Source organism: Stegodyphus dumicola, chromosome 6 (assembly GCF_044657685.1).
Source record: "Stegodyphus dumicola isolate Sdum_Otavi_A_Nest chromosome 6, ASM4465768v1".
NCBI lineage: Eukaryota > Metazoa > Arthropoda > Arachnida > Araneae > Eresidae > Stegodyphus > Stegodyphus dumicola.
Window position 1 is genome coordinate 158,086,851 of NC_140773.1, and position 136,197 is coordinate 158,223,047.

Here is a 136,197-nt window from a genome sequence, read left to right on the forward strand (position 1 = left end):
ATTCTCTTTAATTCTATAAACAGACATAATTTCTTGTTCAGTTACAAAGTTCCGCTGTTCAAGTCCTATAATTGCTGTGTCGAGAATACCGACTAATTTGTCAATCGAAATTTTTTCGTTTTCAATAACCTCTGCATGCCATCTTACCAGATTTAAACCGATTTTACCGATTTTCTTCACTATCACTATTTTACCGTCACTTTCTTCACTATCGGAAACGAATTATAATGACGAGGAACTTGATTTAAATCATATCAAAGACGGAGTACATCGAGATGAAATACAACATTTAGTAAGGAATTATGAGCCAAATAAAATAAAAACATCTGCCCTGGATAGTGCTGACAGATCAACTTACAATTCATTGCGCGCCGCGGCGTTTCCACAACCCTTCGCCGCAGAACAGCGTGAAATTGATAAACAGATTTCGGAATGGTTAAGAAACAAAGGATATGCCTTTATCCTTTTTTTGCAACAATTCCACTTTTTGTTTAATGGACATCGAAACATACTTTTGCTTTGTAGATCCTTTAGATATTAGTAAATACATATCGGAAATTCTATTTGAGATAATCGAAAGTTCAAGCTTACTTTTATAAAATTGCTCTAACAGTCTGCAAAAAATAATAAACCAGATCCAATTCGGAGATTAAGGAACAACGCAATCTGCAACATTAACTGAATTAGATAATCTTAGCTTAGCTTATACCGTCCGTTATACATTAAACGCGCTTGCGTAAACGTATTATGCGCATGCGCACACGCATATTCGCAGCCGTAAAGGTCTTATGCGCACGCGTAAACGCGACGCATGCGCAGAAAGTTTGTAGCTTTAAGGTCCGGATTATGGGTGTCCGAATTAACGACTTTTGACTGTATATTAGAAATTGATATATTACATTGCTAAAACCGCCCTGTTTTGTATATTACACCTTCTGTTAACTCTATTTTGGAAGATTTTTTCTTTAAAGAAGCTCTTAATTTTTTCCTTGTGATTTTTGTGGAATGTAAAGAATGCCGTTCTGAATTGACAATCCGAGTTTTATCAATACAGTTATATCTCTTGACAGTATATTGTCCTTGTTTCATATTAAGTTTTGCCAATATTTTTAACATACCCAAAAATCCATTATTAAACTGTATTACTCCTATATAGGAATCAAGACACAATGTTGTCAACTCAAGAAACACTTGTTTTGGTATGATACGTTATTAAAACTCTCATTGTTTTGAGTTTCGAAACACACTAGACAGAATAATGCAGAAAATGCAGATTTTAGAATTTCAACATCGAATATTCTATTACCAGCTTCATTACCAGCAGCATTATTAGCTTCATTATAATTTTCAGAAAATATTTTATTGTTTCCTATTTTTAATTCACTGGCAGAATCTTTCACATTATATCTGTTTCCAGCAAACACTGTCGTTTTTTAGAACGAAAAGTTCCACGCCGACCCATTTCGACGTTTACAATAATAAAGGGAAAATATTTTTATCACAATGTTAAAATAACAAAGCAGAATGAGATAAAAAAATAATACTGAATAACAGCAAGAACGCGAAATCAGAGTGTAATGAAATCAGAATGTAAAGACAAACGGAAATTTTGCTAAATATGATAACTGAAATTTCGAAAGTAATCTTGCTTCCAAGTATATAATAATAATACATATATTTCAAAATCATCTTTTGAATATCGCCAACAGTATTCAAATAAAATATTCTTGTTCAGAGCAGTCTGTGTCCCTTAAATATCAACTTCCGGCCATTTAAAACAGCAACTTCCGGCCTTTTAAGCAGCAACTTCCGGTTCATGGTGTAGAACAAAAAAAGCAATAACTCTACTTCTAATCACCGAAGAGACAAAACAAAAGTAGTTTTTAGAAGCTAAAATTATAAGCTTTAATTTAAAGTAATAAAATTTTTTGAAAAATTTCTTCAAAATTGACGATCAGAACGTAGTCGGATACCTTTTACTACAAATATCTTTTACTCACTTGCATAATGAAACGACACTGATTATTACGTGACTGCAAGGTACATTCTTGTTTCATTGCGTGGCCATATTGGTTCACTCACATTTCAGCAGGGAAAGATCTTACCTGAGTGCCATTGGTATAATGCTGACATGGTCACCTCGGGCATACGAGTATTTTAGCTTCCTTGGATTTTAACAGGAACTGTACTGTACTGTTTTTAGACTTTTTAGATATTTTTGGATTTATTTAGATTGTCTAGCTTTACTGAACAATCTGGGGTTAGTAACAACAATAACATTCTTGTTTAATGTTTTGTTTTTATTATTATTATTATCGTAAAAGAAACGTAGTAATACAGACAACCGTTAAAACTCTGTTTAAAAGCAAATAAATTTGCATTTATTCTTCCAACACTATGTAGATATGGACATAGTTACAAAAATAGGTTTAAACTTTCTTGAATTTAGAACACGAATAATTAATTCGAAGTGTTATTCATTTATTTTGTGTCAATTATATACGGAATTACGAACTTTACTTGAACAATTTTAAGTATATTTCGAACATAACAGAAACGAAACGAAAGCTATAGTTAAAATAAAAAAAAAAGCATTAAACGCATGTATGAAAAGTATACAGTTAGTTACAATTTTATTAAAATTCGTTTGTTTAAATAATATGGAATATTTCTTTTAGTTAGAGTAAATTTTGAAATTCAAAGAAATACGAAGAAAGCTGCAGACATAAGGAATATCTGACTTCCCACGGGCATTTTATTTTGCCAGCAGTGGCTTACAAAGTGAAGGGATCTCTAAAAGAATTTTACATTCTCTGTGTTCTAAATCATTAACGGTAATCTACTAAGTGAATAAGTCGTAGTGAAATTGCTCACCAGGGGCCGAGATGTAAAATCGCTGAACAGAGTTCTGACATGGGTTCGAATCTAGGCGAACGGGCTGGCTGTACGGACGATTTCATCGTTTTCCCCATGTGTAACGTGTATACGAGCTAGCTTCCCTTAGAAATGACAATAAATGACAGAGGACAATATTTGATGACAGAGGAGCCATAGACAAAGCATCAGCAATAGCTGTTTTCCAGAAATACGCGTTAACTTAGAAAATCATTCCCCTTAGGCAGATAGCCCTAGTGTACTTTGCCATACTAAACTAAACCTAAGCCAACCATAATGAAATTTTAATATCTCTAATTTTATAAAAAAAAGTTGTGAGAATTTTATTTAATTAATTTAAATACATCGAATATTTTATTAATATGATATTTTAGTCAACGAAGTAAATTTTACTCTTTACAGGATCTTCTCAGTCACGGTGCTGTGCACCAGTCATCGAGTGGTTAAGACCGCTGAATACATGTAGTTCAACCTGGCTTGGGTTCAGTTCCAAGCGAACGGGCTGGAATTTGGGTTTTGTGGTTTTTCTCGATGTGTAACGTGAATACGAGCCAATTTCCCTTAAAGTCCTCCACGAAGGCAACCCTCTTCTTAATCAAATAACCCACGTGGCTTTGCCATACTAAAAAAACAATTTCTGTGCAGAAACTGTTTCTACAAAATTTTCTATAAAGTAAAATAATATTTTCCTATTTCCATATCTTGTGTGAAACTCGAAAATTGATATTGTCTGCTTTCAAAATCTGGTTTACTAGAGATAAATACTTAAAAACCTTTTCTAAAAGAAAAGTGACTTTACATGCAAAACACATACATCGATGTATTCAAGTCTCTTTGTCCCAGGGTTTCGAATATAGGATGCAATTAACATTTTTAGGTGTTTTCCTTTCTTAGCCTTCAACTTCTGTCGAACTTGCTGGCTACTTGGCAGTTTTCCGCATGTCTAAACAGCTAATTTTCCGTAAGAAAGTTCCTTAAAGCAGACAGCCATCGCGTACTTTACCTAACCCAAATGATCCAGCCCAGTCTAACCTTAGATCAGTTGCTAGCAACAGTGGTCTGTAAATTCGATGAATTAAATAAGAGATGCAAAAAAGAGTTCAATTTTAATCTGTTATACATTTTTTTTTTCACTTAAGCTTGTTCCTGCTGTGCACTGATGTTCAGATGGCTGAGAAAATGAAGAATGTTTGGAGAATTAATAAATAAGTTTACAGAAAAGAAAAACAGGATGCAAATTTTAACAAGTGCTCGCCTTATTTATTAACAGTTACAACAAGACTGCATTTAAAAAAGTATGAGATATTGTAACTGTTAATACGAAGAGGCATGCAGTATGTTAAAAGAGCTTTACGTAGATGATTTAATTTCTGGGACAGTTAATGTAGCAAAGGTCTTACATTTAAGCAAGCACATGATTTTCAATCTTAGCAAAGCCAGTATGAATTTACGTAGATGGGTTTCAAACTCACCTGAGCTGAATAAACTATGGAAACTTAATGGAATTGACTGTCGTGAAGATACCGTTGAAAGTTTTAGGTCTTATCTGGTACAATGTCTAGAAGTATCTCAGTTTGAGAAGTTACAAAATCTTAAAGTAACTAAACGCATCATTTTAGCAGCATGTGGTATGCTGTTTGATCTCTTATGAATTATGAATCCATTTACTGTTCGAATTAAACTCTTAATGCAAACTATGTGGGAAAAGGGTATTCAATGGGACGAGAATGTTCCCCTTGATACAGAATTAATATTTCAGGAATGGTTAAAAGAAGTTGAAAACATAAAGCTTTTGGAAATTGCTAGACAGTACTTTAGTGATATGTGTTGAAACTTTATAGAAGTTCACATATCTCTGATGTCAGTCCCAAGTGTTATGGTGCTGTAGCATATTTTAGATTTGGGAAGAAAAATAAATGTAAAACAAGTTTCATAATGTTGAAATCCCGTTTGGCTCCATTAAAAAAGGTAACACTCCCTAGGCTTGAACTTTTGGGAACATTAATTTCTGCAAGATTAGGTTCGTATTTGCAATCGATATTTCCGCAGTTGGGTAAGGGAAATATATTTTACTGGACTGATTCCCAAACTTGCATTCACTGGATCAAGGGATCTACCAACGAGTGGAAACAATTTGTTAGAAATCGTGTGGTAGAAATCAAGGAGAAAACAAATTTAAACAACTGTTACTTTTGCAGTGGGAAGACCAACCCTGATGATAAACTTACGAGGGGGATGAATACTGAAGCTCTAATTAATGATAGTGATTGGTTTTCTGGGCCACCCTGGCTTTCAGAAGTAGATATTCGACGTCACATAAACGAAATGAATACCGAAGCTGACTTGCAAAACGTTAGTGAAGAACTAAAATGTGTTATTTTGAAAACACTTGTGGAATCTACAGAACCGTTACTAAATCTTGAACTGTACGGAAATTTAAACAAAGTCCTGGGAATAATGGCTTATGTTCTGCGCTTCGTGAACAACTGTAATTCCGCTCGTGAAAAGCAATCTGGTGTGCTTACCGCCTATGAGTTACGAAAGGCCTTCAGAATTTATTATAAGGAATGTCCAACTTAATGAATTTTTAGAAGAAATAAAGGCTTTAAAGACAGAACAACCGATTAAAACTAAAAGCAAAATCATTTCACTTAATCCATGTCTAGAGGAAAACGAAATTTTAAAAGTAGGAGGTAGATTAAGAAATGGAGAAATTACCAGAGAAAGTAAACATCCCATTACATTGCCAAATAATAATCACTTCAGAAAATTAATAATACAGCATTATCACGAAAACCATTTGCACGGAGGGTTATATTTAGTGTTACTCGCAATATAACAGAAATACTGGATAATAAGTGCAAAGAATGAAATTAAAAAATTCATTTGGAAATGCATAAAATGTTGCAGAGTACGAGCAGTAACATCTACTCAATTAATGGGAGAACTACCTGCAAGTAGAGTGATTCCAAGTAGAACCTTTTCAAAGGTTGACGTTGATTATGCCGACCCATTTTCTGTGAAAATGAAAAGGGGAAGAGGTATGAGACCAATTAAGTTTTATGTCTGTATTTTCGTTTGTTTAGCTACAAAGGCTATCCATTTAGAGATTGATAACGACTTCTCAAGTGAAGCATTCCTAGCTGCTCTAAAACGATTTGCTTCGAGGAGAGGGCAACCTCAAGAAATAAGAGGTGATTGTGGAACTAATTTTATAGGTACAAATAAAATCCTCAAGGAAGCAGTTTCATCTATCCAGTCAACCTCAGAATTTCAAAGGAGGTTAGCAAATGAAAAAATAAGGTGGATATTCAACCCGCCAGCTGCTCCACATCATGGTGGTATATGGGAGACAGCTGTTAGATCTATGAAGCTGCATCTAAAGAAATGTGTTGGAAGTCAAATTTTGACTTATGAAGAGTTTCTAACTCACAAATTGAACTCACTAATTGCACAAATTGAAGCATGCTTAAATTCGAGGCCATTAACACCGGTCTCCAGTGATCCCAATGATTTGACAGCTTTGACTCCTGGACACTTTATTATAGGGACTCCTTCAACAGCTGTTCCGGAACAAGTGTCTCCATTGCAGAGATGGCAACTAACACAGCAGATGTTCCAAGGGTTTTGGAAGCGGTAGTCTAAAGAGTACCTGTGCCAACTACAGCAGCGCAGCAGCAAATGGAGACAGCCTAGCAGAAATATTCATCTAAATGATTTGGTTCTCATTAAAGAAGATAATATGCCTTCATTACGTTGGAAACTCGGGCGAGTAATAGAAGTGTTTCCTGGAAGAGACAATAATGTCCGAGTGGTAAGACTAAAAACCGTGCACGGGGGTATTAAACGTAATATTACAAACTGTGTCTTTTACCAGTTGAAGAACATTAACATTTAAGTGTTTGGTTTATATTGAATGTGTTTTATTATTATTTTTTTATTTCTTATTGTACTGATAATTTTATTTCCTTGTTTTAGTTTAACCTTTCAATATAATAAGCTAGAAGATTGGTAAGTGTAACATGTAATTTTATACTTTTTGAAGATTTTTGTATGTTTTCAGTTTCTATATTTTGATTTACTTGTTTGCATATCTTATGATTGTATTAAGATGAATGTAATTCATCGGGGGGGGGAGGTCGTTTTGGCCTCCTCGGTGATTGCGGTCATTTGTACCCAGAAGGCGCACCGCACAAACAGCTAGTTGCGTTGAGTCGGGCCAAATATCGACCAAAATGTCGGGCGTATTACAGCTAATTGAGATAATTGCATCGTATCTGTCAGGAAGAAAACTAGTATGATGTATCAATTTACATGCCAGGTGACAGAATATGTGCATCATGTACATGCAAGGAGGCATACAACTTGTAAATAAATGTTCAGTAAAATATCTTGGTGCAATAGATCAAGGAACACGCATCAACAACCTTCTAATCATATGGATACGTACAAATACAGTACTAGCGAAATGGCCAATAACCATTTTCCATTGTAAAAATTTTATTCAATTTGAGCAATACATGTTGAAAAATACATTAATATCTCAATTAACACAAAATTTTTTTAATGCATGTTTTGATGATGCAAAATTTATGCATGAGTTGAACTAGTGTGAAAAATCGGAAATGAAGAGCACATAAAAAATAAATAAAATAAAAAAAAAATAAGAAACTGTTTTATCGTATCTTGATCTCCGCTGAGACAGACAATGAGCTGATTCCTCTCTTTATTTAATTTTAGCTTTATTTAACTTTTAATTAATTAAAAGGTTGGTTTAAGCGCATTTAACCGCTTAATTTTTTTAATTGGATTTAGCAGCTTTAAGCGCATATTTAATAGTTTTGCTTTAGTTTTCTCAAATAAATTAATTAATTTTATTGATATACATATGCGTGTATATATGTATGTATGTATGTTATTTCTGTTCAGGAACGGGCTTTGGCCTGATGTACTATTCATCAATAGTTTGCGTTCTCTCCTATTTCGAAAAGAAACGTGCATTTGCAATTGGCATTGCAGGCTGCGGAACTGGTTTCGGCACTTTCCTGCTCCGTCCTCTGACGGAATGCATGGTAAATTTCTTTGGATGGCAAGGAGCAATGCTTCTCATGGCAGGATATGTACTTCATGAGTGCGTCTTTGGAGCCCTTCTCAGACCTTTAGGAAATAAAACCAACGGCCCAGAGAAAAAAATCCCATGCTCAAATTCCTCGACTTTATCCTGCACAGAAATTATAAGAGAGCAATCCTAGTTCATAAGTAAGAAAAGCACACACATTTTTGCTCTTTTATTACTTAGGGTTCTTTGATTTAAAAGTCACTATGAAGATCTGCAAATTCTAATTTTAGTTTTTCACTATATTTTAATGCATAAGTTAATATGATTATGAATGGATCATCTAAGGCTATCGCATTAACCGACAATTTTGAATTGTCAAGTATCATAAAAATATATCAATTTTCTAGGTTAAAATCTATACTAGACGACGACATCACACGTTAAAGGGCAAAGAGACCACCAGACATGTCTCATGTCCTATAACTTTGCGTTTCGTTGTTCTGTATGACTGTGCGAAAAACTGTTTAAGAGTGTGAAAATTATGAACAAGAAAAAAATGTGAAAGATGTAGTACTTGCAACATGCCGAGAATGGTTGAATACATTCAGACAAATCTTTTCAGCATTATTTAGCTCCATAAAATACGAAATGGAGCTGCACTTGGAGAAAATACTAAGGGTAAATATTAATGTTAGTAGTCAAGGAATTTAGACTTTGAATACATCCTCGATGAGCGGCAGTGGTTCTTAACTTAACTGAAATTTATATGAATTAACAATGAGGAAGAAAATAAGGTTTATCGTTAAGAAATACTGTTATAAGGAAAGACGCAGTAAGAATATTACTTCTTATCAATACTGATTGTTACATATCAGCGGAGTTGAATATTGATGTAATATATTGTCCAAAGGTTGCAGCCCTTCGACAGCATATCACATTCAAGATCAGCTGATTCAAAATGTATTCAGTAAGTATACAAGTTTTCTTTGAGAGATAGCATGACTAAGTACGCACGTCTAAGAGTTGGCAGCAAATCCCGGTTTCATTTTAAGAAATTAGTTAAATGAGATCTGGAGAGAGACATTTAAATTTTTGTTACGTAACACTGTAGTAAAAATAGGCCAAACTTAAAAATTTTATATCAATATTGTAGGAAATAAAACATTAATGAGAAAAATGTCCTTCTTTGCTAAATTTCATCCTCAGCTAACATTAAAATTATGTGAGACACATGGAAAAATATTTAGATCTTCATTTGAAAGGTCCATGGAAACATTACTTCAGCAAATGAAATCTTTTCTAATTGTTATGGAAAATCTTTTGCGCCAAATAACTAACCAGTCTTTAGAACTAGAAAGGTAATTAGAAATGGAGTAAAAGTCCTGTTATTAGCCTTTTAGCTCTGAAGTCTAGAATTCGAAGTGAAAAGTTGAATAATTGGTGCCTAGTGTGTAGTACTATTCAACCTAAAGTTCACTTTGAAAATATCCGAAGATTCTTAATATTTCAAAATTTGCACGACTTCATGATCCAAAATTGAATGAAATACAAAAACAAAAGCTAATTTTATAAATGATTATGGTTATTACATGAAAAATCTACTGAAAAAAATTAGCTTGTTCATAATCTTAGACAGACAGTAACTTCCATAAACAACCAGCACCATTAATATTTGGTGGGTCAAATGAAATGTAAAATATAACTCTGCAATACACGAACATGTAACTACACTTTTTCAGCAGAGATGACATTGCATGCCATGGTCTCATTCAGTAAAGTAATCATCTTTTTAGCTTTAAATAAAATAAAATAAAATAAAATAAAAACATTACATGTAATCTGTCTGTCTTCAAACTTCAATAAAATATTTCGATCTATAGACAGATTCTAATTACCAGCGCCGGATCTTTTATTTTTCTGATGTGGGGCAAAAGCTAAAACTGCTGCCCTCACCCATCATCCTTTAAATTTCTCTAACATATTTTAATGGTTTTAATAAATACAGAAATAGATAGGGTTTGAGGTAAAAACCTAAGCTCCATTTTATACTAAATTCTTTACGTGCCTTTTTTTTTTTTTTTTTTTTTTTTCTTTTGGTTATAAAGGAAAAATACGTACCAAAGTTACATAATTAGAAAATCGTCCCCTCCTAGGAGAATCGTCTTTCTGTTGAGTTTACTTTCGGATTTAATCCTAATCCTAACTCTAATCCTGAGTGCTTCTAACCCTCCAGTCCTCGCCACCATTCGTTCCTCCGCTCTAGAGGAAACGGCCATATCCTAAGTTTCTCACTATTCCGTATTATTGCATACTGGTTAAATTAGGTTAGGTTAGATTATATGAATGTGGCAAAGACAGGAGGGCTATCTACTAAGAGGACAGGTGCTTTTGTGGAGAAACGTTTTAAAGGATACTGGCTCGTATTCACATTACACATGAGGAAATCCACGAAAACAAACCATGCAGCCAGCCCGTTCTCCTGGGTTTAGGTCGAACTAACCGTATTCATCGGTCTTAAGCACTCGGCCACTGCTGAGGACATTTTTTTGATTATTTACTATGTGTTTCGCCATTAGGCATTGCATGGAAAGGGAGGAATGCCCCGTGGAAACAATGTTTAAGGGAAACTGGTTCGTATCTGCTAGAGGAAGGCGCTTTCGTGGAGGAACGTTTTAAAAGAAACTGCCTCATATTCATGTTACACATGAGTAAATCCACGAAAAGGAACCATGCAGCCAGCCTGTTCGCCTGGGTTTGAACCCATGCAAGGTCGAACTACCAGTATTCATTGGTCTTAATCACTCGGCCACTGCTGAGGACATTTGTCTGATTATTTACTATGTATTTCGCCATTAGGCACTGCATGGGAAAAGAGGAATGCCCAATGGAAAAAATTTGAAAGGGAAACTGGCTCGTATCTATGTTACACACAGGGAAAATCACGGAAATGCTCATACAGCCAGCACATTCACATATACTTGACTCTCGGACCGAACTACTAGTGCTCAGAAACTTTTATTGCTCAGCCAGGGAAATATTCTGAAAGGATTATACAGAATATGGTTTATTACTGAGAGTATTCGTGCTTCCTATCTTGCTTTTCATACTTCCTGTTTCATAAGTAATTTAAGTTCTTACCTGCCTTAAGTCTATTAAAATATCACGGAATTACTAGTAACGAAAATTAAAATTTTACTCAGAAAGCCTTTTGTTCTGTAAATAAATGCATGGAATCGTCATAATTTGATCTGCGGTTTGATTTTCGGTTGTCAGAATCAAAAGACTTGATAAACGCTCTTGGCTCACCGATGATCGTAGATATTTTTTAATATGTTTTAACTTGCTGAAACTTCGATCTGAACAGGTTGAAGTTTTCGTGATTCGCCCTCAAACAGTTCATCAGATTGCTTTTGTGCTTTGGAAGTTTTTCTTTGTCAAAACAGACTCAAATGCAATTTTTTCGGCTACTGTTAACTCTTGTATCCAAAATCTTATACGATTTTTCTCTCATTTTTTATAAATCCACAGTTTTGGTCAGTTCTTTCGTTAACTACACAGAGTGCGAAAGACGAATTCTTTTTTAACATCTATATTTACTGGATTGAATCTGGAAAAACATTAATTCAAATTTTCAGGTTGATAGTAAATTCAAAATTTTTCACAGCATGTATGAGATGTCCTACATTTGCACAGCCATATTTTGCAGACCATCTCGTCTGGCTGCTTCCTTTTAAGTTATATTTTTACATTGTTTCATAATATACAATCAAGTAGTGTATCCGACAAAAAAGGGAAGTATTTTCTGAGTAATTCCAAGCAGATTAACTGATTCCGTGCACGAAGAAGCAGAATGCACACCGGCAAGATACGAGGAGCGAGCCAAACATGGCACAAATTCCTCCCGCTTCCTAATAAGTACAAGCTAGGAATTTTTTTTTTTTTTTTTTGGGGGGGGGGGGTTAAAGGAAAAATACGTACCAAAGTTACATAATAAGAAAATCGTCTCCTCCTAGGAGAATACAGAAATACATTCTCCTATCTTTCCACCAACGTCTATGAAATCAATTAAATTTTCCTTTATCTCAAACACATCACTATGCGTTTTTACGTATTGAATCACCTGGTTCCTTTTTTCTCCATATGTGTCTGTATGAGACACATATGCTCAATTGCACTCCATATGTGTCTGTATGAGACATATATGGAGTGCAATTGAGCATTATGTGTAGTATTTGGCTTCTTTAATATCGTTTAAAATACTACTTCAGACTTTTTTGCCTTTAAGTTAATAACTTATTTGAATTATCTTTGATAAATATGATTCCTTTCCCTTTGTTAGATGCTTTTACTGGTACCTAAGAGTTGAATTATGTTTGGCAAGCGGAGAGATTAAATTCAGAAAATTTCCTTGGCTAGGTCGAGGACACTTTGTGAACAGGCTACTTGGGATTTCATCAGACCCAAGAAAAGAACGACATTTTGTTGAAAGATACAGTCCCGCATCCATGACTATATAGAATTTCTCTCCAGTTTTCTTTCTCTGTATAAATGAGTCGCTCAGTGTCGTGATCGATACCTTGGCACGATTTCATTTGTTGTACTCGAATTTTCCACTTAATCATGCACCTCTGTGGTTTCAGACGGTTTATGCTCAGTTAATCTTGCTAAAACTTTTTTCCAATTAATGAATCCTGTAGTATGGTGTAGCGGCAGCATCATGTTTCTGATAAATCTTGCAGGGTGTACAAAAAATTGCATACTTGTCTTTAGAATATGTAAACCAAGTTCTTCTAAGCTTTTCATTATTTACTAAAGTTCTGTATCACATGTCAAATGTCTGCCATCACGTTCAGTGGAACTGAGGTTTACGTTTACTGGATGTTTACTAGCTAATAATACTGACTGTCTGCTTAAGAAAAATTGTTAGTGATCGTTCATTTTTTTTCTATGACCAGCCAACTGAATGGGTCCAACAAATAAAAAAATTTTATTTTTTTGCCTTCCTGCTGCCCGCCCCCATTTAAATGAAGAGATCTTTATATCATGGTTTCATGTCCTCTAGCTATTCGTTTGATGACGATGAAGAAGGCTGTCCTTTCAAATGCTGACTTGTAGATTGTTTGGGGATGATATATAGAGTCATGTTTGATCGTGCAAATTGCAAGAAATATTAATACCCTCTGGAATCGAATTGCCTTTATAAGATATAACTAAGAATTGATGTAATTACATTGAACAGTCCTAAATAAATGGTCGCGTCTCGCTAAATATAGTGCGGCCTATTAAAAGAAAGCATATCTAAAAAAAAGACCAAAAGAAAGAGTACAAAAGAGACCTGAAAACTTAAAAAAAAAAAAAAAAAAAAAAAAAAAAAAAAAAAAAAAAAAAAACCTTAAAAATAATAAATCTAGCTTTAAAATCCAAAATGCGCTCCACTGTTTCGAGTCAAAACAAAGGTGAGCCTAAGTTGCCGACTGGCTGCAAAAAAAAAGTGCCTTGCTTTCATCTTGAAGACATAACGACGGTGTCTTGTATATACTCGACGAATATTAATTTGAATTATTTCATTTGTCCAGGATGGCCCAAGGTTAATTTTTTGGTGTTAGCTCTTAGAAAATAGTTACAATGCTTCTCCATTTCCCAGCAGACAGGGGCGTAGCTAGAGGGGGGCAAGGGGGCATCTGTCCCCGGGCGCAAAATCCAAGGGGCGCCAAACCAACACCACCTAGAACTAACTCAAGGCCACGGCGCGCAGTTCGTGACGTCACTGCAGTAGGGATACTTTCGTCCTCGCCAACTTTAAGGGTGCCTTCTTAAATATCCATTTGACAGGCTTATATAAAAACTGAAATTTTTATATTTAATTCTTATCGTTTATAAATATGGAAAATACCTTGCTTTCATTAGAATGTGAAGAACCGAGATTTTTATTTTTAGAATGTTTTCGATACGAATAACTAGAATTTTTAATTCCATTAAAAGTTATTACTGATGTTACTAAATTTAATCGCTGAGAAACTCTTGTTAACGAAAGAAACTTCACACTTAATGAATCGGAATTTTATTTGTACACAATAATTAAACAGAAAGACAATTTAAGACATGAAGGCAGGATATAGATCCTAAAAAATTGAGATAAATTCTAACTGATTTAAAATATGAAGCTAATTTACCTGGAATCATGTAGCAACATAAAATCGTTAGTTGAAAACAAATATAATTAATCAGAGATGTTTATTGGTCAAGGGTCGTATTAATTATACTTACAACAATTTATGCCTTGACTAATAAACATCTTTGATAAGTATAAGTAATATATCTTATTTTTGACATATGTTACCGAATAATAATAAATACTCATGTTTGAAACAAATAACGCTAAGCTTGCAACGATTTAAATAAGTTTTTATAATTATTTGAGACATTAGGTGCACAGAGAGAATTGCATATTATTTTGCATTTTAAATGGCAAATATCAAATCTCTGATAGAGGTCTGATATAGATCTAAATAGCTAACCTCTGATCTTTACAGGGAAATTTTATAACATGGTTTAGCAGTATTGTGTGGAAGGCAAATGTAACAAATCCTAAACTGGGATATTGAACACAACAAATGAAAAACACAACTATCATTGCATTATTACTGCCGAATAAAATTACTAACATATAAATGCCCTTAGGATGCACTAAATTATACATTACAATTCGAAACAATTTATACAGAAATACTTTAGATAATATGTATATGCTTATTTTCAATCAGTCAACTAAAAAGAGGAAGGATTGTTTTCAATCAGTCAACTAAAAAGAGGAAGGATAGAGGAAAAGAAGAAAACCATCGAAATTGTCTTTGCAGTCAATTCAGAATTATTCAAAACTGTCTGTAAACGGGGAACGATAAATATTGCTTTTTTTTTTTATCACAGACTGCATTTCATCAAATAAAAATGTATGGCATAATATTTCATAAAGACTACATTTCTATCTTTAGAAAGAATTTAAATTGTAGTCTTTATGAAATATCATGTCATACATTTTTATTTCCATACGTATGTATATGCATGCGTATATATGTATGACAATATATTCGATTTCTTTGGAAAAAAAAAATTGCTTCGACATACTGATATACAAAATATACAATTAGCTACCAAAGATGATCATAACCTTTGAATTGTCCGAGGGTGAGGAGCCAAAATACACCCAGAACTCCTTAAAAATTTATAAGCATGGGGTGAAATTGTACATAAAATACTGAATAGTATCATACTCTCTGGAGAATACCGTAAGTTTTCTTTGGATGTATTAATTAATGTTAATTGCTCCCTAATGAATTGTATGGCTTTCTGCTTATTTTCATCGTATTGTTCTTCAATATTTTCTAAAGTTTCACAAACAGAATTTATTCTTAAATTCTGCACATCACTTTTAAATTCATACGACAACAAAGCGTTTAAAATAGAAATTACCTCATCTACATTGCCAACAGATGCTGGCAAAGTTAAATTATTAAATTTTTTAAGTTCAGTTTACCCAATGTAAACTGAAAGTTCAAGTTTTTCGTTTATTAATGCTGAAATATTTATTTCAGGGCACGGTGTTAGCTCAATAATTAAAAAGATAGCTTCCCGTGCTCTTTTAATACAGTTCCACAAGCCAGGTAGCTTTCCTTTTCCCATCTTATCTAAAAATTCAGAAAAAGAAGAAAAGGATTTTTCTTTTTCATTCGTCTGAAACTGGGATATACTTTCAGTTACAGCCCACTGAAGATTTTTATTTTCTAGCCTTTTACGACGTTCATCTGGGCTTTCTCTCACGATAAATTCCCTTGAAATATATTTTGGGCAGTTTGGGAAAATACTAGGAATCGCAAAACGTTTTAATTTGTACCTCGATAAGGGAGCAGTCACCTTCCTTCCAGTCCTTTCATCAACGAATTCTGTACATTTTGAAATGTCCTCAGGGTGAAAATGAAGGGCACAAACCTATCAGCAAGAATTTGTATACATTAAGTTTTTCGGCTTTAAACTGAGCATACATTATTAAATTTCATTAAATTTGTAGCATAAAATAATACAGGTTAAGTTATTTTAATTATGGCAAAGCCTCGAGGGCTGTCTGCCTAAGGGGAGGGATGCCTTCATGGAGGACTTTCTAAGGGAAACTGGCTCGTATATACGTTACACATGGGGAAAACCCCGAAAACACCCATGCAGTCAGCCCGTTGGCGGGATTCGAACCTCGGACCGAACTACCAGTGTTCAGCGACTTAACCGCTCGGCAGCTGGTCGGCCACTAAAATAATATAAGTTAATGTTTATTCACGACTAATAGAAAGAAAATCATACTTATCTATTAATTGTATAAAGTGAAACAGGTACTAGTTTTGAAGAATAATGTCTAATTAGATAGAAAAATCTTTTGTCAAATAAAGTGTTGCATAAATTTAATTATTTACTTACAAAAAATACGAAACACTTGCATGCAAAGATTGTTATAATCGGATTTAATTATCTAAACTAGAATTAAATACAAGATTTTGTAAAACTTCATATTTAATGATTTATGTTATATTAAGTGAATTTTGAGAATATCAGGCATGAACTCACAAAAATTTAAATAGCGTATTTTTTCGCATTAACATCAGAAACAAAATTGGTATTAGTTACAGAGATATTATCAAGATTTTTCAAGGTCTTCGGATTTTAATAAATACGCTGTTCCTGTGACAAATGTATCGAGATATTTAAATGCAAGCATTTTGCAACATACAAAATGTATTTACAATTTTGAATTTTTATTAATCCTACATTTAATCTAATCCTACTTTTAAGTCACACATTTGTTTAATTTACTTAACTTGGTAAATGATGCTATTTACTACAAATTGACTAGCATGACGATAAAGAATGCCATCTGCTATGGATTGAACGATTAGCATGATGATAAACAGTACTATCTGCTATAAATTAAATTAATAGTATGATTAAATCATCATACTTATATAATCACTATTAGACTTACAATAAGATTAAATATGTTTACTTTCTATAAATGTATGTACTCGCTTTAGTTTATGATAATTATAACATACTTAACACAGAAGCACTTTTTAAAGCACAGATAAGTATAAACTTATTCATTAAAAAAAAAAAAAGAAAAAAAAAAACGCAACTTACCTTCGAAAATTTTGTTGGCTTGAAATTGCTTCTATGAATCGCCTTTATCCATTTATTTAAGAATTCTTTCTCTTTCGGAAAAGAGAAAACCTGTACTTTTGGACCATTTGGATAGTTCCCTTTACAGTTAGGTACACAGCATGTGTAAACCATATCAAAAATTTGAAAAACAAATAATAAAGTGGAATACTTATAATATAGAAATATCTGAAAAAAGAAAGAAAATGTCGACTGTTCTTATGGACGATTTCTGACCCAAGTGACCGTCAAAACTCCGGAAATCCACCCACCACAGTCCTGGGTGGGGAGAGTTAAATGAAATACAATCCCTACTGACACTGACGTCACACCTCCTCCTGGGAAACGCGCCGTGGCCTTCAGTTAGTTCTAGGAGGTGTTGGCCAAACTGATGTTACGACATTTTAGAATTAAATGTTTTCCATCCTTGGCAAGCAGTAGGGGGCGCGAAATTTTCAGTTGTCCCTGGGCGCTGACAGGGGCGTAGCTAGAGGGGGGCAAGGGGGGCATCTGTCCCCGGGCGCAGAATCCAAGGGGCGCCAAACTGATGTTACGACATTTTAGAATTAAATGTTTTCCATCCTTGGCAAGCAGTAGGGGGCGCGAAATTTTCAGTTGTCCCTAGGCGCTGAAAACCCTAGCTACGACTCTGCCAGCAGACGTTGCTATGGAAACCAGGCGACTTCTTCAAAAAGCTATCGTTCTGTTTCTCATTTGAATACACCCCGCCCGGGCAGGAAACGATAGAGGGACTCCAGACGTTACTGATAGGGTCAGTCTGATTCTATCATGACGCCTGGAGTCCCTCTATTGGCCTCTTTCTGATCCTATATTTATAGTTGTTTTCGGCTGTACTTAACTTTATTTTAACTCATGTTTCTTTAAAAGGGTTCCTAGTATTTAATTATAAATCTTCTTAAAAGAGGTTTTTAAACTTGGCCTTAAAACTATTAACATTGTACTAAAATTAGAGAGCTGTTTTAGCGAACAACATACCAAATACGATCCAGCGTTATATTTGAATTTGCCGCCCGGGGCAGGAACCCCGGCTTGCCCCTCGCTAGATCCGGGACTGCTAATTACATAGACAGATTCTAATTACATATACATTTCGAACTCAAAGCAACTCGTATGTCTTGTCTAAATTTCCTTTTGCCTTTTTGCTTTAAATGAGAGGTAGTAGTTATGCTTAAAAATGAAATAAGTATTATATTTAAATAAATATCTGCATTAATAAATAATAATTATTTATTATTTTCCAGATACTTGTACGATTACAGAAGAAAATTCGCGAAGACATACTATACCCAAAATGTGTGCCAAAAATGTCATTCAGTATACATTTTCTAAAAGTCATATCAGAACTTTGAACGCCATTGTACTCAATCACAGGATAAAGTTTTCTCGAAGATCTTCGATACCTATGCAAAATGAATTATTGTTATACAAAGATACAATTTGCAACAACAATATTCGCAAATTTCTGTCTTATTATACTTTTAAAGAGAATGTGAAGGAAACACATATTCCAGAAGCTGTTCATCCAAAGCCGGTCTTCAGTTGCTCATCTGTTGAAGTAATGCAGAATGCTGTCAAAGAAATTATGAACTTTCGACTTATGAGAAATGTCGTAATTCTTATATATGGTTTTTCGAACTTCTTCATGAACATTGGATATGACATCGCTTTTATTTACACAAAACACAGAATAATTCAGAAGAATATATCTGAAGCCAAAGCCAATTACTTGATATCTTTAATAGGTATAATGAATATTTTCGGCCATGTTATTTTGGGATATCTATCAGATCGCAGTTATATTAACAAATTATGGCTATATAATATTTGTCTGACAGCATTCGGTTTTGCTACAGCTCTCAGTGGATTCTGTAAGGATTATTACCTTCTAACATTGTATGCAGCTATTTATGGAGCAACTGCAGGTCAGTAATTACATCATAAATTTTTGCTTTTAGCATAGAAATGAAATGTTATTAATATATTTTTTTCCTTTACAGGTGATTACATAAGCTTAACTTCAGTCATTTTGATAGATTTGTTAGGAAAAGACCAGTTGAACAATGTGTTTGGACTTCTGTTGCTTTTCCAAGGAGCTGGGTGTATTATCGGTCCTCCTATTGTTGGTAAATATGCTATTAGAATTAGTTATTTGATTCACTTGTAGGGCTTTATTTTATTTTTCTAATAGTTATTTTTATTTTGGAACAAGCTTTTCCTATATCTTCTAATTTTCTACTCGCATTTCCCTGCCAGAATGAGTTTTCAGTATTTCGATTTATGCAAATAAGGTAGAAATCAGTATTTAAGTTGAAGTCTGAATGACTTCAGTATGAGAGCGTGTTCCGCCTTTCGGCGATGTTATTGCTGTTAGTTAAAGCTTGCTATTCTACGGCCATACTTAATACGTGCCTGCTAGTATGCGCCTGTAGTTCTTAATTAATGGCCAACTCCGTGAGTTTTATTCTGTGAAGCTTCGGGTTATTAAATTTATTTACCATTAGTTTAGTTTATATTTTGTATTTTGAGTTAAAGCCAAAGTAGAGGTTTCTTGTACGCCCAGGAAGGGCCATTTTTAAATATATTTTGAGTTGGAATAAAAGGGTAATTTAACCCTTCTCCTGAATTGTTACTTATGCTCAAGAGCTCAGCGAATAATAGCTATACATTTCTTCAGTATTGAGCATTCACACAACTCTGTTTCAGCTAGGATATTTCACACTAATATCAGAGTCGTAACAATTCTAGGTTACTTTATTTTTTACTGTGCTCAGTATAAGATAATGTACACGTATCAATTGATATTCGTATCTAATTGGGGATTATTTAATATTTTTTTATTATTTACAAAAAAGAGAATTTGGACACATAAATTTATATTATATTCATATCTGCATGCCTGAGGATATTCCGTAGCCATTGGATAGTAAATTCCTAAAATGCGTTGTCTCCTAAAGCAAAAGGCAGATCAAAACCGAAATAACTTCTATTCCAAATCGTAATTTTCTTATTTAAAATTTTACATGTAATAAATGTTTTTACATCATAGCTGAATTCAAAACTTGATTAAGATAAAATATTTATTTCTACATTATACACAAGTTAATAATCAAATGCATCTACGTATATGATATCTATAAATCAAAGGATATGGCCTAGTACGCCATTCCCCTTTTAGTGTCTAAAATCTGTCTCATCTTTTTTTCGGGTGAGGCCCTACGATCGATACATGACATCAAATTTCTTTACATTAAATCTTTTAAAAAAAAAAAAAAAAAAAAAGTTTTCAGATTTTTATATTATGCCCAAAGAGGCGTTTTTTTAACGTTTCGTGTGTTACCTTTATTTATTAAATATCATGTTCATTTAAACCAAATAAAATTCAGTTCAACAGCAATATCACAGAATATTAAAAAACACCATATCTTTAGAATTTATTATAGATAATCTCGCACGCTGGAGATAAAAAAAATTTTTTTTTTGGTACAGTGTTGCCATTGCCTACTTTGAAATTGTTGAGTTGTTAATAAAAAATTCTTTAATTTTTTACAAAATATGAAATAAATAATAAGACAAATTCAAAATTCGGGCGCCCATGTTCGGGTGGAGGATTACGTTATTCAAAATTTCATGGCTCTAGGTACTGTCTTTTTTTTTTTTTTTTTTGTTTTGTTTTACAATGCGAGAAACATACATACATTCATGCACAATTCTTCATTATTTAATTTCCTTAAACATAATACAGAGTGGTAATATTTGGCGGCAATAATTTAAAAAGTGATTCGCCGTTTATAGCAAAACGCCACAAAATGCCTAATTTTGAGACTAATAGCCTTTCTTGGCTACTCCTCTTTGGGATAATAAATGGAAATACGCACAATTATTTCCTGTTACAAATTTTTTTTAAAAAATTCTTCTCACATGTCTGCTAAAATACAAAATCAAGACAAATTAATCAGTTAAACTAAGTAATTACTAAACAATCAATAAGTTCAAAAATTTCTGATTAAATGCTGGAACAAAATTTAAAGTTCTAAAGTTCGGTTCCAACTTCTAATGGATGTCAGAGCCGTACGAGTCTCTTTAACTGTGGTTTAGACATTTTAATTAAACACGAACGAAGATTTGATTTCGTCCTCTATATACTCTACTATCACACGAAGCTCACACATGAATTTGGATTTCGTAGACCACTCTAAGAGAACTATATTTCCAGTTTTGAATTCTTTTCTAGAGATGGGAGTGTTTGAATGGTGGATACAAATGGATTACTTTTCGTAAATCAAGCAGATTGTGTTTCTTCCAGCTTTTCTAGAGATGTCTCAGAAGTTTGATTTGGTACACTTGTCTTTTCATCAAATTACTTCCACTCAAATTCCTGCCAATCAGCTCAATAAAATGAAGTGGATAATTATGATTTTTTAGTCCAAAGTTAAGAAAAATGTGCTGGCGTGAGAGGCTCTCTTCCTTTAAGTCTTTGTAAGTATAAGTTAAAGATCTTTGATTTATTGCGTATTCAATCTCTGTCAAAATAATAGGGGACTCTTCAAAATTTAGTAGGTTTTTTCCAAGTATTTTTCTTCAAAAATCTTTCACAGACTTTATACTAAACTTCGTTAAACCTTGCCTACCATGCCGAACGCTCTGCAACGGATGTCTAGCTTATCTTTTTGTATGCAATGAAATCTTAAAACTAAGAATCCTTCAATATTTTCGAAAAATATTCAGATTGTCTGTTTATCTTTTGAAGAAAGCTTCTGCATTGTCTGAATAGATAATGCGACAAATGCCCTCGTCTTGACACGAATCGTCTAAAAGCCATCAAAAACTTTTCTGTTTTTCTGTTCTTCTTTTCTGTATTGGTGACCACTCTAAATGAAGGGCTATGGTCAGTGGCGTAGCTAGGGTGGGGCAAGGGGGGACACCTGTCCCCGGGCGCAGCATCCAGGCGGCGCCAAATTGATGATACGAAATTTTTTAATGAAATGTTTTCCGTTTATGGCACACAGAAAAGGGGCGCAAATTCTTCAGTTGCCCCCGAGCGCTGGAATCCTGGCTACGCCACTGGCTATGGTAACGACACAGGTGAAATCTACATGCGATTTGTCAGTTCCGGTTGCCGATCTAACGCGGAAAAAAAACGCTTGTCATATGCTCGCACTAGATGGCGCTTCATATCGGAAACTTGGGGAAAAGCGTGAAATTTTTGTATGATATTTTGACTTTTTACAATTACATTTTTTAATTGAAATGGTTTTAATTTCTGCTCGATTAAAACTTATTTTACTTCTTGCTTTGTGTAAAAGAAGTAGAATGCAGTAGTTTATATTAATATGTGAGCAAGGAGATGCAAATAATTTAATTGAAGAAATACGCTTGAACGAAAGGAAATTTCTTTTAATTACTTTCGCATGACACCTCATCGATTCGATGAATTTCTAGCGCTCATAGAACTATTTATTCAAAAGCAGAACACTAATTTTTGTCAGAATATCGCAGAAAAGAATTGTTTGTACGATAGGAAAAGGATATCCCAGAAAAGGATCATTATATATATATATCAAACGCTGTATATATCTAATTTAATTTATTTATGAATTTTGTTAAATGATAATTAAAAAATCCTAATTGCATGATTCTATTTTGGAGAGTAAATTTTTCATGAGGTAGAATACGATAAATGTTTTTGCATGATGTATGAACTTCCTTTAAATGCTTCCTTAAATAAACTTCCCTTAATTGGTTTTAATAATGCAATAAAAAGTTTAATTTGTTTAAATATATGTAGGATTTACAGCATTACTAAATTAAATATCGCACTTAAAAAAAGCAGTTATTTTTAAGTTAATAAACAACAGCAATTTTTTAAAAAAAATATTTTAGTTTCTACCTTATGTACATATTTTTTACCTTAAATGTAACAGTAATTACTTCAATTAGTCATTCATATATTAATGAACAGCCACTATCAAAAGGTTTATGTTATAAGGTCACTTTTATCTAAAGCTCATTGAAATAACTGCATTTTATATAATACTTCTTTTTCTGAATTAAAAATTGAATTCCACAATTAGCAAATTTGCTAATGCTCATGCAAAAGTTCTTTAAATAAATGAAAAATTATCGGAACTACTCTTATATGCGCCCTCAGGTCGCCAAATTTCTCGCCAAACATTTTTGGCGAGAAACTCCACGGTGCCATATTACTATCTAAATTTTTATCTACATTTCGAACTTTAAGCCTAATATGTCTCCAAAAACGCGGTTTTCGCACATGCAAAAACCACGTTTTGAACACACAATTTAAGCTAAAAATCCGAAACAAAAACAAAAAAATTTAGATAGCAAAAACGTAAAGTTTCTAACCAAAAATATTTGACAAGAATCCATGTATACAGCGATATGTTCTAACTTAAAAAACATCTACGAATTGCACAGTCTAGGCAGCGAAAGAATTTACGAAGTACGCACACCTCGTTTTAATAAATTAACATAACAACAATAAATTTCAAAGAATACTAAGTACACAGCGATATGTTTTAACTTCAAAAAACATCTACGAATTGCACATTTTAGGCAGCGAAGGAATCTACGAACTACGCACAAATCGCTTCAATAAATTAACATAACAGCAATAAATTTCAAAGAATACCATGTACACAGCATTCTGTTTAAATTTTAAAAAATCTGCGAATTGCACAATCTAGGCATTGCGCACAAATCAACAAAATAAAATTATCAAATATAAATTATATCAACAAACATAAATTACAAACAATTCAAATAACAACAGAAATTCATAGTAAAAAAACAATGAACATAACATTCTACAAAATAAAATGCACTTATCATAATACATTCCTGAATAAAAGTTCGCCAGTCATATTACGTCTCTGAACAAAAGTGCCACGATTTGCTATATCACATGTCTTTCTGCGATTCAAAATTTCGAAAGTAACAATAAAAACTTCCTCCAAAGTTAACTTATTACACGAAAAACCACAATCCGAATCTTAAACTCCGCTGACAGACACATACTTTAGCAGCAACCATTTGACTGCAAACCCACACAAGTCTATCAGAAACACCATTCTTCGTCCGACATCTCATATCAGCTCCGCAGTTCGGACACGCCAAACTCTGTTTTAGAAGTCCTGACTCTCACAGAAATTCCAAAAAACGCACTTCTATCCGCATAAACACACCCGTGAACAAAAGACTCGTTAACAACTCCAACATCGTACCTTTTAATACTAAATTTACTTTCCACACACTCTAAAATGCGCGACTGAAATCTTGCTACCATGTCTCTAAGTTTCAGCGTCAAAAGGGTTGCCATACAAACAGCATCGTCACTCCAAAGACCAGCGCAGAACACATATCGCCACATTTGGTGATCTTAGGGCGCATATAAGAGTAGAGCCAAATTATCATCAAGATTAAACCTGTCGAAAAGTGGTCGTGCATGTTAAGAAAAACAACACTAAGACATTAAAATGCATAGAATTTTATAAAATCAGCTACATACTAGCGAGCTTCTTTTCTGTATAAATAACACTTTTCTTAATTTTTTTTAAATAAGTGGTTTACTCGTCACCACTCGTTTTTAATTCAGAACTCACTAATTTTTTTTTAATTAGATGAAACAGCAACTTTATACTAATACCAGTATCGCTTTTGCTAGTCTCGTGTCAGCAGAATGTCAAAAGAAGGATAATCCACACAATGCCGAGCGGAAATTAGGTTTATATCAATGATGAATGAAATGAAATGAAAAATAAATGCAAGCTTCTTATGTCCCCCTCCTCCCAAAAACATCGCGGTACAAAAAAACAAAACAAAAAAAAAAAAAAAAAAAAAAATGTGTATTTGTACCATCAATCAAAGGAAGGAAAAAGCAAGGCTCGAACCCGCAATACAAGTCCCTAGTAAAAGCTAAGCTTTCTACTGAGCGTGTTACCTCTGCAAACCGAAATCGAATCGGTAAAGTCAATTCCAAAGACAAGAAATGATGGAATTTCAGCTATTCTGTCTTTTGGTAGCTGTGCGGTCATCTGTTGAGAAGATTGCTGTATACGTTTTACAAATAGGACAGATTCTAAGAATTTTCTTCTCAAGCTGTCGGCATTTCGGTATCGAGTACTCAATCTGAAGGCTGGTCAAAGTGGCTGTAACTTCACAATGCATCAGCTTATTATGTCCGCTGTTAAAAATCAGCTCTGTAAATTCTGAAATTCCAAGCAAGGGGATTCTTCGGTGGTGAAATCAGAAAATTATAATCTTTCTCTAAGCCACAAGATTCTTTTGTCGTCTAAAAAAGGGGAAAAGGAAAATATGGATTATTTCCTCGAAATGATTTTATCAGTCTCTGATACAGAAATTTTTTAATTATAGGCTACTCTTTGAATTCTTCGGATCTAAAATTCTACTGCATATTTAAGTTCTTCAGATGAGAGAATACCTGTTAAGTTTGTAGGTTTCGTATTTTTCAAAGTGAAGATCTAAGCGGTTACTTTTAATATTTTCATAAGATTGTTGTACTTGGAAATATCAAATAATTCTATTTTTTCTTGTATGATACATTTATATTTTGGGGCATTAGAAACTTCTTTGTGTATTCCAAATTTTCTTCTTCAGTAGTGCCTACATTACCAGAGGGCCAAAATTCTGGAGACTGGAAAAGCCAGGGTGGTGCATGCCACCAAAGTTGGCAATTTCTTAAAAACCTAACAGTAGTTTCTCGTGTTATGAGATCTTTGGGTTGCCTTTCCCAGGGCGATAATGCTAATTACTGTTTTCAGTTAATCTCTCAATTTCATGAAGTTTATCTTTGATGAAAGTTTTAAATCTTTCGGGGATCCTAGTGGATGATAATTTGTAATGATTCGGTTTTGCGTTATACTGCTACCGACATTTGAATATGATACTCCAGTAGAGTTACTGAGCCAGCTTAGAGTTAGATTTAAATTGTGTAGTCTTTGACTACTAATCAACGTTTTAACTTGAATTTGACTGATACTTCAGTTGCATCACCACGAGCTGTGTTGATATTGTTAGCACAAGAACATGCATTCATATTGTAAGTTTAATAAAAAGTTTATTTAAACCTTTCCCTTATTCTGAAGTAACTTTTGAGACATAACAATAATTTGCTTCACGTCTATTAGGGGTTTGGGACTAAACCCCTGATGCATTAAACCTCTAAAATTAAATTTAACTTTCACCAGATCAAGTAGAACCACTTAGGATTTTACGATTTCGATTGTCTTCCTTAACTGGTTCAATAGTATGTTTTATCTCGTAATCGTTTAAAATCTCTTCATATCGAACAAAGTGTTGTCAATTCTAAAGCTGGTATTCAATTTCTTAAATATTTCAAGTACAACATCCTTATTGACTTCCATTAGATACTTTGAATTTGGTTTCCAAGGCAGTCTTACTTGCTGTCTATAATTTTCAGAGTTGATATCAGATCCGAAATATTTCATAAATTCTAGATCAACCGCTTTTTCGTTTTGAATATCTCTTTCTAAACCTAAGTTTTCTGACTTCCAAATCTTTTGTAATTAAACGGATATTAAGTTTACATTTACTATTACTTTCGTTGTTTAAAATTATTATTTACTTGACCCTGAAAACACTACCCAAGTAATGTTTCCTTGGCTACTACAATTTTTGAAATTCTTTCAATTTTTCTTGTAATTATCGAATAATGAATATTTACTCCTATGAGAATATCAACTTTGCCATTTTGTTTGCAAAGTTAGCTAGTTGTAAATTTTTCAAAACTTTGTTATCTGTAGCAAAATTTAAATCTTGGGGCAATGATAGTATTGGGGATACTTTCTGTTCAAGATCTTTAAAGACTGAGATCTCTGATATTTTTTTGTTTTGCTTTAACGAAATTGAATGTCTCTTCTAGCGCAGTTTATCTCGAAATGAATAGGCAGAAAGTGATTCTTTTCTAATAATCGAAAGATTCCTTTTACTAGATATGTCTTTTTCACGACCATTATCAAAAAGAATTCTTACATTTGCCATTATTCCGAATCGAAGCAGAAGCAGTTTGTTATAAATTTTTACTAGATCTATTTTAATCGGGATTATATGACGAAACTGCGGAAATATAATTCGAATCCCATATTTTGTTTTCAATTTTATCATTCTTTATTTTTCTGATGAAATAAATGACAAATCGCTTCCGAATATTTGTTATTACAAAAGCTACGTATTACTTTTTGCTTGCATTCCTAAATTCTATGTTTTCTATCCAGATTCAAAAAACATCTGCCTTGATTTTTCAGAAACTGCTTGTCTTTTCCAAACTTAAAATTTCGCAATCCAGCGATTTATGATTCTAACTTGGCAAGTTAATTTCTAATTGGAGAAGTCAAATTTTTTAACGTAATTTATTGAAAATTAAAATTTGTCAAGTTAGAAATCCAGTATCAAAGAAAGTAATAAATTGTTTTTTAAATGAACTGAAGAACGTTGTATGGTCCTACAGCTATTATTAAAAGAACTGCTGTGGAACTTGCCATCCGTCAGATCTCAAGTCTTTTGTCAGTGACACCGACTACACCGAACGTCGTTTCTCCCGAACTGGTCAATTTTTCACATTTATCTTGTTGTTATGATTCATATTTTTAAATTTTACTTCAAATTTCAATGCTAAATTCTTCGGGGGTGTTAGACTGTAATATGAGATTTCATGTTGCAAATTAATTAATTTATTCGTTTTTAGAGTTTGAAATTGGGCGTTACAGTTTGCAGAATACGAAAGATTAAAAACATTCTGTCCCAGTAAAAAAGAAATCGGTACCATTTGCGAGAAATATTTGCTTCGAGCCTCATCCGTAGACCATCCATTAAAAATGCGTACAGCTTATCTTGAATAAAGTTTTTTTCTTTCATTCAGTGCATGTAAAAGTCTTCAAAGGATATTAATTTATGATCGAATAATATCAGAGCAATTTTTTAACATATCGTTTTATATTACCATATATTTTAAAATTATTCGTTTCTTATTTTATATGTAAGATCCGAGTTCTGCAACTTCCTGAAGAGGTAGATTCATATAAGTTGTTTTAGTGTAAACACACAAATTAAGCTACATTTACTTTTGTAATACATAAATTTTAAATATTCGTGCAATATTTGAAAGTCATTAACACAGATATTACCATTTTCTGTATCTGTGACATTTACGAAGTTTTTATAATCACCTTAGGCCTTTGTATCGCAGAATGTAAAAATTCAAAAAGAGAACAGAAGCAAATTTTTGATTTAATCCAACATTTCATTTTATTTTAGAGAAAATACTGTTTCAGTTATTAAACTGGAATCTGAGTACAAAAATCATATTGCATTTTTTTCTCAGCAGATTGGTTGCACGACTACACTGGATCGTATGATTCTGGCTTTTATTTGTCTGGCTGTTTGTTTGTCTTTTATTTATGGATTGCTTTCAGCGGACTCATGGCTTTCTTCATTCCTTCCGTTCAGAAAACGTTAAGTAACGAAACTGTAAAAGAAAAAGACCTTAAAATTATCTCACTTCAAAATACTGTAGCAGAATATAAATCAAATAATGAAGTTAATTTCAAAATAAGTAACTGACCTCCGAATTTCCGTATAGCGTAAATTAAACAGTAATGTATTCCACCGATAAATTTTGACAATAAAATAAATCTTGACAAAATAAAACAAATTAAATTATCAAAGTTAGTATAACAAAATCATTAAAATATGTTCTCTACAGAAATATGTAAGTTTTGACAAGATGTGTCAAGCAAATCAAGTAGTATTTTTCAGCTGGCATTTATTCGCAACAAGTTGGTAAATGATGGTGGTGGCGTGCCGTGGGAATCCAAAATTGATCATAAAGTACCGTGTGTAGTCAAGACGCAATCGGCTATCTCAGTGGTGCTTCCAGAATACAGCCGCTGAAGATCAAAAGTATATTTTCCAAGAAGAATCAAGGATTGCGAATAATTGCGAGACAGTAAAAAATATCACAAGACAATACTATTTGGTCAGAGTTATTGCAGGGACGGTAGGATCTTGTGCCATCTTTTTTATCCTCATATCGCGATAAGTGCTGGGTTCCAAGTCGAGCTATAGTTTTTATGATGTCTCGAGTAGCACTAATTTAAAAAATCTGGCAGTCATTTTGATAGAATTTCTTCAAAGTCAATACCTTGAGATGGCATTTGAATCATCAAAAGTAATTTGATTATTATTACCATCTATGAGATCTCTTGCCTCTTTTGCAAATCTGTCTGCGATTTCATGTTCGATAATGCTAACATCAGCGGACACCCATTGCAGAATGGAGAATTTACTTAGATTACCCATTTTCCTCAGCTAATGCTGAATATCTTGAACAATGATTTTTATATATCAGAATAACTATTCCGTGCATATACATATAATAACTAATCAATACACAAAGTAAAAAACGAATGAATGCATATTATGAAATCGACTCTTAACCAAAAACACACTGACAATTCGGGAATCATTATTCTTTATCTGACATAAGTAATTTCACATTAAGTAATTCCAAATATCTTTATCACAAATCATCACGCATTTTTTTAAATATCTAAAAGACCAGTAAGCTCTTATTCTCATTTCGTATTTACTTAAATACTAGAAAGTATTCAATTTCTTCAGAATGTTAGTTTGGCTTACAAAATATGTGCAGTGCAAGACTAAAATATAAATGCCTCGTTGAGAAGGATTGCATGCAATATAACATATACCAAACGAAATAGGTCAACCAGAACGGGCTCTACGTAACTTTAAATAGGGTAAATTTAATTATAACCACCCTGCTGCGTCATTTCTAGATTAATATATGCCACGAACGTGAGGGCAGCTGCGATCACGAAAGCTGGAGGCAGTGTCTAAACATAGCTCCGGAATTTTTAAATAAGTGTTTCATTAAATGTTTTCAACTCTCTAAAAAAGTTTAATGCACCTTTTCTATGCAATGTATCATTCATCAAATTGAAAAAGGAAACTTCGCTTCTTCGAAACTTCAAATTTCTTTTTTTCTGTTCACTATCAACACGAGAAATCCAAAAGAAACCCTGACACGGAATATTCAGATAAGTAACATTCTGTTCTCTATACAATATCTTATTCTCTATCACTAAAGTGCCATTAAATTTCTTTATTTATTATTTTCATAAGATTCTAACATTATACAATAGTTAGTAATAGTAGCAAGTCATGTGGTTCTTTTCTTCGTAACTATTCCGTAGAGACGCCACATTCCTTATCAGTAGTCCGTTCTTATCAGCCATTCACACTCTTCGGAGGCCCCCCTTTTCGTGCTTAAGAATTTCTTACATGGAGGTAATGATTTCTTAAGAGGGAAAAATGGGGATCTCTTGACCATCGATGAGTATAGATTGTGATTTTTGTAACTAAGATCCCCGACTTTTTTTTTTTTTTTTTTTTTCAGGTCTCAAACTTAGAATTATAAGCAAATATAAATACAGTGTGACAGAATTTGTTAAACTTGTTCTATAATAAATTAATTTTATATTTAACTAATATTTAAGAAAAATAAACTGTATAATTTATTTTTTCTGAAATGCTCTCACACTGTGTATGGATTTACGATTTTGTCAATTATTATTTTTCTGAAATATACATGAATTTTTTGGGAACGGTAATATTTAATGTTACTTTGGTTAAAATATTATGTACATCTCTTTGATGATATATGTCTTTTCTAGTTAGGTCTCAAGATAAGGGCATACACATTACCATGTAGGAATTCATTTATTTATTTATTTATTTTTAACTTAGCTAAAGTTTGCTTCTTAAAGACACTAATTTTTGCAAATGAACTCCTTTTAACTACACTCATGGACACAATCGTATTTTAGGATATTATCTACTTCTTTTCCTTTTCTTTCTATAAGCCCTTTCCCCCCCCCCCCTCTATTATTTTTGGGCCATTTATTTTAAAATTTATTTTTTTCCATCTTTTCTTTCTGGCCTTTTGAACTCGTACAAAATGTACGAAGTTCCTTTTTACTCTCCTCAAATACGAAATTACCCCTCTTTCTATATACCTTTCCTTCACACCTATGCTTGATTTTTCGCCCATCGGTGCAGAAAGACTTAGCGGGTGCAAAACAAGACATCTGTCTACTTTGTCTATCTGTCTGTCTGCCACGAAGCTTGCGTAACGCTTATGATGTAGTAGTTGGGAACCTAAACTCTGAGAACTGGAATCTTTCCAACTCAATAAATAAAAAAATAGAATTAAAACTGCCAGATTTGTTATTCATTGTGGATCGGCATTTCAGTATTCTTCTTCTTCAATATGGATCTACGTTTCTACGTCGCAGTGTTCCTACATCAATACTTTTCAGAAATTTGTTGTTATGTATATTACATGACATTAATCAAGTTATTGAATTGAAATATCATTTTTCAACAATGAATGACCATTAAGTTATTTGACGGTACGTGAAATGGTCGAAACTACTCAACGATTTTCGGAAATTCGCAAAAGAACAGAAAATATGCTTAGAATTTCATATAAAACTTTATTTAAATGCTCTTTTAAAGCTCTATCCCGGGGGTCTCCAAACTACGTCCCGCAAACCAAATCCGCCTCACAACAGTTAACGGCTTATTGTTGCTGTGATAAGTTTGATAAAAAACACAGAATGATAATAATTCGGTTTTATTTACTTGCTAGGTTAAGTTTAATGACAAGTGTCCACTTGTAAAAAAATACTAATGAAATTTATGTAACTGTGACTTTCCGATGACAATAGTTTGTAGTTGTGGACCAATTTTACTTGTACCAATTATTAAAAGAGATTTAAGATACTCATCGGTTAACTTAGATCTGTAAACATTATTTATGTACTTAATTTTGGAGAATGTTTTCTCAACCGAGTAAGTTGTACCAAAAACAAAAAATGAGCAAATTTATGCAAATTATCAAATTCTACCAGTGGAAGATTCTTATAAAATTCCAACAACGATGAGTTTTGATATTTGCTCTTTAATATATCATTGCACTGTAAATCAGTAATTTCCATTTGAAGTTCCTTGGCTAGGGTTTTAATGTCTGTATCAAATGGGGAAATTTTAATTTCATTAGCAATGACATCAAAGTCTGAGAAATCTTCAAAGCAAAACTTTGATTGCAAAATGGACGGGAAATTCAGCCTCAGTAGAGTGTCTGGATATTTCACGTTTTAAAACGTGTGAAACACTTTTTACGTAATTGTGATTAAAACAGTATTATTTTCTGCTGAAACGATTTGATATTAGTGTATAAAAATCAGGGAGAAGCTGGTTTTCTACTTGCAGTCCCAAATTGAGTTTTTTCACATGTTTTGTCAGATCGACATAAAACGTTAACAGCCATTCGCTGTTTCGTAATTCGGTAAGAGGGCGATGTTTTTCATTCAAAAAATTTCGATCACTGCTCGAAGTTCAAAAAAATCTAATGTGCACACACATGACTTACTTGCACGAAATACTAAATTATACGCATTTTTTCCCTGCATTTCATTTAAACTTACTGAATTGAACTAAATCTACTTCGTCGATAGCGCATAAATCACTATAGAATAAATGAACTCTTTAAAATTCACTATATTTGTTTACCGTAGCGACACTTGCGCTAGATTCACTTAACAGCGTTTCATCTCCTATAATAAATATAAAACGATATATAAAAGAAATTAGACAAATAAAAAAGAAACAGTTTTCACAAACGATTCATCACCGATTACCTAATGCGCCTGCCCTACTCGTAAACATTCTCCTCTATCCGACTGGCGACAATATTTGCTCCTACTACGAAACACTTATTCCTCAAATTTCATTAGAGACACATTTCTCATTCAATCAATTCAGTTCTCACATAGCGACAAGGCAAAATTACATAAAATATCTTCATTAAAATTTGAAAGATATAGAAAAACATAAAACACAATATAGCTAAAACAATTTAAAAACAATTTTTACAATTAAAATTAGAGTTTCTGAGTAAAAACAAGCAACTCGGCCAGCAGGCAGATTTTTCGATGCACAAAACTAAAAGTTTCCTTTTCGTCCCACTCGACAAAAAGATACTGAAGGTGCAGAAAGACTCAATTCACTATTCAGCTCAAATGTAAAAAAATATGGCTGCTATTGTAAGAAAAATTTAGCCGCACTTAAACAACTTTAAAATTACTTTTAAATTGTTGATAATTCTGCAGCTATTGCACGCAGATTAATTAAAGGCATAAAAACCTTAATCGGAGGATAAGAACAACATAATTCAATCATTTTTAAGTGTATACGAGTCAGTTTCCCTTAGAAAGTCCTCCACGAAGGCATTCCTCCTCTTAGGCAGATAGCCCTAGTGTGCTTTGCCGTAATTAAATACACCACACCAATCATTTTTAAAGCAAAAAATGCGTAATTTACCAACTTATGAGGGGAAAAAAATTGAGCTTACAGAGTCGAGTAATAGTGTGCGTAAATATATGTATATATTTATATAGGTTTGGTGCGGCCGATTGTAACCAAAAAGGGAGGTGCACAACTACATGTTATAACAGTCCTATATACAAAATTTCAACGTTCTGAGGCTACTCGTTTTTGAGTTATGCGAGATACATACATACGTCCGTACGTACGTACAGATGCCACGAAAAAATTTCTTCTGAATCCATTTTAAATGTTTTATAATTCGTTTAGGGAAAAAGAGTTTTTTATTCTGTCCGTACGTACAGATGTCACAAAAACATCGTTAAATTGCATTTAACAGCAGTTAAAAATGGATATTTTCGTTGAAATATGATACCTGTAATTTTTCGTGATTACAATACATCTTTTACTTCGTGCAAGGAAGTAAAAAGCGCTGAAGGATTTTTCCGCAACTAAGCCAGCGTACGGCAGTATAATGTGGTAAATCATTTTCTGCTCTCTCTTCAATAAACTCGCGGAATGGTCGGCGATTCAGCCCAGTGATATGACTGGTTTTAGAACTTCAGACATATCCAAATATTTCCCGCCCAAGGACTAATGAATACATGTATGACTTGATGAATGATACAGTCTAAGACTAATAGTTTTGAACCAACATCATTTTCTACTGCCTTTGACACAAAAGCAACCACACCTTTAAATTTTACCACACATGTTTCTACCTCCATCAGTTGTAATAGATTACAAGTTTTTCCAGCGAAGGTTTGGCCTTGGCTACTTATGTTTAAAATTAATTTATGATTAGGAACAGCATGAATTGTGAACACATAGCTAAGTTTATTGACTTTTATTTTCCAGCTATCGAAATGCGACGCTACTAGAATAGCAACGTTTTGAAACCAAAACCAAGCAATCATGAATCAGAACTACTTGCCATTCAGAATAAAGAAATTTAAATGTAAATACGAACTACTTGTTGCCATTCAGTATAAAAGAAATATAAATATGAATATTAACAGAATATTAAAGTTAATTTTATAAAATAATTAAACACATGAACAAATATATGAAATCAAAAATAATTATTTGTCATGCAATACTTGGGCCACTACAAAAGTTCATTTTGGTAATGGCATTTTCAACTCCCTTAAAAATATCTTCTTCAGCAGTCGTGCCGTGAATGAATTCTATCAATATCAAGAAGTTCTTCATATACACTTCATAGCTTTTATTTACTCGAATAAGAATCAACACCTGAGCAGTATCTGACAATCCGTTGATTCATCCAAGGCCAGAGAAAACGACTCAAAATGTCAATTTTTGTCATACAGTTAAGATGATATATTTTCTGCGATGTCTTGACACCAGCGGTCGCAACTGGTGGTCCGTGAAAACTTTTTGATGTCCGTAAAAACTTTTTGATGGTCCGCAGAAAAATTGGGACATTATTTATATTTTTATGAAGATTCAGTTTTAAAAATGACAAGTAACAAAGCTTATTATGGAATATACTTTTTTTTTTTTTTTTTTTTTAATTTTAACTACTACTTTTAGCGAAATTCCTTCTGAATTTAGCTACTTTTGCAGGTGTATCTAGCGACATGTGAAAGTGAGAGTTAGCATCAATGGATATGCTGCTGTTATCAATAATAGCGCGAACTGGCATTCTGTTTTCTTTATAATTACAAACAGATGCTATTGTAGTCGTTAATAACACAGTTTTTCTCCGTATCAATAGGCAACTTGATGGTTATTTATGAGAACCATCTTTCTTGTTTATAATTGCAGCACTGGAAGTTTCCGTTTTTGTTTTGTCTAACTGTTGATCGATGGCGCCTATTGCTGAGTAAGCGATGATTATTATGTTTACAATAATTAAAATTTGGCAGCATAACACTTTCAATTTAGTGATATTGCTTTGTGTTTGCCTTTTTTTTCTTGCTTTTCGTGAAGTTCCTTTTCAGTGATATGGAAATGTGAAGCTTTCTGTACAAGAAGGTAAGATTTTTGTACTTTTCATATAATTTTTCACTGTGAACATGTGTATCAGTGAGATGTTAATAGTGTTTTAATTGTTACTCATAATAGGAGCGTAGTCTGAATTTCTATAAAGACATGCTGCTGAACACCAAATGTTTCGAAAATTATATATATTAACAAATGAAAATTAGAATTACATGTATTGGAAAGTTGAATATCGTTTTTGCGTATTAATATGTTGTTTTTAAAGTCTGATACAAGTTTTTTTAATTCATATTAATGGTCTGCCAAATATAAAATTATATATGTAGTGGTTCGTGAAGTTCTAAGGGTTGACGGCCGCTGTTCTAGACCCTACTAATGTCTGTTATAATTTCTATTACTTATATTATACTAATTCCTCAGTTCAAAGAAGACGGCAATGATACAGGTCTGTTTTTAATAATATTTTTTCTCTAAAAATTTTTTTCTAGGTCTTGGCAAGACCCTTGCTTCAATTCGTCTATTTTATTATCTTTTCCGTTTTGAACTAAAAATAATTTTCGGTACTTTTACAAAGTATTAACTCTTTAAGTTTGCAGATCCACCCATAAGATCTTGTATATTTTGACTAATAGCATATCGCTATTTATTTATTTTTTTTTTTTTCTGTACATCGTCATTTCCTTTCCATTATTTATTTATTATCTTTATTACTTAATTATTTATTTATTACCTTAATGTGTTAATTTAAGCGGACGCGTCGGGAAATTGGAACAGAGAATTGAGACTAAATTTAATTTTAAATTTAGTTTATTAAATTCATTGAAAAATGTGTCGCGTACAGTTTCAATTGCCTGTTTCGGCGAAACACGTGATGGAGTTGGCTTAATTCTAAGTTCATTAAAAAATATTTCCCCTGACGTGCCATAGTGAAATTCGAATTGGGCTAATCGACCATTTACCCCTTCTTAATTTTATTTTTAACTCGATTAATTAGTTAGTACTTTTACTATGTTTTAAATATACTTAATTAGTTTAGCATATAGCTTACTATTATTGTTGATTTTTACTTGTAAATAATCAAATGTTGTATTTTTCTCTTTTAACACATTTAATTGCAACTAATTTTGCTTATGTTAAAGTTTTCAAGAACCACAGTATTTAAGCAGCTTTTTAGCGTGCGTACTAAAATTTATATTTTAATTTCCTTAATTTTGCAGCACAATGCGCAAAATTTTTGACCATATAGGTCTTTTATCGTTTGTTCTTTCTACTTTACTTTACATTGTATGTATATATATATATATATATATATATATACACCTATGATATGCAAATCTTATTCCTGCAAATATTTATACTGCACCCAATACTTTTCCTCATGTATATATTTACACCTACTTGTGCACCTTTTCACTTGTCATTCATTATATTGTCTATTTGTTTTTTGCTGTGTACATCTTTTTGCTGTAATTATGTAAAATTATTGTAACCATCTAAGTTAGTCTATCTTGCATACTGGCATTTCTTTTTAATTCTGCACTGCCTCACCTATTGCATTTGTACTATCTCTTCACCGGTCTTGGCAGATCGGCTACATCGCTCATTCGCCCATGGACTTACCTTCTATATTCATATAATTGCTTTTAATTGCTAATTCTTTTACTACGTTTATGCCACTTACTCAAGAATTCGGAACTCTAAAAATTAGAAAATCGGCACAATGATATCCCAAGGTAGCGCCACAAGCGCGGGAACCTTATTTGCGAACACAGTTTGCTTGAGCCGATGGTCTTTTTTCTCGGTTGCTGGTGTGTTGTTTGAGGGGCATAATTTTTCACTGGCTGCCCTCGTTTGTAGTCTAGAGTGAGCATGGCCCTTTGACCATTAGAACCGTCTGACTCACATTGAAAATCCTGTATGGCCATCGTTTGTGGCACAATAGAGAAGATCCACAATGATCAAAAGGTCGAAACGACCAGGAGGGTCGGATCTTCCTCAGATTCTTACCTTGTAGAGTCAATTCGTGACCTGAAATACGCGCTATGATGATGTAGGGTGATGGTTCTTTATGAATTAAATCGCTCGGATGCTCCTTCTAACCCTCCGAGCCATGGTGTTTGCTGACAAACAGACACTTGAATAAATTTACCTTTTCAGAGCAGATTTCTTCGGCTACTGCAATTACGCCTTCTTTGACCATTTCTCCATCGGAGAATTGTTTTCCACGTTTTGCGATTTCAAAAGCTACACGAAAGCTGGCACGATAAGAACGTTATGGTTTCACTGCATATCAAACATGGAAAGTTATTACTGGACTGAATCACGAAATACGGGAAGTTCCATTGATCTTTTAATGGTCTGCATTCACTGTCTATTTTTCGCTTCTTTCCCATATTAGTAAATCACACATAAAAACAAGTCAAATCAAAATTATGTTAGGTATGGGCGTTGGGAGGTTCGAAGATGTTTTTTAAACGGGATTATGCACTACTTTATTTCACAACGGACAGTTTCGCTTCTTTCGCCTTCCCTAGAATGTTCAATTGTTATACTGCGCTTTCGAAAGAACTACTAGCGCCATCTGTTAGCAGTTAGGTATAGAGGATACTACTTATTTCCACTTTTGACCACCAGATGTCCACAAAATTAAAATGGTTTTGGCTCTTGGAGCTTACTCGAGTAATCAGTATGGCTTTAAGGCCAGAAAGTTTAGACACCTCTGCTCTATCCGATGGTGCAAATAGTAATATTCTGAAATATTTTGTAAACTCGTTAAACGAAGACATGAGCTAAAAATCGTTTCAACATTAAATCTTTAAAAAAATCCAAATCGAATTTTGAGAAACAAATAACTTTAGCACAAGTATTATAATCCACAATGAGTGCGTAGGCTAAATTAGAGCTCGGAAACTTACTGCAAGGGGAATACTGACCCATTATAAATAATTTTAAACACTAACTAATCCTTAAACTCCGCTGTGGCAAAAGACATCTAAAAGAAGCTTAATTTCTTTGCAATACAATAATTTCACAATCAAGAGTCAGCTTTTAATTCAGCTTATTACAATTTTGCAGAATTCCATATATACTAAGATGCACCAGTGATCAGAATTTTATTTTTCAGTATTTATAGAGGATGCAGTTCTATGTCAGAAATGGAAGTCCAGCTTCGAAGGTATATATGATAATCGGGTGAATTACAGGTGTGGTATAGATACCATTCGCACGCTAGGTAAAGTTGTGAATTGCCATTCGATAATAATTGCACGAGCTTTGCATTTGCATTATTGACAAAATATTTCCATGAGAAATTGTACTTGATGATCAACACTCGGTAGGCCAGGTAGGCCTAAACAAAGGAGCAAAACCTGGGGACTTCATAGAAGAAAGCAGCTGACTTGCTTGAGTCGAAAGAACCTATTTTTTAAAAAGGATGAAATTGTCTTGCTTTCAATAGTCAGCTTGATAGGCTTATAAATAAGGCCTTCATGCCTGAAGCAGTCAACAGTTTTGACCACAATCACATATGAGAAATGCAACACTTTCCTTATTATGCAGAGCTGAAATGATAAAACTTGATGATTCTGTACAATTGCAACTCAATCGCCAGTCCTTTCCTGAATCTATACTGGAAACCCAGAATGGTAGCCCCATTTTATTCATTTTTCCAATGTTCAACAACAACGTTTAAGCCATTTTGGGGAGGGGGAAAAAAAAAAAAAAAAGTAATTATTTTTTATATTGGAACCTATGAATTCAGGTTTTGAGTAATGTTTATGTATAACTGCTCATAATTCAACGTTTTTGAAAGGTTAGCTATGCACTAATCTATTTTTTTTTTTTTTTTTTAATGTAGATCGATTGCTTTGAATTCTTATTATTACCCGCATCCTCTACACCTTTAACCATCGGCGGTACAGAATTTTCAAAGACTGTATCATGCCGAATAGACGAAACTTCGTGTCACTTCGTCACACCACAAGTTTTATTATTCAGAATACAATTTCAAACTGGATTTGGAAGTGATCTTCTAGGGAACAGCAATTCTTTCATTTTCTAATTTCTGTTGGATATTTGGAGTGTGAACAGAACAATTGTATATCAATACCCAGAGTAATTATCGCCCTTCCTCCACTGATTAGAACAAATTGAATGATTTATTCAGATTAGATTCACAATAAACTGTACAAAAGATAGCTCGGACACTAAATGCATATTTTTCAACTGCATCAACAAACTGTGAATACTGATGTAAGTTGTTTAAGTTGCTTCGTTTTATGTGATAATACTTTCTCTTTAATTCTATAAACAGACATAATATCTTCTTCAGTTACAAAGTTCCGCCGTTCAAGTCCTAGAATTGCTGTGTCGGAGAATATCGACTAATTTGTCAATCGAAATTTTTTTGTTTTCAATAACCTCTGTGTCACTTTCTTCACTATACCCATACAATAACATACTATAGTTGTACTGTGTTGCCTAATTAAAGGCATAATAGTAAGACATTGAATCATCCTGATTGGTGTGCACTCAATTTGGCCTTTACACTGCAGCTTCAAATTTTAAACAATTAGAATCAGAAAAACAAAATTAAATATTTTTATTATGCACACATGTACAGAAGCCTTGATACAAGAATTGCCAGCCTGGCTGATGATGAGTGACATAGAATGCATTACACTGAGTCATCTCATCTACCTGTAGGGTAACAAAAACCAATCTAGTTGATGATAAGTGACACAGCAGATAAATTTTAGATTTAGCAACAGTTTTATTTTAGATACTAGCAACAGCAAGTGCTTGCTACTATACGAGTTTGATAACGCCTTAAACTAAGCACAAAATCATAAATATTTTATCTATTTTCACTTTGTTAACACTGTGAGGAAGGATGGTTTTTCTTAAATTGTTTAGATGATTGCAACATTTGTATCCTGGTTTGCTAGAAGTTCATTGTTATCCCTGGATATTTCATAACTTGTCCTAGGCACTATTTTTATATTTTACTAACTGTTGCTGAAGAGCAGCAATGTTTCATATTTTGAACTTAATTTGCTTTATAAAAATTTTATATTACTAAAATAAAAATAAATTTAACAGTCAAATCTTGTCCTGAATGATTTATGTCTTTTTGTTTACTAAATTCTGGCAAAATACAGGATGGCTATCCGTCTATGGTTAGGGGTAGAGAACTTTTGAAGAGAATCAAATACACACACCACCAGCCTGCATGCGCATATCGCTCCCCAAAAAGCTCGGAATTGCAGCTGTAGCAGTTCAGTACATATTTGATCACAGTTGCACCAAGCAGTGGGTTGCCAGTACTGCCAAGGAGGTTGAGTTCTTCCTAGAAGAGCTCTGGTCAAGTCCAGTTGCCTCATGGATTCTATCAAAGAGAACAGATTAAACCCAGTGGTTAAATAGATTCTAAACTGATGTCAAGTCTGCATTAGATGAGTGGATCCTACCACAGAAATCAGAGAGACTAAGCAGACTTTATGAGAATTCTACATATCAGTGGACCTATTGCCCAGTTGCTTAGCAGAATATACCTAAGAGAAGCTACATACTGAGACATAATGAGAGATAATTGGTAATATTGAGGATATATTGAAAGAGATCCAGCTCCATCTAAGATATTGTTCTTGTTAACCTTCCTGTATTACGTCAAGTTTCATCAGTTCAAGTTTGTTTAAAAAATAAAACCATACTTTGGTTTAATAGTTTGCGTTTTCTATAAAATAATATATCGAAATCAGAACTATACAAGTTTTTAAGAATTAAAGTAAGAATCAAATCCAGAAAGTTAATGCTACTCTTACTAAATATGATTTAATTGTACTGTGATTAATTAAACTAATAAGACTACTAAAAAGCTACATAAATATTTTATCAGCGTAATGTTTTATTAATAAAAAGATAATACAAGTAAAAAGAACACATTTTCATTAAACATTTACAGATATATTTTAATTTTTTCACAAAAGCTATATTTACAGATGGTATGAGAATATGAAACACATCAACATCTCCCAAATCTGAAAGCCTAAAAATGAAAATAAAAATTAATTAAGAGTTAATACTATAAAATATACAACCAATGAATGAGAAATAAATTACAGATAATGGATAGATTGATGGATAGAATTACAGATAACTTTGTAAAATAAAAATTTTGCTAAGTAAATTTTAAAATGAAAAGCTTATCATTACTTCATATTATACATAAGATGCTTGAAAAAGATGGTTATCAATTTTTTTTCTCTGAAATATTTCAGTTAGTCGAAATTTTGGTAAAAGTATATTTACGGGTACCACTTGGCGAAAATTGCCGGTACATGGATCCCGAGTTTATGCAATTCTTACTTTGGCTTTATGTACCTCAAATTGCCACTACACAAAGCCAAAATAACAAGTCAAAGAATTGCACAAACTCTGTATCCATGTACACAATGACCTATTTTCTATTAAAAAAACATCACAGAATTGCACAAACAAGGCATTGCACTCTCCCTTGACTTTATCATGCTCACATCGACCAATTTTCACTTAAAAAAACATCAAAGAATTGCACAAACTTGGTATTGCCCACTTGACTTTGTCCATGTACACATCGACATATTTTCACTTAAAAAGTCAAAGAAGCACCCAATTTTATGTAAAAGTATATTTACGGAACATTCAACTATTCTTACCATAAATGAAACAAAAACTTGGCGATAAACAAAACAACAACCTGGCGATAAATGAAACAACTTTGCGATAATACAAGGAGTACCCTTCAGTCTAATTTAACCGAAATTTTTGATGGAATAATTGTTGGATTAAAAATTTGAAGGTAAATAAAAGAGAATAATGAAAGAAACTATCCAAAAGTTTTACTGATTTAAAGTTGAATTTTTAATATTTGCTTTTTAGATGGTGTGTTTCTTTCACTGTATTTGGATTCATTCTTCACATAAAAGGGAAATTTTTATGCGTGATATACCTATAGCACAGTACACAATTTCAAACTAAGTATTTAACAATAAGTATATATTAACATTCTTATAAAGAATGTTTCAAATAACTAGTTTTTCCTACATTATTACAGATAAATAAAAAATATGAGTTTTATATGTCATTTACTGGTCTTAAAAATTGTCAAAATTATTTGATTTAGAACATTTTCACCAGATCACAAAACTAGGTGGGCAGAATAAACACTGGATTCTGTTAACCAAAAAATTTTGAAAGCTGCTTTTTTCCTCTGTCATTCGGTTTTAACACAATTATTTGCCCTCCGAGTTTTACTTTGAGCTTAATTTGAAGTTAAAATGTCTAGAAAATGAAAAATAGTCTCCATGAGAGACACAACTACAGATTTAAAAGAATTTGATAAAATACAAAATTTATGGTCCTATAACTGTTAAAAAAAAAAAAAAAAAAATATTCATGCATCAACATTAAAAACAAATGTTTCTGATATAAGGAAATTATAAGAATGAATAAGAGTTTGCGGAAAACCATTTCAAAGAAATTGCACATTCAGGGTGAAATATCTGTTGATTTAAACCATATTTCACCGAGAATTTTCACTCACTTAGTGCGATGCATCAAATATTCCAATGAATGTGTCAATACTGGGGGGGAGGGCAAGAAATTACATTGTGAAGGGAGATAGTCTTTTCACTAAAGGGCTGTACAAATTTAAATTACTTTGAAGAACATTATATTGTTACGAATTTGGTATTTAAAAAGCTAATGTTAGTTCAATTATAAATTAAATGGTTTTATTTCTCGCGCAGTGCAGCGCGTGACGAATATTAAAAGAAAGCTAAGCCGGAAAATTGAAAATACAAGAGCGCGTGCATTAAATAAATAAATATCTCTTTTTGATTTCGAGAAAGTACTGGAAAATTCTAGCGCGTGATTTTAAAATCTTATAAAAGGAGGAAAACATCTCAGTTTGTAGTAGTTGCTTAGTTTGTTGTTGTTTAGAAAACTGCTCTTGTTGATTGTAGCGAATTCGCGGATTAGCGTTCTTTAGCTGTTTTGAATTACGTTCCATTGGACATTTGAGTAGTTAAAAGATAACTACTGTGAGATATTGTAATACTGCATGATAATTTGAGAAAATTAAAGCATTTTTGTTGTGATAATAATAAATTTTTGTTCATTTTTCATCGGACTTGTGCATTCATTTCATAACGAACCCGTACGCACGCAACAATATCATACCACAAATGGAGAATATAAAGATGTCCCAACCGAATTTGTTGAAGATTCAGAAATCTATCCAAAGAAATGTATGCACATCAGTTCAAAATGTTTTCAGTGATGATGAAACTAACCTTTTCTTTCATCGTCTGTCTTCAAAATGCCTAACCTTTAAACACATTTAATATAAGGGACAAAATTGCTTTAGTATTTTATTTTGATCAAGAAGACAAACAAGAAGAAACAAGAAGAGATATCTCTTCTCATAAGAATGTCACAGAAAAAAAGCTGTTTCAAAAGTAAATAAGGTATACAGTGAATAAAAAAGTGGGGATAATTGCAAATATATTCTGCAGAATGGCTCAAGAAAATCTTAAGGTATTAATTAAGGTTTCCTTGATGCAAAAAGAAATTAACAAGAAAAATTCAAGGCATTAACAAGATTTTATTTTTTATTTATTTTATATAAAATTTAGTCTTTTTATGTTATGTTACTTGACTCTTGTGATTTAAAAAAGAAATATTTGAACTTATTTGGAAATTTGGATACTACTTTAACAAATTAAATACAGGATGAGAAAATTATGTAAAGAAAGGGCATAGTAACAGAATGATGGCAAACTGCTTGCGTGCAAATCATTCTAAATTAAATTACAAATTATATATATTTCTTATTTATATATCTTTTCTGAATGGCCGATTGAAAGATGCTGTACGGCATTTTCTCTTTTAATGCAGAATGCAATTTTCAAAAGCATTATGACAAATACTGGGTTATAAAGTACTCCTTCAAAAGAAATGCTATTAAATTTCAAAAAACATTTATATGAATTAATATGCTTTAAGTTCTCTATGCGAATGAATAAAATAAATTTTTTAAATAACTATTCGAAGAACCGTAATTCAACCATGCAACTCAAATAAATTAAAAGAAAATTCTTTGAAAAGAAAAATGTAAAAATAAGCAATTGCGATTAATATAATATACATAAAAATACTTCTAAGAAAGAAAATTCCATTTTTTCCTGCATGCTCAGAATGAAAGGGAAAGCAAAAAGGTTAACATAAACTGAGAAGTCAAGCCAAGTGAATTACTCTTGGCAGAAAGTGATAAAAGAGCACCAAACTATATTTATAAATAAACTATTACTATTTATGAATTAGTCTGAATGTTGCTCACCAATTTTTTTTATATAATTTGAGTGGTAGAATCGAAATATGGAAAAAAAATTCGTATGTCATTTCAGAAAAGTCTGAATTTGTATCAAAATACATACATTAAAACAATGCTATACATAAATTTAATACATATATATCCTAAATTGCACTTTTGAGACATGAAAATTGCAAATTGAATTTATTCAATCAGCCAAGTAGAACAGGAGATAAACTACTGTTTTTTTTTTTAGTTGGTTAACAGTTTTATAACTAGTGAAAAGCCTAAAGAAATTCTTATACAAGAAGATACTTTTTCTGTGTGTATGCACGTGCACGTGAAAGATTTATAATGCTCAGTAAAACTGAAATTTGATTCACTGCATTTAACTACAACATTAAAGAATAGAAGGGAAGGAGACGTCTTAAGTTCCAAATGAACAGTTATGTCAGAAATGGAATCATTAGTCAATAAAATAAATAATTTTTGCTTGAAATTTCATCTTAAATCTAAAGATACTCACATTTTCTCAGTAACAGGCAGTGAAAATCTAAGTTAAGAAATTCATACCAAATATGCCTACATATTGTGCATATAAAGATACAAAACTTCATGTATTCAATTGATTATACCTTCATAAATAATATTTTACAAACTATAACTTTTGGCCTATGGAAACTATCTCAAAAAGTCTGATTTTATACTTAAAGAATGTTCCTACCCCCAATGTTGAAAGTACAGTACAAAGTCCGTAATCGGGACGTCCATTATCTGAAATGATCTATAATCCGCACCTCAAAGCCACAAACTTATGCATGCGTGTAATGTGTTTACGCATGCGCTTTTAATGCGCATGCACGTAAAGCATTTACCCATGCACACTTCCGATAGTGAAGAAAGTGACGGAGAGGTATTGAAAACGAAAAAATTTTGATTGACAAGTTAGGCGGTATTCTCGACACTGCAATTAGAGGACTTGAACAGTGAAACTTTGTAACTGAACAAGAAACTATGTCTGTTTATGGAATTAAAGAGAAAGTTATTAGCACAAAAACGAAGCAACTTAAACAACTTACATTGAAAGAAATGTTTAATAAAGTAAACAAATAAATATTAAGCTTTTTTTTTTTTTTTTTTTTTGTAAATTTTGATACCCTTTAGATCGTAATTGCTGTTTATTTCATAAATTACGATTTCATATTTTTAATTGTATAATTTCTGCATGCCATCTTACCAGATTTTAATTGATGACCTATAATCCAGAAAAACCCCCAATCCGGAATCGCCGAAGTCCCGACGAGTCCGGATTACGGACTTTGTATTACTTGGTTTGGTCAAATTAAAAAATGATGATGATGATGTTGCTAAAAATCCCCCCCCCAACACACAGAAAAACATGGAATAGCCAACCAACTTTCAAACAAAGCCTTGATTTCAGCAGATGTTATAAGAGAGAAATAGATCCACAACACCATGCAACATAGAATGATCATATGCAATAGTGAGATGAGCAGCAATGGCTTATCACCATTTAGATGACAGGTATGCTTAAGGAATGTGTTGTGTGAAAAAATTATTCAACTGCAAAATCAACTGGTAAGCAAAGTTGTCCACATCATATACATTTTATTGGCCAATGGCTACAAGTCAAATAATATTCATTAGAAGATACTTATGAAAAGCAAACATTTCATAAAAAACTACTCTCAAAGCAAATTTTCTTCAAGGTTATGGACACTCACTGGACAATGTAAGACCTGGCCAATTAAACATAACTAATAAATCCAAACTTGTGGAACAGATAGATGAATTCATAAAGACTGATTGTGGCTATATGCTCCATGAAACAGAAATTCAGAACAAGCCATGGCACAATACAGGGACTTATGCATGAGAAAGCAAAATCATAGTAAGTTAATTACACACAGCTATTAAAACCGAACTTGTGAAATAAACAGATGAATTCATAAAGGCAGATTGTGGCTATATGATAAAATTGATAAACATTAAAATGCTTTCACTACAGACTTATCTTAGAACAGACTGACAATAAAATCATTCCTCGTAAGAAGTGAAGATGCTTTGAAAAATCTGCTACTATAATTCATTATTTTAAAGCACTATTGCCTTTACAATAATGCTCCATGACATTTTACTTCACTGAAAAGATTTAAATGAAAATGTGAATATTTTGTTTCTACTGGTGAATATTGCAACCACTTGATCATCCATAGCACATCATGTTGGTAACTTTAAATGTCAAAATAAAAAATTATCTATGACAACTATATAACATTTTTGTAAAAAATTAAGTCAACTACTGCTGAAAACAGCACCATTACAGCAACAAAATTAATTCATACCCTTCATTCCAACATTCAGTAGGACTGCCATACTGTGACAGATTTCTGAGAAAATGTGAGATAAAAGCCAAACTTCACACATGTGCATACAACACATGTTTAAGTATACATTCGAAGTACAAGTTGTTTCAGACAAATTTTGAAGATAATATCCATTAGCTACTGTAAAATATCAGCCATATAGAATTTTATATCATAAAATTTGTTTTTCATAAAATGTCTCCTTTTTTTATTATATATAAAGACAACACTACCTAAAAGTTATAATTATAGCAAAACAAACGTTTTCGTCCCGACATTGGTATGGTTCATAGGGGTGTAGATAATTAGAGAGTACCAAAATTGATTCTGATTAATTTTGAATGAAAGAATAAGCCATCTATCTTATTTACAGCAAAAGCCGAACCGTTTTAGTACAATTTTATAATAGTGATTAAAACAGGAACACTTCACACAAAGTCATTTCTTAATTAGATCAACTCATGAATAGTATTAGCTTTCTAATTTTTCAATAATCATTTTTTGAATAAGAACGTTTAGTATAGGAAGAGAAGAAACAGACATTACCTCACTGTAAATCATCATCATCAAAAAGATCCTCAAAATCTAAATAAAAAAAATTAAACATATACATCAGTTATACTTAATTACATACTTTTGATATCAATAATTAAAATTTGTATATATAAATTACTATAATATATACCATAGAACTTTTATCAAGTTATATTATCCTTTTTTATCCATAAAAAAAAATTTATCATCACACTTTTGCTAAAATTTTCAGGTAGTGATTTAATATAAAAATATAATAAAAAACTGCTTTTTATACAGAAGATACTTACGAATAAATAAAAATAAAAACTACATTCAAGAGGTGAAAAGTATAATTGAAGTTAATTTGGCACAGAAATTAAGCACTAAATCATTTTTAATAACCTTATTTCAGTGACTCATGAGATTTATTCATTTAGTTACAAACTAAAGACCAATACATTTTTTTTTGCAATCATAAAAATAAAATTTGGATATCTTAGACAAAAGAGAGCTTCTCTAAACCGAAGTTAACATTATAATACATATATTTAATGTCCTACATCTATAATGAGTTACATTCATGTATAAGATTAAAGATTATATCCTAGCTTTACCAAATAAAAAATTGTTACACTCTACAACTTACAATCAATAAATTCCCTTATCACATGCATATAACATATTAAAAAAAAAAAAAAAAGAGAGAGAGAGAGAGAGAGAAAGGAAGAAAAAAAAAAGAGGGAATTCCCCCCCCCAGGTGTTTTTTGAAATATTAAAAAAAAACAGACAAGAATGTTTTGGATCCAGTCCCAATGTTACATGATTTATAAAATACTTAAGATGTTATACTATGAATTTTATCACGATGAGTATGAACAACTATCAAACTGTTTTAGTTAATCCTGTCATCAATACTTCTACATACACACACACACAAAAAAAAAAAAAAAAAAAAAAAAAAAACTTTAGAATAACCTTATGCTTCATTACTTAGGAAAGTAAATTCTATAATTGGGAAAATACTGCTTTTGCACTTACGTTACTCTTGTTAAAATATTTACATACTATTCAATAGCTACTGATACCTGCATACAATTTAACATCCAGCAATAATCACTCAAATAGTATCTAAGATTTCCATGATGTTCACATGAGAATCCTGGCCAACGTCAACATACTTACCATGGAAAAGCTGTATTGCATAAGCTTCTAAGATTTCTGTAATGCTATAAGCAGACCAGTCATGATTGTTGGCAGTGCATTGATTGCCATGTGCCAGCTGATAACACAAGACTTCCTTCAAATAACAAACCAAGCTGGACACCAAGTAAAAAAAATCTGTTACCACTTGTAAAAGAAGTTATCTTTTTGTGGTTATTATCTGACTGATTAAGCTATTCATGCCATCAGACCAGAAGTAACATTGAATTTCCAAATAAAAGGTTGCATGAAAAATCTATTCCTTGAAACTAATTCTACAACAAAATTGCATTTTTAGAAAAATATTGCAGATTTGATCTGGTGTAGTTAAATCCGAAAGGCTTTTAAGGGCTAAACTTATGGGCTAGTGTCGCCAAGTTCTGAAAACAGACCAAATCTGAAGATATTTTTTTGCTGAAACTTTTTTTCAAAATTTAGAGTTATCATTTAAACTACATAACCAGACTTTTCAATATCACCATTTTACTGCATTTTTTGCAGATGTTGCATGTACAACATGGTTGGTATAAAAAGTGTAGATTTTACGTATCTCATTCAGTTGTAAGATATGGGTGGAAAGTTTCTAATACACTAGTACATGAAAAAAGAGTTAATTTTAAATGATGCATATATCCTAAGTGCAAAAATAATGCAAAATTAGTTGAAAGAACAGATGTGACAGATTTGCATGTCACGTCATCAGACGTTCAGTCCTTCCCCACACAAGGTCAATAAAGTGTGCAAGAAAGGGCTCTTTGTTTTCCGAGGGATATACAGACATGCGAGTTTGATCCTTTCAACTAACATATTTGCAGGATCAGAAATATATGAATCAATTCATTATGGACGAGTTGCATGCGAGTGACCACAGTGTAGTAGACTGGAAAATGTTTATAGACAGATGTGTGCAGACTTCATCAAGTTATAACAATTTTCTTTTATGCAGCTTGCTGCTTTTATAAATACCAGGTAGGTAGCAATCTAGTTCTTAATATGGTTGATCCCACAGCACACATATTAACTTGCTTTAAAATAAGATCCTTTTTGTCTCCCTTTAATATTTACAGGTTTCATTCAATACATACGGATTTGGAGAGATGAAGATTTTTTTTTTAGTCCAAAGGGGCTTTGTCCCTGAAGGACTATTGTTTTCGTATTGCGATTTCACTATAAATGGCGAATCACTTTTCAAACTGTTGCCACCAAATGTTAGAGTCCTGAATTATATTTGAAGAAATTAAATAATGAAAAATCTGCATAAATATATGTATATTTCTCGCATTATCATAAAACAACAATACAAAAAGCCATTGAATTTTGAATGATGTAATCCTCCTATGAATATGGCCATGCAGAAGATCAAATTTGAAATTTGTTTTATTAGCGATTTCATATTTTGTAAAACTTTAACGAATTTTTGGTTAGCAAACTCAAGGATTTCAAAGCGAGCAATGGCAGCGTTGTACAGAAAAAACATTTTTTATCTCCAGCACGTGAGTTTCTGTATCAGAAATTCTAAAGATATGCTCATTTTAAAACTATTTTGCGACATTGCTGTTGAACTGAATTTTACGGTTTAAGTGCGAAGAACGTGATATTTAATAAATAAATGTAACATACAAAATGTAAAAAAAAAAAAAAAAAAAAAAAAAAAAATCCTTTGGATGTAATTTAAAATCTGAAACTTTTCAGATTTTTTTTTTTTTTTTTTTTTTTAATATGCCATACTGGCCCATGATCTACAATTTTATCTTTTTAAGAAATCAGAAAACAGAAAATGTTCCTACTACCAATAAACCTCAAGTATATATAATTATCTATGCTTGAAAATGTGGAATAAGTGAAAAGGTTAGAAAAGAAATACTTGTAATATTTTTACCTTAATGGAGCAAAGCACACAATGTCTATCTGTGTAAGGGCAGCATGCCTTCACAAAGCACTTTCTAAGAATAATTGGCTGAACTAAAGTAAACTAATAATAGTTTTTCTTCACACATCTCTTACATATGGAAATTATACATGAAGATAGTCATGAACCCCCCCCCCCACACACACACACACCTTGCCCATGTGCACAGTTCATAAAAATTCTTGAAACCTTTACATTTTACACTTCCAATAGTCACCCACATTTTACAGAAGATATATATGATCTTTTTAATATTAATTAAAAAGTACTATATGAAAATCTATTCTAAGGTAATTTTAAATACAGTGGTGGAACCTCGAGATACGAGTTTAATTTGTTCAAACATTGAGATCGTATAGCGAATTTCTCGTATCTAGAAACCAACTTCCCCACCGAAAAATAATGGGAATCCAGTTAATCCGTTCCGCACCCCCAAAAATATCTCATTACCATCTCATCTTCAGTTGACATACCTGGTGTTTTTTGGAGAAGGTCCAAGTAAAGATTCTTAGACTTAGCGCAAATGATAGCTTCCGACATCAAATCTCCTTTTAACTACTTGTTAATCCACACCACAAACAGCTTCTCACCATCTTCTACCGCAATACTACTGAGTTTTGGATTGTTCTTGGGCGTAATGGTAACTCCTTTTGCCACATCAAGTTTCTTAATTTCTTCCTTCTTCAGAATTGTGCAGATCATCGATCTCGAATGGTCCTATGTTTTCATCAATTCCGTCAATCTTACACCACGCTTATGTTTATCTATGTTTTTTTCCTCCTTAATTTCAATGGCCATGGCTTTTTTCTTTTTCTTTGCAGCATTATCTGAGGCAACAATCACCTTGGGAGGCATTGTGAAATAATAATTTTCATGTTAAAAGTAAAAAGCAATTAACTGACAAGAACAAACACACACAAACACGAAGATTAAAGAACACTGAGTAACCTGACGAGGGGATTCCCCAAGTCGAGGCAGATCGGAAAACGTGTCATGCATAACAACAGCCTGGCTTGTTGCTCGTATTTAGAGACAAACTTTTCGCTCATGCTTTGCTTATATCTCGAGGTTCTACTGTAACAGATAATTAAACATAAAAGTTATTACACTGGTTCTAAAAAGATATTTAACAATTATACATTAAAAAGCTGTAACACAAAAATAACACAAGAAAATATTTATGTTTTTTTAGTTTGAAATTTTTGTAGTTAATCTATATCATTTTCTCTTTAACATTTCAGTACATTTGCTTTAATAAACAAATAAATATTTCTACTAAACTCTGCTTCAGCTGATAATTTAATATTTCTAACAATATTGCACTGAAGAACTTTCTCTTTATATATAATCAATTTCTTCCTCAATACGTTTCCTCTTCCTCTTTTAATTTCCAGATTTATTTTTAAGATTTTTGTTGTTTTAAAATATTGCATGTATTTAAGATGTACAGAAGAAACTGCTGACTTTATCTTTCAATAATATCAGTATTAAAATAACTCCAGGAAACTTTATAAAATGATAATGATGTGCTGAGATAAATATATAAAATTATACACACACACACACACATATATATATATAATTTACTAGCAACCTGGCTTCGCATGGGTATAAAATATATAGCCTATGTGACTCACTGAAAAAATGATTAAAATCGATCCAGTAGTTTTGATTTATTCATTACTGCCCGTGGCCCGCACGCGTTAAATTTGGAGTAAAACAATTCCCCTTTCCCTATACCATGAAGATTTCCTGCTATATTTGGAATATCTAAATTCATACACTACATTTTTACGCATTTACTTTTTACATTTTTACCTATTTATTTTTACAACAATTAATATATTACAGAATGTCTTTATATACAACGTTCACAGCTTTCTTGTCATTAGACAATACAAACATGTTTTCTCTAGAGGTTACTCTTGAAAGAGCGACATACAGTTGGCCATGTGAAAAACAGTCAACGCTCAAATCTAAGCCTGCAACGTTGAAGGTTTGACCCTGCGATTTATTAATGGTCATTGCAAAAGACGTCTTTACCGGAAACTGTAAACGTTTAAATTGGAAGGGTAAATCCGATGGTATCAGAGGGGATTCTGGGAATCAATACATCTTCTCCGGTACCACATCCTGTGAGTATTGTGCACTTATGAAAGTTTTCAGTGATTTTACCAGCACACGCGTGCCATTGCAAAGTTTAGGTGGATTCAGGTTTCTTAATAAAATAACAGGGCAACCTACTTTCAACACCATTTTGTGAGGAAGGAGTCCAGACGGGTTCAAAGAGTTTAGAAACTCTGTAGGAAAATGAACAGCTTCTTCCAAATCGAGAACAGTATCGACCGAGTAGTATATTTTTGTCGGCGCATCAATCTTTGAAAGAATCAAGTTATTTACCTTATCTACTTGTTCGTTAGTTAGTGACAGATCGCTCTTTCTTTAAACCAAGATATTGTCTTATAACTTATGTTATCAATGTCAGGATAGACATTGTTGACTAACTCTTGGATGTTGTCTATCAAAACACAAAGGTTTTCTATGTTAATCCTTCCCTCACTTTGTGTTAACTCTCCATTGCCAACTTTTATAGCAGCATCTCTGGAAATAGCCTGTTCTCACGTGAAGATAACGAAACCCTCATATTAGTTTTAAGCTCTAATTTATTGACATGTGGCCAAAGGTTGGATCTTTTTAGGAAAGCATTTATTTTGTCAGCACATGTTCCTCGAGTCACAACTGGTAGGATTTAAACTGGAAATTGTTTAGGATAGGAACTGGAAATCTCCTGAGAACAGAATTGTACATCCACCGATAGGTGAATTTTCGTTGTGCAAATCGCGCATTGTCCTATCCAGTGCTTCCGCGCGTCCGATCGCTGCTAAATTTAAAGTGCTATAGGGAGAACCGCGGCCTCCGACGCGCTATTTATAGGCACGCTTCCGCCGCCCCGGCCGGCCACTACCGCCGCAAACGCTACGTCCCGCAATTTTTAAATCTGTAGACCTTTTCAATGTGTACAATACTTAGTACATTATTTTGATAAATCTCGTAGGGTTCAACCTGCGTTTGCAATGTAAGCGGAAAAAATGTAATTATTTACAACATCACATTAGAAACCTCAAAAATAACAGTATTTCTCCACTATTTAATGGATGTTATTATACATATAAACCTTCCTCTTCAATCACTCTATCTATTAAAAAAAAAAACTGCATCAAAATCCGTTGCGTAGTTTTAAAGATTTAAGCATACATAGGGATATAGGGACAGAGAAAACGACTTTGTTTTATACTATGTAGTGATTATTAGAAAAAGCCGTTATAATGGAAGGTATAAGCTAGGCTAAAATTATCTTTACTGATTCTATGGCATTTTAGTTAATGTTGCAGATTGCGCTGTTTCTTAAACTTCTAATTGGATCAGGCTTATTATTTTTTGCACACTGTTAGAGCAATTTCATAAAAATTAAGCTTGAACTTTCGATTATGTCAAAAAGAGTTTCCAATTCTGGAGCTGCCAAAGGATCTACAAAGTGAAAGCATGTTTCGATGTTCATCAAACAAAAAGTGGAATTGCTGCAAAAAATGGATAAAGGTACATCCGTCTCAAAATTATGCCAGGAGTATAAGGAGTAAGTCTACTGTAAATGACATAAGCAAAAAGAAAAAGGAATTTTTTGAATTTTCTGTGGATTTCAACACCCCACTTGAAATGAATAACAGAAAAAGGGTTTGTTATGCTAAAAGTGACAATCATGACAAAGTGATGATTGAATGGGTCAGACCGCATTGCAGCGAGGGCGTGCCATTGACGGTTCCAATGCTAATGGCTCAAGTCAAAATATTTCATGAAGAAATGAACTTAAATACCGAGTGCACATATTTGAAAGGTTGGTTAACCAAATTTAAAAATCAGGTTGGTTAACCATGGTATAAGACAATTAAAGATTTCAGGTGAAAAAGCTTCAGCTGATACTGAAGCTGCTGAACAATTTGCAGATGAATTCATTAAAGTCATTAATACTGAAAAGTTATCTCCAGAACAAATTTACATTGCTGATGAAACTGATCTTTACTAGCAATGTGTACCATGAAATACCTTGGCAACCTCTACAGAAAAGGCTCCAACTGGTGTCAAAGATTCCAAAGTGAGACTAACAATTTTAGCGTGTGCAAATGCTGCAGGAACGCACAAGTGCAAACTTTTCGCAATCGGAAAACACGCACGACCTCGAGCATTTAAAGGAGTAACGATTTCCCCCGTTATATATTGTGCAAATAAAAGAGCATGGATGACACAAGCATTGATGAATGATTGGTTTGAAAATCCTTTTTGTACCCGAGGCTCGGCGACATTTGAATTTGGTTGGTTTACCTGATGACTCAAAAATAGTCCTGATTGTTGACAACTGTTCGGTGCATACTTCATTTAAAGTTTTAGTGAAAGATAATTTATCCATATTATTCTTCCCTCCAAATTGTATAAGTCTATCATTCAGCCTATGGATATAGGAATAGTGCATGCACTGAAATGCAAATATAAAGTAGCCTTTTTAAAAATCTATATTAAATTTCTTGAACAATGGCAAGACTATTCAAGACTTTTTGAAATTTTTTAGCATAAAATCTGCTGTGTGGAGCATCGCAAGATCGTGGGTGGATGTGTCTCCAGATATGTTAAAAAATGCTTGGCATAATTTATGGCCAGCTACCATATTTCATGGTGAAGACGATGAAGATGATAGCCACGAATTTGAAGGTTTCTAAATCCAGAAAATACCCATTCCAATAGTGAAGTGACAGAGAGGATATTGAAAACGAAAAAATTTCGATTGACAAGTTAGTCGGTATTCTAGACACAGCAATTACAGGACTTGAACAGTGGAACTTTGCAACTGAACAAGAAACTATGTCTGTTTATAGAATTAAAGAGAAAGTATTAGCACAAAAAACGAAGCAACTTAACTTACATTGAAAGAAATGTTTAATAAAGTAAACAAATAAATATTAAGTTTTTTTTTTTTTTTTTGTAAATTTTGATATCCTTTAGATCGTAATTGCTCTTTATTTCATAAATTAAGATTTCATATTTTTAATTGTATAATTTCTGCAAGCCATCTTACCAGATTTAAATTGATGATCTATAATCCGGAAAAACCCCTAATCCGAAATCGCCGAAGTGCCTACGAGTCCGGATTACGGACTTTGTACTGTATAATTAACACATTTCTTATTTTGTAACAGGATTTTTAGCCATTCATCATAGGAATAGATATCTTGCCTTCCAAAAAATGAAGTCTAACATATGCGAGAAAAAATGCCTCAAAACTCAACATTCTGTCATACTTGCCAACTTCCTAAGATTAAAATTACTAACATACTTAGAATAAAATTTTTAAGATTTCGAAAAACCAAGATTTAGAAAAACTGCAAAATGAATTTTATGCAGAAAACTAAAACACATCTAAATATTTCAAAATAATTACCCAAAGAAAAACTCTTATCATAAAAATATATAAAAGGAGACAGATGTTACACAGTGAAATTTATTGTAACGGATTAAATTGGTAAAAATTTTTGTTGACGCCAGAGGCACCATCTGTGAAAAAAATGTATAATATTTGTATTCTAAAGAGATGATGCAGATGTTTGTTTTATAGCGTCACCTTTCGGCCACTTGTATTGAGTTTTAAGTGTGTTCTGAGAAGCTGAGATGTTCTGAGATGTGAACTAACTACGCGGCTTTTTGAGAAAATAATAAATTTTCATATACAGTACATTTTTGAATTCTTGTGTAAAGTGATTTACTTTAATTATGAGTTTTACTGAGCTATTGAGGGGCTCATTGTTGGTCCTTAACTTGCCGGAGTTATAGCGGTAGTGAAAACATGTATTCCAAATTCTTTGGAATGCGAGTCAAATTCAGAAGACAAGTGTCGTGGAAGGAAAACTTGCGGATTACTTTTAAATAGAAGGTACGTGGCCTTAATTGTAATAAATGCATAATTGAAAAAGTAGTTTCAAAATATTTAAAAGTGCAAAAAATGAAGATTTTATAAGCATCTTGCTGTAAAGCTGAATTTAGACATTTCAGAAGAGAAAACTATATTAGATTTAATTGATATAATTAAAAACAGTGAAAGATATAAAAATTACCCTATATTACTTGAAGGTATAGCAAATAATATTATCGACGAAAGAAAAAGTGACAGGAGCCAACTGCTCGAACTTGAGAAATTGAAAACGGAACTAGAACTTGCGAAGCTGCGACTAGACACAAAGAGTAAAAGTCTCATGGAAAATGAGAAAAGCAAAAATGTAGAATCGCTAGACTCTGTTATTAAAAGTATACACACATTAACAACTAAAATTCCAATAAGACCAGAAGGTTGGAGTTATTTCTTTTCATCTTTAGAAAGGGCGTTCATTTCTAAAAATGTTTCAGAGCAATTTAAATTGGAAATTCTTCTAAATCTGTTAGAAGAAAAAGCCACAAATGATATTAAATACATTAAAGATGACAAACTAAGAGATTATTCGAAGGTTAAAGAAATAGTGCTAAGAGAATTCGAACCGCCCCCCCGCAATTTGTTTAGAAAATTTTAGGATGACAAAACGAAGGATGAATGAAACTTATGTGCAGTTCATGTCTAGATTAACTACAAGTTGGGATTATTAATTGAAATTGAGAAAGGTAAATGGCTTTGAAACATTAAAACATTTAATGGTATTTGATAAAATATGTCAAACACTTGATAAAGAGGTATCATGTTTTATTAATGTAAGGCAAGGAAATTCCTGGTTTAAACCTGTAGAATTGGCTAAGGAGATATTATAAACCAAAGAGAAAACCTGTCAGTTGATAATTCTAGATTAAGCAATAAAAACAGTTATCCAAAAATGTGTCAATGGTTTTTCCAACTGACGTAAAAAATTCAAAATGCATTTTATCATGCAATGAAATTTATCCTTTGTACAAATGCCCTGTTTATAAAGACATGACAATTAACGATAGAGTTAAGCTAGTGAAATCGAAACAATTATGTTTCAACTGTTTAGGAAATCACAAAGTGATTGATTGCAGCAATAAAATCTCTTGCGGTATTTGTAAAAAGAATCATCGTGTGACTTCATTTTCCTTGCGAATAAAAAATAAACAAAGAGATGGTTTCGTCATTTGAACCTCTGCAAGCTAAGGCGAGTACAGTCAAATACCGAAAATCTGCCGACCTGAAATCCGCCAACTCCTGAAATCCGTGTTGCCTCTCCGAATATAAACATTCAGTTTATAGGTTCCGGAAACCGCAACATTGAGTACGAAATATCGAAGAAAAAAATACTTAATAATGATGTCATAATTACTGAATAATAATAAGTCAAAACGGAAATACCAAATTATTGACAAAAAAGTTTAAAAAAATAAGATAGGTTTTTTTTCCCCTCTAATCTGCATCGAGGTAAAAAAGCAGACGATTCCCTCAACTCTTTGTACAAGTTCACGATACACGTTGTTGTATTTTCTGAGCTTTGTTATTTAATTTCACGAGATTGTTTAGTGCTGCCTTTTTTAATACGGATATTTTGTGGATAAATTAAGAATATTTTAAATTTCAGCCCTTTTTAATACAATGACAGATAAGAAATGCACTTGTGATTTTACTGCTTGCAATGTTGAAAAATGTAAACACGTTGCATTGACGGTAACGCAAAAAGTGCAAATTCTGCAAAAGATGGAAGCAGGTGCTACTCCTCAATTTATAGCAGAATGGTATGGAATTGCGACATGACTGTGTATGATATACGGAAAAATAAAGAAAAGCTGTTGACAGCAACAGTGATTCTAACACTGGAATCCAAAACAGGAAATCTTTCCATGAAGCGAAATCGGTAAACCTCGATGCTGTGTACATATAATACAATTAATAATATAATCAATTTATATATGTAATAATAACTTAATGCATATAATAAATTATTGCAATAATGTATATAATAATTTAATTAAATGTATCTAATATGCCTTATTCATTTTGCACTTTTAATCTGAATATTATGCTTTATCTTTTTTGTCCTGAAATCCGCAAAATCCTAAAATCTGCACAACCTCTGGTCCCAAGCTTTGCGGATTTCTGGAATTCTACTGTACTGATCAAAATTTATTCTCAACAATGTGCAATCTCGTGAACAAATCAAAAGCCATCTTACTCAGCACTTCTGTTTGTTTAATTAAAGATGCATCAGGTAACTTTTTTAAAGTTAGAGGTTTGTTAGATGTCGGTGCCAATTCAAATTTTATGAGTGAAAGGTTAGCAGATTTGCTTAAACTAAAGGGAGAAAAGACTAACATTTCTGTATCGGGAATAAATAAATTGCCTTTGAATATAAAATCTAGAGTTAGTGCAACTATTCTAAATAGACACAAAAGTTTCGATTTAAGTTAAAAATTTTTGTGGTGCCTAAAATTACAGAATATACGCTCTCTAGGCCTCTTGAAATGAATGTTTCATCTTTAGATAACATCAATTTTTAGACAGGCCCAATTGAATTTCTTGTAGGTGCAGAACATTTCTATCGGCTTTTAAAACCAGATCAAATATCCCTTCAGGATTAAAATTTAAGATTACAGAATAGTGTTTTCGGCTATGTTGTAAGTGGGACTCTTCCTGCTAAAGGGGAAAGTAAATTACATTGCGGGCTTATTACAGATAATTTGGAGTTAGAAAGAGCAGTAAGGGAGTTTGGGGAAATAGAAAATGCAGAGAAAAAGTCTGAGATTTCTAAGAGTAAAGAAGCAGAAATATGTGAAGAGCATTTTCTCAAAATCTATTCTAGGACTGAAACCAGAAAATATGTGGCAAAGGTGCCATTTTAAAGGAAGACCCATCGTGTCTTTGTGAATCTAAGAAAAATGCTGTGAAATGCTAAAATTCTTTGTGAATCGCTTAGGTAAAGAGCCTAAATATTGTGAATTGTACAAGACTTTTATGAAAGAGTATTTAAGTTTGGGTCATATGCAAGAAGTAATTGAATTTGAGAACCAGATGTAAAATATTATATTCTGCATCATTGTGGGTTTCACCCTGAATCAAATAGTACACCCTTAAGAGTCGTATTTAATGCAAGTACATTAACTTCTAATGGAAAATCATTAAATTGTTTACAGTTTAATGGAGGTATTACTCAAGATGATTTATTAGCCATTATGCTGAGATTTAGGGAACATCAGTTTGCCTTTGTAGCAGAACGTTTCTATGAAAAAAATCTATGAAACATTTCTATGAAAGAAAATGTATCGGATGATACTGATGGATCCTATCCAACGAGATTTGCTAAGAATTTTATTTAAAGTGGAAATGCATGATCCAGTAAAAGTGCATAAATTACGTACTGTGACATATGGCACAACTAGTGCACCTTTTTTAGCAATAAGATCAGTGCAGCTGTTAGTCAAAGAAGAAGGAAATGACTTTCCAATAGCATCTTCGGTATTGTTGCAAGATATCTACATGGACAATGTCCTAACAATAGCTTATATCATTGCTAGCTAGAGCAGGCATGGGGCTTCACAAAAGGTCAGCGAATAATTAATTTACGTGCGATGAGATTACAGAATCTGATTATTCATTCACTAATGATACTAAAACTTTAGGTATACTTTGGAAACCACTACCAGATTGTTTTGGGTTTAATGTACTAATAGACCAAAGTATATACCAAACGAGCTGTGTTATCTCAAATAGCAGGAATATTTGATACCTTAGGTGTGATAGGTCCAATCATTACAAGGGCTTAGTGCTTTTACAAAATTTATAGTTGTTAAAATTAAATTGGTGTGACACTCTTCCTTTAATGGAAAATGTCAAGCAGAAAAGCTTCCTTAAAGGCTTTAAACCTTATCAGGATCCCAAGATGGATCCTGAATGAATGGTCTGTGAGTGAGGAGAGTTACATGGATTTGCTGATTCTTCGGAAGTGGCATATGAAGCGGTCATCTATGTGAAATCAATCAATTCTTATGGTGAATCTGAAGTTGAACTTCTCATTAGTAAATCCAGGGTAGCGCCTCTAAAGTGTATATCGATACCGCGTCTCAAACTCTCTGCTGCTATATTATTAGTTAAATTGATGAGAAGAGTCTTAAAAGTACTAAAACTAGAGGTTTCTAAAACATTTTTCTGGACTGATAGCACCATTGTACTAGCATGGTTAAGAAAGGAGTGTAAAGTTCTCAAAACTTTTGTTGCTAATCGAATATCAATCATCCAAAATTTATCCGCAGTTGAACAGTGGCATCACGTTCCATCTAAACAGAACACTGTGGATCTCATATCAAGAGGTACTGATCCAGTCAAACTTCAGCTGTGTGAACTGTGGTGGTGTGGTCCCCCATTTCTTCTACAACCTGTGATGACAGAGTGTCAAGCTGTTTTCCTGAGGAGACTGCAGAACTATATTTTTGCGAATTAAAACCACCAATAGTAAGTGAAATATGTGCACTTATTAATACTTCTGAGTCTTTCGATATCATCAATAATTGTTCATCTTACAACAAACTGCTAAGAGTAGTGGCTTGGAGCAAGAGATCCTTGCATAACACCAGGCACCCATTGTATGCTACGCATGGAACTTTGACCACCAGTGAACTTTCTAGTGCTGTATTGTGAAAAATGTTCAAAGGACTTCATTTGTGATAGAAATCTAATGCTTAGAAAAGGATGCTCCTATTCCTAATACAGTCAAAAGTCGTTAATCCGGATTCGTCGGGACTTCGGCGATTCCGGATTATCGATTTTTCCGGATTATAGATCATCAGTTTAAATCTCGTAAGATGGCATGCAGAAATTCTAAAATTAAAAATATGCAACCGTCATTTATGAAATAAAGAACAATTATGATCTAAAGGGTACCAAAATTTACAAAAAAAAAAAGCTTAATATTTATTTGTTTACTTTATTAAACATTTCTTTCAATGTAAGTTGTTTAAGTTGCTTCGTTTTATGTGATAATACTTTCTCCTTAATTCTATAAACAGACATAATTTCTTGTTCAGTTACAAAGTTCCGCTGTTCAAGTCCCGTTAATTGCTGTGCCGAGAATACCGACTAACTTGTCAATCGAAATTTTTTCGTTTTCTTTAACCTCTCTGTCACATTCTTCATGTCTTTATCCATTTTTTGGAGCAATTCCACTTTTTATTTGTTGGACATCGAAACATACTTTCGTTTTGTAGATCCTTTGGAAGTTCCAGCATCGGAAATTCTATTTGACATAATCAAAATTTCAAGTTTACTTTTATAAAATTGCTCTTACAGTTTGCAAAAAATAATAAGCGGGATCCAATTCGAAGATTAAGGAACAATGCAATCATTAACATTAACTGAAATAGATAATTAGATAATTTTAGCTTACACCGTCCCTTATACATTAAACGCGCAGGCGAAAACGTATTCTGCACACGCATATGCGCAGTAGTCAAGGTCTTACGCGCACGCGTAAAACGCCTGTGCGCATGTGCCAACGCGGCGCATGCGCAGAAAGTTTTTAGCTTTGAGGTCCGGATTATGGGTGTCCCAATTAACGACTTTTGACTGTAGTAGTAAACAATTGAATTTGTGTTCATTTCTAGATCATGATGGAATACTCAGAGTGGGTGGCAGACTAAAAAACAGTGATTTAAGTGAAATAAGAAAACATCCTATGATTCTACCAACTAAACATAATTTTACTGTAATTGTGATTAATCATTTTCATCATGTTCTTTACTTTTATGCAGATGCTGAAACAACACTACCACTTGGAAAAAGCAAATTTTGGATTGCTTCTGCAAGAAATATAGTTAATTGTATGATTTGTAAAAAGATAAATTCCAGGTCTGCACAGCAACAGATGGCTGATTTACCAGTTGTGAGAGTGACCATATCCAGAGTTTTTGCTAGAACAGGACTCGATCTCTGTGGTCCATTTGTGGTAAAAAATTTTGTAGGTGGAAGTAAACAGGTAAGAAAAGTATTTGTATGTATTTTTGTATGTTTCACTATGAAAGCCTCACACTTTGAGATTGTAAATGATTTAATAAGTGCAGTATTTATAGCAGCACTTAAACCCTTTATTGCCAGGTGAGGTTAACCCTCAGATATTTTCAGTGACAATGGTAGAAATATTGTAGGTGCTCATAGAGAATTAAGAGCAATTCTAAAATCTTTATTTAAGGATAAAAGTGAGGAAGAAATCAAAATTTATTTAGCTACTGAAGGCATAAATTGGCATTTTAATACTCCTCACTTTGGAGGTTTATGGGAAGCTAGCGTGAAATCCCTTAAATATGACTTGAAGCGTGTAGTGGGAAAAACAATTTTAACTTACAAAGAATTTTTGACTCTTAATTTTTCAAATTCAATCTGAACTTTTGAGTTCAGCTTTTTGGAGAAACTAATAAACTTTCATATACAGTCCATTTTTGAGTTCTTATGTAAAGTGATTTATTTTAATTATGAGTTTTTCTGAGCTATTGTTGGGCCAAATTTAAATCAACTGATTGGTGCCAGGCAACTTAAAAAATCAGACCTTTGAGCTGTTGATTGATATTAAAAATTCCCAGATATTACGTAGCAAAATTTAATAAAAGGGAATGCATTGGTAAATACTTAAATTTGATTGAAGAAAAATCCTGCCACTGTATCCTCTCCAGGCATAGCTAAAGTACCTTGAAAATCTCCTTGGCATGTCCTGGGGCCTCAGTGGTTGCTGGGCTAATCTAACTTTAACCAAATCATATCACACAAAATCTATTCATAATCTGATGCTCTTATTCCAAACACATTCCAAAGACACCTAAGTAAAATGTCTTCAATTTCATATAGGTTCATTAAAAAAATTAAAATTAACCCCAGCCTATTATTTTTACCTAAGCCCGCTGAACCAAATACAGCCAAGAACTCCAGCAAAATAAAGTTTAATATCAATAAGAAAAATTTTGTTTTTCAAGTCTTTTGTTTAATTCTAAACTAAGAATTTTATGCACACAGCTCTTATTTTACAACAGGAACAATCCCCCCTTTTTTTTGTTCTTTTTTTGCACATGAAGAAACCTGAATTTTTTCTCTCTTACACACAAGGGAGAGGAAAGCTAACTCCCTAGTTTTTAATCAACAGAACTCCACATCAAACCTTTTTCTCCTGTTTTTACAGTTAAGCCAACTTCCCCTGGACTGACCCTTCGCAAACAGCTGTTAATGATACTCTTATTATTGTTTTTTTCTCTTACAGTGAGCTATACTAAATTCCTGAATGCAGAGAGCTGGGATTAAAAGAATTAAAGATTTCAAAAAACCTATTCCTAATTTAAATTCATTAATAATTAATAATTAGTACACTAATTAAAATTACTATCCAATTATATTTATATGAAACACAAATTAAATGTCAAAGTAATTAGAGTATTTTTTTTTTTTGGCTAAAAAGTGAATTGAAAACTATGCTTTATAATAGTTAATATCTTATTTATTTTTCAGAATTAAAACATTTAAAAATAACAAGTCACTTGAAATATTTTATGTTAATGTTAGTTTTAAAAAATATAATTTTAATATATTACTGTTATGTTAATGACAAGTTATGAATGTCATTATGCATGTAAAAAAAATCACAAAATTTGCAAACCACAAAAAAAATTTTTTTTAGAAAAATTTATCTTGAATTCACTACTGTGTTGATAAGTCACTAAAATTAGGAATGCATGACAAAAGTCATATTCCAAAAAAGGAAAAGTATTTTCAGACTATATGCATTTAAGTGGAAAGAATTCAAACAATAACTTGAGTGTCTGTCAAGAGCAAGCAAATCAAATAAATATTTGGCCAGAAATTTCCAAATTAGAAGTTCATAATACCTTTATAAAAATTAAAAATTCATAAAAAATATTTATTTATAAAATTAAAATTGTAAAACTGGAACAGGTTTTGTAAAGACAAAATTTTTTTATAAATGTTTGAAAATATGCACTTTTCCTAGTGGTCTAGAGATACAGAAGTTGAAATTCTCCATGTAAATGTGTGTCCCTTGCCACATTTATACTTTTTAATACCAGCCGATACTGTCAAAATTTCCCTCCTTATTTTTAAAAATTTTCTAGATTTTTGATAACACTAGGTGAAAAACTGATTTTTATTCATTGATGTTTTCATCTTCTTGAAGATTGTTTTATTATTATTGTGACCTTTAAGAAGATGAAGGTTTTGTCATAGTTCATACTTCAAAAATGGCATATCAAAAATGAAATATTAATGCAGACAGATAATATTCTTGCTGGTAACACTCGTTTTAAAATGTTGGATGAACAACAGATCAAGCAACTAGAAATTTTCAGTCAAAGATGACTGTCAATTTCTTATTGTTTAAAATGCTAATTTGCAATGGCTGTGTTACAAGTAACATGATTTAAATTTCATATTCATCCAAAATGCTAATTCTTACTCAAAATGGCAGTTATAAAGGAGAGCCAGACATATGAGCAAAATTAAAGACCTTCAACCAATTTTGGCTGAAATTAAATACAACCTGTATTAAATGCTAGATTTTCACATTTAATTCCTAAAAAGAAGAAATAACACTTTCACTACATACTGTGCAATTAATTATTATTATTAATATTAATTCTAAATTTTTAGTAATAATTCTGGATTTTTTAATATACATTGAGAACAAAATAATTTAAAGCTCAAAGCATTAGAAAAAAATTATTAATAAAAAAAGCCTGAAAAATATAATTACCATTAAAAAAATCAGCATGAACAGACTTTTCATTTGCAGCCAAGTCCATTAACAGGCCACTAGATCCTCCAGCCTACAATGGAGATGATACAATACAAAGTTAATATTGTTGCGTGCGTTCGGGTTCGTTATGAAAGGAATGCACAAGTCCGATGAAAAATGAACAAAAATTTATTATTATCACAACAAAATTCTTAAATTTTCTCAAATTATGATGCAGTATTACAATATCTCACAGTAGTTATCTTTTAACTACTCAAATGTCCAATAGAACATAATTCAAAACAGCTAAAGAAAGCTAATCCGCGAATTCGCTACAATCAACAAGGGCAGTTTTCTAAACAACAACAAACTAAACAACTACTACGAACTGAGATGCTTTCCTCCTTTTATAAGATTTTTAAATCACGCGCTAGAATTCTCCAGTACTTTCTCGAAATCTAAAAGAGATATTTATTTATTTAATGCACGCGCTCTTGCATTTTCAATTTTCCGGCTTAGCTTTCTTTTAATATTCGTCACGCGCTGCACTGCGCGAGCAATAAAACCATTTAATTTATAATTGAACTAACATAGCTTTCTAAATACCAAATTCGTAACAATATTATATTTATTTAAATAACACAAGAAAATAAAAATGCAAAGACACATAAGACTTGTGTTTATAATTTCATCACATAATTATTAATAGAAATTACTTAAAAGTATAAATGTAAATGAAAGCAAACTAATCTATGTGTTATAATTGGAAGAACTGCTAAAAATTTCCATACCTTTTCCTAATTAATATAGTTTTGTGAAAAATTATTAAATGAAAATACTTTCATAAAAATATTTAAATATAATTTCAGATAATTCTTATTCATAGAGTTTTAATTGAAAACTAAGATGAAACTTAAATTTACACATTCCATAATATTTCGCAAAATGTATGAACAGTCTCATTTCAAAATAACAGATCAGATGCCACCTGGATTACCAAAACCTCATAAACAGCAATTTTAGATTAAAAATTATAGATGTAAAGATATTGCAATTTTTACAAGACAGAATATTCTTTATGGTTCCTTTTTATATCTTACTGAAAGTGGTTGCGTACCAAAAAAATAATAATAATGCACAAATCATTTTTCTGGTACATCTTTTATTAACTCAATAAAAGTATGTATTACTTTAGCTATATTTACTTTAATTTGTATTGGATGGAAGTTAAAAATCAATTTTTTAAAAATAATAATTAATTCATTAATAATCATTCTATCTATAACACAGTAAAATATTTTAAACATGCTTTTAATTTTGACCCCTACCCTGAATTAATTGTCTTTGTCATAATATTTCTCTGTCAATTCAGCATTGAAATATTGTCAGATATAATGCATTCTTGCTACTTGGAATCCAAAAGAATATTTATTAGCAGAAGAGGATCTGGATACCAATAGGATGATAAATACTTTTTTTTTTTTTTTTTGGTACTATTCCGTTTTGAGGACCGTAAGAAATTGCAGCAAAAATGTATGCGCAAAAGCTCCAAATCTAGCAAATGTGCCCATTGAACAGCACGCCAAATCTAGCATACGCGTGGATTTCAGATTGCATAAGTTTATATAGTTCTATATTTTTAAGACGCCACTGAAATACTAGTTTAATTTTTAAATCTTTTTTTGATACCTTATGGATTTAACAATTTGGGAATTGCCCATGACGAAAAGTGTGCAATAGAATTTTGGGCAAAGTTCAGAATCACCCACTGCTTGGCGCATTTTTAAGAATTGCACATACTCGGTATCCATGTACACATCGACCTATTTTCACTTAAAAAAGTAAAAGAAAACTGACAAAAGTTCAATTGTTTTTACCCTTGTAAAAAGCGACAAACAAATAAGTGGGCGATTCTGCACTTTTCCAAGAAAGGAAAGGCATCATTCATTATAGAAAATTACGTTTGAACAACCAACGAGATGAAACTATGCTTTAGCGATAACTCGGTAGCGAAATAGAGATGCAGGCATCCATTTAGTTATGTTTAGCAATTTTTATATAAATTATAAGAATCTATTTACTCTTATGCTTCCAATCAGTCATGTTTAGCCTTTTTTATATAAATTATAATAATAAAAAAGTATTACATGAAATTAACCTTTCATCTAAATTAAAACATCAATCTTAGATAGTTACTTACTATTATACTTCCTTTCTTGCGTTTGGGTTGCCGCAGTTATTTTTGGCAGCACTGGCATCAACAATAGTTTGGCGATTTTTTACGGCCCTCAAAACCAAATCGTACCTTTTTTTTCTTTTTTTAATGCCACTTTACATTATCGTGGCAGTTTTGCTAACTCGGCATTTGAAAGCTTCAGCGAACCTTGTAGTACCAATTATACTTTTTTCTTTTCTCCTTTTAACATAGTATTTCTCTCGAAGATAGTTATTCCAATCTATTATAATGTCGTTTATCACTCATAATCGTCACAATTGGCAAAATTTGATTGAATTTACTTACTGCAAAAAAAGGAAATAATCTCAAACTGAAATACTTGTGAAATTTTCACGTTAATGCATTTTTACTAGGCAATATTTTGGAGTCTATCAAGCACTTCATAATATGGCACATAACATTCTACATAACATCATATTCTGAACTTTAAGGCATTATCCTTAAATGATTGTTAATTTCTCACTTATGTCCAAATCTTTTTATTCTCCCTTGTGCACAAAAATTATTGTTAACAATAACTGCAAATATGATTGTTGGTTACTTAAGACTAAAGGTACTCATTAAATCAGATAAATGAGACGCCTCACTTGAATTCACGAACAAGAAGTTTCTTTAAAGGCATAAAAATTTATTTTCAATTATTTGCAACAAAACGCTTCATTATAAACTCATATCTATTTTTAAAATCTTTGAAATACTGTTCTAATTATAATCTCGCGATAAACTGAGGCATTGCTACTCTTTTTCAAACATTAAAACTGAGGTAATTTACTTACCATAAGTGGTGCAACATTTTCCCACTTGAGTTTTAGAATCTTTGGAAGAAAACTCAACAAAATATAAAGATTAAATGTAAACTTTCTAATATACATGAAATATTAAAATATTTAATGTCTATTTCAAGTCAATGTTCACATTATTCTATTTGCATAAAACGTATTTGTCTATAACCTTGTTTTAAGTATTGCACAGCTACTGTGTAATTCTTTGGAGGGGGCAGATAAAAGAATTTTCCACATCTTAAATAAGATAAAAGCTTCTCACCCCTGAAACGAAAGGAAATTATGGCAAGGTTCAGTTGTTCCAACTTCTTGATTTCTTTCAAGTGTTTCCAAAACCTAGAGCAGTCAATTAGTTTGCTATCGAATTGATGGAATAAAATTTCTCAAAAACAGAAATCTAAAATTTGGCAATGGTCATCATTTGCAAGTTTGAATTCTACTTCTTCGTAAAAGTCCCAATACTTTTGTAGTTTCAGCGACAAAGATGTTTTCCTTTCTGACATTACAGGGGACAAAAGTGAATTACTTTGGCATAGCTTGCAGCTGCACTAGATTCACTTCTATTGAAATGATTGGAAGAAAATGAATACATACTGCATTAAAATTATTAGACTTTACAAAAGTGCACTCAACTGCCATATTTTTTTACCATTGCTGATTTTGTCTAGGTCGCACATATCATTGGTAGGAAGATCTTGAAAGAACGAAGATGGTTTCAAAATTCTTAAATCTGGTTCTTCTGATACGTATGTCAAAGGTCTATTATTCATAATTGATTCACACTGGCAGACGAAAGTCAAGAGTTCTTCGTAAGTCAAAGATTAATGTCCTAAGTTTTTTCTGAGGAGATCCTTTAAGTATGCCGATTAGTCTTTCCAAGAATCTTCCCCACCATGGGTGATGGTGCGTTGAGCTTCTCTTTGATTTGACTAACTTCAACTTCTCTTTGAATTTTTGTCCAATCAAGCTGTTTTAAGGAGGAGTTATTCTTAATTTGGCTTGGAGTAGCTGCACCTTTACAGTACTATCAAAATATTTGCATTTTAAGGTTATTTAGATCAGAAGGTGTAAGGCCTGGATTGGTATCATTTTGTCCTTTAGAGGAAACCAGAGGCTGACCAGATGATGTGAGGTCTGAATTCCTGTTCTGAGAATTAGGAACTGTTGAAGACTGAGGGCTGTCAACTGTTCCAACACCTTCATCATTGGAGGCTGAAATAGAACAACCATCATGTGATAAATTTTGAGAATTTGGAGAAACACCCTGAAAGTCTGTTCCAAAACCTTCGTAAAGGGAAGGTAAAGGATCCCCACTGTCTGTAGGTATCACATCATAAGTATCACAATATTCTTCCTTTTCTGATTCTTCCTCGATAAAATCAGCTGCAGCAGGATCAGAAGGTACCAGATCTCTGTTCATAGTAGGCAGCAACAACCAACCAGAAAAAGATAATGTGCATTTATTTGACACAAAATCTCCCTTATGTCCCACAATTTCTCCTTCTGTATCAAAGATAATAGCCCCTTTCTTATCATCTTCCAAAACTAACAGCAACACAGGTACAAATACACTTTTCATAAGCTGTGTCTTCCTACTTCTTATTTACAGTATTTTGGGGGGAATTCTTTCTCTTTAAACAACTTAAATTCTTGCCAAGTTTGATTTCAGTACACAAAAACGGATCACTTAATTTTTCTTCTTTTTGTCTTTTTTTTTATTTGGCAGTTTTTTCCTATTTTGTTGTTTTGCTAATTTCTGATGCAACTGATTTGCCAAATTGTATATGTATTCCACCTTTTTACCATATATACAAGAACTTCCTTAAAGCAGCTGAAAATTTGGGGGACCCTTCCTTGAACCAAATTTGTTAAATAATCTTGCAGCAGCTCAGCAATGTTGACACTGAAAGACTCAGGATCTTTAATGGGATTCAAAAGTTCCTTGTAATGAGCTTCAATATTTGGTGGAGCCATAATTTTAAACCTTTTCTAGCTTCTTGTCACCGTTCCAATTAAGCCACCCACCTGGGGACGCCAAAAATGTTGGTTACTTTAGACTAAAGATACTCATTAAAGCAGATAAATGAGATGGCTTGCTTGAATATTTAAAGGCATAAATATTTTATTTTCAATTATTTGCAACAAACCGCTTCATTACAAACTTGTATCTAATTTTAAAATCTTTAAACTACTGTTCTAATCATAGTCTCACGATAAACTGAGACGATGCTACTCTTTTTCAAACTATTAACTGAGGTAATTTACCTATCATAAGTGGTGCAACAATGATACAGCATACATAAATTTTTACATAAAACTACAATACTTACTTCTTCTAAATCCATATATGGGCCAGCTCCTTCAGGAAACATTTCGTCAGCCACAACACTTCCAGGCTTCATAATGCAAAACTCCTGGCAATTATAGATAGAAAAACTAAATCATTTTCATATTTAAATCTTAAATAAAACCTTAAGATAAGAACCTTAAATAAAAATCCAACTGTTCTGAAATTATTCATCCTTTTCTTAAGAAAATATTCATATGATTATATAATACAGAAAATAATGACTATATAACATATTAAATAACATTAAAACACAAAGTTCAAAGAAAAACAATACTCTCTTAAATAGAAGATTTACAGGTAAAATTTATAATTTTAAAAGTTTCAATACTAATTAAGACTTTTGAAACTGGTTGCATTTAGCTTTCTAGTTAATGGTTAATGTTAAAGACAATTGCTGGAGCCACAACACTGATGTCAGGCTTTCAATTTTAGGCTCAGGAACTCTATGCTAGATAGATGAATAGATAATTTATTAAAAAAAAAAAAAGAGGGACAGATGCCTTCATAAAGAGATTTTCAAATGTCAGAATTTGTCAGATACACAAATGCTACAAAAATCTTGATACCTTAATTACTTAACTAAAATATAAGCATTCAGCAAATACGTTTCCCCACAAACATAAAGTAACATTACCAAGGAGGCTGTAAACGTGCAAACTGGAGCGAGCAAAAGACTATTTGAAATTTTTTAAATTCTATTATTGACAACACTATTTGATTTTGAATGTTCTCCTTGACTTATGTAACTTTATAGATGTAACTGCTCTGCATGCTGCAAGAAAGTTAAAAATGTTTTTTCAAAGCATCAACTATGTAATTTCACTTCATATCAAGGAAACTGAAAATTTTTGTCACCAGAAAAAGAAATGATAAAAATAAAAGGCCATACATCAAATACATTTTTCAAAACAAGTATGTAAAAAATTTCTGTGAATAAGTTATCAAAGGAGAGCGTATTTCCTAGTATATTAAGTATTGTAAACATATGTTTCATTGAAATTTAGCTTTTATTTGATATATTCAGATTAACTTTCACATTACTGTAAAAAGTAATGAATTGGTGTACTTGAAATGGCCAATTTCAAGAAATGTTTGATAAACCATGTAGGAAATTACTATTAACATCACATGGAAGATAATATCTGCGTGGAAGAATATGTGACTGATAAGCTATTTGTTACTTAGTTACAAAAGTATAGTTTACCACGAACTCCATATTAACTGAAAGAAAATTTCCCTTACGAGTTCAAATCAGATCATTCTATATATTTTACTGCATGAACCACATACAGCTAGTGAACTCACCATTTCTCATTAGTTTGCAAAATTTTCTATTAGAACATTCACTGTGTAGACATTAGTTACAAATGCTTTCCAGATACCTTACAAGCGAGAGATACCTTACAGAGTGTATATATAACAGCTGAGAAACTTAATATTTGTACTAAGATATCAGTCAGCAATCAAAGTAAAGAAACTGGACATGTGCTTCATCCTCTCTCTCTCTCTCACAAATGAGACATACAGAACAGAGATACATACACCTTCTTTATGCCGGAAAATAACAGGACAGAGTTCTACATCAAACTGCTACTAATGGTGAAAGGTAGGTTTGGTATAACACTCATCGCAGATCTGTTCAGTAAATAAATGTTGATGGGAATCCAGAATGCTTCCCCAAACCATCTTTAGATGGGATCCATGTCTTCCTTAACTCTTCGTTTCCAGCGTATCATATATGATATAGTTCAGTTTCCCTCCGTGGGATCCACCATATCAAACGTGATATGGGAGCAATCACTGACAGCCCACCATATCATACACGATACATTGAACCAGAATATTTTATTTTAAATTTTAAATGTGCATAAATTATCTCAGAATGCCGCAAAAACTCGAGAATTTCTAGAGTATTAAAGTTGTTGTGATGAATATTATTTATTATTTTACACAGTGCAAGCAGCTTAAAATTTTTTTTGGTAAATATAGTGATACGAAATTATAAGCATTAATATTTAAATTCTCAAATTTTTATTTCCTTATTATACAAAAATAATTTAAATTTGGGATTATCATCATTATTACTATTATTGCACTTTAACTTATTTTGAATTTTTATTTTGATTTTAAATATTAGGATTTTTCTGTTTATACTCTAATGACATTTAACACTAGAACGGTGGTAGGGGTGATTTTGACCCCTGAACACTTTTGACCGTTGATTACTTGTTTTATTGGAAGAAATCGTTTGGAATTTGTCTTTCCTAAATAATTAAGACACAATAACACGCCGAATAAATACTAATCCAGAAGTCAAATAACAAATTTTTTGTAAATATAACACTGATTTTTGTTGTTTGACTTCTGGATTAGTTTCCTAAATAGATAACAAATATTTGTAAAAAAATTTTCAGCATTCTAGGTTTGTTAGTTTTTAAAATATTGACATGTATTGCCTCTTTCTGCTCATTCAGTATTTCAGTATATATGAATTCTGCCATCAAGTTCATTATCACCTTTCCTTTACCCTGTGAGAATCATATGCTAAAATATATTCCCTATCGTTTTCTGATAGTCTGATATTGTTCTACTTTTTTCAACCTTTACAAAATATGTCTAAAACAGAAGTCTTACGGATGAAGAAATTAAAAAATTGTTGCAGGAGCTATCTGAAAATGAGTCTGACAGAGGTGAAATTGATAATTTTTTTGTAGAAACTGAAGATGAAATCCAGGCACAAACTATTAGTGAATCCGAAGACAGCTAAGTAAACTAAGAAGAACTCAGCAGAAATAAACGGGCAAAAACAGATCAGGGTATTTGTAAAACTGTTTTTACAGCTCCCGATAACACTATATGGAATGAAATAAATTCCAAAAATTCAGTCTGCAGCCGTGTTCCTAATTATAATGTTCTAAAAGAAACAGCAGGACCAACATCTTTTGCAAAGAGTAGTGTTTCCGAGGACAAAGTGTCTAGTGCTTTCAAGTTATTGATGATGATATCTTGCTGCATAGAAAGAAATGTACAGAATCCGAAGCTCATCGGCAACTTGGAAATAAATACTGGAAGTTATCTCTGGCTGAGTTAGATGCTTTTGTTGCTATATTGTATGTTCAAAGAGTAATAGGAGCAAAGGGCTTAGATTTATATTCCTTGTGGTCTGAAGCGTGGGGAATACCATTTTGCAAAGAAACTATATCAAGAGATAGATTCAAAGAAATAAAACAGTTTTTAAGGTTTGATGATCACCTTAAAAGTCGTTTCAACATGATCTACTTGATTACAGACTGATAGATTTGCTCTTGCATCAGACATGTGAAACAAATTTATTAAAAACTGCAAAACGTGCTACCAGCTAGGACAAAATATTACAGTTGATGAACAATTATTTCCATATAAAGCTAGGTGTAGATTTACACAACATACACCTAATAAACCTGACAAATTTGGAATAAAATTTTGATTATCTTCCGATGTTGATACTAAATAATTCTTGAATGGATTTCCTTATCTAGGCAAAGAGGAAACAGCAAATTCTCAATTATGTTTGTCTGAAAACGTTGTCATAAAATTAACGGAGCCACATCTAAACAAAAGGAGGAATATTACCACGGATAGCTATTTTAGTAGCATTAAATTAGCAGAAATGTTAAAATAAAAAAAATACAAAATATATGAGTAGTAATCTTTATTCACCGACAATAGCGGAACATGATAATATCACACTTACCATCTATCAAGGCAAAAGAAACAAAAGTGGTTTTCTACTGAGCTCATTACATTCTACTGTAAAAAACTGAAGACAGTCTCAAGAAGTTGCCCGATTCAATAGCATTTTACAACACAACAAAGTATGGTGTGGATATTCGTGATCAGATGTGCCGAAAATATTCAGTTAACAGGAAACACCATTAACAGGAGAGATTTTCTACTGAAATTAGGAGAGGAGTTAAGAGTGGTATATATGGCTTCAAAACTCCCAAAGATCCTTTCTGAGGCTTCAGAAAAAACAAATGAAAAGAAAATGGATATAAAGAGAAAAAAAAGTGTCAAGTACAGAGATACAATGGAAACAAATCTCAAGAATATCCTGCATCTTGTTCCAAAGTTGTGTGCGGAAAATGCACTGGAAAAATTGTTAAAAATTATTTTTGTATCAAATGCATTAATTCATAATACTTAATAATAATCTCTTTTATTTTAAACATTAAATAGAATTGCAACGAAATGCTTTACATATTCCATTCAGCTACACATATTTAATAACTGAAATATATATAACTGAAACAATAGAGAACATTTCTCATTTTTGGATTTAGAGAGTGAATCATCCTCCGAGTAAGTACATAAAAAAATATTATATAAATTGGGTTTTATTTTAGTTAACATTAGGTTTAATCTGTGAAACCATTTATTTGAAATCAATTCTTTTATCAAATTAATGAGTTATTTGAGTAACTGTAGTATGATCCAATTGATCGCCATGTACTCGATGCATTTACAGTGTTTTAAAAAGTCAATAAATTATCATGTGATATTAAATATAAATTATGAAATACATATAACATATTTGTGCCAATGTATGGCATTTAAAATTTTTTTACCATTGTTATTTCAGCACTTTCATCGAAGGGTGAAAATGACTCCTTACCACCCACCGTTCCAGTAGGTAAGATTTTTCCGCCGTTCTAGTGTTTAATAACATAAATAACAAATATTTAGATAAAAAGTAGGTCATTTTTATAGGAATTAATTTCACATGCTAAGCTTAACCCTTCAAGCGGCAAGGCCATATATATATGACCTAGAATATTTTTTGTGATATCTGTAAGAACGTATATACAGTCAAAAGTCGTTAATCCGGACTCGTAGGGCGATTCCGGATTATCGATTTTTTCGGATTATAGATCATCAGTTTAAATCTGGTAAGACGGCACGCAGAAATTACAAAATTAAAAATATGAAACCATAATTTATGAAATAAAGAACAATTATGATCTGAAGGGTATCAAAATTTTCAAAAAAAAAAAAAAAAAAAAAAAGCTCAATATTTATTTGTTTACTTTATTAAACATTTCTTTCAATATAAATTGTTTAAGTTGCTTAGTTTTTTATGTGATAATACTTTCTCTTTAATTCTATAAACAGACATAGTTTCTTGTTCAGTAGCAAAGTTCCACTGTTCAAGTCCTATAATTGCTGTGTCGAGAATACCGACTAATTTGTCAATCGAAATTTTTTCATTTTCAATAACCTCTGTGTCACTTTCTTTGCTATCAGAAGTGAATTATAATCATGAGGAATTTGATTTAAATCATATCAAAGACGGAGTACATGGAGATGAAATACTACATTTATTAAGGAATTATAAGCCAAATAAAATAAAAACATCTGCTCTGAAGATAAGGATAGTGCTGACAGATCAACTTCCAATTCCTTGCACGCCGCGGCGTCCCCCCTCCCCGGCCGCAGAGCAGCGTTAAATTGATAAACAGATTTCGGAATGGTTAGATAAAGGATATGGCTTCATCCATTTTTTGCAGCAATTCCACTTTTTGTTTAATGGACTTTGAAACATACTTTCGCTTTGTAGATCCTTTACATATTAGTAATTATATATCAGAAATTCTATTTGACATAATCAAAAGCTCAAGCTTACTTTTATAAAATTGCTGTAACAGTCTGCAAAAAAATAATAAGCCGGATCCAATTGGAAAATTAAGGAACAACTCAATCTGCAACATTAACTGAATTAGATAATTTTAGCTTAGCTTATACCTTCTGTTATACATTAAACGCGCATTTGCAAACGTATTTTGCGCATGCGCACATGCATATTCGCAGCCGTAAAGGTCTTATGTGCATGTCAACGCGACGCATGCGCTGAAAGTTTGTAGCTTTGAGGTCCGGATTATGGGTGTCCGAATTAACGACTTTTGACTGTATATGTACATATTAAAATATGTCAAAGAAATTAAGGCAATATATCAAAAGTATGTAAATCCAGCTATGAAATACCAGCAGAATTTTTCCATTAAAATCAAAAAAATAATTTGTTCTCAAAGTAGTTTTGGAAAATTTGTGGTTTCTTAGCGAAACCCCTGGCTGCTCAGAGGGTTAATTCCAAAAGTGCACTCAGGCACACACAGTGACATTCAGTACTCCAAGGTCATGGAGGGAATTCATTCACTCAACGTCAGAAGCGAAGAGGTTAAATAAGGTAAAACCACGAATTTGGATACTTTTACTACGCTAAACTACACAAAATGAACCTACAATGTCACCTGAAGTAATCTGTGCTCATGAACACAGTGTTTGTGCATTCCATGATAATGCTTATTACAATGTGTTGTTCAAAAAAAAAAAAAAAAAAAAAAAAAAAAAAAACAGCTAGTATTCCACAAATTATGAAATTTTTCCTCACCCACTATATTCTTCACACCATTCCCCAATAGATTATCTGGTTAAGGTATATTGAGGGGTTACCCCTTGGATTATTGTGAAGTTGTTGTATCATTTGGAAACCCTATTATGATGTAATTGGTTGCGTGATTGTGGTGAATTTGAATGAGAAAAGATTAAGGGCTTGTTTGTGTGTTGGATGTTGCTTAGGAAGTACGGTGGTTATTTTGTGGTTTACATAGTAAAATGGCTGAATGTGGTAAGATTAATTTGGGGCTTATGATTAATCATAAGGGCTTGTGTGTGTGTTGGTTAGGAAGTACAGTGGGTGATCGGTTAATGAACATAAACTGTTTCAAGATTATGTTCGCTAACTGATCACCGATTTACCATATATGTTAATGGGAATTCGATTAATTCGTTCTGGAGATCCTAAAAATTAAATTTAAAAAAAATGTCATGTACGTGTATAATTTCTTAGTAAGTTTATTTATTACAAATATAATACATACATATAGTCTTACTTATTAATCAGTTCTTTTCCTTTCTTTGGGCATTAAAGAACATGTCCAATGTCGATTATTTTTCTTCTCTCCTTCAGGACTTTCAGGAAATGATTGATAGCAATGTCGCTGTAGAGATCAGCAAGCCTATCGACATCAGCTTGGTTTGGGTGCAATTTTAAGACCGTTGTTCTGACAGCCTCCCACTTCTTCAAAAGCTCTTTAATGGCAGATTGCTGGCATTGCTCCTCTTTCGTCTTCCTCTTTTTCAGAAGGAAACACATTTCGCCAAGTTTCTTGGTGTTCTTCATTCAAGATTTCTTGGAGTTCTGCCATCAAGTCACCATTATGTTCCATCATGAGCTCTTCAATGTCCTCCTCGTTCACCTCCAATTCCAGATCTCTTGCAGTTGTTGCAATTTCATCCATAATTTCAGGGGTGTCAGTCTGATCACCTCCGTCTCCTTGAACGAGGGAGGGACAAAGCTTTCGCCAGGCAGAAACCAACTGTCGTTGAGTGATTTCTGACCATGCCTTTTCAATAAGACGAATAGCTTCAAGAATGTCAAATTTTTCTATCCAAAACATTTTTAAAGTCATTTTTGAGGAGAATTGGCATGCTTCAAAACATCGCCTAAACAGCGCACGAGTGGACAATTTCTTAAAACCTGCAATAACCTCTTGATCTATTGGCTTGAAACTTGCATCATAGTATGAATGATGGTATGTCAGCGCAAGCGCACATCCAATGATAACATGCCAGCGCATGCACGCATCAAATGATGACATGTCAGCGCACGCGCACATCCATTTTTTGGACAAATTGAAGACTGGATCGGGTGTTCCGAGAGGTTTTCATTAGAATTAGTTATTCGAATATTGTTTGTTGTCCGAACACAAAAATTTTTCCTGAAAGTGTTCGTTGCCCGAACTGTTCGTTAACCAATCACCCACTGTATATTGCTTGTTTTGTGGTTTAGACAGTAAAATGGCTGAATGTGGTAAGATTAATTTGAATTTTCTGCACGATTTGGAAAGAAAGAGGAAATGAGCATTACGTAACAGGTGTGTAAATGAAGGTTTACTTAGTAGCCATTATTAAGTGTCCTGTTTGCAGGAAGTAAATGCATATGGTCGGACGATAAACAGCGTGACGGATGATATTTTTGTGAATTTATGTGGTGACATGTGTTCGATGTGTACATGGACAAAGTCTAGAGAGTGTGCAATTATCTGATGTTTTTTTAAGTGAAAATAGGTCATTGTGCACATGGATACCAAGTTTGTGCAATTCTTTGTCTTGCTATTTTGGCTTTGCATAGCGGAGAATTTTGGAGCAAAAATCGGTGCTACACAAGCTAAAGAATTTCACAAACTTGGTATCCATATACCGACAATTTTCGCCAATTTATTATCCGTAAATATACTTTTACCTGCCTTTCTTTTGAAACCTCTTGCAGAAAATAAAACTGTTGCATGCCTCCTGTAAAAGGTTTCAAAATTGCAGCATGGTCCTTCAGGCAATTAAGAAATTCTTGAGATCACAGGTACAAGTTTTCTTTAGGCAGTCTATCACAAAATTTGCAGAAATTCCTAAATGCCACTAGAATATTTTTTTAAAATTATTGTTATTATTAAGAAAGTTCTGAATATGCAAATACATTAGTCACCTCTTAGCCATTTCAAATGCTTCAACACAACATACTATCTGCAAGTTCTTTGAATAACAAAGTTTAAATAAGTAAATGAAAAACATGAATAGAAAAGGAATAAAATTAAGTCATTTGTCTCTGAAAAGCTCTTAAGAGCACCCTGATGAATCAGATAACATTCAGAGATAAATCCAAGATAGATTTGAACAAAATGAAGTAAACTTAAATCATGAGATTGGAATTCTTAAGGAGATAGATTGCACAATACACTAGTTTTTATACATGTACAAATATCATCATAAATATTGCCAAAAATATGCATTAGTTTGTAGTTTTTTATTCTTTCCAAAATTTTAAATAGATTCAATTTTTAAGCGTCTGTGTAATGCATATTTGATGAATTTCCAGCAATGAATTAAAAGAATTTATTTTGAAGCACTAGCAATACCTAAATATATTTTGGATCCTGACACTAGCTCAGAGAAAATATGTTAAATTCACAAGACAGTTATGTTCATTCTGAATAATTTTGTATTAGAATTTACACTCAGAATGGACTTAAGACATCGAGTTTTGCCTCTTGTGAGATTAATGTCAATAGATTAGACCAAGGATTCTCCTCCAGGGTAGAATTTCCCCCAGAGGGAAATTTCAGTATTTTAGAAAGGAATGAGGTCAGCCTTTTATTTACATGTTAAGTACTTAGCTTTAGCTTTTGAGTATAAAAACTAATTTTGTTCAAGTTTTGGTAAGTATCAACATTTTACATAATTTTTTTTGTTTAATTTATATAAACAAAATTAATTTCAAATATATATATTTCAAGTCTTGGAAAGGTTGGGGGAAATAATGGTCTAGAAATGGTGAAGGGGGTGCATGTATAAAAAAAAAAAAAAAAGGTTGAGAACCCCCACAGTAGACATACAGTCAAAAGCACAGTACTATGATATTGTCAGGTGATCAGCACATTGACTACAGTAGCTTCTTAGCTTGCCTAAGGCCTATTTTACTATGCTCTCTTATGGGAAGGGTCTTATTTATAATTAAACTTCCTATAAATTTCTGTTGGTTACATTTTGTAATTAAAATGAACTAATGGCTAAATAATTAAATTTGTTGACAGACATTTATTTCAAATAATTCTATTATGTTGAATTAACCATTAAACAATTTAACATAAATGTAAAATAAATTAAGAAAACAGGAACCAAGAGCCGACATGGCGATGTAAAACACTTTACAATATATATTATTAATCATACACAAGAATTGATATATACACCATGCTAAATATTAAATTACTTACACTACGTTTACCGAATACAAAAGTACACGAAGAAATAAAATGCAATGATAAAAAAAATATTCCTACGGTTTTGCTTCGTACGTACAACTGTACTACAGAAACAGCAATTAGTTCGTCTTTCTGCCTGATATATGGTTGCGATGTTTCTTTGAAATGTATTTAAGTCAAAATTAGGTATCTAATTTTTCCTTACTTCGAATGTTCAATTTCCTTTTTCAATACTAAATTTATATTTTCTTCCTTAAGTGTGTTTAAAAATTTTTTATTTGCGTTTGTTTTATTCATTACCTCTTACGCAATTATTTTTATTGCATTATTTGGTTTTTATCTTTGTACATTATATGTAGTAAATGGTGTAAATAGGAAAAATTAAGATTCAGTATTAAGAGTTTTTCAGCTCACTAAATCATATATCTTTAAGAAGAAATTCAAGCAAAATCTATTAGATGACGTTCCGTAGTTTACGTCATTATATTATCCAATTAAGGAGAATTTTAAACCTTTAATTGCTTTTCAAGATTTTTTTAAATAATTTTCTAGTTTTTGGAAGATTTTGATTGTCTAATAATTTAGAACGAATTTTTAATTTAAATTTCATAACTTGGTACTTCTATTTCCTTATCATACCCAAGGCTTTTGTGTTCGGTTACTTTCCTTACTCTGCTTGCATAAGTTGAGGTTGACAGGAAGTAAACGTTCTGGAGAGTGTTGTCGTGAATGTGCGCTATCGAGTACGAAAATGAAACATTTGTTATTTATTAAATTTTTAATAGCGTTAGTAGCTACAGGTAAGCTTTTATTTTTAATTATTGCATATTACCTTAATGATTAAACAGATAATGGGTATATGAAAATTAGAGCAGCTGTAAATGAAATTAACGTTATAATATTTGTTTCCTTCATGCTTCGATATATCATGTCAGTTACAAAAAATAAAGGCTGTCATGACAATCAGTAAAGAAGTTTAATAGCATAATTAATGGGTTTTCATCCGCAGAGAATAGGTGCACATTAAATTAAGTACACATTAAATTAATAATAGGTGCAGTTTTTTTTAATTATTTTTTTATTTCTGGACTACTAAGCTAAGCCTTTGAAGAAAATTGTACGAGCACATTCTGCATTGGATTAGTTTAGTGCGTGTAATTATATTCTTTTTATTGCCAGCTTATACAAGCAAATTAAAAGTTTATATTTTAGTTGCAAAGATATGTAGTTTAAACGTTTTTTCAATTAATAATGCTATAGTGGTTTTGTTTTGATACTGAAGTTTTTTTTTTTTTTTTTTTAAACTGTAATTAACACATGTAGAGCAAGTTTGCTTAAAGTGATTGTTCTAGAAGGTATCTTTCCTTTGAGACAAAATACTCTGAAATCTCTTGTCATAATAGCCATTAGCTAAATGTGGCATATACCTTTAATACATTGCACAATAATCTTGTAAGCTGTTTATCAAAAATTATCATTTCTGTACATTGTGTTTGATTCCTAGCTATTTATTCTTTTAAAAAAGGAAAGAAAAGAAAACTATATATTTATATATGTGTAAATTAAAAGTTCTTATGTAATGCAGCTAAATAATTACATAACATTGTGATAAATAATTCATTTTAAATAGAAATTTTTGAAAAATATGTTAACTTGTACGTGATCTGTTATCTATTCCAGTTCTTTTCTGAAGACAGCATGCTAGATATGTAAAATTAAGTTATATAGTAATGGTTTTAGTATGTCTAGTTGGTTTTGATCATCTGGTAGAGGTTTGACCTTCATTTAAAGTATGAGGTTTGTTAAATAATATTTTAATTAATACAAATAGTTAAAATATAAGATGAAGTGCTGTCAGTGTATAGTTTGCAAGATAAAATCTAATTTTGTAAATAATGAAGTGTATCCCAAATACATGTGTGTTTATTAATTCATAATGTTGCAGTATTAGCTGTGCAAGAAAGTGATTCCTATACCACACCTGAAATTCGTACATCGGGTATTTCACAGAATGACATTACTACAGTATCTTCAACAGTAGCACCTACCACATCTTCAGCTCCAACAACTCAACCTGATACTACAACTCCAGAACATCCTGTAACAAGCACTACACCAGTGACTACAGTAGCTCCAAAGCCCCCTGTTCCAGAAGATGGAGTTTGGTTAATAACCGATGGCAATACAACTTGTATCAGAGCTATTTTAAAAATAAGGTTCAAAATTCCTTTAATGGTAGGTATAAGTGTATATAACTTTTCCTGCAATAAACATTGGGGAAAGTGCAGAATCACCCACTGCGTTTTTAAGAATTGCACATACTCGGTATCCATGTATACATCGACGTGTTTCACTTAAAAAAAAATCCCAGAATTGTACAAAAATGGCATTGTGCACTCCCTTGACTTATGTTCATGTACACATCGACCTATTTTCACTTAAAAAGTGTAAGAAAATTGAAAAAAATCCAATTCTTCTTACTCTTGTAAAAATTGCCAAAAAATTGTCAAACAAATAAGTGGGCGATTCTGCACTTTACGCTAAACATTCTGCAGTTTTATAATTTATATCTGCAATTTTTTAATTTTTATTGATCTAATTAATTTGGAATAATTGAATATTCAAAATAAATGTTTAAAGCTGTAAAGTAAGTCGATGCTGAAACATTGTTTACCAGCTTTTAATAAAATTCTTTAATTTTAATTGATATCAGAAAAAAGCTATATATTAAAGCTTTATATTTGAAAAGGTAAATTTAAAATTAGGTTTGGTTTTAAAATAATAAATTTAATGTTCTTTGTAAATATATTTTCATTTTGGATTAAGTTAGAAATGCAGTAAAATTGATAAAATGAGTATATGGGAGTACATGCATTTTCATAGCATTTTTAAGAAAAGCTAATAATTTGTCTTTGTGAAAGGTCTTAACATTTTTCTCAAATAGAAAAATGTTCTATTTAATTAATAGCTTTAATTTTTTTTTTTTTTTCTAGTTTAACCATTTTTCATTTATTCATTTAGTGTAGTTTCTCTTATTTAAAACTAAGCAAAAAGTTTTTTGTAACAATCTTGTCCAGTGAAACTATTCTTTCTTGTAGATTTTATTTGAATGTTTTTACTTATAAGCTTCATAAGAATGGAAAAAATAAAAAGTATTTTTAAAACCAATCATTCAAAAATTGCATATTTTGAACTTTTTATCCCAATAAAGTTTTAGTAGCTGCTTTATTTTTCTTAATTACATTTATGATGCAGGTTGTTTTTCTTCTTAATTTTTTAGTTTGGGCAAGATGAATATATCCTATTATCTCCAAATGCTTCTTCTGATAGAAGTAGGTGTGATTTATCAAATACCACCCAGGAATTAGTTTTGACTGATGCTAATTACATATTCAGAATGGTTTTCAAGGAAGATTCTGTTAAAAATGCTTTTGTACAAAATATTACTCTATCCTATACGTTACCTGAGCAATCTGGTAAGTTATAATCTTTAATATAATCTTATTTTTTATTCCAATTATATATATTCAAAAATATTTAGTCAATAAAAATAACTTACTAAATTTGCTTATTTGTAATTATATTTTTTTATTTACAGATACTGTTTATAATGATTCGAAGTTGTTTGCTGTAAAAGTTGGAAATTCTTACCGGTGCCGAAGCATGGAGGATGTTAGTCTTGCTAATAATGTAACTATGCAGATTTTCAATATTCATCTTCAGGCTTTTGGAGAGCAAGGAAATGCTGATTTTGGTCCTGGTGTGTATGATTATTTTTAATTTCATTTTAAGACTAACTGTGTAATTAAAAGTTCATGAATATTAAAAACATCAGTTAGTGAAAATATATTACAGCTTTTAAAATCTTTATTGATCTTTTTTCTTTTTCAATGCATATGTAGAAGTTCTATTCTTTTCTGTGTGTGATGTTACAAACTGATGTGATAGTAGTTTGTTAGTAACGTGAGCTAACATATTTTTCATTTTTTCTCATTCTGCTGTTATTAAATATATTCTCTGCTTTTTAAATTCTTTAATCATTATATAATGCATAATACTTATATAAAATATGAATAAAAATTTTACTTTCTGATTATGTGCATCCTTACCTAAACTATAAAAAAAAGTATTCATGAGGCAATACTGTACGCTGCCAAAATAGTTATGTGGCAACCCATGATGTTACCAAAATGTATTTATGTGGCAAGCCAGGTATGTATGCAGCACATGTGTACATGCGAAGAATAGTGTTGCATGAAAATTGCAGAATTTCTTCAGAAAGGTAATTGTGTTACCAATGTTTCTTGCTTTTTTAAGTTTACTGTTTGATTGCTCTTATATGTTATACTTTGTGCATCACTTTGAAAATGACTTTGGTGCTCTATTGTTATCGGGACCAGATTCAGAAATGTAGGTATGTGTTCATTCATGTACACTGCGCAGAAAAACAAAGGTACAGTTCTATATCTCCCATTCTGCTGGGCCGATTGACAAAATTCAAATTGCAATTGTCATGTCTCAAAAGCACGACTTAGGATATATATTAGATTTATATATGGCATCGTTCTAACATAGGTATTTTGACACAAAATCAGACTTTTTCTGAAATAACATACCAATTTTTTTACGTACCATATTCCAAATCGCGCTTTCGAGACATGAAAAACGTAAGTTGAATTTCGACAATCAGCCCAGTAAAATGAGAGATATAGAGCTGTCCTCCCCTTTTTTTCGCAGTGTACATATATGCACTTACATGCATGCATATATATGTTTCTGAATCTGGTCCCGATAACAGAAGACTTGGCTTGGCAAAAAAAAATTTCGATCTTGCTAATGGATGTGTTGTGGAAAGAACCCTGTTTTCCTAAGAAGTTTGCCAATAAGTTCACAAATGCTTTCCAGATTTGATGATTTTGAGTGGGAGTACAGATAATCAAAATCTTAAATATAAGGAAAAAAATTACTGTTCTGAGTATTTTATTTATTAGGTCTAAAATAGTTGAAATACTTTCACCTCTCATGAAATAAGTTAAAATTTAATAATTTGATAAATATCAGGATGTATTTTGCGAGCATCCTTTATGCTCATAATTATTTATTGTGATATAAATTTCATTGACATTTTCTAAGAAAGTTTTAACTTCTTAATTTGTTTTAATGTATTTATATTGACTATATTCAAAGTAACTTCCTTAGCCAAATTAAAGCCAAGTAAAATTCATTTAATTAAGTTTAACTTTCATTCATTAAAAAAATTATGCTGGATATGAAGAATTAAAGAACTTTTGTAGTTCATTCAATAAAAGAATAAGTACTATGTAAAATGGCATTTTCTAAAAATGAATGTTATGAAATATGTTGAAGGAGTTGAACCAGTTTTTCAATTCTTTACCTGAATGTAACTTAAAACTGTTGAGAATTGGTATTGGTGGTGGGGGTTATAATATACTATTTTAATTTGCAGTTATATTACTAGACTGTAAAATTTAAATATTTTTGATTTATCAGCTGATATATATTTAAATTTCTTTATGCACAAACTGTTACTTTTTCCTGATAACTGATTTATAGTCTATACTTTAATATCATGCTTCCTGTATTTTTTAAGAGAATTGTACTCTGTTTCTAGTTCTAAATCATATTTCTTTTTGGTGGGATAATTAAAGCTGGCTTATTTCATACTTAATATTTATCATTATCTTCATAATTTAATTGTGTGCATTCTTCTTTTTATTGCCTGTCATGTGATAGCTCCAAATTTGAAGTTTTCATGTTAAATTTTGAAATTATGTGTGGCTGTATTTAATGCATATAGATCTGGAAAGAAATTTTTCATGTTACTGTCACCTATCAACTAGTAGTTTTAATATAAGTAAGGCATGTTATGCTTGATTGTCAAGGCCATTAAGTTGGAGCAAATCGCGAATCAGCTCGAAGATTATCAAGAAGTGCGCTTTTGTAGAATTAGACAAAAGCAAATTTTATTTACATATTTTGCTAAGAAATTCTCAGAAAAATTATAACCAAACATTTTATTAGATGGGAAATAATATGCGTGACATACCTCATTTCTGGATTGATTTGCTGTTGGTCATTATAAATTGATGTTTTTAACGAAATTTTTGGCTAATCTTTGGAATATGGTAACAGGTAGTTTGGCGACATTTTGGTAAGGCGATAAAGGTTACTAGCTAGGACTCTAGCCGTGTACATGGATAAAGTCAAGAGTGCGTGCAGTGCCATTTTTGTGCAATTCTGGGATGTTTTTTTAAGTGAAAATTGGTCGACATGTACATGAATATCGTGTATGTGGAATTCTTAAAAACGCGGCAAGCAGTTTGCGATTCTGCACTTTCTCCCAATTTCGCACCTAATCTTCGTCATGATTAAGCACTTTTGTTCCATAAAAGTTCTAGCATAAGCGTAATTTGGCTAGCAGATTGTTGGGAAAAAATGTTCAGTTTAAAAAAAAAAAAAAAAAAAAAAAAAAAAATGCTCTTTACTTCGTCAAAACAAAATGGCATCCAAACAAAAACTAGCAGGTTGCTGTAGCAGGGTTGGTCGCCAAATTTTCGCCAAAAAATTGCCGAGTTACCATAATCCAAAGATTAACCAATTTTTCCTATCTTTTTTTTAACATAATCTAAGAATTTGAAATTTTTATCTTAAATTGAAGTATAGAATTGTAATTTTTTTTGTTGTTGTTTTGTTTTGTTTTTGTTGTTTATTTTAATTGTGAATTGTGTCATTCAGTGCTCTAAATTCTGTAATTCATTAAATTATTGCATACTTTCAGCTGAGCAGTGTGAAGCTGATGATGAAGTGAGTGATGTGATCCCCATTGCTGTTGCTTGTGCCTTGTGTGCTCTTATTGTTATAGTATTAATTGCCTATCTAGTTGCACGTCAGCGAAGCCGCCAAAGGGGTTACCAATCTGTATAGAAATTTTGCTAGATAGTCCTTTCTTCAGCTGATTTAATATCCTGAATTTTCTTTTGAAAGTTCTTGCATTGTAGCAAGATTATCTTCTTTTGGAAGAAAGAGCATAGTGCCACAACTGTATATGTTCTTTAACCTTGGAAAGGCATCCTGCATAGCCATATTTTTTGAAAAGTATGAAAATATATAATTTATCACATAAGAAATGAGGAATTCTGTAGGGACCAGATATTACTTTAAGGTACTAGAGTTTTAATGCATCCACTTAAATTTTAATAATTCTTAAAAGGTCACATTATTATGTTTTAAATGTTATAAATGTTATTAGATTTACTTTTTACTGTTTTGTTGTTTGTAGTTTTGTCTTCTAATATACAGTCCATTATACAACTGCATTTCTGTATTACATTAGTATTTGTAAAATATTCTTAGAAAATCTTGTAAATATCTGCAATAATGTCTTTATAAATATCATTTTAGTGCATAGGACTTGTCCAAGTGTTCATTTTTGTTAATGTTCCCCTGAAATGATTGTTTTAATAAAGTCCTTTACCTGAAATTTGTCTTTATTATGAAACTACAAAGAGGATTTACCTAAATATTTCCTTTTATACTCGAATTAGTTTCATATTTAAAGTATCATAGAATTACGACATTTACTACTCAAATGTTTCAGACAGTTATTGTACTTTTTTTCCCAAAGTGATTGGAAAGCAAGCGTATGCAATCCACGTGTAGTTTCTTAAAAAGTATATACCGTATATTCTGGCTTATAAATGGCATCGATGATTTCAAACTAGATTTTTTCTATTTTTAGGTATATTAGCCACATAATGCACACCCTTTTCCTTACGTAGAAATCGGAATGCTTGAGGAAGTAAATAATTCTTCAAAGAAGGTGGGCTGTCCACAAGAATATTATTCTAGGACTTTAAGAAAAGGGAGACATAATTTGGATAAGAATGCTTCCGTCCGAAATAGGGGTCAGTTGGTTTATCATGATTTTTAAGTGAACATCGAGGGCTATAATAGGTCGCCGTTACTTTAGTTGGTTTTAGTTTATGTGATTATGGCAAAGCCTCGTGGGCTCTCTGCCTAAGGTGAGCGAGGCCTTCTTGGAGTTTCTAAGGGAAATTGATTCGTGTACACATTATACATGAGGAAAACGTCCATGCGGCCAGCCCATTTGCGGGATTCGGACCAACTACCAGTGTTCAGCGGCTTTACCGCTCGGCCGTGGTGGGTTTACTTTAATTGAAATGCAGTGGATGTAGTATTCCTTTTAGTATTAAATATGACTACTGCCAAATGAAGCAAACTCAATGTCCCTATGCTGCATAGGGGCGGTGGAATGTTTTCGGATTTTTTAATTAAACTAATAATTTTGAATTAAACACGAAATCTAATGTGTTACACTGTCTTCCGACCCCTATAATTTTTTTTTTTTTTTTTTTTGAAAATTTTGTACTCTTTGCAAAAAATATAAAACACGAAAAGTTTGACTCTCGTATGTCAAAAATTTATTGAGCTATTTAATTTCAGAATTTGCGATATTTGATATCACTCTTGCATTTGAATTGAGGGGTTGATTATTAAATAAATTAGGATAATTTGAGGTTGATTTCCCTCTCTCCCTTAAATGCTGTCAAATGATTTCGATAATAACCATCTTTTGGAAAATAAAAATAATAACATTGACTAAAAGTTTTCTCAAAAATCTGCTCGCCATGTAATCTCTTCTCATCAGAAAGCTTTTTATAAGTACTATTTTATTTCTAATAGCATACAAATGCAGACATTTCTCTCTTCGATTTGTGTATGGCTCCAGAATATCATTCCCGATTTCTATATTAGACAGCAAATAACAGAAGCTTGTATACAAGAGATCTAAATGAAATTATAATTCCGCTAAGTATCCCTTACCCTAACCAGGGGGTTTTATGCCGAAAACGAACAGTCTCCCACCTACAAATTACAAAGCATGGCAATACGCAGTTTATTGTAGGAAACTTTACAGTGCTACTAAATATATTGTCTATCCCCTTCCCATAATTGTAGAAATCATTTGCAAAGTGAAATCCACAAAGTGCATGACTACTTTAGATCTGACAGGATACTTTTAGATTTGGCGTAAAGCCTAAAGACGGTCCGAAAACTATACCAGTCCTGGGTAAGAGCACGTTTACTTATTTAGATGATATAATAATTACTAGTGAGACGATTGACGAACGCAGTAAGGAATTACACGAAGTATTTTCCCTTCTAAACGATGCAGGAATAAAAGTAAATGCCACAAAATGTCAATTTGTGACCATGGAACTTCGTTATTTAGGATATAAAATATTGAAAAAGGGAAGTGGAACAGAAAATTTAAAAATTACTGCTATAAAAGAGTAAACTCCATCTAATACTGCTAAGAAGTTATCTTAATTTTTAGGCATGTGATCATATTGCAGGATTTTTCTTGGTTACAAATTTACTTGGTCGGCAGAAGCAAGTACTACTTTCAAGTAACAAAAACAAGCATTAATTCTAGCAGAGGTATTAAAGTTTCCTGAAAGCGATGAAAACTTGGAAATCGCTGCGGTTGCCTCCCATTATGGAGTGGGTGCTCTTCTAAATCAAAATGGTCAACCAATTGTATATTTTAGTAAAACTCTCAATCCTACTCAGAGAAATCATACGGCTACAGAAAGAGAAATCATAGCAGTTCAAACATGTAGAATATATTTTGAGAAAGATTCCCATTATAATATATTCGGATCACAGGCTGTGCGTCGCTTGTACTGAAGAAAGAATTTAGCCCACCAGCGGGCGAGCGGTAACGTCACTGAACACTTGTGGTCCGAGGTTCGAATCCCGCGAACGGGATGGCTGCATGGGAGTTTTCGTGGTTTTCCCCACGAACGAGTATACGAGTAACGTGTATACGAGCCAGCTTCCCTTAAAAAGTCCTCCACGAAGGCATCCCTTCCTTAAGGCAGATAGCCCTTGAGTGCTTTGCCATAATCTAATAAACCAAACCAAACCAAGAAAGAATTTATTGCCAAGACTGATTAGATGAGTCCTTAAAGTTCAAGAATTCAACCTAATCATTAAACATACACCTGGGAAGGAAAATGTAATGGCCGATGCGTTGTCAAGAATAAAATTAGACGAGGAGGGGAATGCGCTTAAATGTGCTATGCTTACAGCAAAAGGCCTTGATTCTCGTGAAACTGTTATCTCTGAATTACAAACAGAGGCTGAATTTAAAGACATGCATATCCAAAAGAACCCTGACCATTTTGATCATCAGGACATTATGACCATAAGGAATAGAGTGCTAAATATGAAGTCATTAACAGCCTATTATGCAAAAATTACTGAGAATAATGAATTCAGACTGGTTATCCCAGGCAGTTTAAGGTGCATTCTGCAGGAATTGTGTGATTAGGCGATTTCAAGTCACTTTGAAATAAGGAAAACGGTACAGCAAGTTCGCAAGGCTGTTTATTTCCCACAGCTACAATAGTTTATTAGTCACTATGTCGAGTCATGAGATATTTGCCGGTTAGTTAACGATAATAACTATCTAAATATTATAAAAGGTATTTTTATATCCTTTAGGTATATGGTATATACCTTCAGGTGTATCTTAATAGTATAAAAGCTACTTTCCTAAAGGAATTGATAGGACTAGACTTATTAGGTCCATACTCCCGTAGTGAAATCAATAAAAATATATATTTAAACATTATTGTGGATCCTTTTTCTAAGTGGGTAGAAAAAGTGCCTCCCCCTCAAAAGAGCCTTTTCAAAAATTGTTAGAAACATGGAGCTCCATTAAAAGTAATTTCGGATAACGGGGAAAAGTTCGTTAGTCAAATATTTGAGGCACTATGCAAGGGGTATTTAAAAACAGTACCTTATCATATACAATCAAAAGTCGTTAATCCGGACTCGTCGGGACTTCGGCGATTCCGGATTATAGATCATCAGTTTAAATCTGGTAAAATGGCATGCAGAAATTATAAAATTAAAAATATGAAACCGTAAATTACGAAATAAAGAACAATTATGATCTAAAGGTTATCAAAATTTACAAAAAAAGTTTAATATTTATTTGTTTACTTTATTAAACATTTCTTTCAATGTAAGTTGTTTAAGTTGCTTTGTTTTTTATGTTATAATACATTCTCTTTAATTCTATAAACAGATATAATTTCTTGTTCAGTTACAAAGTTCCGCTGTTCAAGTCCTATAATTGCTGTGTCAAGAATACCGACTAATTTGTCAATCGAAATTTTTTCGTTTTCAATAACCTCTGTTACTTTCTTCGCTATCGGAAGCGAATTATAATGACGAGGCACTTGATTTAAATCATATCAAAGACGAGATGAAATACTACATTGAGTAAGCAATTATAAGCCAAATAAAATAAAAACATCTGCCCTTAAGATAAGGATAGTGCTGACAGATCAACTTCCAATTCATTGCACGCCGCCGGCCGCGGCGTTAAAGATAAACAAAGTTTAGATAAACAAACGTTAAAGTTTAGATAAATAAAGGATATGCTTTTATCCATTTTTTGCAGCAATTCCACTTTTTGTTTAATGGACTCCGAAAGATACTTTCGCTTTGTATATCCTTTACATATTAGTAAATATATATCGGAAATTCTATTTGACATAATCGAAAGTTCAAGCTTACTTTTATAAAATTGCTCTAACAGTCTGCAAAAAATATTAATCCGGATCCAATTCGAAGATTAAGGAACAACGCAATCTGCAACATTAACGAAAATAGATAATTAGATAATTTTATCTTAGCTTATCCTGTCCGTTATACATCAAACGCGCATTCGTAAATGTATTTTGCGCACACGCAAATTCGCAGCGGTAAAGGTCTTACGCTCATGCGTCAACGCGACACATGCGCAGAAAGTTTGTAGCTTTGAGGTCCGGATTATAGATCATTCCGGATTATGGGTGTCCGAATTAACGACTTTTGACTGTACCTTAGAAATGGTGGCCCCAGTCAAACATTGTAAAGCGGGTAAATAAGAACATAGTTTGAGAGTAAACATTGTAAAGCAGGTAAATAAGAACATAGTATGCATTGTTAAGTAAAACTATTATAAGCGCTGGGATGACTGAGTTAATGAATTAGCATTTGTTTTGAGGTCATCTAAACGTGATACGACAGGGAAGACACCAGCAGAGTTATTTGGAAGAAAATGGGTTACCCCGTTGTATAAACTAATTTTGTTCTAAAAAGTATATCAGAATTTGAGAAAGCTGACATCTAAATATTAGTAGTCGTGGCTATTAAAATTTCCGATATGTAAAGAAGTGAACTCAAACTCTATTACGATAAAATGTGTGGAAACAATAATTTCAAGGTGAGAGATAAGATTTTGAAAAGGAAACATTCGTTATAATGTGCAACAAACGATACAGTGGGAACGTTTTGCCAAAAATTTGAAGGCCCATATGCAATTCAACACATACGGGGAGCAGTCATATATTTAAAGAATAAAAATGGGGAACAGGCAGTCGCTAACTCAGACGAGGTGAAGCGCTTATATGAGCGTGTTGGCGTGCCTACGCTTAAAGATATTTTGCAGTACCAACAACTACCGGCGACAAAGTTCCAGCTACATCAGAAGTACACATCCCCAGAAAGAAAAGAAAAGGGACTACAAATCGTGAAAAATAATTTAAGAAATTCAAAGTGAAACCTCCAAAAGAACAACAGCACCAAAAATAACAACTACTAGGCTTAAGAAATAAGAAATTTCAAGACTGCAATGGAAAGACTGATATTCTAAGAAATCCAGCGAGCAAGTAACAGATAACCTGCGCAAGCTCAGAGATTGGACAAGAGTTTAAGTTCCGACTACAAACTGCACAACCCTGCGACAAAGATGGCCATCGGAGCAGGATTCATCACACGGGGCCGCGAATATTCCAACAATTCGGTCCGACAAGAGGCTAAGCAGAAACAACAATTCAGATGTTAAATACACAGATTGCGAAGCGGGCTGCGGAATCAGAGTCTTCTAAACGACATAGAAAAATCAGGAAAGACTAAGAAGGGATTGCCAAATAAACCCAGAGTGTGAAACACGACCTAGGGGACCACTTCGCGTACACTATACTAGGATACTTCCAACCTGGGAAGAGTCTCACCAAGCGGATGGGTGATCACCAGAAAAATGAAAAATAAATGAAATTTATTTTTCTTCGCTGATTCAGTTTCTGTTTTGTCGCAAAGTGCAACAGTTGCTATTTATTTTAAGTTTTGCCGCAGGCGACGTCATTTCAGTTAAGTATCAAGATGCTCTGAATTTAATATGCATTCCTTCGCCAAGATATTAAGTTAGTCTAGAAATGCAAATCCTGTTTTAGTCCAAAAGACAGGTGTTGAGGAAATGTTGACGAAACTGTAAAGTAACTTTAAGCAACTTACGTACATATGATGTAAAGTATAACCTGAATTTTCCTAATATAAAATGTATTGTAAATGTTCTGTTTAATAGTTTAGTATTGCAAGCGTTACAGTTCTGTTAATATTGTGTTAAAGTAAATGCTTGCATAATTGTAAAAATTGAAATCTTGAAGTGTGAATGAAGTGTTTAAATGTAAGCTAGCAAAGTAAGATAAAGTTAAGTTAAAAGCAAGAGCTAGTAGTATTCATGAAATTAAAAGGCACATAAAAGTTCAGTCACCTATTTTGTTAGCACATTAGTCTAAGGTCTAGTGTGTCCAAGATGTAGGACCTGGGTTAGATAGCAGTGTTGTAAGGACAATTGCTAATACATTTCAGTGCATTTTACTGGAGAGCAGAGGAGAAGAAAATTTAATTGTAGTATAAGGTATTTCTCCCGCCTTCCTAGCATGCGTTCGTGGGTAGTGGTTCTGCACGCTGGGCCGGTATTCCAGATATCCGTGGTTCGATTTCCAGTGAAGGCGTTTGCTCATTTTTCATCTTGCCTGCTTCCAAAAAAAAAAAAAAAAAAAAAAACCCTAATGTCTCTACAATGGCGCCCGAACTAAAAGGGTGTTGGGTGAGGATTCTACACACCCAGGATTTGACGACTGGGTTCCCTAAAAACCCCAGTCGCCCTTTAAAAAGGGGAGTATATAAGGTATTTATCCCACTTTCCTAGCATACCTTCAAGATGTAGTGGTTCTGCACGCTGAGCCGGTTTTCCAGAGGTCCGTGGTTCGATTCCCATCGAAGGTGTTGCTAATTTTTCAGCTCTCTTGCTTCCAAAAAATTCTAGTGTCTCTACAATAGAATTAATGAAAGTGCATGAAAGTTCTGATAAAATTAAATGGAAAATTTGGATAAAGTGATTTGAATAGAAAATGATGTGCATTTTGCTAATCACGTCTCCTAAATTCTTTTCCCTTCAAGGTGACTGGATGGAGACCAACCGCTATTGTGTTATGAAGCTTTATATGTCCACAATTCCAGACGTTGTAAAATTTATTCTATAAGTAGTTGTAAGTTCTATTGCTTGTAATAAGTTGGCTTTTGATTAGTTAAAATTTAAGATCTTAACAAGGTCATTAAAGATCATCGTTGCTATTACTTAAATTCTGTCGGGTAAAATTGTAAGATATTTATGTTAATTAACCAGTTATTTTATGTCTCGAACCTTTACTGCGACTTCTTCCTCTCCGTTTTCGTGCCAGAATGTGAATTTAACTCACGTTTATTTAAGTGAGGGTTTGAGATTGTTTTAGTCAGAGTGTTTTCCGCCTGCTGAAAGCCAGGTTACTAGTTGTATTTTACGATAAGCAATCCTGTCTTCGGCGTTGCTTTAATCTTGCCAGTAGAGTTGTCACACCAGTGTAGGTTAAGAGCCAACTTGCGTGTTTAAATAAATATCTCTGCATAATCTTCTGCTAAATAAAACATAAATTTAGTTTTAATTAAAAATTATACTTTTAAGTTCACGCCATAAATGATGGCTTATTTCTCAGCAACGGGAGTACCTTCTGTTCAAGTTATTGAGTTCTTAATAAAAGGGGTTTTACACCCACAGTAGTTTCTATCTGCTTATCTAGACATAGCGATAAGTCGCTTAATTTTACATAGGAGTCTTGACTCGGTGTATGTTACCAATAATAAGTTGAGTCTGTACAACCTTATACCTGAAGCCTAAAGAGTTTTGGAATCAGATAATATTTGTGGACTTCATGTTGAAGATGAATATGATCAATATATCCTATGATAAAAAAGCCGACGAGGGCACTGCACATTTTTCTCGTCTCCGGCATTAAAAAAACAAAAACCTAATTACTTTACAAGTTTTACTCTTTCAGTTAAACATAGTGGAAGTAGATATATGGTCTGGGACTCTATGAGTGCTTGTGGTGTTTGAAATCCACTTTTTAATGATGGCAAAGCGAATAAAATATGTTTAAACATTCTGAAACAAACCTTGAAATAGGCCCCCCCCAAAAAAATGACATATTCTCGCATTTCAAACTTAATCATGATTATGATAAAGCATAATCTTATGATATTTGATTCTTGCGATTTCAAAAATAAAATATTTGACTAAAATATGAATAACATTTTAAGAAGCCAAATGTAGGATAAAATTGTGTAAAGCAATGGGCACAATGATAAAACTGTTTAAAGCAGTGTATGCAATTCATCCTAAGTTAAAATGTCGGTTATACATCTCTCTTATTTATATATATCTTTTCTGAACGGAACATTGAAAGGCGTGTTAATTGTGCTTTACTGTATTTTCTCTTTTAATATATGCAGTTTTCAAACGCATCGTAGTCCGAGTTACAAAGTATTCCTCCGAAAGAAACGCAATTCAAATAAATAAAATCAAATTCTGGAAAATTTATAATAATAAATATATTAAAAATGCTCAATTCGAAGGAATTAATAGAAAATTTTAAAGCAATTATCTGAAGAGACAATGCAACACAAACAATTAAAAGTATAAAAATTTAAAAATTACCTAAAATAATAACTATGACAAAAAATATATATAAAGAAAACTATTTGAAAAAAATAAACGCTGAACCTTTATTTACGCAGTTCGAATAGGTAAATAGAAAATTTTAAAACAGTTATTCGAAAAAAACCATGCAACTTAAACAATTAAAATGGAATTCGAAAAAGAAAAAATTACTTAAAATAATAAGTTATAATTAAAAATATAATATAAAGAATATTATTTGGAAAAAAGGAACGATGGTGACTTTTTTTCCTCTCACGGAAGGAAACTAGGTTGCCATATATTAAGAAGTTCGCCAAGTGAACTATTCTTGGCGCAAACTGACAAAAAAGTGCCAACATAAATTTGTGAATTTCTCCGTAAATTTCGCTCCAAAATTTACAAAATTTCATATTTAGGCGTAATTTGAGTCGTAGAATCCAAATATGTAAAAAAATTGGTATGTTATTTCAGAAAAAGTCCGATTTTGTGTCAAAATACCTATGTTAGAATAGTGCTATATATAAATCTAATATATATCCTAAGTCGCGCTTTCGAGACATGAAGAACGCAATTTGAATTTTGTCAATCGGCCCAGTAGATCGGGAGATATAGGACTGTCCCATTTTTTTTTTGAGCAGTGTACATTACGTGGATAGACTGGAATTTTCTTGAAACGCACCTGGAAAAGTCAGGGAATTTCATTCTCCTGTTTGAGTGGCAACCCTGTTTATTGTATTTTTTATTTTACATAATCTGGTTTTAGTGATAATATTTTTAAGGATTGCAATCGTAGTGATAATATTTTTATGGATTACAAGTAAAAATTAAAATACGGAAAGAGCATAAGTTGAAATGGAAAGAGCATAAGTTGAAATGGAAAAAGCATAAGTTCTATTGATTGCAACCTTAACCAGTTTTATATAAAGTGACAGATCAAAATAAAACGATTCCAGTTTAGAGTTTCGGATGGAAATTTATGATTTAATGCGTATAAAATGAACAAGATTGAAGAGATTCTTGTTTCACCGTAAACGGCGAAATGCTGGCAGTTAATAATGTTCGGGCCATCAACAGTATTTCCATTAAAAGAAACTATTAAGAAATGGGTTTATTGCCGTTAAATTGCTCATTCTGCTAAGCAATAATGGATTAACTGAATTCGAAAGATAAATTAAAAATCTTAATGTTTTGTCGAATGACAGCGCTCTTAAGAATTATGTATGCACGATACACGCAGAAGATAAATCAATACTTTACATTTCGTGCACCGGTAACATATGCCAAGGCGAGTGGATTATATCCATGGTAGCGTAATGTAATGAACGTAACGTAACTTAATGGTGCAGAAATGGAATGCTTCCGCTTAAGAAGTTTCTAACCCCCCCCAAAAAAAAACTGATATTAATTAAATAAAAAAAAGTTGAAAGAAATATAAAAGAACTACACGTAGTCAACCGATCACCTGCAAAAGTATTAATATGATAACTTTTACATAAATGCTATAACTCTAGTCAAAAGGAAAGAGACGTTATTGACGTTTAAGTTAATATTTATCTAATAACAAATCAATTATTTTTTCAATTGACATTTCGAACTAAATTGTACATGTGATACCTCAAAATAATGTGTCAGCCTATTGGTTAGGTGGGTCAAAGATAAATTGAGAGCCACTAATATTACGGCAGAGTTAAGAAACTTGTTTTAATTAAATTGCAGAATTTAGCACATTCTCGGGATATATAAAAAGATATGATTAAGCGACCGAATTCTTTCAAAGGTACTCAGTGCCTACTTTCCTTTTTTTAATGGATTAAAAAAAAGAATTATGAAAAATTACGATATCGTCTCAGGAACCTTTAAAATCCAAGATCTATGGTCCTAGGTGATAATCAGACTCTGAAGACTTAGTGAATGAAAACTATTAGCTAATTGATGAGATCCAATTCATCTTTAGCCTGAGCTTTTAAGGCAATTATTTTATAATTGTTTTCATTTTTCATCAATAAAGAGCGCCAGTAGCTTAACATTCTTCCTGTCATTCTTATCGCCTTGTCTTCTCATATCCTGCCTCCTTTTTTCGTCATTTGCACTTCTGCAGCTGAAGAACAAAGTTTTACATTTAAACCTTCAAAACTAATCCTGAAAATCTATGAATATTATGCCGATTCTTGTTGCTTTAACTCCCAAAGTAGTGCCATAGCTTGTATTCTTTGAAAGAAAGAGTTTATTTATTTATTTATTTTTTTAATTTTATTTGTCCAACTGATATCTTCTGTTACAGACAAAGGCAGATCTATAGGGTACTGCAAAGGGTCACCTCTACATTAAGGAGGTCATAAATATCTTTTCAAATTAAATAAAAAATAACAGTAAGTAAAATAACTCTTACTTTAGACGAGGTGCTCGAAAATTTCAAGTGCAGTAGGTTGCCTGTTTCATAAATCCTCTATTGGTAATAGAATCAAAGATTGAACAATATTGATTAAAATGGGAGATAATAATCCTAAACTTTCTTAAAAAAACCAGTTTTGGTGGCGAAAGTTTGTATTTTGCTTAACAGACAGAAGGAGATTTGCCTCAGCCAAAGAAATTTGCTTTCAGATTTATTTGGTTTATTTGAATACAGCGAAGTATTCCAGGACTGTCTGCCTAAGGCAAGAGATGTCTTCGTTGGGAATTTTCTAAGGAAAACTGACTCGCATCCATGTTACACACAGGGAAAACCACGAAAACGCTTATTCAGCTAGGCCGTTCACTTATATTCGAACCCAGGTCCAACCCAATGGTCAGCGTCTTTATCACTCACCTTCTAGTGGTCAATTTACATTTGGCAATTTTAAGGAAAGACAGTATTGGAGATTTTTTTATTAGCGAGTAATGATTCACAAAGAATTTTCGCTTATAAAGGGAGGTAGTAGATTTTATATGCTCTACAGGAAAGCAATAGACCTAACTTCTAAATAGATTTCATCACGCTTGGTTAGAAAACACTGAATCAGATAACGGAATTTCATTATCTCTTTCCACAATGCAATAGTCAAGCTTTTAATTGCGATGAAAAATGGAACTTTTACTAACGAACCGCTTATTCACTTGAGGTGGAAGCTTGCGAACTACTTTCTGTTTCTTAAAATGAAATCTTACGTTAACAGATAAAATTTTGAAGACTATTTTAAAAATTCAGGAAAGCATAACAAGAGAATGATAGAACATAACAACCGGCTTCTGCAAAAGCATCCAGAAACTCCATATCGAGAGTGGGCATAATGTATATAGAAGACTAAGCAATGCGAAAAAGCTGTTTTCCCAAATACTAGTTTTTATGAAGCGAGCAGTAAAACTTTGTAGGCATACTGTGTATTTACTTCTCTTTCACGTTCGTAAACTTATCGTCCTGCTTTTACTACTTTGAAATAAGTGATGTCACGAGCTCGTGACTCAATTTCAAGAAGTAGTGACTATATATACATTATTTCTCAAAATCGAATCATATCATAACATTTTGAAAGTGGAATGTCAATATGTTACTGTAAAGCAGTTTGCGTTATCTTTTCTTTTATCATTCCGCTTGTTAAGTACAAAAGTCAATTTGTCCCTTCGGAATTGGAATACTGATTGAGAGAAAAGCAGGACTTTAAAATGGGTAAAAATAAATTGTTAATAAATGGCCTGACATTTTATCACATTTATTTGAAATTACACAACTTATATCTCTTTGATACCGATAATTGCTAAAATTTTCATAACATAAATTTCCAATATATTGCGATGAAAAGTACGTCAGACAGTAACAATACTTTAATCTCTGAATTTTTATATTATTTATTACAAATCAGAAATGCACGTCTTTCTTCTTCTTCTTCTTCTTCTTTTTTTTTTTTTAAATCAGTAGTTATCTATTTCGATATTTCGTCATTAGTTATATTTTAAATTTCCAGGTGATAATCAGTATCCAAGGTGCAAATCTAAATAAATCATTATTTCACTTTTTTAAATCAAAAAAAATTTTACATGTAATTACTATAATCGACCTTCTTAAAAGCTTTTTTTATTTTCTTTCTTTACTTATTAATTCTTGTATACTCATTTAAACAGAAATTTTCTAAAACGGCCAAAAACGGAGTCTTATCAAAGTAAACACTTTCGAGTCCATATTATAATGCATCTTGTAATTTTACTAAATGATCTAAAAAGATAGCTTCAGGTTTTATTACTCTAAATACTGACTTAGAGCATGCGCTTTCTATTAGAACTTAAATTTAATCGGCTCCAGGGATGGAAGAATTCTGTAAATACAAAATGTAAATTTTTAATGGTATTCGTTGAAAAAAATTTTCTAATTAATGAAACATTCATTATAGTTCAATAAGTATGAAATAAAATTATTCAGTACATTTACGCATGAAATTTCTAGAGATATATGTTATTAATATTTCCATAGTGCCAACTGCATATAAACTTAATAACGAATGTTGTTTCACCAAAGTGGAACTGATAAACGACGAAATGAGCATTTTTTTAAAGTTACTTCCTAAATTTGATCTGAAGATTTTGAATTTCATATAAAGGTTTAAAACGAATAGGGCACACTGAAATTAAAATCTTTGTGAGTTTTTCACTTAAAGTTTTGGAAGTTTTTGCTTTTAATTAATTAAAGCAAAGTAAATACCTCACTAACTGGTATTTTTGCTTTGTGGGAATCATATAGCAAGTCTCCATCCTACTGAAAGTGTAAAATTCTCTACGAAGTTGTAAAAAAATTTAGAAGTACATTTTTAGTATAAAAATTTGATTTTACAAAATATTTACCAACGTAACACCTCTTTCTTCAAAACCATATTACGCAGATATGTTATGATTCTTACCAGCAAAAAAATGCGACTCGAAACATATTTATGAGTGCCGGCATCTTCTAATTTCTCTTGCCGGCTACATTACAATGGCTACTGGCTCATTGTCGAATATAGAAAAATGAGAATCAGATTTCCTGGGATGAAAGGAAGAACTGCCCTCTAGAAACCGAGATATTTAATGATCTTTACTTCTATTAAAAGGCTGTTAAACATGGAATTAAGACAAGTTCATAATTCAACATGTTAAAACCAATGTAAAGGTTTGGAAGTATCTTCTAAACAAGGAATGTATTGTATGATATTCTCTTTGTGCTACAGTTGTGGCATCTTTCCCTCTTTTAACGAGATATATGATTGCCCTAATGCTCATATAAATTGCGTTAGACTCAGAAATCCTTCTCTATGTTATTTTGGACACTCTATGGACAAAGAACATTTAAACACATGCTTTGCATTTGAAAGTTTAATTATGTAACCTGTAACCTAGAAGTAATGGGAGGCAAAATGGTTAATGGCTTAGGTTTCATCAACTCGAAAAGCAGTTGTAAATAATATTAAATAAATACTTAAGAAATAAATTAATAGAAAGGCTACTGAAATGTGATGGCTTACAGAATGGTGACTTCTCCTGGAAATTAACTGAAAAAATAATTGAGGATACTGCAAGGAAAGTTATACCAAAACTGAAAGGGAATAAACGACATGAATCGTATGATTGTGATTGTGCAAAATTACTGAGGAGAAAAACAAAGCTTATAAACTTTCAAAAACACTAGAGAGGAGTAGAAGCAAATTATAAAGAGTTGAGAAGAAAAAAAAACTGTTTCGTATTTGGAGGAACGAGTTAGTGAGGATTGAGAAATCGAGAAAATTTTACCAGAAAAGCAATGCTCTATCTTGCTTTGCCTACTCCGGGATTATTACTTCTAGAAAAGATGATAGCGAGCTTAGAATCGATCGAGTTGAAGTGCGAAAAAGACAGAGAGAGTTCTTTAGAGCAGCGGTTCCCAACCGCTGTTCCGCGGCACACCGGTGTGCCGTCTGAAGCACCGTGGTGTGCCGCCGGGTCTGGGTGTCATGGTGCTGTTCGCCCGCTATAACTCCTCCCGTCACTCCCCCCGCCAGTGTCATAGGTGGTCACGGCGCTGTGCAGTGCTATAACTCCTCCCCCTGCCAATCTTGACAAGTGTCCGCCGTGTCCCCGCCCCCATGAGACGCAGGCAGACGCCTCACACAGTGTCAGAGAGACAACAGCTGCTTTGAGGAGAGAGACACTGATACTGCAGTGATGGACAAGTTTTTGAAAAGGAAAGAACTGGACTCTGAACAAAATCTGGAGTCAGATGAGAGCCCGAGTATGAGTGGGGGTCAAAAGAAAGCAAAGATGGTTAAATTCTCTGGCGCAAGGCAATATAGCGAAAGCTATATTTCAGTTGGATTTACTTTCACTGGAGATGAACACAAACCAACTCCACTGTGCGTGGTGTGTGGTGAAAAGCTAGCTAACAGTGCTATGGTCCCAAGCAAACTTAAACGCCATCTCCAAACGAAACACCCTTTGCTTCAAAACAAGAATGTGGACTATTTTGTTCGCCTGCGTGACAACATGGAGAAACAGGCAACTTTTATGAGAAAAACAACAAAGGTAAATGAAAGAGCTCTTAAAGCTAGCTATCAAGTTGCTGAACTTATAGCCAAGACAAAAAAGTCGCACACTGTGGCAGAGACATTAATACTTCCTGCCTGCAAAGCTATTGTAGAGGAGATGCTCGGACCTGAAGCAGCAAAGGAAATAGCCAAAGTCCCTCTCTCAAACAACACAATTTCCAGACGTATTAATGACATGTCTGCAGACATCGAAAGTGTGGTTTTGGAAAAGATCCGTATCAGTGAGAAATTTGCATTGCAACTTGACGAGTCTACTGATATCAGTGGACATGCTCAACTCTTAGCTAATGTGCGTTTTATTGATGGTGATGCAATTAGAGAAAACTTCTTTTTTTGCAAGGTATTGCCAGAAAAAACAACAGGAGAAGAAATTTTTCGGGTCACATCAGAATACCTTGAACAAGGAGGACTTAAGTGGGAAAACTCCACAAGTGTCTGCACCGATGGAGCTGCAGCCATGGTCGGGCGCACCAAAGGCTTTGTAAGCAGAGTGAAGGAAAGAAATCCAGATGTGATTATTACGCATTGTTTTTTACACCGCGAGGCCCTCGTAGCCATGTTGTGCGCATGGTAAACATTGTAAAGTCACGACCCATGAAAAGTCGCATATTTGCAGCTTTGTGTGAGGAGATGGGAGCAAAGCATAAAACCTTGCTGTTTCATATGGAGGTCCGGTGGTTGTCGCGTGGCAAGGTCTTGGTTCGTGTGTATGAGCTGCGGGAGGAACTTAAAGTGTTTCTGACAAATGAGGGGTCAGATTACGCAAAGCAGCTTGCAAGTGATGAGTGGTGTGCAAGGCTGGCATACCTGGCAGATATATTTCATCATCTGAATGAATTGAACACCCGAATGCAAGGCCGAAATGAAAACCTGCTTACAAGTACAGATAAAATAAATGGATTCCGTTCAAAGGTGCAACTCTGGCATCAACACGTGGAAAGTGGCAATCTTGAAATGTTCACACTCACCATGCAATGGCCAGGTGTTCACACTGCCGTACTGTGTGAGATAATAGTTAAGCATTTAAAAACTCTTGAGGAGAAGTTGTCATTTTATTTCTCTTCAGTCTCCACTGAATGCCTTAACTGGGTTAGGGACCCTTACAGCTCAGCATCAGTTGTTGGAAAGGAAATGACTTTACAGGAGCAGGAGGAACTAATTGAACTGAGACAAAATCGTGGTTGCAAGCTAAGATTTGCTGATCTACCTTTGGACAGTTTTTGGTTGGATACTGCCAAGGAGTTCCCCCTTCTGGCAAACAAAGCTATTTTGACATTGCTCCCTTTTTCCACTACATATCTGTGTGAGATTAGCTTTTTAAGCGTGATTGCTATGAAAACCAAATACAGAGAGAGACTGAGAACTGTTGACGAAGAGCTACGTGTGTGTCTTTCTTCGATTCCAGCCAGAATATCAGCTTTGTGTTCAGCCAAACAGGCCCAGGTTTCGCACTGAAAGTATTTTATAATTTTTCACTATTCTGTTTACTTATATTTCATAATAAAGTAATTATAAAATACTTTCTTTGTGCTTATTTGATTCCTATTCAAGAGAATTACTTTATTATAATCAATATAGGCACAGAGTTAATTTTTTAACATTTTCTAATGGTGGTGTGCCTCGTGATTTTTTTCCCCGCGACAAGTGTGCCTTGGCCAAAAAAGGTTGGGAAACGCTGCTTTAGAGATCTCTGTGAAGGTGATCTTCTACGGGATGAAGCTGATCTAAATATCGACCTGAATGTTGTTGAAAATGATCGAACTCTGGAACTTGATGCACCATCCTTATTTGAAGTGACAAAAGCTGTTGAGAATTTAATAACAACAGAGCTGCAGGACCAGACGGTATTAAGGCAGAACTTATTAATATTCACCTACCTGAACTGATTGATGCTTTTGGACTACGAAGCAGATGGCCATTGAATGGGAAAAGAGTTCCATATATTCCATTTCTAAAAAAGGAGACAATGTGGAATGTAACAACTATCGAGGAGTCACCCTTTTAAATGTAGCGTTTAAAATCTTCTCCCATATTTTATATAATAGGTTATTACCGTATGCATCTTCAGTTATTGGTAGCTACTGATGTGGATTTCAAGCTGGAAAATTTTCTATTCTTCAAATTCATTCTGTTAGACAAATAACTATGGAAAAAAAATTGAACATAATATTGATTCCTTTCGTCTTTTTATAGATTTTAAAACTGCTTATGATAGCGTATACAATGAAAATCTGTTTGAAGCTATGCTGGAATTCGAATTCCCTAGAAAATTGATTGATCTCTCTAGAATAACTTTAGAGAGAGTAAATTGCAGAGTTTAAATCATGTCTGATCTATCAGAGGCATTCTATACTGAAAGCGGGCTGAGACAAGGTGATGCCCTTACATTCATGTTTTTTAATATCGTCCTTGAAAAGGCTATTAGAGATGCCGGAATTATAACTAGAGGCACCATACTTCAGAGATCTATACAGTTACTAGCGTACGTTAATCGACATTACTGGCAGAAGTAAACCGGCGGCTGTGAAGACTTTTATTTCTCTAGTGTCTGCAGCTATAGACATTGGATTAACCATTCATGAGTGTAAAACAAAATGTATGATAGTAACTAGTAGAGCACATAAACCTCTCACTGAAAATAAATTCCTATACTTTCGAAGACGTTTCTCAGTTTACGTATCTCGGTACTATCATCTCCAATGATAACAATATTAAACTTGAAACTGACTATAGATTATTTAGAGCTAATACATGTTATTATAGTTTAAAGGAACTCTTAAACTTCTAGACAAAAATAACTCTTTATACAACTCTTATTAGACCTATCATATTGTATGGTAGTGAATGCTGGCCATTAAAAAAACAGATGAAGAAAGACTTCTAATCTTTGAAAGAAAAATATATGGCCCAGTTAGAGAAAATAATAGATGGAGAATTTTGTTTAACCATGAAATATATAAAAGATACAAACAACCTAATACTGTTGAGTCATCAAATAGTATCGTATCAGGTGGCTTGAACATATCTTTAGATGTGACAACTTGAACCATGTTGAAAAGGTGACATTTGCAAGTGTAGAGGGTACCAGGAAAAGAGGAAGACCTCGCACAGGACGGATACATTTTGTGAAGGCAGATCTCAAGACTTTAAAAATCAGTCGTTGGCGGACCGTAGCGACTAATCGGATCCGTTGGGAAAAGCTTATTGATACGGCCTTGGCTTGTGATAGGCTGTAGTGCAATTGGAGAAGAAGAAATATTTAAGAACAGAAAGCCTATAAGGTATTTCTCCCGCCTTCTTAGCATGCCTTCATCGAGTAGTAGTCAGCACGCACTCCATGGTGCGAGTCTAGGCGAGCGCATTGCTCATTTTTCACATCTCTTGCTCTAAAAATAACGTAATGTCTCTACAAACCTGTTGCTATATCTTTTGAAGACGGGCAGCTCCAGGTTTTAGATGATCGTCTCTTTTGATCTTTCCTTTTAAATCAGTTCCTATATTCAACACGTAATTTTATCTTTCAGCTGATTTCGTCCTGTCTTATACGCTTATACTGATTTGCTTGCTTATTTTGCTGAATTAGCATCCGCAAAGGCTACATGAAATATCCATAGCGTATGCATCCACAAGGACTACATGAAACATTACTGGGTTTTTGACAAATAAAAAGGTTTCAACAGCATTCTGATCCTTGTATGTGATATTTGCAATTTAAGTTTTACTAGCGATTAAATTTATATATATTTTTTTCTATAAGCCTTTTCTCGTCACAATATTCATTCAGACCGGAGGATTGTATAAATTTTAAGGGAAGCGGTTTAGTTTAAGACTAGGAAGTTGCCTTAAATAGTGATATAAATTAGCGAATACAAGCGACGCGGCTGCTTAGAGGCTCAAGGTCTTAAATAGCCCTTAGATATTCTACTGGACTTGTCATTTTTAAATTTTAAATTTAGAGAAGAAATAGAAACATACTGGAATTTTTGCTTTCATAAAAAAATATGCATAATATTTTTACTTTCTTGTACGAAGTAAAGTGTTAAGTGTTACAACAGTGTTAAGTGTTGCCATACATTTTTTTTATATCCGCTAAATTATCTCTTTAAAGATTAGCTGCATGTGCGTCCAGCTGCCTAAATTAGTTATCATACGAAAGAAAAAGTATATAATGATTTCCATGAAGCCTGCTAGTGTAATTTCATAAAAATATTGAATATTTCTTGTTAGATCTTCCCTGATTTAATGCATTTTTATTTAAATCAGCAGTATTAAAATAAGAAAAATTATTTTTAAGAGCTTTGCTTATTGCTTTTAAATCGTTTAGATTGTTAATCACATAGCTACAGTACTATTAATAGATGGAGCATGTTGTAAAATTAGTAAGCTGAAACAAATAGGTACTTTCTGGTACCGCACACGTGTCTTAGTGCATGTGAATTTGCAGACTTTATGCTTAACTGAACAGTAGCTATAGCTGTAAAAATATAAATATCTGGAGTATATATATATTTTTTCGTAAATTTCTTTTTTCTTAAAAATGCTTTTATTATTATTATTTAGGAACAGAATAAATAAAAATTATAAGATATAAAGATAGCCTAACAAATATTTCTCATCAGTTCGTAAAGTGCCAATGAGCTAAAAACTTTTCGTGGGGGCGCGAACAATCAGAAAACGCCAATGAAGATATAACAATTATCTGAATTTTTTTTTTAAAAAAGCTGTAATTTTGCCTCAACTTATTTTATTTTTTAACATACATATTTCTTATTCAATATTTATAGTATTGTATATCTTTTCCATGTTTCGGTAATTTTAATTACGTGATATAGAAAAAGACCTTAAAAATCACCCATGATGTTACTGATGCTCAGCTTTAAAGCAACAATATGTATTGTGTAACAATTGTTATAGTTGTCAGTGGCCTTTTGCTACTCTTATGTCTGTTGCGAACTTTCTGACTGAAATCAGGATTTATCGCAAAATGCATGTCTTGTTATTTATTATTATATCTATGGTTGGTCAGTAACCTTCCAGATTGAATTGAAAAGTTAAATATCATAGGTTTTACTGAATGGCAACACTCTGGTAGATGGAAAATAAAAGTATTTTATTTCCGGCAGTAGAGACCAAGTAGCCCAGTTTGTTAATTTTAACTGAAAGGTAAACATCTTACATTTTTCCAAATGGAAACAGTCTCGCGCACTGCAGATATAAAATGTTTTATTTCGACTAGCATTTCCAATGCTCGCTTTCAAATCGCTGAGTTTGTTAATCAAAAATCCATTAAATTTGTCCAAAATATGAAATAAATAAAAATATTTGAAATTCAAAATTCGGATTTTCAGGTGCAGAAGTTCAGGTGGTGTATTCAAATTATTGCAATTCAAAATTGTTATTCAATACTACGTGTATTCAAAATTTGATGGGTCTAGGTGCTCTCATTTTTCTACAATGCGAGGAACATACATACATACATATTCTTCATTATTTAGTTTTTTTTAAATGAGACATGGCGATAATATTTGATGGCAACAATACGGAATGTTGTTCGGACAAAAATCGAAAACTAGTAGCATCTCTGGTGCTAATAAAGAGTCTTTTTTTTTATTTAAGAAAAACGTTAAGTATAATGATATAAAATGTCAAAAGGAAGTATTTTAAAAGGATGTGATAGGACAATTTTTATACCTTACATTTTCAGTGGCATTAATGCTTACGAAATAACTGCATTCCTTTTTTGATATTAGAAAGAGCAAGTCATGGTGCACATGAAGATCTCTCGTTTTGTTCTAATAAATGAAAAAAAAAAAAATCTTTGCATCGCTTAAGATAAAAGTTAAACAAATGAGTACATCCACACCCCTTTTTCAACAAATATTTTTTACTCAAGAATTTGAAATGACCTTCAGCATCAAAGGTTGTTTATATTTAGGCAAAACTACGAAGTTCAGTGATTGTGCGTTATCAAAAAGTAATTTGATTCCATATCGTTTTAAGAAAAACATGTCCGTAATGTGAATTAAAGAACGAACTTTGTTAACCATCAGGCACTTAAAAGATAACCTTCATTAGCATATCTTCATATGATCCCGTAACTAAACTAAAGTAACTAAACTAAAGTGATAACTAAAGTAAAAATTTGTAAATTTAGAGAAAAATGATTTCCATTTCAAATCGTAAAAAATAGTTCTATGCCTTATAACGGTTTGCTAATCATAAAATCGTAATCATTAAACCAAGGTCTTAAACCAAGGAGGTTTTTCTTTGTCTACTGGAGGCCGGCGAATACATTTCCAGTTGTGCATTTGTTGTAAATACGGTGTTGGAAAGATAGTTATCTGAAATCTCAATTTACATTATTTTCATATCCATTAAAAACTAACATGAATAACCCGTAAGAAAATTTACAAATGTTGCTAATTAATTTACAGTGTGATATAAGTCTTATTCAATTATTTAAAGTTACAGATTTTAATAATTTTATTCATATTTGTCAAAAAATAAATAGGCTGAGTTGTGAATATTTGCACTAAGAATAATCGCTTTGTTTGAAAATATATTTATATGAGAAAATCTTTGTTTTTTTACGGTTGAAAATTAATAAGAACCCGACTGACCGATGAGTATCTGCAATACATGATGAGATTGTTTACAGTAATTTCTTCCAAGACGACAAACTTATCAGAATCGAGACGCTATAAAATGTCAAGATGTAGTAAGAAATAAAGAAGTTTATAGAAATAGATGTATTTTTATTTATGCGTCAAAAAAAAAAAAATGTCTCAGTAAATTTCCTTTGAAAAATTAGAAAGTTTTCATAATTTGATTATTTTTAATTTTAATTTAATTAATGATTAATCAAACATGTTAGAATTATTTGAAAGAAATAACAGTCTAAGAATTTAATATTTAGCTGTCAATATATTTAAACTGCAAAGTGTAACAAAAAAAACTTACAGTACCTAACTTCAGATTTCAGATACGAAATAAATATAAATTTGAAATTTTTTCCCTTGCGACATTATTATTATTATTAATAATATTTCATAAATACTTAGTAAGCGACATTTTAAGTTTATGTAGAATATTTTTTATTTTGTAAATAAAAATGTTCATTTTATTAAAAAAAATTCTGACTCGTCAGCTGTTTTCAATATCATACATTGGGACCACTGTTCTAGCCTGTGCAATTGCAGCCCTGTACAAGACCAGTATGATTGCAGACCACTATTCTAGACTGCTAAATTATGTTAGGGCTGAGATTTTTTATTTCGATTTAAGAAAGGTAAGTTTGAGTTCCTATAAAATTTCTCCTCGGAGATAGTGTGTGGTCATCATTAATAAATTTGATATTTAGACTCTGATGAAGGTAATGATCTTAACAAGAACCATGGAACATTCAGAATAATTCTTAGCATTTGCTTTAGTAAGTAACAAGCTTCACAGAGGAAGTAGATTCAATGCTTAAAAATTAAAGTAGAGAGAAAGAGATTCACAAAACCGCAGTTTCAAGGTGCAGTAGACTGTGGTTTCGCAACGTGAACGATACCGCCTGCTGGTGGACGCTAAGATAATCTATGGAAGTAGGAAGTAATTTTTACCTCCATGGGGAAGTGATTAGTGCATATTAAAAAAATATCGGAAAAATAACTGTTTAGTGAAAATTTTTCTGCGTTGTCACGCGATGTAAAACAGCGAACACTATGGATTACTTTGGGGTTACCATATAAAGGGAAAATTGGTTTTTCATAATTAAAAAAAAAAAAAAAAAAAAAAAAAAGAACTTCTATTTAATTCGATGGTCATTGGATGAAAACATACAATCTACAACTGTTTAGGTCCCTCATCTTTCTTTCATCATCATAATGCGATTATCACTTTCGATGGTAAAGCCGGCAGAAAAATTGAAACAGTTTTTTATCTGTGTAATACCGTCCTAAGAAGGCCTTAAAATGCAAGTGGAGAATAAGATCAGTCTAGAAAAGTTTGGTTGGTTATACATTTTTTAAACAAACATTTAAATGTTCGATTGATTACACAAATGTTGTAGTCATGCATCTTTGCGAAAATCATTCTTTTGAACTTTCACACATGTTGCTCCTACCAGCATGTGATTTTCAGCACATTTTCTTATATCAGTGAATGCAGGTTACAAACTAACAATATAAATTTTTAAGACATGACCACAGACGCATACAATGATATTTAGAACGAAAATGTTTCTTTCTTTATAAGCCATTGTGAATTCTGTAGCAAAAATCTGCGCATGTTTTGTTAGGCTTATTACTACAAGTGGTTGAAAAGTCTTTAATCATTTCCATATTTGCATGAAGAGTTTTGATTAATCATTCAGTGTATCGAGAATGCAACAGAAGTATAAAAATTTACTTATAAATCACATTTAGAGGATTCTCAAAGGTAGGCGTCGCTGAACAAAAGAAATCTCGGAAAGGGGGAGACAAATCATACAGGTTAGGAAACTATGAGGCATACGAATCAATTTTATTTAAACATGATAAGTATCAGTAAGCCAATGTGATTAATTTGAAATGTAATGGTATCAGTTATCGAGGCTTGATATTTAAAAAGACACCATGAAAGTAAATATACCACTTCCACAGGTTTTCTCCTGATTTTTAGTTAAGACAAAGGAAATCAATAGTATGTAATAATCATAAACATACGTTTGACAAATCGCAGAAGCTTAGCTTTAGAAAAGAAGCTTCTTTAAAAGTTCCTTGGATTCTGTATTAAAATATGATTCCTTTTAATCACGCTCATGCTTTAAAAGACTGTGTGTTTCAAAGCTTTAGGTAATGCTTTAATAAAATACCATAATATGGCTTCGAAAATAATATAAGTCATCTAAATTTTTGCAAATCATATGTTTCTCTATGACTATAAGTCTACCCTAAAATTTCAGAGGCACCTAAGCTGTCAGGTTTTTCAGATTTTTTAATGGAGTAAAATTTGTGGAAGAATCCTAAGACTGTTATTACTTCATGGGAGAAACTATTGGTAAAAATCATATTAAACGAGATTTCAGTTGTAGGATTGCAGGGATCTACACTACGTAAATATTAACACATGGAACCGTAAAGATGGTCAGGCGACTTACTTTCTCCCTTATCTTCTCAGATGATTTTGTTGGCTTGGTTACTTAGTGACAGAGAATGCAATATCTCGTTAGGCAATATCTTGATGTGAGAAAGGATCTCTTTGTGTCAAACCGCTAAAGACAACAAATATTGTCAAAAAAAAAAAAATGCTTCACACCACAGTAGGATAGTCCAATATTACGAAAGCAAATCCCCGGAAACGAAGAGTAAAACACTACAGACCCGAATTTTAGTATGCGTCCCATGCGCAGCATGTTGTCAATTGCCTAATTTTCCCATTTTAAACGCAGAAGTCTAGCTTTTCATTTATTTAGAGATAATTAAAGATACTAATGGACTTTGGTTGAAAATTTTAATAACTGAGTATAATTGTTTAAAGCATTCTGGAACTTTGGCAAGCATATGAAATCGCTATATAAAAGGCAAATCCTAAAAATAGTGTAGATTTGCACTAGCAGTTCTATTTCGGAATAAATCTATAAAATGAAATAATTTTATACATATTTTATAAGAATCATATCATCCGCAGTAAGATTTTCCTTGTCCATATTTTGTTATACCTCGATAATATGAACTTGAATTTGCGTGATAAAATAAATATGTATGTGAACTTCTGGAATCCATTTTCAATTTTGAGAAAAAGTTTGAATTCCTAATTCTGAATTTAGCAGTCTTGGTATTTTTCCTTACATTTAAAAAAAAATGTAGAATGCCTGGCCATTTTGAGAGAAGAAAAGAGAAAAAAAAAAAAAAAAAAATTGCAGAGACAGAATTAAAGACAGTGTTTAATTCTTAAAATGAGTTCATTGAAGTAAAATACTTTATTGTTTCTCATTCCTTTATTTTTATTTATTTGTTTGTAGCTAGGGATATCTTAACGGCCCTTCACAATCTGAGCTAATGGAGATAGCCAACGCAGCTCCAAAACAAGTTTTTCCTCATAGCGGAATGAGTTGAAAAATGTGAACTGCACGCATAGCGGAGCTAGTCAACACATGAAACTGACTCCGTTAGTTCACATAAACCCCAGTGTGAATAGCCCTTTAGACTAGTTGAAGTACAACATGTTCTATGCTCGGGTGGTGAGCATTATTTTTAACACTTATTCTCAACACAAAAGGCACCTAAACACATAATGTAGCGGGGCATACTGACGTTTCCGGTTGCTTTTTCCAAGCGTGCCCCACCACCACCCCTATCGTTATGAAAAAGTGTGCATTTTAGGTAGGTTTTTCATTTGTTAAGATTCATAACTGTGAGCATATCGGAGAAGAGTTTAGGCAGATATAGTAGACTAGTGTAGATTTCTTCTAGAGGAAGTGAGGTATATAAGTTTTCAAAGTCATAGCGGTTAATGTTTTGTATGTTAATTGTTTGAATGGCATTAATGACAGGAGTATTATTATGGATGATCCAGCAATAGTTATGATTAGTGTTACAACCGTTGAAAATAAATTTACAGATTTTTTTAAGTTGAATTGAAAAATAATAGTCTACATTTTTCTTGTAATTATGAGTTCCATTTGCTATAAATCTGAATTTCAATGGTGTTTTATGGAATTTGGGAAGTGCATATAGGTTAGTAAATCTTGGTTTTAAAGTAATATTTAGTTTTTTATGAAAAGTTTTAATTCTGTTTATTATAGATGTTTCTGTAAGGTTGGCTAATTGATAAGTAGTTGCGTTTAAAAGTTCTTTATGAATAATTTCTGCGTAGGATTGTTTTCATATAATGCTAAAGTTATTATTTGCTTTATCTATTTTTGTAATAGTAAAAAGTTTTTTAATTTTTTAATATCTGACGTAAGTTTCGACCAATTCAATGTACTTTTAAACTTAAGGTGATTGATTTCAGTGGATATGCGTTGAAGAATTTTATCTTTTCATTTTAAAAAGGTATCTATAGGTAAATTCAGTTGATAGCTTGCTTTAAATTCGTTCATGTTGTTTTCGAAAGTTTTGCAACAGTAATTTTTAGTTATGTTTCTGACTGGTCTAAATTTTGCACCATAACTGATTAGTGTTTTTAGTTGATGGTTTTGTATGATATTTAGGTTACCAGTAATTATGTGCTGGTGATGAAAATCTACGTAAATACTGTAAACTGGTGACTTACAATGTCATTCTGCTGTTTCATCAATTTCATGGTGGTTAGTTAGCAAGTTGCTTAAGGTCCTTTGATATTTAAATGCAACTATTGGTATGGTGTCTACAGCTGGGAAGTAAACTTTACAATCGTTGATGATTCTTGAGAATCGAATATTGTCAAACTGCGGATGCAGAAAATTGACTTTAAAAGAAATTTTGCGTTGAGTCAGATAATTAGAAAGTCTGAATAGACTAAAATCGAGAACCATGTCTTTAATGATTTGTATTTCGCCTTAGCTTTCATGAATGAATTTTTTTAGTTTGATAAGGAATTTATTAGTACAAGAGTGTAACGAGTTGAGAAGTTTCTTGGGGAAGTTTTCTGAGTAAAAAAAACATTTCAATTGTTTTTCCAATGCAAGTGTATCCAAAGTGGATAAAAATCTCGCATTATTTTTTAATTTGCTTCCTCTTTTTCCTCTTTGCGTTTTGTTGCTGTAAAGTTTAAATTGGCTGAAAATGGATTTTTTAGAAGTATCTCTGTGACTATGTATATAAGTCCATAGGGATAAAGTGAACGTTGTTTTAGTATATAGAGTGATTCCTGAAAAATTCGTGTTTTGTGATTGGGTATTATATTTCATATCTCAAGTTGAATAGAGTTGAAGTCATGGTGTTTAAAGTGCTCTAATTCTGCTGTATTGAGTTGTGATGGTGTACTTATTTTAGTGCTATTTTTTGTGCGTTGAATTTTTTAATTTGAGCTCTATGATTATTGATTCGAAAGTTAAGATTGTTTTTAGTCTGTCCTATATATTTAATATGTCAGGTGCCACAGGTAATCATGTAAATACAGTTAAATGTTTTTCATAGAAACTGTTTTTTGGGGTTGCCTGTAGTAGGCATGGCGTTAAATTTTCAAGTTTGTCATCTAGTGGAATGACATTTAATGATTTCAATTTGAGATAAACGAGCAAGATTTAAAAGTAAGGAGGCTGCTAACATTCAATATAGTAAAGTTTTGTAAAAAAAAAAACTTTTAAACTTAAAAATTAAAAAAATAAAAATAAAAGGTGGGGATAATATATATAGTAAGTACATTAGGTAAGAGATAAATAGCGCTAATAGCTGCTATTTAGCATATCAAATGTTGTATGATCTTAAATTCATTTAGTGCGAAATCAAGTTATTCTACTACTTGCGCAATTGCTGCAAAGTAAGTTAATAATAATTTATTTACTAAATAATATTGATTATATTATCTCCTAAGATTAATTGTAGTAGAATTATCTGAAAAGAGTGAATTCATACTTAGTAAGTTCTATTTCGAAAGATGTTTTTAATTAACTTGAATGTAAATTGTTAAAAATGTTTAACGGGAACTGGAATTAAATCATGAATAACAAAATTTCAATTGTAAAAGGAATTAAAAGCAAGAATTAAATTAAATGCAAGTAATCATTGTCATTGATCGGAAATTAGTTGTCAAGGGGAACAAACCAACTCCCGTTCAATGAACAATAATCAAGAAATAAATACGAAGGTGTTTACTCGAGCTCGAGCTACTTACATCCTTTACTCGAGCAATAAGGCAATGCCAAACTGGCAATTCAAGTCAGGCCAAACATTTCCGTGAATAGAAGGGATTAAGAACCAATGCAGAGATCCAAAGAACTCATTCCGATTAAGTATTTTAGCTAATTCAATTTTGATATCGTTCGAGTAACCGTCCCCCGACACCCTCGTGTTTATGCATTTGAGTTCAATATTAATTGTAAAAATTAAACATTCGAAATTTTCATAATGAAATAGAGTTCAAAGTCGTTGAAATAAACATTAGAAAATTATAAAATATATGAAAAATAATGCAATCTTTGTAAAAACAAATCTAAAAATAAAAAATGCGGAAGTTGTTATGGAAAATTCTTATGTATTTTTTGTTGTGTATAATTATTGCGTATTATTTTACTGTGTTTAATGAATTTGTATTGTGCTTATTTAAAAATTAATGTATAATATTTAGTATTGTTAAACTTTACGGCAAAGCTCTTTTAAGTTTGGCAGAATATGTGTTACAGTTAAAAGGGCGCGGGTGTATTTCCGTTTCTCACGAGTCGGCTTCTTTTGGAGGTTAGGGTTCAGACTGCCCAACTGCATTTTTCTCTTTTCGCGGAGGTTGAAAACACATGTTTTGTTCATTCAGAGGCGAATAGTTCTAAGGGGCGGCGATTTTTTTGACAGAGTTATAGGTTGGGAACATTCTTCTGTTGCGTGGGAAAGAAAGGGTCTGTCATCTTGTAGAAAGTTCTGAATTTCTGAGAAATTTAGAGGCTATTTATTACCTTTTTCTAGTTGGTTAGAGGGAGTCCAAGTTTCTTTAAGATTGGTTAAATTTTAATTTTAGTGTTGTTTGAGCCAATAGTGATTTTGAGACGTTTCTTGGTGAGTGTAAACCGAGTTTTCTTAAGCCGTTACAAGGGAGAAGAAAAGGAGATTTTTTTTTGCGAGGTTTTTTGAGATTTGGTCCAGTTTGATCGACTTTGAGAGGAGCGTTCAAGCAGATTAGAATAGATATTCTAACCTCCTTGGGAGCGTTACCCGGCGACCCCTTGGGGGCAACCTCGGTTACGGTTAATATTGATGATCTCCGAGGCACTGACTGCGGCGACTGGTCCCAGTTCGTAGCGGACTCCTTGCGGTTAAATTTCGGCGTAATTGGCAAAAGGTCTGGAGTTAGGTCCAGCGTCTTAGTCATGTCTCTGACGTTTTCCATGTGTGGGGGAAGAGCTGTCTGAATTGCTCGCGCTAAAGTTCCAGTTTGCTTTGGAAAATATGGAAAAAGAGGGAAGTCGTCATCTTCTGTTGTCAATCTCCTTCCGTTATCTTCAGAGGGTCTTCGAAATAAAAGGGAAGGCTGATTATTATTAAATTTTTGGAGTTAAATGTTGCTGGACCGAGTAGTGCGGGTGCTATTAGAGGATTCCCGTTATGCTATGAACACACATCAGTATCGGGTTTTTCGGACAATGATGCTTGGCTGTTATGTTTTCGACGTTTTGTGACTGGATCCGGGCAGCTCCTTAAGTCCCTCAGATGTGTGTACGCAGAATTCGTGAGTGACTTTATATTTTCATTGGTGCTTTTCTTTTGTTAATTAATCTTTATAAATTTGGAAATGTTTAATACTAAAGCAAGAGCTGTCATGTTTAAGTAGATGAAAATTGAATATTTATTGTTACCAAATTTCAAGCTGAGAAGGTAATTTTTTTATTAATGTTTAATAGTCAGAAGTTAATTGAACTAATGGAGGAAGTGAATCTTTGTTTTAATTCTTAAGTGCTATGTTCATGTAATTTCATTTGACCGAGGATGAACATGCTGATGTGTCACAGTTGAAGAAATATGATTTATTCTAAATTAGCTTTTATAAATGAGTTTAAACTTCTTGAATTCCTGTTTAAAATGATTAAGAACTGTGACGTGTGTCACTATGATTTTTGTATTAACGGAATAATGTTTAATAGGGGATTGATATGAAAAAAAAAATCTATGAGTAACTTTTAAAAGATTTTCTAGGGGTAGTCTGGCCAGCTATTTTAAATATTAATGTGTGGAAATATTCAATAAATGTGTTTATTATTTTTACTATTGTATGTTTCTTTTGTGTATTAATTGTGGTCTACTGTAGGTCACCCATGTGATCCTTACGGAAACATGGTTATTTTATTCGAACCTGGGTAACCCTATTGCGGTAGTAGAAAATATCAGTTTTAAGTGTTGGTGACTATACGATCGGTTTACTTAATTTATTTTGATTTTGATGAGTAGACTTCTTAAGTGTGAGATTTATCTTTCCCTGGTGTTTTGAAGAGTTCTGTGTTGCACTTTAAATGTTGTGTTTTAGGGCTATCTCTAGATTTGTATTGAAATTTATGTGTTTTCAGGTTGGAGATCCGGATTAGATTTAATTTAGTGAGAAATAGCAGATTAATGATTTCGTTGTGGAAATGCCATTTTCGAATTTTGGTTTTGACAAATAATCCTGATTTTACCAAAACACCAGGGAGGATATCTTTCTTTGATTTCTCTTAGATTTAAAAGTTTTGATTATGTAAGTACTGAGTTTAGTTTTAGTTTTGTTTTGTTTTTGTCGCGGCACCAAAAGGAGAAGTCAGTGTAGTCAGTTTAAAAAGGTTAAATGTGTAAAAGGAAAATAATTTTTTTTTTCCTACGTAACAAGCTGGTTTGATTAAAATTCGCCATACATGTATATATATAATAACAAAATAATATTTTTATAGAAGAAAGATTTCAGTATCCCCCCCCTTGACGAAGTGGAATTGAAGTTGATTGAATTCCTCTTCTGTTATGTTCTTTTTCTATAATTTTGAACTTTTGAACTGCGGTATTGCTTGTTTATGAGTTTTGGTTTTAACATTTTTTAACTCCTTTGTTGCATTTATAGGATTATATAAAATTTATTAATTATGAATTTCAGTTTTTGGTCTTTGTGAAAAATTGGTTCTCAATTTCTTACTTTATATCGCATTTTAATCAATCCAGCTAATGCAATTTTGCGGCCTGGTAAATAATTAATAATAATTGAAACGAATCTACATTTATTGATTTTAAATCATTTAGTTTATTATTTTATACAGAATAAATTTGAAAGAAAATCTAAATATCTTTGCTGAACGAGAAAATAATGCTGCGTGGAAGATAAAAATATTTTAATTCCGGCAGTGACAACACAGTTCTTTAAAATCTCTGAGTTTGTTTATTAAATTCCGAAGATAAATACATTGTGCTTAGCAAACACACTTTTTTTATACAGCCGTGTTTTCTGATTAAATTTGAATCTATGCTTTGCAAAGTGGCAACACAAAGCTTTACTGATAATCGATGACAGACATTTTTATCTTTATATTACAGGTAACGGACGAATTAATGTATGGGGCCCTGAAAAAAATTAATTGAGAGCTGATGGTATATATCATAAAGGTAATTCGCATTACAAAGTACGGCAAAAATATTTTTTGTAATTTTTATACTTTAAAATTCAAAATGGAATAAAAAGTGTATTGAAAGACGGTTATAACGATTTACTTAAACTAATTAATTCTTGGTGAGAAATGTTGCAATTTTGAAGCTTATAGACATTCTCTTTTCTTTTCATAATCTTGAGTTCTATCAGAAACTTCTTCAGAGCCAGACCTTTTGATGTTAAGATTTGAGACAAACAAAGAAAAAAGTTATTCCTATTTTGAAAATTTATTTAAAAATAGAAATTATGAAATAATAGTAAATATACCAATTAATTAATAATTGTAAGCTATAATAATTATATGATATTGTCAATTAGAATTAAATATGCATAATTATGCAAAAAGGGACTTCACTAAAAGGGGGGAGCAAGCCATTAAAAACTGGTTTCTGATCGAGACTAAACTCATAGACTGAATTGTCTGACCGAGACTAAACTAACTCATAGACCGAGACTAAACTGTCAAAATTGTGTTATCAAATAATGAAGGAAATTTGCTCATACAAACAATTTAGAAATTTAATAATTGTATTGTTTAGGTTATGAAAACAACGTCAATTTTTCCAAGGCCTTATGATGCTTTACAGACAGTTCTTAAGTTCTTAAGTTCTTACTGTTCTTAAGTGCTTTATTCCATTCATATATATTTCTTTTCTCGCAAATTTGCCTTGGCTTTATATTAATTACCATTTTATATATTATTTTACGTACTTTTAGGCTCTGAAGTTTTTTTATTATTTTGCACCATTTAGATCATTTTCAGAAACTGACTTTTTGACATGTGAAACGTCAAGGGCTGATAGTTAGGTCCCAAAGAGTTTTTTTTTTTTTTTTTTTTTTTTTTGATGATAGAGAAAGAAAAGAAATTTTGCATAACAAGTTTCTTTAACGGTTAAGTAGTTTTATTGCTGAATAACGAAGTATTTATAAATTGCACCTTTTGTAGCAACTCAAGGCTTGAAAAACCAGAAAGAAATATGATGAAAAACAGTAGATGTAGAAAGTAAAACACATTAACTTTCATTTTATCAAACAACTTGTGATGGAAAATATGCTTTCAACGAAATTAAACAAGATTTAAATTAATTATTTGCTTCATAGGTTATTTTTTATTTACAATGGAAAGAAATTTTAAATTATTATAATTCAAGAAATTCTTTAAGCAACGAATATTATTCAATTATACATTTTTGTGAGAATACACGAAACGATGTTAACTTCGTTTCATGTTTTTAACTTCGATATTTTTTATTTACCTTCTTACAACTCCACGGGCTAATAGAGTAAAAAGAAAATTGCCTAATATTTTTGTGAGTGTGAGCTACATCAGGATCGACAAACTGCGCAGCCTAATGTATATATAATATATGCAAATTATTACATATATTTTAATTAATTAAGTATGTTAATTTATTAAAAATGAATGCAAACGTTTTCATTGAATCGTACTGGCGCTCATCATACCTTTTGGCTGTTAGGATAACGACGCCACCCACCAAACAGTTAAGTTTTGCAAATGTAATTGATGAAGTTTATGAGAAGGTTTATTTTTATGTAAATCTCCACTGTTGTACTTCACTGCTAACTAAACTCCAAGTATGCTGGTTTTATACAGTACATGTTTTGGACAGTGTTACTAATCCATTATCATTTAAAGAATTCTTGAATAAATTAATAGAATACTTTTCAGTTCAACAACCTGAAACGAGAATTTTGGTGTTTGGAAAAATTTCCTTAATTTATGCTCATCATACATTTTGGCTGTTAGGATAACGACGCCACCCACCAAACAGTTAAGTTTTGCAAATGTAATTGATGAAGTTTATGAGAAGGTTTATTTTTATGTAAATCTCCACTGTTGTACTTCACTGCTAACTAAACTCCAAGTATGCTGGTTTTATACAGTACATGTTTTGGACAGTGTTACTAATCCATTATCATTTAAAGAATTCTTGAATAAATTAATAGAATACTTTTCAGTTCAACAACCTGAAACGAGAATTTTGGTGTTTGGAAAAATTTCCTTAATATAGAGAATTAATTTTAAATTATGATGTGTTGTTACCAAATTTTTACTTATGCATTATCAAACAATTTTGCTTCCATTAAGCAATTCGTAAATACTATCGCAGTCGCAGGTGGCTATTTCTTTCTTTCTCATTTTGAATTGTATTCTATCGTGGTGTTACAACTGCAAATTTAATCGTATGACGTTTTAGATAATTAAACATAGCTAATTGTATTTATATAAAATTAAATCGTTATTATGGTATAAACGTTTGTTATAGATATAAAATATTTGTAATATAATTTATGGCGGTTGCAGTTCATTATAATTTGATTCATAGTCTTCATAATTTTGTAAAAAGTTGCAAAATTCGTATTTTGCTATTTTGATGGGATCATATATTTCATACTGAAAGGGTATCATGAAATTTTCCAGATATTAAGCTAGACTTTAACGAAATTGATGATATTTCCTTCCATCGTCTAAAGTACAGTTGTAATATTTTCATAAAACTTTCCATAGATAATAATTAGTCGAAAATTCAGGAATTTCCTGGAAATTATATCAGATAAAAAGGGAAGAAAAACTACGAATCGTAGATATAATTACTTCATAACTAGTTGCGCGATTTTCTACATTGCAGCTTCTACTGGTACAAATTACTTATCACTGAATTGATATGACGATTACATCTAAAAATCATGACCCACATTTTTGGAGATTACTGGATTTGCCTCGGAATCAGTGACGAAATCTCTATTATAAACTGATAGTAAGACTATTGATATTGTTACGCAATTTGGAATAATATGTATAATCACAATATGTGTAGTGAAAAATGCGAAAATAAATCATTTTTACATTTATAATAGGTACACATAAATGAAGAATTTCAATTCTAGATTGAAATTAGTAGTTAAAATTTATATTCACAAAATAATATGCTTATTATTATAAAAATGAAAGTCGTTAAGATATGAACTGAAAAATCAAGCCCTGGTAACATTAAGTTATTTTAGAGCCTCCTATACTATATTTAACGGTTCCTTTTAAAAAAAATAAAGTTTTTCGTAAAATTTGTATTCATTTTTATTATTTGTTAAATACAAAAATATTCTAGACTAAAGTAATAGAATACTTTTCAGTGCAACGAGCTGAAGCGAGAGAATTTTGATATTTGGAAAAATTTCCTTAATTTATGGAATTAATTTTAAATTATAATATGCTAAATAATAAGCTGATAATTTTTATTTTTATTTTAGAGCGGTCATCATATTTTAATTCGTGATCCATTTTTGTTTTTCTTTTATTTTCATATTTACTTTTCACAAATTCTTATAATGGTACGGATTCTTGTTTATGCCTATCATTATATATATGGTGATATTCGTTTATAATTATACGTATGCCTTTCTTTAAGATTAAACATAAAGTATAAAATTTTCCATAAGTGCCTAATAATAGCCTTGAACAACCCCTTAAGGACCAGCGTCGGGAGAACGAAGCGCAGTCACGGGACGCGTAATGGCAAACCGCACATGGAGTTGAACAGTGTTAAACGAATGTCGCATACTGCGCATGCCCAGAAACAAATTTGGCGTAATTATTATGTTGGCGCGATTTGAAAAGAGGATAAATACGGTATGTGGTAGATGTACCGCCATCTGATTGTAAACAAATCCGGCGTTTAAGTCTTCGTAGAGTATATGTGCAATGTAAAGTAATTACTGTGTAAAATTAGATTTTTTTCCTGTACTGCTCCAACAACTGGAAAGTTGAACGATACGATCAAGTTTGAATTCGATTGAAGAGTGCACAAAATGGGTAAAGGAAGTAGCGTAAATGCAGATGCTCCAGTGGATAGCGGGAGCTTCAAACCAAATGCTATTGCGAGATTGCTTTCAGGTATGTATATATTTTCCCATTTCAGTAAATTTGATATGTTATATGTGCAATATGTGATATATTGTATTTTAACACATATACAGTTCATTAACATTTTTTAACATTTCCTAAATTTCTATATAATGTAGCATTAAGAAAGATGTTTTAAGAAATTTGTTTCCTTACTGTTTTAATTTTTTCGAAAAGAAACATCATTTTCGAGAAACTTCAAGAAGAAAGTTATTAGCGTAATTTTATTACAGCTAAAACTGATGCAAGGTACTTGAGTCTTTTATCTCAAAATGTGCTGAAATGTTTTGGTTGAAGTTAATATAAAATAATGTAATGAATTGTGGTATAACTGTAAAGAATTGGTAAAAATAAAATATAATTAGCTCAAATTTACTTAACTCCTTATATTATCAAATATCTATTGAATAGAAAAACCTGTTGAAATATTAAATGTAACAAGTTCTATTTTTAAAAGGCAGATGATTGTACAGCATGTAGGAATTGATGATGATTTTTAATAATCCTAAAGTAATAGTAAAGTCAACAATAAAGTATATTTTGATGTATGTAATTTTCATCAATGATTACATAAAATTGCACTTTAATATAAAGTATGCTTGGATTGTTTTCATGTATACTATATATTATTGCAAATTAGTTCTTCATAAAATTGTATATTTCTGCTGTGAAAAAGTATGTATGCAATCATGCAAGTTGTAGGAAAACATGTACATGTACTGCACATGTACCAGGACGACAAGATAACAATTATGACTGTCAATCATCATTTGCTGACTGTATCTGTCAAGCTGACTACACAGACTATAGTAGACAAAGATAAGTTGTAGAAAGTGTGTTTCAGAGTTGAATATATGAATTAAAGTTAGTAGGATAATTATTCTTAACTAAATAATCAAATTTAAATAAAACCCCTTATTTCATTTTTTATAAATTCTCTTATTATTATGATGTGATTTCACAACCATTGACCCTCTCCTATTGTTAAATAATTCATTCAGCACTGAACAACATATTATTTTATTGGTATAAAAAATAATATATTTTGTGTGTATGACCAAGTTATGATCTAAGAATTTTCAATACTTGAATCATCCTTTTAAAGATTTTTATAAAATGATTTTTTTAATTTCAGGCATTGGCACAGTGAATGGCAGCTGAAAAATTTTGACCCTTGTTTTTGGAAGTGAAATGTTAGATGTAAGTAATGATGTCTGACACCCTTATCACACGGCATTTGTTTCACATGAACAACTTGTTTCGGACAATTTTTCTGCCTTGTTTACTATTGAAAGAAAGACATACAACGTTTTCCTTCCTTTCTAAAAAAATTGCAAATTGTTCGTTTTCAATCAATCAACTATCAGCTTGTTTGTAATGGGGAACCAGTTTCCCATGTTAACCCCAAAGTGATCTACGATAATTGGCTGTTGTGACAAAGCAGAAAAATTGTGCCAAGCAGTTATTCTTCCAAAACAAACTGACGTGTGATAGCATCCTTACTGTTAATAATACTGTGAAGCACTTAATTGTATGCTTTGCTAATGAATATGTACTAGGCAATTGTGGCTATTATGAAAGAGGTGAAATTTCAAATACAATTGTTTCAGTTACAATTATTACAGATATTATTTAATTTTGTAATAATGCTAATTAAAAATATGAATTAAGAAAATGCAAAAATTAGTGTATAAGCATACTAAATAGTTCAGAGTAAGACTTGTACTTAATTTATAGTACGCACTCATTCACACATATGATGACTCGTACACTGATATAAATTTGATATGCTTTTATACTGTTTACATGTCTTCTATATTCAGATTTGAATCATCATCTGCCAACAAATTCAGTTAATCAGGCATTGTTGCCCTTATTAGTTTCTTGCAGATGTGTGAACTTTGGAAACATTTTTAGATTTAGTGTAGTTTTTGTTTGCTTTTCAGGTTTTCACATAATATCAACTAGAAACATTACCTCTTCATTTTAAAGGTCAAAGAGATAAAATAAAAAAAAAATTAATTAGTTAATATCAAACCTAAAATGTTCTTTTATTACACAACTATTATAACATGCCAGAATGTTCTCGAAAGTACTGGTCTAGGATAAGATCCTGAAACTGCAGTAAGTTAATTATAGGTTGCATGCTCGCGCAGAGCAAAGCCACTGTATTTTCTATATTTTACATGTATATAATACATATTCTTTGTGTCTTGGTGAATACATTCTACCTCGCTGGCAGGTAACAGAAACTGACGATCAAAAGATTGATGAATATTTAATAATTTTGATGAGATTATCTAGGAAAGTAAAATAGTTTAAAACGTATTAAATATGGTTTTCCAGAATGTTTCCTAGCATAGTTTTTAATCTCAGACTAAATGATACACATTATCTGGAAGTTCATATTCTTGTGTCATAAAGTATGCTTTATTGTAATTAGTCTTAGATTGTAAAGTTAAATTTATGAAAATATGATGAGTTAAAAATGTATTGCAGATATTAAACTAGATTTTTATATGCAATTTTGAAATTTTAGAGATCTTGCTTCATGTAATTATTTTTAATGTTTTTATTAAATTCTTAATTAATGCTATTACGCATGCATTAGAAAGTGAAATGAAATAATACTTAGGGATATCATTTGGCTGCATTCTGTTGTTTCTCAGTTAAACTATTCTGCATTCAAAAAATTACTCAAGGATTCTCACGAATACCAGCTCAAACAGTTCCAAAGTATTTCTGCAAAATATACATAATTACTTAAGAATTGTATCTTTTTGATAATATTATTTAGCCTTTACAAGTTACTGCCAAAATTATTTTGTAAATCAGAAATCTTCGAGGGGATTAGTTTGTCTCGCATAGTTACCCTGGTGCCACACTATAACACTGAAATTAATAGATGTATAATTGAATGTTTAATCAAAAATGTCTAATTCCTCTTTTATGATATTTCAATAATTGATACTACTGAAACAAGAAATATTGGTACATAACATTTTCTTAATATTCATTGTGTATTTGTTATGATGCATGTACTAATGTCATTACAAGTTAGCATTTGATAATGTTTGTTTCAACAATTTAGGGTTTGATGAAGTGCCACAGAGATTATCGCTTAAAGAATGCGTGCAGGCCAACCACCAACACAAGATATTAAAAGAGCAATGAAAATGAAGATTTAACTATGAAGAAAAATCTGACTAATATTATTACTCATAACACTTAATTGTTTCGTATTATTGTAAATTTATGGGAGTTTTCCTGTATTCTGTTTATTTTGCAACTTATGTTATTGTAAATTCATGTATGTTTTCATTCTTGCTCTGTCATGCATTTCATACTAATTGTTTGTTGTGCATATTAATTATATGTGTTGCGTCATCGAGAAAATATTGTTAAGAATTTTATTATTACTATTTTTATTATTATTGTCTATTTTTCAAAAGTGTGTTTTTGTTTTATTATTGTGTGAAGTTGTAACTATATGTCTTTTCTTGTGTGGCAACAACGCTTCTGTAATTCTTCAATTTGAACTTTTGGATGTGTGCCAAGTTTGATGGCGTAATGCTCTGGTGAGAGCGTCGATTGATTGTGTAGATGAAACATGTTGTTTCAGAACGTTATTTCTTTAAAATATGTAAAATAAATGTTTTGTTTTCTGAACTCGGATTATGCAAACGTTATTTAGTTTCAACATAAAAGTTTGGCGTCCGTTTGACAGGACGTTTGTGTGATTTCGAGTAGTTTTGATTTAGGCGTTTTGTTAAAATGGAGTTGTTAAAAGCAAAACGTAAAAGTGAACGTACTTCGTTTACGTTAACTACGAAGATTGTGGAAGAAGAATTGCCTACTTGTACGGATTCTGAGAGATTGCAAGTGTTGTTGGGGCAACTAATTGACAAATTTGAACGCTTGGACAGTACTCAAAGCAGTGTTTTAGAACAAACCAAGGAAGCTGATTTTGAAAATGAATTTAATACGGCTGAAGGATACAGAGGTTCCTTTATAGCTTTAAAGGTGAAACTTCAGAATAAAATTGGATAATTGAATTCGATGAATGTTACTACAGATATTGCTTCAGTTTCGATTTCGTATCCTACAGAAAATAAAAACAGGAAGTTCAAACTTCCTAAGCTTGAGCTGAAAAAATTTTCTGGAGGTGCAAGAGAATTTTTAGGCTTTTGGAGCCAATTCTCCAAAATTCATGAAGATGCGGATATTGTGCCGGAAGATAAATTTTTGTACTTAGTGCAAAGTGCAGTACCTGGCTCAAAGGCAGCTCAACTTTTGAACAGTTTTCCTGTTACCGCCGCGAATTATCCTAAAGCTATCGAGCAGCTGAAAGAAAGATTTGGTAGAGAAGACCTTCTGGTGCAGATCTATGTAAGAGATTTGCTTGGGCTTGTTACAAAGAATGCTACAACAGGCACAACGGCGTCGGACTTAGGAGTACTTTATGATAATATAGAAAGTAAATTACGAGCGCTGGAAAGCTTAGGACGCACCAAGGAAAGGTTTGCTGATTTCTTGGGACCTTTAGTGGAGTCGTGCCTACCTGAGAATATTCTACGTGCCTGGGAGCGGAGTCGAACTTCTGAATAGGGACAGGAAAAGAGTTCTGAAAGAACGCTTGAAAAACTAATGTGTTTTTTAAGGCATGAAGTAGAATCGGAAGAAATGATTAGATTAGCACAATCAGGATTTACTCATTCTGTTAAGCGTCTTAATAAAAATGTTATTTCAGGTAATTCAGATTTAGCAACAGCTGCCGCGCTGGTAAGTACAAATGAAACCAGTAAAGATAAGCAAAATGTTTGTATATTTTGTGGTAAGCCTCATATGAGTGCTGTTTTAAAGCTGAAAATATGAGCTTAAATGAAAAGAGGCAACTTGTACAAAAGAAAGGTGTTTGTTTTTCATGTTTAAGAATTGGCCATTTAAAAAACCAATGTAAAGCCAATATTAAATGCCCCATTTGAAGTTGTGATCATATAAAATTTATGTGTCCTCAGAATGTTAGTTTTGTAAAACAAAATGACTCTAAGTTGGATGTTTCCCTTTCTAATAATAGTAAGAGCGAGAAAGTTTATTTGCAAACTTTATGTGTTCTAATTAAAGTTAAAGATCGAGAGAGAAAAATTAGAATTCTCTTGGATTCGGGATCCCAACGATCATACGTTGGGGAGAAAATTATGAAGCGAATGAAGGCTGATCCTATTCGACAGGAGAAAGTAATTCATGGTTTGTTTGGGGGGAGGGAAACTGCGCCTGTAACCCATTCTGTTTTTGCTATTGACATAAGCAGTTTAGATAACACTTTTAGGTGTTGTTTTGAAGCTTTTTCTGAAAAAAAGATATGTGGATTTGTTCCAACAATCAAGAATGCTCAGATTATAGAGGAATTGAAAAGCAGGAAAATTGAGGTCAGTGACACATTTTGCGAGGAAAGTGAAATTGATTTATTGATAGGTGCAGATGTCATTGGTAAACTGTTAACTGACGAATACCTAGAATTACCCTCTGGTTTAACTGCAGTCAAAACAAAACTGGGTTGGACGGTTATGGGTAAAGAAAATGATACTGTCAGGGATAATGCCCTAATAAGTCTTTCCTTACATGTAAATAATGCTTCTTTGAAATCTTTATGGGAGCTTGAAGTTTTGGGTATTTCCGACCCGACGGAAAATAGTAAAACGAAAAATCTTCATTTCGACTACGAGATTGATTTTCAGAATAAATTATCTATTCGACCCGATGGTAGATATGAATTAGAATTACCCTGGAAATGCGAATCTACCAATTTATCAGATAATAAAAGCATTACTTTGACACGTCATCAAAAAATGATAAAGAGGGCAAAAGAAAATAATTCTTTGAAGGAATATCAAGAAGTGTTTAGAGAGTGGGAAAATTTAAATATTATAGAAAAGGTTCCGGAAAAGGTTTGGTTTTGGTTTATTTAATTATGGCAAAGCACACTAGGGCTATCTGCCTAACGGGAGGGATGCCTTCGTGGAGGACTTTCTAAGGGAAGCTGGCTCGTATACACGTTACAAATGGGGAAAACCACGAAAACGCCCATGCAGCCAGCCCGTTCGCCGGATTCGAACCTCGGACCGAACTACCAGTGTTCAGCGACTTTACCGCTCGACCGCTGGTGGGCGTTCCGGAAAAAGGAATTAAACAATAAATGCCACTTTTTACCACACAGACCGGTTATTAAGATGAATAGTGAAAGCACTAAGGTAAGACCCGTTTTTGATGCTTCATCTTGTGAAAAGGGAAAACCATCTTTGAATCAGTGTTTATTGAAAGGACCTAATTTAATAGAATTAGTCCCTGATATTTTAGACAGAATGAGATTTTTTCCTATTGGTCTGAGTGCAGACATAGAGAAAGCATTCTTGCAGTTAGGAATTTCTCCGAAGGATTACGTGCGATTTTTCTATCCAAGTGATGAGGGAGAAATAGTGTATAGGCACTGCAGAGTAGTTTTTGGGGTTTCCTGCAGCCCTTATCTACTAGGTGCGTCTATTAAATATCTCTTGAATAATTGTCCATCTGACGTTTTAGATGTGGCTGACAAATTAAAAAATTCGTTCTATGTAGATAATTGTATTACGGGTGTTGACAATATTGAGGAACAAGAGGATTTAATTCAAAAGGCCAAAAGTCTTATGTCGAGAGGCAGATTTAATTTAAGGGGATGGGAGAGCAATGTTGCTTCCAAATATATTACAAAACATTCTGGGGACACACCTCTTTTAGGAATATTGTGGAATTTAGACAATGATACTTTAAGGTGTAATATAAATGTAAATATGATAACTTGTGATACTAAGGTAACTAAGAGACTGATTCTGTCTATTGTACAATCAATTTTTGATCCAATTGGAATACTTGCACCAATAACTTTGCTTCCAAAACTTTTGTTACAAGAAACATGGAAGTTGAAATTTTCTTGTGACGAGGTATTGCCTCATGATTTTGTAAGTAAATTTTTGTGTAGTTATCTGATATACTTTTGTTGAAAAATGTGGCAATACCCCGATTCATTGGAACCTTTGCAACAGTTGAATTGCATGTATTTGTCGATGCCTGCAAATATGCTTATGCAGGATGTATTTTCGCGAGAAGTGTTGATTCATGCAGTGTAAAAATTACTCTCTTAAGAGCAAAATCTAGAGTAGCTCCTATTAAGAATTTGACAATTCCTAGATTGGAATTAATGTCCTGTTGCATTGGATCCCGATTATTATATTCTGTTTGTAAAGCTCTTAATGATTTTGATATAAATGTAACTTTGTGGTGTGATTCCACAGTCGCATTATGGTGGATCAGAAATCCTGGTAATTGGTCAAACTTTGTAAGCAATCATGTTAAAGAAATTACTAAGTTGACAAAACCTAAATCATGGAGGCATGTGCCTGGTAATATGAACCCAGCAGATGTGTTATCTCGAGGTTGCTCTGCTAAACAAATGATTAACTCGGAGTGGCTTAAGGGACCTCTCTGGCTAAGAGAAAGCCCTGAATTTTGGCCTACGAATATTGTTTGTCAGCCGAGCGAAGCTGACTTGGAAAAGAGGAAGGTAAAACTTATTAATGTTAACTTCTCAGAGGTTACCACTCCTTGGTATGCAGAAAGAGTTTCTGATTATGAGAAAATGATTCGTGTAACCGGTTGGGTGTTACGTTTTATTTCTAACTGTAGGAAGAAGTCAAATTTGTGTAAAGAATCTAAACTAACTGTTACTGAAATCATAAATTCCGAAAAAGTTTTGATTCGGTTGGTTCAAAGCTCAAATTTCCCTGACATTGGAGCTCTTAAACCACTTGATGTATTCATTGATAATGAAAGAATTATAAGAGTTAAAACTAGAATATTGGAACGCAAAGACAATTCTAAATTTTTAACACCAATTTTGTTACCGAGTAAATGTATCTTTACTACATTGTTAATTGAGTCAGTTCATAAGAAACATTGTCATGCTGGAACTCAAATGCTTCAATCTATTTTAAGAGAAAAATTCTGGATACTAAAACAACGTAAAACTGTGCGTAATGTGTTAAAAGGGTGTGTAATATGTCAACGATATAAAGCGAAACCGATGTCTTGCGAAGTGACTCCTCTTCCTGAAGATCGCGTAGGAGATTATAGGGCTTTTGAAATTATGGGAGTAGATTTAGCTGGCCCATTGTTTTTGAAAGACGGTAAGAAGGTTTGGATGGCACTCTTCACATGCGCTGTGTACAGGGCAATCCATCTAGAACTGGTGACTTCGTTATCAACAGAATCTTTTCTTTTGGCTTTAAGACAATTCATAGCCAGACGTGGCAGACCACGAACCATTTATTCTGACAATGGGACTAACTTCCGAGGAACGTATAACGAAATGTCTAAACTTAACTGGGACATAATAGAGAATGAGGCAAAAATAAAGAGAATAGTATGGAAATTCAATCCACCAACAGCCTCCTGGTGGGGAGGTTGGTGGGAACGGCTAGTTCGCATGGTTAAAGAACTTTTAAGACGTTCTTTGGGAAAATCGGTTTTATCTTATGAAGAACTGGAAACCTTAATTTGCGACTGTAAGTCGGTAATTAATTCTCGACCTTTAACATATATTTCGGAGAACTCTGAAGATGCTATCCCTTTAACTCCGTCAATGTTTTTAATTGAAAATTGTACTTCGAATGTAGCAGGTATAGATAAAATTGACTTTCAGCATATTTTGAGAAGAATTAAATACCGCACAAAACTTCTTAAAGATTTAAGGAACCGTTTTGAAAAAGAATATTTAGGGCAATTAATAATGAAACAACCACAAAATAAAGTAACCCGGTTGCCTAAAATTGGGGATATAGTCTTAATAGGCGATGATTTCAAAAAACGCTTGTATTGGCCTTTGGGTAAAATTATAGAGAAAATTCCTGGTCGGGATATCATCCTGGTCGGGATGGCAAAATTCGAACAGTTAAACTAAAAACTCAGATTGGGATTTTCATAAGGCCCGTTCAGCGTATTTATCCACTAGAGATACAACTAGGTGAAAATTATTTAGTTGAAGAGCCTAACGTTAACGACGATAAGAAAAACGATCAGACTGACGTACAGCATATAAAACAGAAATTTACGTCGTCAGGACGGCTTGTTAAGAAGCCTAATGTACTAGATCTTTTTAATAGGATAACATATGTTTTTGAGTCGTTTGCCACTGACTCAAAAAGGGGGGAGGATGTTGCGTAATCTAGAAAATATTGTTAAGAATTTTATTATTACTATTTTTATTATTATTGTCTATTTTTCAAAAGTGTGTTTTTGTTTTATTATTGTGTGAAGTTGTAACTATATGTTTTTTCTTGTGTGGCAACAACGCTTCTGTAATTCTTCAATTTGAACTTTTGGATGTGTGCCAAGTTTGATGGCGTAATGCTCTGGTGAGAGCGTCGATTGATTGTGTAGATGAAACATGTTGTTTCAGAACGTTATTTCTTTAAAATATGTAAAATAAATGTTTTGTTTTCTGAACTCGGATTATGCAAACGTTATTTAGTTTCAACAATATGTGTATATTACTTCATTGCATTACTGTATTTGAATTTTAATAAACCTTTTTACCATTCAGTAGTACTTTTCCATAAAACCCTGAACATTCTAAACATCCCACATCACTAATCCTCAATTCTAAATAATACTTGAGTTTACTTAATTCATGTATTAATAGCGAATTTGAAAAATAATACAAGAGTGACATATTTTGAGGTAAAATAAATACTGCTCAATTGGACATTTTAAAATGTTTTTCCTTTTAATAGAGGAACATTTTTTAAGGATTTAATTATTAGTATTTGAATATTGTTTTAATATATGATTAATTAGTATATGAATATACTGTGTGTAATGAATAAGTAAGGCAGTGAATAAATTTTGAACAATAATTTCATATGAAGAAATATGATCTGCCTGGGTTAAAAAATTAATCTTTAAATCCTATTTATGAGATTATATGGCTGGAATCTGTAGCCCAAAAGCAGTTAAAGCAACCCACCTCCAAAAAAGAAGACATTTTAAATACTAGTTTCTTCCAAAACTTGAAATATTTAAACATTACACGACCCTAAATTTCTAGTGAATTTAAAATACTCATTTCATTCAGTTCAGCTACTAGCCATTATATGAAATTTTCCTATATTATTAAAATGTTCCTCATGATTTTGCAAGGTGAAGACCACAAATGTTCTGCCCTCATAACTAATGATGATATAATCAGCATGAAGTAGACTTCAGCGTAAGGAATATGGAACTATATATTTTGCTCTTTGTTTATTAATTAGCTCACTTTTAAAAAAATTCATATCATATAGTAAGTAGTATTCATAATTTTTCTCATTTTCTTAATATTTCATTGAAGTATTTAAATGTTAATTTAATTAGCAATACCTAATAATGTCAAATGCATATATTATTATACAGAATGGGATTCTGACCATAACATTCAGGCAAGGTGATATACATGTTAATTTTTCAACAAGTTTCTGCGTTATGCTTTTTACTCTCTACACAATGTTTAATTTTTAATTATTATTTTTTATTATTTGTAGGACCTTAGGTCCTACAAATAATAAAAAATAATAGTAATACCAGAAAGTGTGACTTTCTTATATTATCCAACAGGAGACCTATGTTCACATCTTATATTTTGAATTTACAGTTTTCTTTTGTAGATGACAGACACCATATATTCAAAAGAAATTAACATGCTGCTGGATATATGCATGTGTTTTTCATATTTACAGCTGTTGCATGTGATGTTATGTAATCGGGTAAAAAATGAAAGAATTAAGTTTATTGACACCAAAACAAATGCATACTTCGATATAAAGGCTGCATAAAAATGAAAATGGCTAAATTAAAATAGTGAATTGAGGTTGTAGAGTTCTCATTTATTTTTATTAACCAGCTATTTTATGATAATTAGCTTTTCTTTCTTCCTTTCCATTTTCCTGCCAGGATGCTAATTTTGAGTGTATTCAAATGAGGTGAATTCATTTCGTTACTTTTGATTTACGCCATAAATGCTAGCTGATTCTGTATGAACAAGCTGTGCACTCTGTTAATTTGTCCGAGTCTATAAAAGGTTTTTTTTACACCTATTCCAAACCTCTGTTGTAATTTCCAAAACATAACGAGAAGTCGCTTAAGTTTTCCAGAGTTCTCACACATATTACCAAAGTGGGTGAAACTCGTATAAGGTGTAAGAAAGACCAAAAGGAGATTTATTAAATCAAGAAAAGTAATCGGTGGAAAAGGCATTTAATCTTAATAATGAAAAATCGAATTTTACACCAAACATTCAGACTTTTGTAACTGTTTTATATTTAATTAGCGAGAGTTTAAAATAAAAATTACCTTTATATTCATAACATAGGTTACATTCTGTTAATTTCCCGTAAATAAACATAAAGAATACATTGACAAAATCATTGTACTAAGCTATTTTCGTTGTACTTCAAATTTAGGTTGTTTTCATGAAATTCTTTTATTAAACATTAACTTATACTTGATAATCAATCTTCAAGTTCGAAAATAAGTTAACTGTAATTGCATTTGCTTTATGATCAAATATTTTAATTTGGCATTTGAGCATTTTTAATGGCATTTCTTTTTCTGTTTGACATCTCTGCTCTGTTAAGGTTATAACCAGTTAAATTGTTACTGTGTCTCTGAAAAATCAACAGCATTCTTAAACACCATTTTAAAAATATCTCTGTGTGTAGTATTTTATCAGTAGAATTTTTCCTAAATAAATACAGAAGTTGTTATGAAAACATTTGAGAGTACATGTCTTGAAAGAGAAACAGTATTCGTAGTGTTTAGTCAATTATGATATATTAACAGCTATCATAATTGCATGTATGTTGTATGCATTATACATATATATATGCATAAAGACCCAATTTTGGGAATAAGTAGAGCTGTTACAAAATAATCATGAAGTCTAATGGAACGTACTCGTCACACATACTGGGGAGGAATCAAATTTATGTACGTATTTGCCACTCTTAAAGAATTTTTGGGGGGAATTACAAATGTACCAATTTCTTATTAATATATAATCATTTGTTAATATTAAAGGAAAAATTTATTTCTTAACTTAACTAAGCCAGCTAAGTTATAGACCGAAATATGTGTTTCTGCAGATATTCAGAACTTCCGGAACTACGAATACATTCACAGTTACAAAATATGTAAAATATATTTCTTTTAAATGCTTGGAATATTCGGAAAAATATCTAAATTCAAAGAAATGGTAATATACGTTTCACTTGCAGATTCTTTGTTATTTATTTGATTATATCACCATTAATAACAATGTTCACCCCCCAGAATAAAAAATATATTGTTTATGTACTGAAGTCTTGGTTTGTTTACCTTGACAAGTCAATTAATCTATCATCAATGACAATAGCTACCTTTTAAATACTTTTAATTTTGGCACTTAAAATGTTTGCATTTCAAAATAATATTTCTATGCAGCTTTTAAATAATTTTTAATGCAACAGAAATCTAAATAACTTCAAATGCTGGCTAAAATTCATTCCAATAATTCATCGCTTTAAATTTCTGTTCCTTGCAGATGATACAGGAAAAA

At 32.3% G+C, this 136,197-nt stretch overlaps 5 protein-coding genes across 5 annotated transcripts; 4 read left to right on the forward strand and 1 right to left on the reverse strand.

Moving 5' to 3' along the window:
* The first annotated feature begins 17,972 nt into the window (after positions 1 to 17,972).
* Positions 17,973 to 40,584, forward strand: LOC118189281 (putative monocarboxylate transporter 5). Its single transcript, XM_085819109.1, has 3 exons — positions 17,973 to 19,095; positions 19,171 to 19,296; positions 39,456 to 40,584. Exons 1-3 carry the CDS (start codon positions 18,465 to 18,467, stop codon positions 39,467 to 39,469), a joined length of 771 nt encoding a protein of 256 aa, XP_085675235.1. The 5' UTR covers positions 17,973 to 18,464; the 3' UTR covers positions 39,470 to 40,584.
* A 900-nt stretch (positions 40,585 to 41,484) lies between these two features.
* Positions 41,485 to 81,101, reverse strand: LOC118189286 (COP9 signalosome complex subunit 9). Its single transcript, XM_035359865.2, has 5 exons — positions 80,951 to 81,101; positions 71,065 to 71,148; positions 65,735 to 65,807; positions 47,885 to 47,923; positions 41,485 to 41,645 (listed from the first exon to the last, which is right to left on the reverse strand). The coding sequence occupies exons 2-4, from the start codon at positions 71,134 to 71,136 to the stop codon at positions 47,886 to 47,888; spliced, it is 183 nt and encodes a 60-aa protein (XP_035215756.1). The 5' UTR covers positions 71,137 to 71,148; positions 80,951 to 81,101; the 3' UTR covers positions 41,485 to 41,645; position 47,885.
* Positions 81,102 to 81,502: 401 nt separating this feature from the next.
* Positions 81,503 to 88,439, forward strand: LOC118189283 (lysosome-associated membrane glycoprotein 1-like). The gene is made up of 5 exons (XM_035359861.2): positions 81,503 to 81,738; positions 82,884 to 83,173; positions 84,219 to 84,414; positions 84,537 to 84,698; positions 87,738 to 88,439. The coding sequence occupies exons 1-5, from the start codon at positions 81,690 to 81,692 to the stop codon at positions 87,881 to 87,883; spliced, it is 843 nt and encodes a 280-aa protein (XP_035215752.1). The 5' UTR covers positions 81,503 to 81,689; the 3' UTR covers positions 87,884 to 88,439.
* A 14,541-nt stretch (positions 88,440 to 102,980) lies between these two features.
* On the forward strand, positions 102,981 to 103,934 carry LOC118189279 (SCAN domain-containing protein 3-like). The gene has a single exon (XM_035359856.2). It carries the CDS (start codon positions 102,981 to 102,983, stop codon positions 103,932 to 103,934), a length of 954 nt encoding a protein of 317 aa, XP_035215747.2.
* Positions 103,935 to 103,954: 20 nt separating this feature from the next.
* On the forward strand, positions 103,955 to 104,815 carry LOC146996889 (zinc finger BED domain-containing protein 5-like). The gene is made up of 2 exons (XM_085819704.1): positions 103,955 to 104,363; positions 104,427 to 104,815. Exons 1-2 carry the CDS (start codon positions 103,955 to 103,957, stop codon positions 104,813 to 104,815), a joined length of 798 nt encoding a protein of 265 aa, XP_085675830.1.
* Positions 104,816 to 136,197: the final 31,382 nt, after the last annotated feature.

Coding starts and splice junctions, on each gene's coding strand:
- LOC118189281 (XM_085819109.1), top strand. CDS start 18,465: ATGTGTGCCAAAAATGTCATTCAGTATACATTTTCTAAAAGTCATATC. Junction 19,096..19,170: donor TATTTATGGAGCAACTGCAG/GTCAGTAATTAC, acceptor TTTCCTTTACAG/GTGATTACATAAGCTTAACT.
- LOC118189286 (XM_035359865.2), bottom strand. CDS start 71,136: ATGAAGCCTGGAAGTGTTGTGGCTGACGAAATGTTTCCTGAAGGAGCT. Junction 65,808..71,064: donor CATATATGGATTTAGAAGAA/GTAAGTATTGTA, acceptor TCTCCATTGTAG/GCTGGAGGATCTAGTGGCCT. Junction 47,924..65,734: donor TCATGCTGATTTTTTTAATG/GTAATTATATTT, acceptor TTTTTTATTTAG/ATTTTGAGGATCTTTTTGAT.
- LOC146996889 (XM_085819704.1), top strand. CDS start 103,955: ATGAAAAGTCGCATATTTGCAGCTTTGTGTGAGGAGATGGGAGCAAAG. Junction 104,364..104,426: donor TGTTCACACTGCCGTACTGT/GTGAGATAATAG, acceptor ATTTCTCTTCAG/TCTCCACTGAATGCCTTAAC.
- LOC118189279 (XM_035359856.2), top strand. CDS start 102,981: ATGGACAAGTTTTTGAAAAGGAAAGAACTGGACTCTGAACAAAATCTG.
- LOC118189283 (XM_035359861.2), top strand. CDS start 81,690: ATGAAACATTTGTTATTTATTAAATTTTTAATAGCGTTAGTAGCTACA. Junction 83,174..84,218: donor GGTTCAAAATTCCTTTAATG/GTAGGTATAAGT, acceptor TTAATTTTTTAG/TTTGGGCAAGATGAATATAT. Junction 84,415..84,536: donor TACGTTACCTGAGCAATCTG/GTAAGTTATAAT, acceptor TTTTATTTACAG/ATACTGTTTATAATGATTCG.